Source organism: Ananas comosus, linkage group 6 (assembly GCF_001540865.1).
Source record: "Ananas comosus cultivar F153 linkage group 6, ASM154086v1, whole genome shotgun sequence".
Lineage (NCBI taxonomy): Eukaryota > Viridiplantae > Streptophyta > Magnoliopsida > Poales > Bromeliaceae > Ananas > Ananas comosus.
The window spans coordinates 12,915,015-13,021,286 of NC_033626.1; the positions used below are offsets into that span (position 1 = coordinate 12,915,015).

The following is a 106,272-nucleotide window of genomic DNA, read 5'->3' on the forward strand; positions in this document are numbered from 1 at the left end:
AATCCACCAACAGACTAGTAATACAGAATACTATGGAGGCTGAATTAGATTGCCTGATTACTACTTGCCTTGAAGCTCGAGTGGCTCAAAATTCTACTTGTCATGCAATCCGTTGACTTTTTTCTCTGCGGCGGCCGCATCCACGCTATTCTATTAGGGTCGATTCTCCGAAGTGCAACTTGGATTTTGTAAAAAGAAAATGGTAAATCTAAGCAAGTAGACAATATTAAATTGAGAAAAAAAGTCTGTTTATGGTTAACTTCTCATGATATTTTTCTTTAAGTTTTATCAATCTGATCAGATCTTGGCAAGATTGCTTGAAGAAAGGCCTGAATAGGACTTAAGGTCCTAGAGTCATCGAGGGGTGATGGATTGCCGTAAAAGGGCCTTCCTGAAGTGGGAACCGCAACTTTGTGATCAGGAGATCCCTTGAAGAAGGTTCCAAATTATAAAAACAAGCCTGCTTAGGTTGCCAAAGAGGTCAACTGGTCTCAGTTATAATAGAGGAGCTTTGAGCTGCCAAATCCATCCCTACTGGTGAGTAGCTGCTATGTGAGTGGTTGAGGCGGACTCGAGTAAGCTCTTAATGGATCCGAGGGATAATTTTCGCGAGACTGTGAAGCTCTAGCACACATACCTGGAGGAAAACCCACCTAATATAGAGTATCCGTATTGGCCGCGGCTCATGAGATGTGGGTTATCCATAGAAGCCTTATGAAAAATCAAGGTTACTGTGCACGCCATTAACGCACAACCTCGCGACGGAGAATTCTGTAACTATGTGTGTGATAGTTAAGTCAGGCAAAGAAACGTATTCAAGACCTGAGTTCACTCCGATTCCTTTCTGATGGGATGAGACTACTTTGCCAGCTAAGTGGAGGTTAAGTCTCTTAAAGACACCTCTGACCTATTACACTCCCTAGTATAGAACCCCGTCGGTCGAACAAAAATGTCGAGTGTTTCTGCCGTTAATTATGGTTTTGTTGTTTAATTTTTATTTTAGTCGTTTATCCTGAGTTTCATGCTTAATAAATAACTTTTGAATTTAATATGTGGGAGGCGAATATTAGTGTAAAGAAAAATTCCAAAGGTTAATAATTTTAAATTAAATATTAAAATAAATTATTTCAAATATTATATTATATTAACATGTTTAATTATATATAGAAGAAGTCAGAATGCCCGCATCAACTATATAAAGAGCATCTTGAAAATTTTTCCTTCGCGTCGCGAGGCGAGATAAGATTCGTCCGCCCCAGCAATACGATAATTCATACACTAATTATTTAAGACCTTAAAGTAAAGAATGCTACATAATGAAACGTTGTAGGAGCTCCAAAACGTATTATCCAAATATACTTTAAACACTTCAATAAATTTAATTAGTTAAATAATCTTAATCACCGAGAATCGTTCCATTAACGTAAGTTTTGGAACAAGGAATGATATGTTATAAAATCTACATGAAGTGTCATTAAGAGGTCTTAAACACTGCCACAAATTAGTGGACTAAAATAAGTTTCAAACACATCAGAAGGAATCGGAGTGAACCAGGTCTTGAACTACGTTTGCTTTGACGCTGATCTTCAGTCTATGCGACACACATGTAGACAGGAATACTATTTCTAGCAATCCATTTGTTATTTCTCTGCGCCAATTTTATGTGAGTGTTTTCGATGACCGTTAAAACGAGATGTTGTCTGCGAGATAGCACACGGAATCTCCGTCTATATACATTAGTTTCAAAGAGCCTCTAGTGGATAACCATACTCCCATAAAGCGCGGCCAACATAACGGATACTCTTAAATAAGGTGGTCTCCAGGGATTGGTGAGATGTTCGCAAAAAAATTATCGCCTGGAATCCATAAGAGCCTATACTACATCCTCACCACTCGACTCACAGATCACTACTCCCGACCCATAGGAGATTCGGAACGTGGTAGCTAAAGCCCTCTATATAGAACTCCGGTAGAGAGAAGGAGTTCCAGGGCTTCTTTGCCACCCTGATCACCTGTTTTTATCACAATACACCCTTTTCGTTGGGCCGTCAGATGTATTCTGCTCTCTATCACAAGAGATACGGCCTTGGCACGTTCCCGACTAAGGGACAGCGAGGAAGGAACCCTTTTACGCAAACGCTCTTAGCGCAGTGCGTCTTCTGCACACCGCTTCTCAGACCGATTGTCCAACTATTCGTTGTAACTTTTTCGTCAAAAGCAATCTGCAAGGAGCTATCTCTGCTAATCCAGAATCCTCTGAATATGACAGACTTAAAGAAAATTTTTATAGAATTAAGTCGAAATTACTTGGTAAAGAATTAATCGTTCCATATTAATTTATAATAATAAACTTAGATTTCACATATCAGATTTCGCTTCAGTAATTTGTTCAAAAATCTATCGATTACTATTAACTTACATATCATGTGATGCGAAAGAATTAGGGGAAAAAATAAACTAGGATGCACCATAAGCGAACTAGCCGTGCGTTATATCATATATATAAGGTACATGAATCTTCAACAAACACAGAGAAATTTCGACTCAATCGTCGATCACCTCATACGTGCGTTTAAGCTGGTCGAGGCGGTGGGTGGAAGCTGAGTCGAGGCGGAGGACAGGGACGAGACGAGAAGAGGTGAGCACCAGTAGGAGGAGGAGGGCGGCGCGATGAGTTGAGCGATTGCGCTGGCTCTTCCTGACGGCACTTCTGCGTGAGCGGAGCGTGGTCGTCGGAGAGCAGCCGCCGTCGGCCGTAGGTCGTTCTGTCGCCGCAGGGTGAGCGCGTCTTCGTACTTCCACTATGATGTTCCAACGCAGGAAGCAGAAGGGCACCCCCGACAGCATCGGCTTCTAGCGCTTCCCGCCCGCACCGGCCACCACCACAGCGTTCCCCGCAGGCGCGCCAGCCCGCCAGCGCCTGGCAGCGTCAAGCAGCACCACATGATCGCGCTCGCCCCGGCCACGTACGCCCACCACTCACCCCACTCCAGCGCCATTGCACCTCACCTCTCCACAACCTACAATGTCCAAACCCTAACCTCCCTCTCCACATCTCTTCTCTTTTTTCTTCTTTCTTAGGAAAGGGGAAAGGTGGAGACGAGGAGAGAAGGCTTGATTAATAATATCGAGTGTGGCACGGTCGTGGGGTGTGGATGGCGGCATGCGTATAGTCGGGCCTTCGATGACTCGCAAACGGTACGTATTGAACGAAATACGATCCGTACGTACGTTGTTTACTATGGCGGCATCAGATCCTACCGTCGCGGGTGTCCGCGGACGTTGTGAGTAACCAATAATTCCGGAGATCGTCCCGGGAAAAAAAGGGTGAATCCCGAACCCCCCCCTTAAACGGGCAGTAATAATTCGTTGCGTTGGTCTTTATCTTTCGTCAGAAGATAGAACTGCGATCTGTGTTTCGTACTTAGGGGATGTGCTTATTCGGACGAATTTTTAGGGTTAAAGGGCCCACAGGCAAATGCTATATTTCTTACTCTTATTCAATTAAAAATTAAATACTATCTCTTATTTTTTATATCTATTACTTTCGACCATTTTGTAGCAACTGGACGCATTAAAAAGCCCATAAGTTTGTTGATGGCCATTACCGATGCCATAAGTCATCTAATTCTGTTGGCGGCACGCTCCGACCCCCGATTATTCCGGTCTCGACTGGGCCTTGGCGAGCTACTAACTTGCTTGAAAATCTCTCCTTATGCTACCTTCACTCGCAGAAAGATTCAAAATAAGTTTTTTAAAAAACAAAACGAAAATCATCGACACAGGAAACGATGGAAACATTGCTTTATTCATCTATTTTTCCACACGATTCTCCGAACACTCGCGTATCATCATCACCAGACTACAATACACCTGTCGATAGAAACTTTATTATTCCACTCTCCTCCACACATATATATATTATCTTATACGTATAATTTCATAGGTGACATTTTTGCCCCGTAGTTCAGAGCTTGCATCGAAATGGGGATCGCGCGGGGCCTTGGCTGGCGGGATGGCTCCTTGGGATGACAATCCGTGAGAGCCGTGTCGACGCTCTCCGCTTGAGTCTCGGCCTTCGCGTGTCGGGAGCGCGGCGAGCCTCCCTACTGTCGAAACTCCCTTCCTGCCGTCTCCGCATTCGTGTCCACTCCGACCTCTCGGCGCCTCCTCCTTCCACGCCGCCGACGACCAGAACCCTCGCACTCTGATGCTGAGTACGTTTCCTCCTCTAAACTGGCACCTTTATTATATCATCACACTCCCCAAACCCTAGCGTCCCGTCCAAGAACCATATTAAATCGCGTAGGGAAAGAGAGAAGAGTAAGGTGGTGAGAGATGGTAGAGTAGAGTAGAAGTAGCACGAGAGTACCTGGACGTTTGATTTTGAGGATGTGGGAGCGAAAAGGGTCTCGATCCAAGGCCATTGAGCCGTGGCGGAGATTGCCGCGCCATTCGCAAACGAGGACCGGGGCCTCAATAAGGCGCTCGAGACAGGCGAGCCGACGAAGACGTCCGCACCATCGGCCGATTCGAAGCCCTCGTCGAGGTAATGCGATGAAGAGGTTGAAAGACAACTTGTATTGAAACTTGGATTAATAAACGTGCAAATATAATAAGACTTTATGTACGAAGGTAGAATAGAACGAAATGAGGAATTCTGGAGAGATGAATCGTAAAGAAGAAGAAGCTTCTGAAGGAAAATAAATTCCCATACACTTTTCGCCCTTATGGCCCATGGAAAATAATTTTGGGCCCCAAGATAATTTAACAGTAAATGTGTCTAGGCCGCGGTGGAAAGAAATATTGGCGCCTCTAAAGCCCAAGTTTCTGACCTGGGCCAACTTTTTCTACGCCCAATCATTTTCCTTAGGAGCCGTGGGCTTTTGTAAAGCTGGACGTCTACAATACGATGATTAAGTGGCATGAACCTTTCAAGATTAGGTTTACTTAGTATTGGACGATTTTTAGTGTCAAAATTTAAATATTGTAAACTTTCTCATGTAGAATAATCAATAGAACTCTTTCGACGCATGTTGATTCCAGACTTTATTGATGTGTATTATTGTTTTTGTGTGTGTGTGTGTGTTGTATGTTGTGTGTGGATCAGCAGTGTAAGTCCTTTACAACCCTATCAAACTGGTCCCTCTGTTTGGACTTAGATCTTCTATAAATAACCTATTTTGAATATATCAATAAATAAATAATTAATAAATATGAAATTGTGATAAGAATTATATAGAGTTAGGCTTTATGATGCACCAAACTCGACAATAAGCGAACGAGATCTTTCTTAATCAACATTATTCGAACTAGCTGATAATACAAATTTTTTCTCAAACATAATATTAAAAAGTGTTAATCGATTATAACTTCATGATTGGAGTGTTGTCTTTTATGACAGCACAACTATATTTAGCGTGGGCCAGCTACATAGTAATATAAAAATCTATTTGAGGTGGCGATACAATTTTATTGCACTTCGGCCACACTAAACACTATACCATTAGTCATAAAATATCAATAGAGAGTGACTGTACCCATTAGATCGTGATGTGATTAATCCAGTGTGTGTTTCCTCAACCAAAACTAGCGAGTATAATCTCAGCCATTCTAATTATCAACGCCAGAAGGCTCTTAAGTCGCAGTAGGTTTGAGCCTATTGATCAGCAATATTAGATGCTCCATGGACCGCATGTCTCCCTTTGGACCGTATAATAGTGCAATTAAAAATTGATCCTTTGTATCACGTAGGCATTAGAATATGTCCTAACAGTATCAACCAGTTGTCAATCAACTCAAGAATTTGATGTGCGTGCCACTTGCAGTTTAGCTGATTCAAAATTTCAAGAATAACTGAGATATTCATATGACTAAGAAAAAATAAAACAATTACAGAGAAATGATAGAAATATATCGCGTAATAATGAATCAAATACATTGTTTTAGATGATAACATCTTCCCGAATAGGAGCCAAGCAATTCTCTTTTACACATCACTGATTAAGCGACTGTTGATTTTATTATACTGATTTATGTTACCTGGGCTTCATTCGACGATCCGATCACCAATTTGACCATGAGGTGAGGATGTAGAATTTTTTCTTCTAGCTTATTAATCACTTTGATAATTTAGTAGAGATCCTAGAGAGAGAGAGAGACTAGAAAGAGTACGAATTTAGGCCATTAACTAAGACGAGTTGCAAATTAATAATTATTATTCTTTGAATAGAGTCCCCACCAGCGCATCATTCATCTAGCAAAAGCAAATGTAGCCTTTTTTGGTTCACTTTATTAACGCCATTTTGCTCATCTTTCGCATGTCTGTAGGAGTGATTAACCCTTGAGTCCCACTTAATATTATCAGCACAATAGCGTGGCCATATATGCTAAAATTTAAACTTGCTTCTAAACTAGTGCACAGCTCGATAAATATATATTGCATATATCGCCTTGTAGTCCTCTGAATTGGGTCCCGATATAATAAGACCCATATTCATCATGAATTAATCAAGGTTGTTCTTTTTCTTTTCAAAAGAATGTTTTACTTAGTCATTCAATATGATATTTCAGTCGCGCTCTAACACTAATAACATATTAAGTGCTAGTTACTTATTATTAGAATACCTGAATCTCTTATCTTTTAAATCATATATTTTTTCCTATTCCGATATTAGATTTATTCTACTGGCGTCCGTTACACCAAAATTACTCTTAATTATTTTGACTTGTTTTAATGATCTAAAAGTCCTAAGGTGCATCGATCACTTTCAGGCGTGCTTCAAATAAAGTACCGAGATGTATTGTTAAAAATACCTCCAAATTGTGCAACACATTTAAGTGAATGCGATTTACTGTAGGCTTATTTTCTAAATCTAATTATTTAATTGGTAACGATATCTGTATTATGCTTCTTGCACAAGCAATTAAGAGATTTGCCTTTTAAGAAAATTAACAGTTAATTGTTGTTATTCATGCAATCCAGTGTGTACAGTATATCTAACGCAGCTGCACCTGGTGACCACACACAAACAGAGACTGAGTGCTAACCCATTGGATACGCTCTCTCCACTAATTCACAAGCGAGTGCCTATGTCCTCTTGTCCGACTACAATGTTAATTGAATGATATCAAAACTTTGAATAATTGCTCTGTGCTATAACGCCAAATCTGAAGCTTAGCGAATGTCACTTATTCTCTATACGAAATTCACCCTGTAAAACTAAAACCCACCTTACAATAACTACTTTGCCAAACATGAGTCAGCAGTCAATTCCAAAGTAACAAAGCCTCCTACCTTTCATTAACCTAATTGCTGCCTCTACCACAAGATGACGCGATTCACCAATTAGAGACATCCAAGCATGCTGAATCATGGGCACAAGATTACAATATAACCCTAGCAGACTATTTGGGGAAGAGCATGTGATTATGGAACATTAACAATCTAAACTTGATATAGAACATAAATATATCCAAACTCTTAATTGAATTCTACTCTTAACGAGCCATCCTTCTCTCACTTATATCCATTTTGGGCCAGACTTCCCCATCCACTTATTTCCATTGAAAACATGTCCCCTCATCATGTCTTTTTTAGTTCCCATCCACACTTCCAAAAGGAACCCCTCTTCCCTCGCTCTTTAAATGCAAAATAATTTATAAGACCTCACAAAAAAAAAAGATAAAGCATAAGAAAGTAAAGAGAAAAGGTGAGATGGCGCAAAAGTTTCATCAATTAAAGCTACCCGGCCGACATCTCCACAGGAACAAATTAGAGATCACTGCATGTTTGCGCAATATCGTTATTGACCTGCAATTTGAGGCAGAAAACAAAAAAACAAAAAGAAAAAAAAAGAAGAATATAATATCAATAACGGTGTCGATAGTATATAAATAGAAGTTTAAATCAATGATCGAAATATAAATATTTTACCTTTTAATTGCTAGTATAGTTAGTAGAAATTATATAATCAAAAATATCGAAGAATTTTTTTTGACAAAAAAATGAATAAAGTGGGCAAATGGAAACTCACCATCTTCGCAGAACTCGTCTGATAAGGAGAGGAAGACGAATTATCAGGGCGACTGCAGCCAGAGGCCCAATAATAATTGAATGTTTCCCAGCTCATCTACTAAAATAAAATAAAAATTAAATTTAAAAAAATTATAATTTATTTATACTATGAGTAAAATATAATAAATTTTTTTATAATAAGTTGAAGCTTGTAATTAAGAATGCATGGTTCGTGTTATAATTAAATTCGTGACAACGTCACCCCAAAAATGTATAACAAAAGTATCTCCACAAATCATTAGTTAATTTATATAAAAGAAAAAAATTTGCACAACAATAGTGAATATACCGATCATCACTTGTAAACATGGTGGAGTAACAAATCAAGGTCGCATCCATTTCTAATCCTGTACAAAGAACCAAAGTTGATCAATTGAATCAACCTCCCAGCGTTACGTTACAAGTATGCCAAAAATTAAAACAAAAAAATGCAAATAAAACATTCCATCAAAAGGTAAACTTTTTACTGAATTTCTTTTGCTTATTTTTTTTATTTATTTCTTTCTTTCTTTATTTCCCCCCTCCCTTTGCAGTAAGCAAACTGTTTCCCAGCACTAAGCTTAATTCCTTTAGACAAAGGGTTTGGTCATGTAATTAGCTAGAATAAGTGGTTTGGGATATTCATATTCTAGAAAAATAAAGCAAAAGTTGTCCAATGGCAATGGTGCATGGCACAATCTCCTGTTGCCCAGGCAAACTACGCCGTAATACCTCCGTTGAAATCCAAAATATTGATGGCACAGCTTGTCCTTATTAGAGCATTTAACTTATCTTCATTCTTAATTCATATATATAATATAATTATATATATATCATAAGAGAGGAGACAGAGAGAGAGAGAGAGAGAGAGAGAGTAAGTTACAAGTTTTAGCCAACCATTAATTAATTTTTACGGAGCCTATGTATATGGTAGTTTTGATTTGTAACCTCACGAGTAACAAATGTTGAGCTATTGAGAATTTAATGGAATTTAAGGTGATTAACTGTGGTTATTGCAATCACATAACTACTACTACTACTACTACGTACGTTTTTGCAAGTTTCATGGTGGAAAGAACGTAGCTGCGTTAATTATATGCGCTGGTTATTTAACTAATTGAACATCTACCTTACCTTAAGTTGAAATATTTCCCTTCACTCCCTCTCTACTGTAGTTATTTTGCATGAGAAGGACGCTTAATTATATTAAAACAGTACTTGAGTTTTTGGTCGTTCATACTCATATTTATAGGTTCATAATTAAGTTATATAAATTTTTTTTGTTCATTAAATAACATAACTTCTAAGCCTCCTTGTACCGTTCTACTATAATGTTTCGTAGAATTCTATTAAAGCTGAATATTAACTGATACAGAGCAAATAAGCAAGAACTAGTTGAGCTATTGGTGGTTGTCAAATAAATTGTAAGAGGTAATAACGCGTGCATTAGATTTAAGTAAAAGAATTTATTTACGACTTACGCAAAATAAAACCTCAATAAATATATTGCACGGACTAGTTGTATATTGTAGCTGCGCAACAGAAAAAATACAAATAGTATATTTACACTTATTAGACAAGCCAATTCATTTTAACACTGCTTCAAGCCAAACAATGAAAAAGCAGTTTATCATCTACACGTTTATGTTCATAAAAATAACTACTTAATTCCACACCATAAGGCTAGCTCATCACCTCCTAATTCATATTATTAACTAATGCTTAAATTTGTAAATAATAATTACACCGTACGTATATCACGATTCATATAATTTATCAGCGAATGATTATATCCAAAATTAACGAGCTATATATAGGAAGCCGCGGCGAGCAGAAGAAGTCCGCTTACCGGATCTTCGTGCGCCGGCGAGTACACGGTGGCCGCCGTTGGAACCAGAACCTGAGCGTAAGCACTTGCCGAGGTAGCGTCCTCCCCGGCGTTGGCGCCGTCGCACGCAGCTCCTTGAGCTGCGTCACAGCGCGCGACGCAGTCGGTGCACTGCTTCCGGCCGATATTCGCCGACGCAAACTGCGACATGGCCTGCCGTAGCCGGCGCCGCCCGACTCTGTATCCGCCAGGCGCCGCCCGCGGTGACGACGCCCCGAAGGGAGCGTCGCGCATGCCGAGAAGTCCGGCGGAGTTGGCAGGGGGCGAGGGGGCGCCCGCACTTCTTGTAGAGGAGGAGGTGTCTGCCGGCCGTATTAGGAGTCGTTGCCGTAGCGGAGGAAGCAGGCGCGCGGGACTGACGGCGGCGCGGCGGCGGCGGAGGGGCAGAGGGTGGAAGCTCGAGAGCGGAGCGGACGCAGGCGGCGCAGACGGCCGGGGAGGTCGGCGCGGCACTGGGAGGACGCCGGCCGCGCCCGAGGTCCAGTTCGCGTAAGGGCCCGAAGCCGCCGTCGTTGGCCAGGTCGTCAGCACGGAGTCCGCGCGTAGCGTGGCCGTCCGCCGGCACGTACATGCGGCTGCGACAAGCCGGCGTAGAACGAACGCCGTGTAGTCTCCGCCCCCGACGCCGACGAATGATACAGACATGAAAAGAGAAGGAGGATAGAGGAACACGGAGAAGTTTTTGCATGGTTAATTATATTATATGTTGTGTTAATTTGGAAGTCGTGTGTATGCAGGGGTACGTACGGTAAGTATGTGTTTGAGAGTTTTTGAGGCGGAAGGAGAAAGAGAGGTGTGTGTGGAGGAGGGGCCTCGTTATTATATAAAAAATCTTGAGACTAAATTAAAACTCCCTGTTGTTTATACAGAATATTACTTCTCTTTATTTGACTAATAAAGGATGATGATCAAAGGAAAGGAAGAGGAGCGTGCCAGCAAATTTCTCTGGGCACCTGTTCTTTGATGAATTCATACCGCGCCGGCCTATTATTCACTATTTCATAACTGCATTAAAAATGCACAGAACCTACCTAAATTGTAGACCATTGTTGTTGACAATCTAATTTTCTATATTGATTTATATTAGTCAACGATATTTTGACTTCAAAATTCGACGGTACTTATTTATATTTACAGATTTAGTCAGTATATTTTATATATATTAAAATAATATCGACTTAAATTTTAAAATTAAAATATATTAATATATTCAAATCAAATAAATTAAGAGAGTAAATAGTAATCAAAATTTCTGCAAGTTTAAGGTTATCCCAAATCAATACATGTTCGTCTTTATCTAAACCTTTATGTTTCAGCTCTCAACATCAAATTTTTTTCATCAACCTCCTGTGTCCCATCTCATTATTCAAATCTCAACTTAATTCTCGATTTTAAATAAAGATAAAATAAGATAAGTTACTTCATAGAGGAGTATGAAATTAAAATTATAATGAAGAAACTAATATATAGAAATGCCAGATTACTATCGAAAATGCGATGCAACAGGAAATATTTTATAATATATAATATGAAAAAAAATTATTTAAGGAGTAGTTGGAGCTAGGTGAAATTAAAGAGGCACCTCACTGTGATTGCCTCACGATGGCCATAAAGGAAAATACACTATGATTTAGTCAAGGGTTTGTTAGTATTAATTTGGAGCTTCTATTTTATTATTATTGAGCACTGGGGCAACTAATAATTGATGTAGAGCAAAAATCGACTTTTTTTAAAAACAACGCTTCTAATAGTTTGAAATTTGTGACAATAATCCTCTCACAATTTTTATTTTGAAAAACTAACCCTCCCTTTCGCCACGTCGTGCACGTACAATTTCTTATTAAAAGGCCGGTGAATCGTTCACACGCTTTTCCCATTTCTTTTAAAGGCGGTAATCGTTGCAACCGGGCTTTCTTCTTATTTTCTTGTTAAAGACAGTGAAATCATTCACCGCCTTTCACTTATTTATCCATAATATAATCCCAACGAACCACATAAACAATCTAACAAATCATATATAACTTTAACAACCTTAAATTCTAATAATTTATCCGATATAATTTCATATAATCTTAACACCATGAAAATCAATATCTATTCCATACAATCCTAATCAAATAAAAATTCTAATTGGATCCACCATATATCTAACAACCTCCCTTTTTTCTATTTCCTATATAATTCACGCACAATTTTTTAATGAATGCGGTGACGAATTTACCGCCTTTAAAAGAATATAGGCGAAAGCGGTGACGATTCACCGTTTTTAAAGAGAAATGGATAAAAACGGGAAATATCACCGCCTTTAAAAGAATGGGTGAAAACGGCGAAACGATTCACGCGTCTTTGTAAGGAAAACCCTGACGTGGCACCCACGTGGGTCGAAAGGAGGTTATGCTTACAAATAAAATTTTTAACAGCTCACCTTTAGGGCAATGTTTAATTGTTTTGTAGGTCATTTTATAAAAAGCCCCCAAAAATCATGCCCTCTCAGTTGAGCCTACTGCTTAGCCCGTTAGGCGAGAAGCAAAAGTTTGAGACAGCTGCTATTGTAAGGACGGCTAAAATGAGCAAAAAAAAAAAAAAACAAAAAAACAAAAAAAAAAAACACGTAAAAAATTTATCTAAGATCAATTTCAAAATAACTATTTGATTTTTAAAATTTTTAATTTTACTGTCTGAGTATTTTGACCTAAAATTTAAATTAATTATTTGTTTTAATAAATTTGTAGTTGTAAAAGCGGTATGAAATATACTAATTAGACTTATAAAAATAACTAATATATTCAAAATTTGAAGTTAAAATATTATTGACAGATCCAAATCAAATAAATTAAAAGAATGAATAGCCATATCAAAATTTTAAAATATTAGATCGCCAATTCAAAATAATTTTCAGTTCAACGAAGTTAAATATATTTTTACTAAAAATTTATTATAGTCAAAGATAAAATTAAAAAACTAATGCCCATATCTCATAAGATTTTAGTACCAAAATGCATCCAAAAGTATCTGAAACTGCAACGCAAAGCAGATCTAAAATTTGAGCCATTTATTAGGCAACATAGTATTCGCTTGTCGTAGGACTGAATAAAAGATACCGCGGCAAGAAAACATGCGTATTTATTAACAACCCACGAAAAATTGTACACAGTTAAATATGAAGTTACCAATTGACTTTTTACACCAAGATTGTCGCGGTACAACAAAAATTTTAATGCGGGACAACTGGATGGCCTTTTTTTTTTTAACAAATTTTTATTTAAGAATTTCTCGATCCTCACTATAATTTTGATATAAAGAGATAATTTTGATATAAAGAGATTAATTTAACGTTTCATTCCAAAAAAAAAAAAAGTTGAAAGATATTAAAATAAGAAAAGATTTCTTATTTATAGGCCTAAATCTTAATATAATAATAACAAAATTTTCATAAGAAAAGAAATTGATTAAAAGATATTACTAATCTAATGAATATTAGGTTTTTAGAGGCGGAGGTCTCCGTGGAGGGCGCTGGTGATCTCCTCGGTGGTGCGACCCGAGGGACGGAGCAGGAGGTTAGGTTTTTAGAGGTTCTGAAACCGAATTCGGGTCCGGATCGGATCGCATATCAGAATTGCCTACAGAGTGGAGAGTCTAATGCTACTAAAGACATTCATTTGGGTTCAGAACTCGAATTTAGTTTGCAAAAATAAGCAAGAGATGGAAAAGCAGCATAAATCAGCAAAGATTGAAGCCATAGCCCTATCCCGATGAGCAGAAAAAGACGAATCCAAAGAAAGCGTGGAGGCGGAATCTAACTTAGTTCCTACAATAATCAAAGTCCCAAGAGCTTGTTAATGATTAGGAGTACCACACTGGAGAATAGATTGTTGTAAGAGAACGGCGTACTCAAATATATAGAAGAGAGATCAATGCAAAATTGAATCCCGAGCAGGTGTAGAATAATAAATGCAAGTAATATGATGCTCTAATTAGCAAAGATTCAACCTCAGAAAGGGCATAAGAAAAACAAAAGAAAAAAATATATATATCAGTTGTCTGAACGAGGAAGCTTCGTAGTACATACCAATCTGCTTAATTCATTGAAGCTTCTTTGTCTGCAGCATCAAAGAAAGGGAGTTGCCATGGCTTTCGCTGAATAGGATTAAAAAGTAAACAATTCGTTCAATATGATGCCACTTTTTGCAGCTCCCATTACTAGAGCTGCTCCACTGCAGAAGAACTAAAAGAAGGGCCTAATTATGAAGGAAGAAACTGCTTCCTTAGCCCTCACGGGAAAGAAATAAAAGAGCCAAAAATTAAGATTGTACCTCTTCAAGCTTAAACTTTTATAAGCCCAAACCCAAACCAATATAAAGCAACCTCTCCTCAATGTTACCATATATTAGGATTTGTTCGAAACCAAATATAACTTGTTATTCAAGAATCATTATCCAAACTGATACAAACTGGTCACCGTGGAAAGCTCAAACAAACTAAACCCAATCAAGAAGCTCCTGGTTTTTGTAGAGCTGACGAATAAACCAACATTGTCAGTTTTGGTACTACACAACTAGGAACTCACAGAACAAGGCAACTGACTTAACTGGACCTCAAAAATATTGTAAAGTCATTACTGTAATAAAAGAATAATACCATGAATAGCAAATGTATATCAATGTAGAAAAGAAAAAAAAAATTCAAAGAAAAACCTTATGAAGTAGCAGGCACAGGACATGAATACTGACTTAAGACACAACGAACGTCTCTAATAAGCGATATCCACAGAGGATATACAATTCAACATATCTGAGTACAAGCATGTCATAACAGCAACTTGAACAAGTCTACAATAAAATAAAATAAAATAAAACAAAACAACAACACAACGCACAAGATATCAAGTTAAGATTGATTTTATCAGATTTTAACAAAATGCTGAAATTATTCCAGCTGCAGCTAAAAATTTCCTTGTGAGTATGAAACTGTCATGATACCAAATCTGAAAACATTATATGGGCAACAAAAAGGCTGATAGCAGTCGTTAGACACCAAAAATAGTGTATCGGAAACAGTGTCTTCGCAACTGAGATGTAATATGAATGCAAATATGCCCAAAAGTTAAATACTGGAAAATATGCTCTTAGGATTACCACACTAAGATCCAGCCTAACACAACCAACCCAGTTCAGGAGCTCTCTCCAGCATTTTTGGTGATCACTCCAATACTCAGCAGCTTTAGTTGCAAGTAAAGGTTCAAACATACAGTGAAACACGAATAAAATATAAACCAAGAAAACTCAATTTATCAGATAATGATGCTTCTGCTCACAAAGCCAAGATTTAAATCCGAAGCCTTCTAAACTAGATTACGCAGCAATCTTCAGTACGAATCAGAAAAGTAACCTCTTAAATTCGTTCAGCAATGAAATACCAAACTATTGAAGATGCATCAGCACAAAATCCCGAATCAAATTCACTGTTCAAAATCGATAGCATGATAGGAATAGGAGTCTTAACCTAAAAATACGAATCACATACCAAATTACGGGCTCTTCCACAGTATGATCTAAGATCAAACACCCTAACCAGATCTCCGATTCACTTTATGCAAATTAAGAATCCGTACACACAACAACCAAAAAGGAGAAGATATCCAAAAAAACTAAAGGGGATAGAAACCAGAACCTAGATCGAGATCGGATCCGAGACCGCGGAGCTCTTAAATCGCACGAGATCGGAGGCCGATCATGCGCTCACTCCTGGCGCTTGAGCTTCTCCAGGCGCTGGTTGAGCTGGTCGATGCGGACGACGAGGGAGGTGACGGAGAAGAGGAGCCAGTAGAGGACTAGCGCGGCGGCGATGAGGAGGGCGTTGCGCTGGCTCTTCATGATGGACTTTTGGTGGCGGAGGTGCTCGGAGGGGGTGCACGCGTGCTCCTGGTCGCACGTGGGGCGCGTCTCGTACTTCCAATAGATGTCCATGAGGAGGAAGAGGCAAAAGGGCACCACCGCGAGGAGCGGCTTCAGGGCGCTGCGCACCGCCGCGACGAGCCCCCGCCGCAGCGCGTCGAGCCCCGGGAGCGTCAGCAGCACCAGCATGATCGCCTCCGCCCCCGCCACGTACCCCACCACCACCCACTCCAGCGCCATTGCACCTCAACCTCTCCACCAAACCCTACCAAATGTCCAAACCCTAACTCTCCCTCTCCCTCTCCTTCTCTTTTTTCTTCTTCTTAGGAAGGGGAAGGTGGAGGACGAGGAGGAGAAGGGCTTTGATTAATTAATATCGAGTGTGGGAGGGTCGGTGGGGGTGTGGATGGGCGGCATGCGTTAGTTCGGGGCCTTTCGATGCGTCGCACGTGGTACGTATCTGAATCGAAATCGATCCGTACGTACGTTGTTTACTATGCGGGGCATCAGATCTACCGTCGCGGTGTCCGCGGACGGTTGTGAGGTAACCATAATTCGGAGTCGTCCCGGAGTACCCGACCTTAATAAGGGCAGAATAATTCGTTTGCGTTGGTCCTTTACTTCGTCAGCAAGAATAGAATGCGTCTGTGTTCGTAATCTTAGGGGATGTGGCTTTATTAGGCGGAATTTTTAGGGGTTTTAAGGGCCCACAGGCAAATGTATATTTCTTACTCTTATTTCAATTAAAAATTAAATACTATTTCTTATTTTTATTCTATTACTTTCGACATTTTGTACAACTGGACCATTAAAAGCCCATAGTTTGTTGAGGCCATGTACGAATGCATAGTCATCTAATTTGTGGCCAGGCACGGCCCACCCCCGAATTCCGGTCTCGACTGGGCCTTGCGGCCTACTAACTGCTTGAAATCTCTCCTATCTACTTCACTCGCAGAAAGATTCAAATAAGTTTTTTTAAAAAAAAACAAAACAAAATCATCGGACAAAGGAAGACGATGGGAAACATTGCTTTATTCATCATTTTTCCACACGATCTCCGAACACTCCGTATCATCATCACAGACACATCAACACCTTCGATCGAACTTTATTTTCCACTCTCTACACACATATATATATATCTTATTACTATAATTTCATAGGTGGATTTTGCCCCGTAGACTCAGAGCTTGCTCGAAATGGGGATCGCGCGGGGCTTGGGCTTGGCGGGGATGGGCTCCTTGGGGATGACAATGGTGAGGACGCCGTTGTCGACGCTCGCCTTGATGTTCTCGGCCTTCGCGTTGTCGGGGAGCGCGATCTCCCTCGCGAACTCCCCCTTCCCCCGCCCCGCCGCCGACGACGACGAACCCTCGCCTCTGATGCTGAGTACGTTCCCTTCCTCTAACTGCACCTTTATATCATCCCTCCCAAACCCTAGGTCCCGTCCCAAACCATATTAAGATCGCGTAGAGGAAAGAGAGAGAGGAGGTGGGGGGAGTAGAGTAGAGTAGAGTAGAGTAGAGTAGAGTACCTGGGACGTTGATTTTGAGGATGTGGGACGAAGGGGTCTCGATCCAATCCATGGCGCCCGCGGCGGAGGATCCGCGCCATTCGCCGAGGACCGAGGGGCTCCAGAAGAGGCGCCGGAAGGGCGAGCCGAAGAAGACGTCCGCCATGGCCGATTCGAAGCTCGTCGAGGATGCGATGAGAGGTTGAAGACGACTTGAGAAATTGGATTAATAAACGTATGAATATAACTAAGGATTTATGTACGAAGTAGATAGAACGAGATGAGGATTCTGGAGAGTATGGGAATGTAGAGGACAGAAGAAGCTTCTTGAAGGAAAATGAAATTCCCCATACACTTTTCGGCCTTTATCCCATGGAAAATATTTTGGGCCCAGATAATTATACAGTAATGTGTCTAGGCCCGGTTGGAAAGAAATATTGGGCCTAATAAAGCCCAAGTTTTGACCTGGGCCAACTTTTTCTTTCGGCCCATCATTTTCTTAGGAGCCGTGGGCTTTTGTAGAAGTGGACGTCTACAAACGGATGATTAGTGCATGAGACCTTTCAGATTAGGTTATTAGGTATTGTAGAGATTTTAGTGTCAAAATTTAAATATTGTAAACTTTTTCTCAATGTGATGAACAATAGATATTCGACCATGTTGATTTCCAGACTTATTGATTTTGTTATTAGTGTTTTTGTGTGTGTGTGTGTGTGTATGTGTGTGTGGATCAGAGTGTAGTCCTTTACAAACCTATCAAACTGGTCCTCTGTTTGGACTTAGATCTTCTATAAATAACCTATTTTGATATTCAAAAATAAATATTTAATAATATGAAATTGTGGTATAAGGAATATAAGATTAGGCTTATGAGGCACCAAACTCGACAATAGAGAGAGTCTTCTTTATCACATTTATTCCACGTGATAATACAAATTTTTTCCAAATATTATTTCAAAGTGTTAATTACCATTATACTTCTGATTGGAGTGTTAGTCTTTTTAGACAGCACAATATATTTTACGTGGTGCAGCTACCATAGTAATATAAAAATTATTTGGAGGCGATAAATTTTATTGACTTGGCCACACTAACACTATACCATTAGTCATAATATCAATAGAGAGTACTGTACCCATTAGATCGTGATGTGAGTTAATCCAGTGTGTGTTTCTCACCAAACTACGAGTAGTAAGCATCACCATCTATTATCAGCCAGAAGCTTCTAAGTGCAGTGGTTGAGCCTTTGACCATATTGAGCTCTCATGGACCCATGTTCTCTCCTTTGGACTCGTATATAGGCATTAAAATTTCTCCTTTGTACACGTAGGCATTAAATTTCCAACAGTATCAGACCAGTTGTCAATCAACTCTAGGAATTGATGTGCGTGCCATTGCAGGTTTAGCTGGTTCAAATTCAAGAATAACTGAGATTATTATATGACTAAAAAAAATAAAAGCAATTAAGAAGATTATAGAAATTACGGAATAATGAATTCAATACATTGTAGATGATCATCTTCCCGAATAGGAGCCACAATTCTCTTTACACTCACTGATAGCGACTGATGGATTATTATATGATTTTTGTTTGGGCTTCATTGGAGATCGATCACCATGAGCCATGAGGCAGGATGTGAATTTTTCTCTAGCTAATTAATCACTTGATTAATTTGTAGAGATCTAGAGAGAGAGAGAGAGCTAGAAAGAGTACGAACCACGGGCATTAACTAAAGGAGCGAGTGCAATTAATAATGTTTTATTTCTTTCTGAAGGAGACAGTCCCCACAGCGATCATTCATCTAGCAAAAGCAATGGTAGCTTTTGGTTCACTTTATTAAGCCTTTTGCTCTTCTTTGCATGCTGTAGAGTTGATTAGCCCACTTGAGTCCCACTTAATATTCAGACAATGCTGCTATATATGCTAAAATTAAACTTGCTTCTACTAGTGCACAGCTGATAAAGTATATGTGCATATTCGCTTTAGTCCTCTTTGGAATTGGGTCCCATATATATAGACCCATATCATCAATGAATTAATCAATGTTGCTTTTCTTTTCAAAAGATGTATTATTAGTCATTCAATATGATGATCCAGTCCTCTAACACTAATAACATATTTAAGTCTAGTTATTATTATTAGAATACCTGATCTCTTATATTTTTAATCATATATTTTTTTCCATTCGATATGAGATTATTCTACTGGGGTGTCACAAATTAATCCTAATTATTTTGATTGTTTTAATAGATCTAGAAAGGTACTAAGGTGATCGATCACTTCGGTCGTGACTTCAAATCAAGTACCGAATTAAAATACGCTCCAAATTGTAACACATTAAGGAATCGATTTATGAGCTTTATTTTTTCTAATCTAATAATTAATTGTAGTATGTGTAAGCTTTTGCACAAGCAAAAGGAGATTTGCCTTTAGAAAATTAACTTTGTTTGTTTATCATGCATGCTAGTTGATAAAGCAGCTGCACCTGGTGGACCACCACAAACAGAGACTTGAGTGCTACACAATGGTACTCTCTCTCACTATTTAAAAGCAGTTGCAATTGTCCTCTTGTCCGATAAATTTAGTTGATGATCAAAACTTTTGAATAATTGAGTTGGTTAAGAAACTGGAGCTAGCTGATCATTTTCTCCATAGAAATTCACTTAAACAAACATATAAATTTTTCCAACATGTACATGAATCCAAGTCACCTACCTTTTAACTTAATTGTGGCCTCTCACAAGAGACCACCCAAAGAGACAAGAGCATCATGGGCACAAGATATATAACCCCTAGAGGCTAGAAGAGCTGTGATTATGGACATGAACAATTAATTGAAAGGAACAAAATTATCCAACTTAATTAATTATACAGAATCTTCTCTTTACTTCCATTTTGGCAACTTCCCCACTCCACTTTATTTCCATTGAAACATGTCCCCCTCATCCATGTCTTTTTAGTTCCCCTCCACACTTCCAAAAGGAACCCCCTCTTCCCCTCCTCTTTAAGCAAAATAATTTATAAAGACCTCACAAAAAAAAAAAAGATAAAGATAAAGAGAAGTAAAGAGAAAAAGGTGAGATGGGGCAAAGTTTCATCAAATTAAAGCTATCTCCACTGACTCTCACAGGAACAAATGTAGAGATCATGCATGTTGCCAATTGTTATTTACCTGCAATTTGAGGGGCAGAAACAAAAAAAAAGAAGAATATATATCAATAAGGTGTCGATATATATAAATAGAGTTTTAAATCAATGATCAAATTATAAATATTTTTACTTTTAATTGCTAGTATAGTTAGTAGAAATTATATTAATCAAAAAAGTTATGAAGAATTTTTTTTGAAAAAAAATGAATAAAAGTGCAAATGGAACTCACCATTTCCAGCTCGTCTGATGAAGGAGAGGAAGACGATTATCAGGGCGACTGCAGCCATGAGCCCAATAATAATTGCTAGTGTTTTCCCAGCTTCATCTACTAAAATAAAATAAAATAAATTTAAAAAAATTATAATTTGATTATAAATGAGTAAAATATATAAATTTTTTTTATATAAGTTGAAGCTTGTAATTAAGAATGCATGGTGCGTGTTATAATTAATTCGTGACAAAGTCACCCCAAAAAGTGTATACAAAAGTATCTCCACAAAGTCATTAGTTAATTTTATATAAAAGAAAAAAATTTGCACAACAATAGTGAATATACCGGATCATCACTTTAACATGTGGAGTAAGCAAATCAGGTCCATCCATTTCTAATCCCGTGTACAAGAACCAAAAGTTGGGATCAATTGAATCAACCTCCCAGCGTACGTACAAGGTATGCCAAAAAATAAAACAAAATAATCAAATAAACATTCATCAAAAGGTAAACTTTTACTGAATTTCTTTTGCTTATTTATTTATTTATTTCTTTCTTTCTTTCTTTCCCCTCCCTTTGCAGTAAGCAATTGTTGCCCACCACCTAAGGCTTATCCCTTTTAGACAAAGGGGTTTGGTCCCATGTACATTAGCTTAGAATAAGTGGTTTGGGATATTCATATTCTAGAAATAAAGAAAAAGTTGCCCAATGGCAATGGTGCATGGCACAACTGCTTGTTGCCCAGCAAACTACGCCGTATATTCGTTTGAATCAAATATTGATGGCACAGCTTGTCCTTATTAGAGCATTTAATTATCTTTCATCTTAATTCATATATATAATATAATATATATATATATAGAGAGAGAGAGAGAGAGAGAGAGAGAGAGAGAGTAAGTTTAAAGAGTTTTAAGCCAACCATTAATTAATTTTTACGGAGCTATGTAGTATGGTTAGTTTTGATTTGTACCTCACGAGTACAAATGTTGGAGCTATTGAGAATTTAATGGAATTAGGTGGATTAACTGTGGGTTATTGCATCACATAACTACTACTACTACTACTACGTACGTTTTTCAGTTTCATGGGTGGAAGAAGTAGCTTGCGTTATTAATGCTGGTTATTTAACTAATTGACACTACCTTACCAAGTGAAATATTTCACTTCACTCCCTCTCTTTTACTGTAGTTATTTTGCATGAGAGGAGCTTAATTATTTACAGTACTTGAGTTTTGGTGTTCCATACCTCATATTTATAGGTTCATAATTAAAGTTAGTATAATTTTTTTTCATTAAAAAAATAACTTTTTAAGCCTCCTTGTAAGTTCTATATATGTTCGTAGAATTCTATTTAGAAGCTGAATATTAATCTGATATCAGAGCAAATAAGCAAGAACTAGTTGAGCTATTGGTGGTTGCAAATTAAATTGGTAAGAGGTAAATAACGCGTGATTAGATTTAAGTAAAAGAATTTATTTACGACTTACCAAAATAAAAACCATCAATAAATATTGCACGGACTAGTTAGTAATTGTAGCACGGCACAAAAAATACAAATATGTATATATTACACTTATTAGGACAAGCCAATTAATTTTAACACTGCTTTCCAAACCAAACAATGAAAACAGTTATCTATCTACACGTTATGTTCATAGAAAATTACTACTTAATTCCACACCATAAGCTAGCTCATCACCTCCTTAATTATATTATTAACTAATCCTTAATTTGTTAAATAATATTTACGTACGTATATCACGATTCATATTATATTATCACGATGATTATATCCAAATTAACGAAGCATATATATAGGAGCCCGGCGAGCAGAAGAATCCGCTTACCGTGATCTTCGTGCGCCGGCGAGTACACGGTGCCGCCGTTGGACCAGAACCTGGCGTAGCACTTGCCGAGGTACGCCTCCCCGGCGTTGGCGCCGTCGCACCAGCTCTTGAGCTGCGTCACGGCGGCGGCGACGCAGTCGGTGCACTGCTTCGGGCCGATATCGCCGACGCACTGCGACATGGCCTGCACGTAGCCGGCGCCGCCGACTCTGTATCCGCCAGGCGCCGCCGCGGTGACGAGCGCCCCGAGGGAGGCGTCGCGCATGCCGAGGAAGTCGGCGGAGTTGGCAGGGGGCGCGGGGGCGCCGCACTTCTTGTAGAGGAGGGAGGTGTCCTGCCGGCCGAGGAAGGAGTCGTTGCCGTAGCGGAGGAAGCAGGCGCGGAGCTGGACGGCGGCGGCGGCGGCGGAGGGGCAGAGGGTGGAGAGCTCGGAGAGGGCGGAGCGGACGCAGGCGGCGCAGACGGCCAGGGGGAGGTCGGCGCGGCACTGGAGGACGCCGGACACGGCGCCCGAGGTCGAGTTCGCGTAGGGCCCGAAGGCCGCCGCGTTGGCCAGGGTCGTCAGCACGGAGTCCGCGCTGTAGGCGTAGGCCGTGTCCGCCGCGTACTGCGGCTGCGAGCACCCGGCGTAGACGAACGCCGTGTAGTCGTCGCCCGCCGACGCCGACGGAATGATCAAGAATGAAAAGAGAAGGAGGGATAGGAGGAACACGGAGAGTTTTGCCATGGTTAATTATATTATATGTTTGTGTGTTAATTTGGAGCGTGTGTATGCAGGGGTACGTACGTAGTATTGTGTTTGAGAGTTTTTGAGGCGGAGGAGAAAGAGAGTGTGTGTGTGGAGGGAGGGGCCTCGTTATTTATAAAAGAACTCTTGAGACTAATTAAACTCTCTGTTTGTTTATACAGAATATTACTTTCTCTTTGATTTCCTAATAAAGGATTGATGATCAAAGGAAAGGAAGAGGAGCGTGCCGAGAAATTTTTCTCTGCACCTGGTTCTTTGATGAATTCATACACCGGCCGGCTATTATTCATCCTATTTCATATACTGATAAAAATGCACAGAACCTACCTAAATGGTAGACCATTGTTGTTTGACAATCTAATTTTTTAATTTATTTGATTTATATTAGTCAACGATATTTTTGACTTCAAAATTCGACGGTCTTATTTATATTTACAGATTTAGTCAGTATATTTTATATATATTAAAATAAGTTATCGACTTAAATTTTAAAATTAAAATATTATTAATTTATTCAAATCAAATAAATTAAGAGAGTAAATAGTAAATCAAAATTTTGCAAGTTTAGGTATATTCCAAATCAATACTGTTAGTCTTTATCTACTTTATGTTCAGTCCAATCATTCATCAACTCTGTGTCCCATCTCATGTATTCAATCTTAACTTTAATTCTCGATTTAAATAAAGAAAATAAGATAAGTTATTCAATAGAGGGAGTATGAAATATAAAATTAAATGAAGAACTAATATATAGATAATGCACAGATATACGTATCGATGCGATGCAACAGGAAATATTTTATATTATATATATGAAAAAAATTATTTAAGGAGTAGTTTGGAGCTAGGTGAAATTAAAGAGGGCACCTTCACTGTGATTCACTGATGGTGCCAATTAAAGGAAAATGACACTAGTGATTTAGTCAAAGGAGTTTGTTAGTAGTAACTTTGGAGCCTTCTATTTTATTATTATTGAGCACTGGGCAACTAATAATTGAGTAGAGCAAAAATCGGACTTTTTTATAAAACAACCTTCTAAAGTTTTGAAATTTGTGAAATAATCCTCTCAAAATTTTATTTGAAAAACTAACCCTCCTTTCGCCACGTCGGTGCCACGTCACAATTTCTTTTAAAGGCGGTGAATCGTTCACCGCTTTCTCCCATTTCTTTTAAAGGCGGTGAATCGTTCACCGCTTTCTTCTATTTCTTTTAAAGACAGTGAATCATTCACCGCCTTTCACTTATTTATCCCATATATAATCCCAACAACCACATAAAAATTCTAACAAATCATATATAATCTTAACAACCTTTAAATTCTAATAATTTATCCATATAATTTCATATAATCTTAACAGCCTGAAAATCCTAATAATCTATCCATACAATCCTAATCAAATAAAAATTCTAATGATCCACATATAATCCTAACAACCTCACTTTTTTCTATTTCCTATATAATTCACGCACAATTTTAATGAATGCGGTGAACGATTTACCGCCTTTAAAAGAAATAGGAGAAAGCGGTGAACGATTCACCGTTTTTAAAAGAAATGGATAAAAACGGGAAATGATTCACCGCCTTTAAAAGAAATGGGTGAAAACGGCGAACGATTCACCGTCTTTGTAAGGAAACCCTGACGTGGCACCCACGTGGCGAAAGGAGGGTTAGTTTTACAAATAAAATTTTTACAGGCTCACTTTGCCAATTTTAATTTTTTGGAGGGTCATTTTATAAAAAAGCCCCCAAAAATCAATCCTCTCAGTTGCCTACTGCTTAGGCCGTTAGGCGAGAAGCAAAAGTTTGAGGACTGCTGCTATTGTAGGACGCTAAAATGAGCTTCTTAGATCTCTGCCCTAAAAATAAGAAAAATCTAATTTCAAATTTTTCGCTTTTTATATATCTCAAAATTATTGGAGACATATTAGTCAAAGTCTATTCTCAATTAGTGAGGAACTCAAAAGTAAAAGATCAAGCAAATCCAAAGTTGCCAGATAGTCCCACACAACAAGTGTTAAATATAAAAATATTTAAACACCGTTCTCTAACAGCTTAAGCTTTTAGAGTACAACGGTTGTTTCACATAGTATCAGAGCAGGAGGTCCTGAGTTCGAGTCACGCCAGGCTCCTATTTAATTCAAGCCCACATTATGGGCCGATTAAAAAGTCTCGAGCCCAGACGTGAGGGGGAGTGTTAAATATAAAAATATTTAAACACCGTTCTCTAACAGCTTAAGCTTTTAGAGTACAATAGAGTACAACGGTTGTTTCACAACAAGATCCACTCACAGCAAGAACCTTCACAAAATCTGTTTAGTTGTGGCAGAGAATGGTACTAAAGCTGTTTGCTGTTTTCTGAAGGAACAGATTTCAGAAACGAAAAGCTGAAAACATGTGAGGAGAAGAAAGCTTACAAGATAAGCAAAGAGGAGGATGCCACAGGAACAAAGCCGAACAGAGGAGGAAGTTACAAATTAGGACCACATTTCAACTTAACAACTAACATACAACTATATAAGTGTATCGACGATTTGATAACAAACTGCTGGTTTCTGATTTCTGTTTGGTAGTCATTACTTGCGTAGTTTAAAAAATATTTAATTTCAAAACTTTTGTTTTGCGCAGCACAAACACACGAGTGTAATGTGCACTAACAAATATTCCCTTCTCTTTAAGCATCTACCATTCACATATATGCATGATACAACCCATGTAGAAGAAGCAAAGATAAGAATCTTGTTGCAACAAAAGCTGATGAAGAAAAATGCCGCTTGTTGGGAGTGAAATATGAAAGAAAATTGAGAAAGGAAGCAGAGAAACAAAGCATCCAAGCAAAAAATATATATAAACTTAAGTTGCGGACTTATAATTACTCCTCCAGACCAAGACATTTTTCATTTGCTAAACTAGTCTACTCTCTCACTTTTGTTTTCACACGACGCGATCAATGACTCGACTATATTAGAAACCCTCGAGAGAACATGAGGAAGTTGTTCTCTTCTGTAGTAAATGATAAACATCCCTAACATATAGGATGCTGGGACCTAATTGAAGTATTGTTTTATAGCCTCAGTAGAATAGGAAAATGCATGCACACATGCATATGCTATTAGCATCATCTTCAGCAATCTCCTGATTATCCTCCTCTCCATGTCCTTTCTATTCACTATAAGGCGAGACAAGAAGAAGAAAAGAAAGTTAACCTCATCTGTCCCTATTGTAGTAATGGCAATTTGTCTTTCTTCTATTAACTATATATGTAGTCTCTCCCATATCTGCAAACTACGGAAGACCCACACCTTACTGTCATATGCCTGGCAGAAAAGTTCTTCTTATGCATGGAGTTTAGGTATAACATCTAAGCCTTGGACACAAGCAAGAAAAGACAATGCTGAAGCATAGCCAGAAAATGGGTACAAAATTACCAGAAATAGTTAGAATGGAAAAAAAGGATAGTTTCTTTTAGATTTTAGGGCCTATCGGGATGTTAGAAGAAGTTATCCAACGATAATTCATGCACTATAACGACTTTCTTATAAGATTGCAACATAAGAATTTGCTTTTACTCTGTAGTCATGACAGTTGTGACTTCTTAGGACAACAACACATTCCACCTGCAAAACGATATATCTTATTATGAGAAAATGACTTAAAAAAGCACTAATCATACTCCTCAACTACCAATTAGGCAATTAATTGCTGGTCAAAATAGGCCCTTCACAAGCTAAACTTTTATAAATATTTGTCCTATTTTTCACTTTTTTTCTTTCAGTGGCACTGAAATTTGTGGCCAACACAAACTTCTGAAGATGGGCATATATATAGGCTTGATGCCTTGATGATTACATTAGCAAGGGCCATGTGGCCTTCTCTAGACCACAACAAAATATGAGGGTGCTCCTTAATCTACAAATAAGCACAAGTTCTCCATGGCAAGATAACTCCAAGTTGATCTTGCTAAAGAGTAAGCCATGACTGGATGGTTCTTCAAGGGAACCCTCTTCTTCTACATATTAGTTAAAATCTGAAAAATTAAAGCATGCTTAAAATTAATAATGTTGAACAAGCACTAAAGGACACCGCTGGCAATCTTGTGCAATTTGATAGACAATGCTGGACGACTCGAATGCCGTCCATCATCAAGAAGCAACAAAAGCTTGACATGCCAAAAAATATAGTAAAGCCAATAATCGATATAGGAGCGCATTGTGACCCTACGTAAAATTTCAAATTTCAACAAATCAGCAATTTAATACTTGATCTCATTAATTACCAGTACGAGCAGCCGCAGTGCATCTCAAACAATCTAACAATCACTATACTTTCATTGCTTATTTTCAAATTTAGAAAGGTAATTTACAAGCAGTATGAGGAGTAAAAAAATATATATACATGCATACTACATAAACCTCACATATTATAAGTTTGCTTTTATGAACACTGTATGCAAGCTATCTCACGGTTGTACTCACTTATGGTTTCTTTTTAGAGGACGCTCTCTCCTGCTCCATTTTCACAAATAAGCCTCCATCATACACAGCTCTTATGGTCTCCTTCTGAAGGAGCCCATCTTTATCCTTGCAGAGAAGGTACAGGATCTTCCACTCTGTCCACGCAGCAACCCTGCGACGAACATGAAAACCGGAGACAAAATGATGAATATTAATTTTTGTGGACTTTTTCAAGTATTGATTTTTTTATGTTAGATGCAGAATTATATAGATATATATACCATCCACCGTAGTCTCTAGGAATTCGGTTCCCTTTAAGCATCTCATTCAGTTCTTTGGATGTTAAGGCATTCGGATTGGTGTGCGCATGCTTCTTAAAGATCTCATCGAACTTTTCAGGAACAAACCTATAGATACATAAATCATATTATTCTGAAAATGCTGAGCAAGAAAAACAATACTAGTAGATGAAGCAGGGATGATTTGTGTTAAAGCATGATGCTCGGAAGTTTCTACGGTTGCGGGAAATTGTACCTTCCCTCGGCATCGTAGACGCCTGAATCACTCCCGTGTTTGCCTTTCTGAATGTTCTTTACGTAGATAGGAAGGAGGGGTGATGGACATGTCCCCTGCAATTTTTTTCTAGCTACTTAGGAAACTCACTTGTTGAAATGCGCGTCAATCTAACGATAATACTAGAGTGGAGATTGTATCTGAACATTAAGAATAAAGTTTGAGGCGCTGGAGTGACAAATAGAGAATTTTCCTTTCGCGCAGAATAAAAACTATGCTTGCATAACTTCTGTACCACTTCAATATGTTGGGTTGCATTTAGTTTGCTCGTGTTCGACATCGACAACAATCTAAGAAAATTTAAGGTCTCGTTGGAAATGTTTCAGCATCTGAGACCTGATTTCTATTAATGAACCTGATGGGACCAATTGGTCGAGTCGGGTTTGGATGGTTTGGCTTGATCTCGACGCAAGTTGCGCCCCTGATTCATGCACGCATAGTATCAAAAATTTCACTATCAGAGAGCCCTTTTCCTTAATTTTATTTAGGAAAATGCTTTTTGTACGTTCAAAAAGGGACGTAGATTTTACACCCCAATCTAGAATTGATGAAAATCTAAATAATTATTAGTATATTTAATAAAAAGTTGATGTGACAAGTAAAGTATTAACGGTCTTGAAATAGAGTGGGTATCACACTTGCACCATATCATCAATAACAAACTAATTATATCTCTCATTTTAATAAAAAAGTACAACAAAAAATATTTTTGTATTAACTACGATGGGGTAGGTGAACCCAAAGGAGACAATTTCATTGATTGAGAACGTTACCTCAGTAATATAATTGCTGCATTTTAGATTTTTTAAAAGCATATATCCTAATTTAGAGTGTATTGATAGTATTGCTTTTTTTCTTTCATTCATATTTTCACAAATGCCCTCCAGACCTGCTTAAAAAAATATTTTATTTATTTGTATAAATAATAACACATTTTGTACATGTAATGTGGTGTCATCAACCAACGTACGTCACCCATTTGGTTCAGTCACGTACGAAGGCGACGGCCACTCCATATTTCCAAAAATCACAGCACTTAATCATACTCATCTGAGCGAAAAATAAAGCAAAAAAAAGGAATTGGGAAAGAGGAAGAGGAGAGTACGAGGCGAGTTTTGGGGCCGAGAAAGCCATTGATTAGCAGCGCGCTTGCGGAGGAGAGAGCTACGCCGCACCCAATCGCACGGAACCCTAAATCAATTAATTATTGCCATATAGATATGTATATATATATATATACCGAATTAAATAAGAATTAATGAATTGATTATAATAATATGATTAAAAAAAACAGGGGAGAGAACCTTGGTAGGTTTCCCAGGGATAGACGAGCCCATCCTTGTTCCTGTCGAAAAAGGCCACGTGCTTTTGGAGCGGAGTCATCTCCCCCTCAGATCCTAGTATTATAGTATTAGAATATAAATAAACGCGTATGATCGATCCATTTGTTCATGGAAAATTGATAAGAGAGAGGGAGAGAGAGAGGAAACATGCATACCAACATCAGAAGAGGAGGACGCCATGTATGTACAAGAGAGAGAGAGAGAGAGAGAGAGAGAGAGAGAGAGAGAGAGCAGAGAAGGGAGGGGGGGGAAATGGCGAGACAGGTAAGAGAGAGAGAGGAGAGGAGAGAGGGGGGAAATGGGAGAGAGAGAGGAGAGAGGGAAAGGCAGAGAGAGAGAGGTGGAGAGGGAGAGAAGAGATGGGATGCGAGTGGGTATGCTTTGCTTTTATTTGCTTCAAGTGAGAGAGATGCTCGTGTTGTGCGTATCGCATTTGCTTTTCCTTTGCTTGATCGAATGGGGCCTAATGTGTTTCACCCACCGATGCGACACGTGAAGTTTTTTTTTTTTTTTTTTTTTTTAATGAGAGAGATTTAGATAGTCGTTTTATTTATTCTTTAAAAATAATTTTAATTGAAAATGTAAATAAATTAGTATTTAACTTAAGAACACAGAAACAATTATCAAACCCTTCGTCACTTGCATCGAAAATTATCGGGGGCAGGTGAAATTATTTTCTACCGAAAATATTTATGGTCGTCGTTTAAATTCATACTGAATGAGGTGGTTAACGAGCTATTTAAAAAAATATATATAATTTTTTCTTTTTTTATTGTAAATAGTGTAAAAACTAATTATAAAAGAGTAAAAATAAAAATATATATTACTGTAATTTTTTATTTTTTATATACTATTATAAAAATTTTAGTAAACTTAAATAAAAAAGTGATAATAGTTATACTTACAAAACTATTAATTTGCTAATGAAAAATTAAAACAACGATGTAAATAAATTTATAAGTTGAAATAAACTAAAAATTCTTTCTAATCTAAAAATTACTCATAGCAGAAAGATAGGTTATTAAAAAACATAGATTTCTTTCAATTCTGTAAGCAAGAATGCTTGTATATATTTCTCAAAAAAAAAAAAAAAGAAGAAGAAGAAGAATGCTTGTATATCTGCACATTAAAAATTAAAAATCTGAGTTAACTTACATCCCCGTCATCAACGCTGAGTCATTATGCATACAGAAACGTGCTTGCGCCAAAATAATAAGTCATAAGAAGTACAAGCCAAGTTCCATCAATTCTATCTGTAAAAATATCTATATCTATATATGCACATTAAAAATAAAGTTCATTACCATCACCAATGAATCATTGTGTGTGGAATACCATACATACTTAATCGCAGGCAATGCGTTCCCGCACGGAACAGTGCTTTTTTGCATGTACTTTTTGGTCTTTAGATTAATTTTTTTTGATCATTTCTAATATTTAGATTAATACAATTATTCTGTGAAGATCACTTAATTTTAAAAATACTGCTCAATCCTAAGGGAGATTTCAATTAAATTAACCGTATAATTTTTAATCCAATAGTCAAAAAATTAAAAATATCAAATTCTCTATACTTTCGATATACATATGTATATATGCATACATACAAGACGTTTAGCCTGACGTATGGGCCCCTACTAATGTAGGTCCCACGTCACTTACGGTTGTGGCATGTAATTTTATATAGAATTAATTTTATATGGGTTTCTATAAATATAATGACTGCCAAATATATTTCTACAAAGTTCAACTTTTATATCTTGTTTCTTTAAAAGTTCTGATATTTTCAAATTTGTTTTTCTGATTTGTTACTGTTAGAAAACTGTTAGAGAATAGTTTATTTTTTTAATTTTGCCATCATAAATATATTTTTCTAAAAATCTTAACAATATAATATAAGAAAGATAAAAGCGTCAAAAATTAACTAGAATTAAGTATTAACTTATAGTTAACTAAATTTTTCTAACGGATTCTAACAAGAGTAATATATTTGAAAAATATCAAAACTTTTATAGAAATAATATATAAAAATTAAATTTTATAAAAATATATTTGTCATTAATTATATTTGTAAGAATCACTGTAAAATTAATCTTTTTGTATATGTATATATAAAGCCATTAATGCACCGAGAAGGCTTGCACACTAACGATTCTGGCAACGTTTGAGTGGAAGCGAGAACATCTCGGCCGCAACGCGGGAGGTGCTTTTTGTTTTTGGTTTGCTTACGTGGCATTAATTTTAATTGACTAATTCGATTTTGATGCCACGTGTTGCTGCTTAAGATTATCTGATGTTTAGGTCGTAATTGCTAATTAAAAAGATGTGGTGGGTTCTAAATGACGCATTATTAAAACACCATCGTCCAGAAGATTCTCTCCATAATTATTGTAGTGTCGGAGACGTAATAATCAATTGTTTTTTAGCTGATACACTGACCAAATTTTCTTAATTAACAAGCTAAAGAATTGAAATAAAATTGTATTATTAGTGCGACATGCACAGTTTGTTATCACTTGAAAATATCTTTGGAAGTACAGGATGACATACACAGTATGCTATTAAAAGCACAGTAACCCTTATACTCATAAGTTCCTAACCATTCGTGGATAGTTAGGATGAAAGAAAGAAGAAAAATTGATTGAGATATTCAAAGAGAAGAAAAATTGAGAAATTTGATTTCGCTTCAATTTCTCTTCTCTATCTCATCATAACCATCCATCAAAATTAATGAATAATTAGAAACTTAGAAACATAAGGACTATTGTGCTTTGATGTTACATTTGAATTTATATTTTAAAAATTTAAATTTAAAATAATATATTTTGAAATATGATAAAGAGAAGTAATTATTTCGGATCCTGGTTTTGGATTCGGTTTCGAATTTTGAAATTTTTGTTGGATTCGAGTTTGGATATGAATTTTTAAAATCCGTCAGATTCATATTCAATTTTCAGATTTGATAATCCCCCCTCCCCCTTTTTTCTTTTGGATCAGCCATTCATATCTCTATAACTTAAAATGATCAACCAATCACTAATTTGCTGTCTAACTGTTTGCCAAATGAAGCACCCAAAATATCTCTACGCAGATTTTTTTTTTTTGAGAAAAAAAAAATACTATCCACTTCGTTTATTTTTTAAAAATAAACTTAATTAGAAATGTGAAACAATTAGATCAAAGTTCGAACTTGGAAACATCGAACTAAGACTATTCGACAACCACAAAATGACTGACACTCCCATATTGGTCGATGGATATTATTTGTTGATCATAACATGAAAACAAATGAGGTTCCACATTTTGGAATTAATGGAAACACTACTATGAAATTGAATTCTAGGATTATACTGTCGCATAAGACTATTTATTCGTTAGGTGGCAAAAGAACAAAAGATCAATAACCATCAAGACTAGCGACACGAAAAAGATCACAGAAAGCAAAAGTTTGCTTCTACGAAATTGACCTGCCGGCCGTAATAACGTGGGTGCTTTTCACTTTAGAGTGAAGATGCATTCCGATTGTCATCTCAAATGTTTTGTGTTCACATAAGAAATTCGTACTTTTAAGATCCATAAAATAAATGCTTGTAAACTTTTTAGCTCAAGTGATTGATAGACAGACAGATGCAAAAATCTGTAACAAAGGTAGACAATTCACAAAAAAGCTTTAACAAAGGTAGTGCTTGGTTCTCAGAAAAACGTGAAAAATATTGGTCAAACATATTTTTTCCTTAGTTTTTGTCCTTCCAAAATAACAAATTACAACATAAAAACACTACTTTTTAAGTTTGAAAAAAAAAATTTATTTCAAAATTTTTTTTCTATGAACCAAACAGACAGAAAATACTTTTTTCCGCTGGTAAACTATTCTTTCTGGAAACCAAACACTTTCTTTAAGTATTTAGACTGATGCAATAATTTGAATTAGGAGTTCAACAAAAATTTACATCTCCCGCTAAGCAGTAACAACATTTGCAATTTTATTAGATGAAAGTTTTTTTTCTATCAATTAATTTGAGAAATCATCACTGAATGCTATAAGGATCTTAATTTAATTGATGAAGATAATCAAAACATAAAAAATAAAATCTGGGGGGTCTTAATTAACAGGGTAAACCTCAAATACCATTCCTATTGTTTCTCATTTTAGTATTCTATGGTTTAAATTGTATTAAGTTGGTGTTATATGGTTTCATTTTTATCTTTTCGTCAGTTTTTTTATTAATATTTCGTTAAATTATATACAAAAAAACTTAAGATGTCCTACCTAGGTTTATCGAATATTCACTTTAATACCTTTTAGTTTTAAATTTGTCACTGATTTAACGAAAAAAATTAGTGAAATTGATAATAAAAAGATAAAAATGAAACCACATGGCATTAAATTGATATACTTTAAATCACAGAATACTAAAGTGAGAAAGTGTGAAACACAAGGGTGGTATTTGAAGTTTTTCCTAATTAATAATAAGAAAAATAATAGAAGGGTCTAATTTCAAAAGTCTTTAAGAGCTTTGGGTTTATTGGGCCGGACCAAGAAACGAAACCGACCTTAAATACGTTTGGACTAGGATTACAGGGTTTGGCCCAGTCACCCGGTTTGTTTGGACCCGGCCCATTTTAAGCTCGTCTTCTGTATGCGACTGTTGTCCTTCGTCTCCATTTCACTCTCCACCTTGGAGCGATCAAGAAGAGCCCTTGGCCTCTGGGAGAAAGGGGCGACGAGGAAAGGGTTCTCTTCGAGCTCGTTCATGGCGGAATTAGGGTTTCCTCTGTGATCCCGCCGTGAATTAGGGTTTCCTCTGTGATCCCGCCGTCCGCCTTCTCGTCTTCATACCGAAGGTACGATCGGGGCGAAAACCTCTTGCTCCTTTTTGATTCGTGTCGCGGGACGGCCATGTCGGTTAGGGTTTCGTTCGCCTGCAATCGGAATCCGTCACCTTTACCTCTTTGATCGAATCGGAAGGCGCTCATCCTGCTCTGAGGTGGTTGACGATGCCATTTCATAATTTTGTATTTGTGTTTTTTTTTTTTGGTTGCGGCTAGTTGTGGTCGAATTGTAGAATTTCTTGTGTGATGGTGAACATTGATGCTGTATATGATGTTGCCTCTGAGGTTCGGAATCGACACGTTGGGTGCTACAAGAAATCCCTCATATTCTGATAACAAGAGCAGCTAATTCTTTCGTTTTGTTATATTTTTGTTTGCGTGCATTTCTTAGGCGTTCTTCTTGGTTGGTCGGGACATTTTAAATGCATTCTTTTCCTATATCAGTATATCTCTTTCAGATGTAGAAAAAAAGAGTGCATTTAGATATGGGAGGAAAAAAGAAGTTTCTATGGGCGCGTTTGGATTGTGTTATATAAGAAGTTTCTGTTGACATAGTTGATGGTCGTTTTCGCAGTTACCGTGCATGAAAAGAAGTTAATGTTTCCTCGATGGATTTGTTAGTTTTCACGCGAAACTTGTTTCGTTCTACATCGAACTGCCAAAAGCCACTCCCTGTCTGTTGCATGTTGTTTGTTCCTCGGATATCCCCCAATGTTAAAAGGAGAAAATTATGAGAGATCAGCGTGTTTATATGGTTCTGAATTTTTGGAACTGGGGAAATGAACATTTGTGATGATTGCTTTCTAATACAACAAGAACGTAAAGATCCGTGCTTCTTCCATTAACATCTTTGCACCGTGACATCCATGTTTAACACTAACACCTGCTATCGGCAAATTCCGTCCTAACTATCCGCAAAATCCATATTTACAATTCACTCGGAAATGTATACGTGTATACATATGTACACGTGTAAGCATGTGCTATGTCATAATTATATGTGTATGCGTGTACAAATTATAAGCTTCTAACTTATATTCTTATGCATGTATGAAGTTGAGTTCTACCAAGAATGTGGATACATATTTTTTTTCTCTCGACGAACTTGCTTAATTCTTCAGTAACTTCAGATTATTATGGCCGTATGTGTAACTTAGTCTTTATTACTTCTCTGTTTATGACAGTTTTGCTCATGAGATGGCTTCGCCTCAGCATGTGGAAATGGAAGCTGCCAAACTTCTGCATAAACTTATTCAAGAATCAAAGGATGAGCCTGTTAAATTAGCAACAAAGCTTTATGTGGTATACAGGCTTCCTATTTTGTAGCCAAAGCCTAATTACTGAGTTCAAATCTTAAGGTTTTGTATTTCCATCTTTTCTCCTCAGATTTGTCAGCATATGAAACTAAGTGGAAAGGAGCAATCACTGCCATATCAAGTTATATCTAGGTAAAGCTTGCTTAATTTCGTTTACAACTTGACTTCATTTCTTTCTCAATATTCGGATGTGTTAATTTTTGTTGATAAACTGAAATGGAAAGTTTGAAATTCACCAAATTTTGTCAGATATCTAGGTCGTTCCATGATTATTTTTATTTGTCTGTAATTGTCAAATTAAATAAATAGGTCCCAGTAGTTTTGTTTAGTTGTTGAATTTGAGATGCTACTGGGTTCAATTTGTGTCCAGCCTGAGTTTAATTGGGTCAGATTTGTTTAGACTTTTTTGGTCATTGGATTCTTATTTGGGAGGTATTTACTTTTGCTGTTTCCTTATCTTTTTTTGCGATAGAATTAAATTCCTGAAAATAAGATCTCCTAAGATGATTACAAGTGGGAACAAAAGTCTATTAATGGCGCCTAAGTCTTCATTGTATCAAGGGTTATTGATGAATTTGATAGTTGATTATTAGGGTTTAATCTTTTCCTTTTGGATCTTGGTTCTTGGTTCAGCAACCCTACCCCTGTACCTTCTCTTTTTCTTCATTTCTTTCCTACTTTTCTCACTCTGCTTCATACTGTTTGCCGTCGCCGGTATATTATCTCCTGTGGCCTGGCCAGCTGGTCCACCTTAAGCTACCACCTGGTCAAAACTGAAACTGCCAAACCAGCTTTTGTTGCTAATTGATGCCATCTGTCTTATGGTCAAAGACTTTTGCCAACACCTGGCTGCTACTGCAGCTCTGATTTCATCAATGTTTATGGCGTTATGCAACTAGGTGTCTCCTTTGGAGCGCTAGGACTCCATCAGTAATCCAGCGGAGCGAGGTCCCCCCCACCCCCAACTTTCCCCTCCCTCTATTAGCGATGACTAGCACATTATGAAAACCCTCGAATTGGAAACTTACCTATTGTTGATGCTAACTGGAAGGCTCATATGCGGATGATAGCTGGTAGTGTTGATATTATTCTTTTGATATAATGCGTCCTATGCTCCTTCATGTAAACTACTTTCGTAATTTGATTCTTTGAACATTAATTCTTTGATAACATACACCATCTACCGGTTATAGTGTATTGTCCTAAAGAGATTTATCTTACATAATGATTTGCAGCTTGTATTACCACAAATAGGGAATTTTTCTTTTTGCTGATGGCATGTTATGGTCATCACTATCTTCTTCTTCTTTCTCTCTTTCTCTCTCGCTTTCTTTCTTTCTTTCTTTCTTCCTTTATTTTCTTTTCTTTTAAATGTTTCCTTTGGAAAATACTAGTTAAAGTTCATCATCAACCATTTGGATAGGACCTCTGTTAGTTAATTCGCGAATTTTTGAAAAAACGTATTAAACTCCCGTTCCCGTATTTCTTCCAAAAATTCGGAAAAAAAAGCATATTTTCGTCAAAAATAATTATTCGCGAATTATTCACGATTCTCGAATAATTCACCCAAAAAAACGACGGGGGCGGTCGTGCTCGCGGTCGCGGACTGGCGTCGTCGCCGCTCTGGTCGCCGAACTCCTCCGCCGCCCTGGCAGGCGACGACGCGTCTCGTCGCCGAACTCCTCCGCCGCCCTGTCTCGTCGCCGAACTCCTCCGCCGCCCTGTCTCGTCGCCGAACTCCTCCGCCGCCCTGTCTCGTTGCCGAACTCCTCCGCCGCCCTGGCCGGTGCCGGGAGCAAGAGCGTCGCCCGAGGGCGTCGGATCCGCTCAGCGACCCCAAGTGAACAGCAGCAAAAATCGCGGCATTGCTGGGAGGGGATGGGGTTAGATCGTGGAAGTGGTCCACGAGACCACTTCGGCCTCGTGGACCACANTTGCATATTTGGTTAGCGCCAAAAAACAAAAAAAAAAAAAAAAAAAAATCCTGTTCAGCTTGCCCAAAATAGAAAAAGAAAAAAAAATCATTTCATGAACGTTCGCCCCCCTCCCAAAAAAAAAGATATCATTTTATTTATAAATATTTATATATTTATTATGTATAGTATTTTATTTTTTTATTTGCTTATTATTATGTAATATTTTATTTATAAGTTTATAATATAGTTTGTTATTATTTCTAAATATATAACTCTTATATATTATTAATTTTGTAGTTCTTATCATTTTAAATATTTTTAATCTATATATAATATTTATGCTAATAGTATATATCGTATTATAATTATTATATATTTATTTTAATAGCCGAATTTTTGATTCCGAATTTTTAATTGGTGAACGTATTATATCCGTATAAATCACGTATCCGAATAATTATTGAATCCGTTTTTTAGCCGTATTTTTCAACGAATTTAAAAATTAAAAGACGAATTTTATCCGAATTATACCCGTATCGAATTTTTGCCGAATCCGAATTAACTATGGATAGGACATGGTACATTCTTCATGGTTTTAATTCCATAGCTATTTTGAACTGAGGAAAAAATTTTCTGTCAGGGCGATGGAAACAGTTGTGAATCAGCATGGACTTGACCTTGATGCGCTGAGGTCATCTCGTTTACCATTAGCCAGTGGACCCCAGGCGGAGGACCCTGGGAGTGTTAGATCGAAGGACAAAGAGATAGTTGACAATCAGCCACCTATAGCTGGAAGTGATGCAGCTCCGAATATTATGGCAACTCGTGCATGGCAAGTTGGGCCAGGTAAGGAACTATAGAAAGGCAATCATGCTGGTTTTTTTGCCACACTGTGCTTTGTTAATACATTGTTTTGCAGTTCCGGGTATGACTAGTGTGGGTAGGCCGCCACTCGGACCAAGTAGGATGGATGGTGGGGGTGCTGATGTTCACCAAGGATCTATTTCACAAAGAAGCAGCAAATCATCCGAGCTTGAGAGCCCAGTTAGTGTGCCGATGGATGATAATAGATCTGCTAATTCTCAGGATAGGCATGATTCTGCAAAATCTGATGACCCAACAAATAAGAAGAAGACCAGTACTAAGAGAAAAAGAGCAGACTCAAAAGCAGCAGCTGATGTGAAACCGGATACTGTTCCCACAGGGCATAATTTGAGGAAGGGGAAGCAGGTGATTAAAGGGGGTACTCCAGGTCATGAACAACCAAATCCTGTGCAAAGCACACCATCATTAGAAAAACTGCCATCATTATCTAGTGGTGCTGGATCATTGTTTAGAGCCCAACAAGAAGGTGCGATGACCTTTGTTGAGAGGAATACCGATAGAATTAAACCTACGAATCAATTCTCTGTTAATCCAGGTCCAAAGCTGTTTGAAGAAGGAGAGGTTTCTTCTGGTAATAACACTTTTGAATTGCAGAAAGGCAGCCTATCATCTAGACCCGCCGCTTATGGTTCTACTTATTTCTGGAACCAGAATAGACCAACTCAATCTTTACAGAATCCTCAAGGTTTTAATCCAAGTCTTATGAAGCCTTCTCCTGGAGTTAATATTGAAGGTACCGGTGAAAAAGCCATACTTTATTCAGTTTGATCACTAAGTGCCAATTATCATGCTTATGTTGCAGGTAAAGTAAATGTCGTAACTTCTGGTGCTTTCAACTCTTTTGCCTTTGCAAAGATGGGTTTTCCCTACTCGCCGCATCATATGAGTTCTTCATTTGAGAGCCATGGGTCACAAAACCAGTTGCCTAGAAATTTGGACTCTTCGTCTGCTTCGCAGTTGTCAGAGAAGGGCAAGGATGTACTTGCTGTTAATAGTAGCATCGAGCTTTCTTCTGCTGCTAAAGCTGTCGTGGAGTCTGACATAAGGAAGTCAGGAACACCAAGGTTCTCAGATAGCAATTTGGAAGGCAAGGTTGGTTCATCATCCAATGCGGCAGAAACTGTTGCTTATTTTAATGCTGGATTAGATCTGATAGAATGGAGATGCACATTACATGCTGTAGCAAAATTATGTTATTTTACCAATTCTTATGTTTGTTGTCATCCATTATCTAATTGCAAATGGTGAAGTTTAACTACTTATTTCATCCTTAGGTAGAAGGCCTCATCATGAACCCACATGACATAAGAAACCCACTTGATTCTTAGGTTGAAGAGCTCCAAAATCCATGGTATTTTGGTTTCTGAAAATGTAAATACTCCATTTCATAATTGACGTCGTACAGTATGCATATTTAATTGAGATGTCCTAACATCAAGTTTGTGAAGGAAATATCAGAGGGTATTTGACTTCCAAAGTATACTATCTTTCCTTTCTTCATACAACTTGTATCTTCCTTATGAATTCTATTTTTCCTGTTAGCATCTAGACTTTTTGTTTCCTGAATTATTAAAGCACAAAGTTCTTCTTGCACTTGTTAATTTCCTTTTGTCTGACATGCTCAATTTTATATCTTTGGTAGATCTGTATCCTTTCTTCCTGTACTATTCATGTTAAATTACATTTGTTGCTCAACTTCCGCAAATTTATGTATTTCTCTTTGTCTAACAATCAAGAGAATCTTACAGGGAAGTGGAATTCAAGAAAGACAGAGCAAGACCAAAGTTCCAATAAAAGCTGACACAGCTTTAGAACAAGCTAAATTTGCTGATCAGCTACAGAATGACGTTGGAACAGGTCTTATGCCTCAGTTGTCCACTTCTTCCAATATGCCATTCAAGGAACAGCAATTGAAACAGCTCAGAGCTCAGTGCCTTGTGTTTCTTGCATTCAGGTATGCTAATATATCATATGTTTAAAATTATTTTTTGGATTCACATGCTCCACACAGGTTTGCCTAACAGTTGCTTTATTAAATTTCCCTTTTATATGCAGAAACAACTTGATGCCTAGGAAGCTGCATCTGGAAATTGCACTTGGTGAAAGCTATCCTAGAGAAGGTACCGCAATAAATGATTGTCTTTGTTGTATTGCCCATATCCTCTTATGAACTTGCTTAAACTTATGGTAAATTGGAAATGCAGAACGAGGTCAAAAAGGTTACAGTGAGAGTAGAGGGACAGACACTTCTGCAATGGAGCCTGGTAATAGTCATGTCTCAAGAATTCCCTCTTCGTCTACTGGAAGTATAGCAGAGACCGATTCCTCATCGAAGGACACAGAAAATACGAGGAAAAAGAGTAAAAAATGCCCAAATTTGGACAATTCAATGATGGGAGAAGAAAATAAGGAAACAATAGCGGTCAAACAAAAGGGTTTTCCTCAGATGGGGACTCAGGAAACTGCAGAATCGGCTGCATTGCCAGTTACCTCACAGTATTTCAACAGTCAGTTAGATGTTGCCAGGGATTGCGATGGAAAATTTAATCAGCAAACTACTAGGGCAAACCAAGGCACATCTGTTGTGGGTGTCAAAGCACAGCCCCCAAAGCCAGAGTGGACACCTGTGCTAAAAGCCGTTACTCATGATGATTCTAGTCAATCATTTGCAAGCTCACTGCTCCACCGCGGAACTTATTGTAATCAGACTCACCTTAGTGGTAAGAGTTCAATGAACTTTCATACTCACAAATTTCCATTATTGGAGTCTAACACTCTGCAGATGTTAACAAATGAAGGTGTAAATTTGAGTCACAATGTGAATGCCTCAAAGGATGATAACAAATTTGTTACTCATGTTGGTCCAACGGAGAAGTTGTCTGCAGCTTCAAACTCAATGATCTCTAATAATCAAGCTGATGTTTATGTTCGAAAATATGGTTTGAATGAAGTGAGAGATTCTGTTATGAATATGCAGTATAATTCAGATGCCTTCAGGACTCTGTCTGCTAATGATATTGTAGGGCACGGTGATGTAGATCAGGATGACGGCTATGTATCAGCATCTGATGATATTCCTACATCCCCTCCAAAGTACACCACATGCGAGAAGTGGATTAGGGATCATGAGAAAAGAAAACTTGTTGAAGAACAAAAATGGGTGTCAAAGCAGAGGAAGGCGGAGCTAAGAATTGCAGCACGCTTTGAGAAGTTAAAGGTGTGCATCTGCTTATCAAGATCTTTCTTTCTGCATTCTTCAGTGATTTAATTCAATTTTTAAGACTATTATTATATTAAAATGTTTTACTTATGTAATGCGAGCATCAAAAGAATGCGAGCATCAAAAGAACTGCTTATATAGAGAGTACACCATATTAGAAACTAGGAACTCCACAAATATGAAGTTTGTGTATTGAATGTTGTTAGTGGAATCATCAATTACTTGAGCACAATCACTGCCTTCTTTTGGTGCACAAAGCTTATCTAGTGTGCGCTTCTACTAATCTATTCGTCTTCATCAGGAGAATGTGAGCTCATCAGAAGATATTTCTGCGAAAACCAAAAGTGTCATTGAATTGAAAAAACTTCAACTTCTACAACTCCAACGGCGTTTGCGTAGGTATGTGAAGGCTACTTTGCAGATATTTAAATTAAACTTTGCTATCAATATTGAGTTAAAGCTGTTTTGTTCCCCTTTAAAATGTTTTTACAATCCTGACATCTTCTCCATTTCTTACTTTTGTTGATCAGTGAATTTCTAAATGACTTTTTCAAACCTATCACGCCTGAGATAGACCGCATTAAATCAAGTAAGAAACATAGACATGGAAGGCGAGTGAAGCAAATTGAGAAAGTTGAACAGAAAATGAAGGAAGAGAGGCAGAAGAGAATTCGTGAAAGGCAGAAGGAGTTCTTTGGTGAAGTAGAAACTCACCGGTATCTACCATTATGTTTTTCACATTTATGCTTGTTTATTTTACTAATTTTCAGTTGATGAAGTTCTGTTAATATCAACTGGTATTAAATATCAAGTGCTTAATTTTTTTCAAACCTCAGTTTGTCATCGTATTACTGAAAGAATATCTTGTGCATGTAGAGAGAAATTGGAGGACTGCTTCAAGGTTAAGAAGGAGCGCTGGAAGGGTTTTAATAGATACGTGAAGGAGTTCCACAAAAGAAAGGAGCGGATACATCGTGAGAAGATAGACAGGATCCAGCGTGAGAAGATTAATCTGCTGAAGAATAATGATGTTGAAGGATATCTTAGGATGGTTCAGGTTATTGTTTAATTTTTCTTTTCATTTCTACTTATTTTGCTGCATTTTGTTACTGTTATGACTTTGTTTATCAAGTTACTTGTTCCCATATAGGATGCAAAATCAGATCGTGTTAAACAACTTCTTAAAGAGACCGAGAAGTATCTTCAGAAATTGGGGTCTAAATTACGGGACGCTAAGACCATGGCAAGGCGGTTTGAGATGGATATGGATGAGAGCCGCATGGCTAATTTTGTCGAGAAGAATGAGGTCACCAATGACAATGAAGATGAAAGCGACCAGGCTCAGGTATATTTTGGAAGCTTATTTTAAAGATTCATCTTTGTCCATTTGACTCCTTTTTCTTTTTGTTCTGCAGCATTATTTAGAAAGCAATGAAAAGTATTACCAACTGGCTCACAGGTATATTTTACATCCCTGTTGAAATTGGGTTGTGAAGACACTTCTCTCGTGGCAAAGCTATGTCCACCTTTGCCTTTGTAACCAAATTGTGTTTTCTTATGTTCTGTAGTGTAAAAGAGGTCATAAACGATCAGCCAAGTTATCTCAAAGGTGGAAAATTGCGGGAGTGAGTACTTAAATCTTATTTTCGCTTTATACTTCTGTCACTTCTAGATGCACTTCATGACCCTTTTCTCCCACTTATTTTGTATTTGAGTTTTTGGTTAACCCTTATTGCTCAAATTTTATAATCAGATGGTTTTGCCCTTGCTTATAGGTACCAGATGAATGGATTGCGTTGGCTTGTTTCATTGTATAATAACCACTTGAATGGAATTCTTGCGGATGAAATGGGTCTTGGGAAAACTGTGCAAGTATGATTGAATGAAATAAAATTTCTTCTTCATGGCATGCAGTTTATAACTTTATATGTTTTTTATTGGTGTCTTGAGTTGGCAAGAAGATCCTTACATTTCTTTTACTTGACAGGTTATTTCTTTAATATGCTATCTTATGGAAGCGAAAAATGATAGGGGACCATTTCTGGTGGTTGTACCATCTTCTGTTCTTTCTGGATGGGCATCGGAACTCAGCTTCTGGGCACCTGATATAAATAAAATTGCTTATGCTGGCCCTCCAGAAGAAAGACGCAGGCTATTCAAGTAGTAGCACATAATTGAACACTTCCTTTTGGGTCAGCTTAAAAAGGGCCATGTGTTGTAGCGCATTTTCGCAAAAGTGCGCTGTGGTTTTGTTTTTAGCACTTAAATGCCCTGAGCTTGCTATTCTAGTTTTCCATAAGGACCTGCCCTCGAGTTCCATTAAGGGTTCGTTTAGGCTGGAGGTGCTGTCCGCCCGATTCTCTACTCAAGGAAGCTCCACTTTGGAGCTTCATGAAAAACGTGGAATTGTGCGGTTGCGTGTAGAACCGCACGTGCAACTGCACATCCCAAACAGGCTTCTGCAGTTGCGTGCTGTAAAAACTGCCAACCTGGCGGCCAAACACCTACTAAATTTGAGTTTGTATCGCGTTTTGATCTAACACCAACTAGTTTGGATTGTGTTCTTAACGGATTTTGATCTAAACTCTATTTAGAACTTGGGTTCAGGGTATTGAGTCACATTCAGATGAAAACCTGACCCAAATGCCATCAAAACCCAATCCAAACTCAAATAACACTGAACTAATAGAAAGAGGTCCTTCCTTTGAAAATGCGCTATACTACAGGGCCTTCTTTTGAAGTTTACCCTTTTTTTATATTATTTTTTATTAAGTGTTGATCTTTTTTTTTTTATTCTACACAGAGAGATGATTATTCATCAGAAATTCAATGTTCTTCTTACGACATACGAATACCTGATGAACAAACATGATAGACCAAAGCTAAGTAAAATTCACTGGCACTATATAATAATTGATGAAGGTCACCGGATAAAGAATGCATCCTGTAAGCTCAATGCAGATTTGAAACATTATCGTAGTTTCCACCGTTTGCTGCTCACTGGAACACCTTTACAGGTTTGTGAAGTTCCGACTTTGCTACTAGATTTCATAATAATCACTTTATGTTCTTCTTCTTCAAATACTTTAAATGGCTCATCTAGTTTAGATGTCTTAGCTATGTAGCAATCAATTAAATCTTTATATAGATATGTTATATTTTCATCACTGGATATATGTGTTTGTTGGTCCTCAGATTTTGTTTTCATTTATTTTTCTAAACATATACATCCTGATTCAATCTTTCTTCTTTGTAGAACAATCTTGAGGAGCTGTGGGCACTTCTTAACTTCTTGTTACCTGATATCTTTAACTCATCAGAGGACTTCTCTCAATGGTTTAACAAACCATTTCAGAGTGGTGGAGATAATTCACCTGATGAAGCAAGTCTTTTGCTCTGTACTTACAAATTATTGCAGTCTTTACACGATAACAGCATTAAATATTGTTAACCTTGTTCTTGCTTGTTTCTATAGGGTTTACTTTCTGAAGAGGAAAATCTGTTGATCATAAACCGTCTCCACCAAGTTCTTCGGCCATTCGTACTTCGAAGGCTTAAACACAAGGTGTGAGATTGTCTTATGTACATTGACATCTTAATCTTATCTTTGCTGTTGACATTCGTTTTGCTAATGCTTGACGATGCTACATTGTGCATTAATAATTTACCATGTTATTCTAGTACTTTTTTAAAAATATTCATCTTTTTTGGTGTATATATTGCAGTCTTTTTAGAAAATGCTCTAATGGCATGTAATATCTCATTTTCTAGTATCTCACTGCATTTGATTTCATGTATCTATCAAATGTTCTATGTGCAGGAGCTTTATGTTGTTGAGATAATGTCCTAGCAGTTAGATCTGAGCAAATGTGGCTCGACCTGCTAGACCTGGCCCATCAGGCCTGGTTTTTTGCAGGTTGGATCAGGCCCAGCGCCGTGAACCAGGCTGGGGTTGTGTTTTATGTTTCTTTAGTTGACCTGGCATTGCTCAAGGTTTTCTCACTCGGAACTGCTCAACAGGCCCGGCCTGATCATTTTGTCTGGCTTGGCCTTAAATAGCTATAGAATTTAGGGCTCAAATGGGGCAGATCGGCCCCTCCCCCTCCTCTCCTCGCGTGATGGGGTGAAATATATGTTCCATAACCTGCCCCGCCTGAAAATCTGCCTCCTGCCGGCCCCCTAAATCTACCCTGCCAACCAATTTTTGTATTCTAATTTAAAATAATATAATTAAACTTTTTATTAGTTTAATTAAATAAAAATTGTGAAATAATGAAAGTGTCATAAAAACAATTGTTTCTTAAATCACATTTATTTTAGAAAGAACTAACATTTAAAACTCAAATAATATTCTTTTAAAAGAATAAAAGTTGTCTTACAATTTAAATATTTATTCGGGTGGATTCCAGGTGGGGCTTGGTTGGGAGGATTCAGGGTGGGGCTTTTTGGAAAGATCATTGCTTACTTTAGGTTGATCTCAAGAGTTAGTGTGCAAAAGAATTTGCGAGTGACTATCATATGGCACTTCTTTATAGCCCCTTGTATAGTGAATGATTTGATGCTAAATTGTTAATTGCTACTATGAGAACTTTAGCAGCTAGGGCAGATCTTTTTTTTTTTTTGAATGTTCTATGATGTTTGGGAGCTTGATTCCTCCAAAAAGTAGTCCATAATATTTTCACTGTACATCTTTCTACGTGCATACAGAAAATGATTGTACATAGAAATCTAGAATACTCTAATGAGCGTTAGTTGCGACAGGTTGGTAATTGAAATAGAAAGTCTTTTCTCAGTTATTGGTGAAAAGTACACATGTTTTATCAATTTTCAAGTTTCCTCTATTCTTTGTTAGCTAAATATTATTTAAATTGAAGGTTTGTTTTTCCCTTCATGTTCTTATGCCTCATATATCCTTCTCTTTGTGAGTTGGACATTGGCACTGGTCAGAGCACGGCTCCTGTTAATGCTTGTGCAATACGATGCAACCGTGCTTGAGAAGATTTGTGTATTGTGCTTAGAGAAGAATCCATTCTATAAAATTTACTATTAAGACAAGGACACTTTGCAAAGATCCTAGCTTGCTTGATTTACATGTCTATGCTGTAAGTGTTCTGTTTTGACATTTCAATATTTTCTGCACTAGTTGTTTGTTAATCTCATATTAACCACAAATGCACCCAAGTCTTCTGCTATAATTCTTGGTTGATCCTCTTTTATTATTTTAGGTTGAGAATGAACTGCCTGAGAAAATTGAAAGACTTGTAAGATGCGAGGCATCTGCATATCAGAAACTTCTTATGAAAAGGGTGGAAGAAAATCTTGGTTCAATTGGAAATACGAAGGTACTCTCTTTGTTTCTTCTATTATCTGTCTTCTTTCCTGTTTTACTATATTAAACATTCTTTACGTCATCACTCTATGGTAAAAGTAGTTTTTATTCTATTTTTTTTTTAATAGGTTCGTTCAGTACACAACACTGTGATGGAATTGCGCAATATATGCAACCACCCATACCTCAGCCAACTAAACGCTGAAGAGGCATATTCATTTGCTTTAAATCCTGCTGAATTTGCATTTTGTTTACCTATTTGCATGTTAATCACAAATTCATTGTGGGTGCCTTGCGCAGATTGATGTTTTATTACCAAGACATTATTTGCCGCCTTTAGTGAGGCTCTGTGGGAAGCTGGAAATGTTGGACAGGTTACTACCGAAGCTCAAGGCGACTGATCACCGGGTATAGTTCACTTTCTATACCTCTTTGAATCTCATTCTGATAAGCAAGCAGAGGTTATATTTTGGACAGATTACTACCGAATTTGTCATTCTATTTGGTGGATGAAATTTATTACTTATTTGACTAAACTTTGCTAGTGATTTTATACGCCTGTTGCCCTTCTGGCTGCTGATTAGGATGATTTGAAGCTCTGATATGGTAAAATATCAACAATGCAGATTCTACTGTTCTCTACAATGACGAGATTGCTTGATGTAATGGAGGAGTATCTAACCTGGAAGCAGTATAAGTACCTTCGATTAGATGGGCATACTTCTGGACTAGAAAGAGGAGCTCTTATTGAGGAATTCAATCGTCCTGGTTCTCAAGCTTTCATCTTTCTGCTAAGGTTCTTTTATTTTAAATTTTTGATGTGTTTTATTAGTACTGCTTTTTGCTGAACAAGGGAATAATGCCTAGAAGATAATTGATACTTATTTGCTTCTTATTGGCTGCTACTCTATATTTTCGTCTTTAAACTGCTCTTGTAGTTTTTTTATGGTTGTTCAGTAGAGAGCATTAGTTTCGCAGACAAGAACTGTTGAATAAGCAGTTAATTTTTTTTACACGTTTTTCTTGTAGCATTCGAGCTGGAGGTGTTGGAGTCAATCTTCAAGCAGCTGATACTGTAATCATATTTGATACTGATTGGAATCCTCAGGCAATATCAAAATTTAAACTTCCTCCTAAATATGTATTCATTTCTTTTTTTTTTCTTTGTCATTTGATGATGTTTTCTTTTCGCTTGATGGTCCTTCAGGTTGATCTGCAAGCACAGGCAAGGGCCCACAGGCTTGGTCAGAAGAAGGATGTCCTTGTTTTACGGTTAGAAACAGTAAGTGTGGTTCAATCTCCATTAGAGCTTCTTAAAAGTCTTTTACACTATATTAGTTGTGGAAGCCATGGATTGCTCTGATGATCGATCCAGGCATAGTTATGTTCTGTAGGCGGGAGAAATTAAGAAATCTTGCACTGATCTTTGAGAAATTTAGTAATGCTTGTACAATTTAGTTCTCTTAAATGACTTATAAATTGAAAGAGTTTTGAGCTGAACATGTTTTTGGCTGTTGAGTTATAATTAAATGAAGTTTACCAATGACTCAAATGTACCCAGGATGGTAAAATTTTGCCTGACACAGGCAGCGAATTGAGCATACTCAAATTATTTAAAGTAATTAATTTTACATATTATATTGAAGTAAATGATGCGAATTTGAACATATTCAATAAATTTCATACTAAGTAGAAGAAAAAGCAGCAGTAAACAAGAAGTCTACGAACACTCCTAGGAAAAGAATCAGCATAAAGATCAGCGGGGGGTAAAATGGAAGATTGGTTTGGTTTGTGGGCGAACATCAATTCAAGATTTTAACGTTTTTCAGCCTAAGTTCTGGTCCATCTCTTTAGGACTTGATCCTTGTCGCGATTTTGGAATTGTCGCTGTGTAGTAATGCAGTGATTTTATCCAATTTAAAATTTTGTAGTCCTTACAATTTCTTTGTGTTTGCTGCTGAAAGGTCTGTACTGTAGAAGAGCAAGTTAGAGCTGCAGCTGAACACAAATTGGGTGTTGCTAATCAGAGCATCACTGCAGGTTTTTTTGACAACAATACAAGGTACTCTCTTTATCTTATTTCTGTTGATAATATAGTCTTATCTTCTTCGCTCTCTTGATCTTATTTCCGTTGATAATAGTCTTATCTTCTTCACACCATAGTTAGTTAATTCGGATTCGGCAAAAATTCGGAATGGGTATAATACAGATAAAATCCGCATCCTAATTTTAAAATTCGTTGAAAAATACGGCTAAAAAACGGATCCGTCAATTATTCGGATACGTGATTTATACATATATTATACATTCACCAATTAAAAATTCGGGATAAAAAAATTCGGCTAATAATTCGAGGCAGGGGCTAGGGCAAAAGATTTGAGGCGAAGGTTTTTTTTTTTTTCTTATTTGAGGCGAAGGTTTTTTTTGGGGGGGGGGTCCCTGGGAGTCTCGGTCGGTCCATCCCAGAGAGATAGGAGAGATGGCGAGTGTTTTTTTTTTCTTTTCCCAAGCGTGCTTATTTATTTCGAGCACGCGTGCGTGCCGCGTGCGCGCGGTGCGCGACAGTGCGAGAAGCCCCATTTTTTCCCCCGAATAATTCGGGAATCGCGAATAATAGCTTCAATCTCAAAAAAATGCGAATTAGTTCGAATTGAAAAAAAATATGTATTCGGACCGTTTTATTCGGTTTTCAAAAATTCGCGAATAATTCGCGAATTAACTAACTGAGCTTCACACTGAGCCAGGTAGCTTGTTCCTTACTCTTTTTGTATGTGATTTTATTATTTTATTATTACTTCAGTGCGGAAGATCGTCGAGAATATCTTGAGTCTCTTCTGAGGGAGTGTAAGAAAGAAGAAGCTGCTTCTGTCTTAGACGACGATGCTCTTAATGATCTCCTGGCCCGTAGGTAAGCTTTCTTAGACATGATTATTTTTCCAGACTTCTTACTTCTGTACTGAAATGTTGGGCATTAATTTTCCTTGTCTGTGAACTTCCTGTACTATGTTGCCTTGCTTGCAGCGAATCTGAGATTGACATCTTTGAATCTATTGATAAGCAAAGGCGAGAAGATGAAATGGTATGTTATTCCCATTTCCATGTCTGCTTGTGCATATTTAGGCCTCTTTTGGTTACACTTGCATTTCCTTTTTTTCCTTTTATCTTTTAAACTCTAATTTTATGTGATTGTATGCGCCAGCGAATTGCAGGTTGGCTCTATACATATATTTTGGTGACAAAAACAATAATTGAGTAGTTTTCTTTTTCCCCTCAATGCTGTCTTTTTAAGAAATACAAGTTTGCCAGCTGACCAATAATAAGAAGAATAGACAAAGTCCATCTGCCTGCATACTCAAGCACATGGGATTTGAGTATAAAACCAAGGATTTAAGTGCCCATCGGCACGGGTCGTATCTACCGTGCCGTATCGCGCTAGCAAGATATCGGTATAATATAACCCTCATGCCGATGGCACAGCTCAAAACTCTTTATTTGCTAGCAAGATATCGGTATAATATACCCCTCGTGCCGATGGCACAGCTCAAAACTCTTTATTCTTTAAATTAGTAAGTAATTTTCTCAATAAAATTCAAAATATTTGATAAAAACACATAATAAACAGCTGGAGTATTTTGTTGTTAAAGAAAATAAATAGTTCATGCCATTATGTGTCGGCACAGTCGTATTTTTTGTGACCGGCATGCATCGGCATGGTCCGACACGCACTGTTCGGCCGGTCCGGCACGCACTGTGCCGTACTATGTCAGCAAGTTTCTGGTATGACCCCGTGCCACGACACTTAAATTCTCGTATAAAACATTGAAAAATAAAAAATATAATGGTAGCCAAAGAGGTCTTACTTTCCCTTTTTCTCATGTTGTATTTTAAAATACTTGAGTGGTGTATTTCTCATATTATCCTGCTATCAAAATCCCCCCCTAATTGATATGTCAAATATCTTCAGGCACTGTGGCAAAAGTTGGTCCAGGGAAGTTGTACTGATGGATCGGCGCCCCTCTCGATGCCTTCTCGTCTTGTGACGGAGGAGGATTTGAAACCATTTTACAAGGCTATGAAGATTCATGAAGTACCAAACACCAATGCCAATGCCAATGTCAATTCCAACACCAGTGTTAAGAGGAAAGGGGAAAACCTTGGGGGACTTGACACGCAGCAGTACGGGAGGGGTAAACGTGCTCGTGAGGTTAGTTCACCACATTTGGCATCACTTTAAAACGTATGTATATGTCATGTTTTACCAATATGTGCTGTACTTTCTTCCATAGGTCCGCTCTTATGAGGACCAATGGACAGAAGAAGAATTCGAAAAGCTTTGTCAGGCCGACTCCCCTGAATCTCCCCCCCGAAATGCTGAAGTACCAAAGGATGTATCTACAACAAAGGATCAAGGTGGATCTAAAATGAGTAATCCAGAGCTGATCTCACCACCACTTAAAGATCAAACGGCTATTTCCAAAGAGCTTACAGATCAAGCGGCTATTTCCAAAGAGCTTAAAGATCAAGTGGCTATTTCCAAAGAGCTTAAAGATCAAGCGGCTATTTCCAAAGAGCCTTTGCCAGTTCAGAAGGAGACCCCTCCAGTAAAACGGGGAAGGGGTCGGCCCAAGAGGACAGTTACAAATGTCCCACCACCACCTCCAGCTGCTGCTCCTGTCAGCAAGCAGGAAATGGGACCACAAAGTGATAACCCTTCTGTTTCCTCAACTGTTTCTCCTGCAAAAAATAGCACTAATGTAATTGAAGTCAGTGGAAGAGTACAAGGTGAGTTGGTTGCTGAGCCTACTGCTTTTGCTCCATTACCAGTCTCTACCACACCAGTTCAAGCTAAAGGGAGAAATGCTCAAACAGGAGAGAAACCTCGAGGGCGAGGCAGAAAACCAAAGTCTATGACAGCAGCTGCTATTTCTCAGGTAACTATGGTGCCTGTAGCTACAGTTGGTGCTGAACCTGCGTCTAATAGATCCACTATTGGAGCTCCTACTATACCTTTGGTTGACCCGGTTTCAGGACTACAGAAAGTGGATGTTGTCCCTGTTAAGGCATGTAGTTCATCACCAGAGAAACTTAAGAGCATCTTACCTGCTTCAGACATAAGAAATGTTGGAAGTGGTGTTCCAGCTCGTGGGTTGACAGAGGCATCCGTTGGGACCAAATTAGCACCAAGTGCCGAACCTGTGTACATTTTGCATCCAAAGATGCATGATGCTGCAACAGTTGGGTCGCTTCAAACTGTTCCTGGGCAGGTACTTCTGCCACTTATGCCTGCTATACCTGTCTTTGCACAAGACTCGAAAGGGAAAAAAGCTCATTACACAGGAACAGTAGATAAGCCATTGGAGAAACATATTGATGTTTCTAGTCGCAGCACCAAGAAAACCACCAGTGCTATCAACACTAAAACAAGTATGAAGCATGAATCAACTGAAAAGCTACTTGAAAACACTGATCATCAAAGCGCTGAGTCTAGTGAGAAGCAGGAATCAGCAGGGAAAGGAGATGGTATTGATACCAGAAGTACCCAGAAATTGCCAACAACTACCTATTTCCAATCCTGCGGGATAAAGCCAGATGATGCTTCCCTTCAAAGCGCACCAGTGTCAGTACCTATTTATGATGCCTCGACGGCTGCCTCTTTGAATATTGTTAGTGCTGACAAAGCCACTTTTTCTGCAACAGAGACCCCAAAAGCTATAGAAGCCAAAGAATCTGTAAAAAACCATGAAAATGTTGGTCATGAGAAAGCAGCTGACGTACAACCTGGGATCGAGACGCTTGGAATACCAACAACTTCTGCTTCACTGGGTCAAATGAGCTCGGTGGTACCTGTAGAAGTCAAAGTAGGACCTCAAAGCAAACCACCTGTTACAAGGAGGAAGGGAGCTGCTCGTGAACCAAGAAACAGAAGCACTTCTGCCACGGCTGCTTGTGAACGTCGTGCTCGACTTGCTGTATTGAAGCAATCAGAAGAGTCGAAGAAAGTTGACAGCACAGGTAAAACTGCAGAACCAATCACCGTGATAGAGAGACACGTTGGCGAAACAACCAAAGCAGAGTCTGTTCCAACTGCAGTGATTTGTAGACCTGAAGAGAGAGATTCTGTACCACCTGGTGTTCCGCAAACTATTACTCTTCACGAGACACAAGTTGAGGAAGTTGCTTTATCGTCTGCCCAGGTGGTTGAGCATGTAGTTGGTGAATTTCAATCTTCTGCAGTGACTGAAGTTAACGTGAACACTCCAGCATGTGTTTTGAAAGATGCAGCAGTTTGTAATGATGCAGTGAAAGGTGAAGAGGACGCTGCAATGGTGGTTCAAACAGAATGCGGAAATAGCACGGCTTTTGAAATGAAAGATGCATCTTCTGTTGGTATCGCTGAAGATGAAGTAAATGTTGATCAATCTCTTCTGGTGATTAATGGAGAAAAAGGAGTTGAATCTAATTCAACTGCAGCTTTTGAAGTGAAAGATGCCCTGCCTTCTGGTGCAATTGAGGATACAGTGAAAGGTGAAGAGCACTCTTCAATTGTGGTTCAAACAGAATGTGGAGACAGCATGGCCTGTAAAATGAAAGATGCACCATCTTCTGTTGATAGTGTTGAAGATGAAGTAAATGTTGATCAATCTTCTGTGGTGAGCAATGCAGAAAAAGGAGTTGCATCAAGTTCAACTGCAGCTTTTGAGATTAAAGACGCCCCATCTTCTGTTGGTGTTGTTGAAGCTGAAGTAAAGGATAATCAATCTCTTACAATGACTGATATTGAAAAAGGAAACAAATTATCAACTGAATTTGGAAATAGCATGGCTCTTGGAATGAACTATGCATCATCTTCTATTGCTATGGTTGAAGATGAAGTAAAGGAAGGTCAATCTCTTGTGGTGACTGAAACAAAAAAAGGAAATGAATCTACTTCAACTGGCCTTATGCCAGTGACCATTTCTGTGGTTGCCACCACAGACAAGATTAACCAGGATGAGTCAACAATGTCAGACAAGCCAATCACCGGTGATCTAGTGGATAGTATGATAGAAATAGTTGTCAAAAATTCTGAAGAAACGTCGACTACATTAGTATGCGAAACTTATACTGATAAGGAAGTTGCAGTGCATAATAACCCCAAAGTGTACCCTAAGGATATTAGTGATTCAGCTCGTGATTCGTCCCTTTGTAATGAGGCTTTTGATATGGGGACATCTGATCCATCAAACAGGCTGCCTAGCAGCAGCAAAGATGCAGATGAAGCTTGTGAAGCTTCGATCGCTGTTAATGCTGAAGATCTTGCCTCTAGAGATGATGCTTTAAATAGAGAGATCACTGTTCAGATGGACATGGATTATGCAGGTGAGAATGGCAATGACACTGACATAACTTCAAGTAAAAGACAACCTCCTTGTGATGTTAGTACGGAAAGTGCAGGAGATGGCGTCGGAAACAAAGGAACTGCCTCCGATGCGCTTGCTGTTGAGAAGATCAATGGTGGTAAAGAACCTTCCAATGGTTCCTCGGAGGTGCCAAGTGGTACCCAGTTGGGTGACGACACAAAGGCCTCCTGTGATGCACTCGTTCTTCAAAAGATCGATGGGAAAGCAGAACCTTCCAGCGGTACCTTGGAGATGCCAAGTGAAAATACTATCCAGTTGGGTGACAGCACTGAGGCCTCCTCTGGTGCGCTTGTTCTTCAGAAGATCGATGGTGGAGCGGAACCTTCCAGTGGTACCGCAGACATGCTAATTGAAAATACTGCCCAGTTGGGTGACAACACAGGGGTTTCCAATGCACTTGTTCTTCAAAAGATCGACGGTGGAGCAGAACCTTCCAGTTGTGGTACCTCGGAGGTGCCAAGTAGTACCCTGTTAAGTGACAACACAGAGGCCCCCTCCGACACTCTTGTTCTTCAGAAGACCGACAGTGGAGTGGAACCTTCCTGTGGTACCTTGGAGATGCTGAGTGAAAATACTACCCAGTTGGGTGACAACAGAGAGGCCTCCGATGCACCTGTTCTTCAGAAGATCGACAGTGTTGCTGAACCTTTCAGTGGTACTTTGGAGGTGCCAGGGGACACCACCACCCAGTTGGGTGGCAATACAGAGGGGTCTGGAACTAGTAAGAGCTCTGATAAAGGAAGAATGGAAGGGCCCAGTGTAGACTCCGCTTTGGTTGGTGCTGAAGTAGTAACGCAATCAGAGGGTGACAGTGCTCTGCCATAGTTCTGTCTCGAAAAGAAGCTGAAGGAGATCCGTGTGTAAAGAAAAAAAAAAGAAAGAAGGAACTGTAATTTTTTTGAACAAAATATGTTGTATGTGGAAGATAAATAGGAAGGCGTTTTATGTACTATTGTTGTCAGATTTTCAGTTAACATAATCCGTGCTGCTTACTGCATTTTAATTTTAATTAACATAATAATAACAGCCAAAACAGTAGCATAGTAGGAAAGTGATCAGTTTTAAGTTTCTTCCCATCTCGCAGTGCATGCATGTCATGTACAGTTAAAGATGAGAGAATGGCATGTCTCTGTTACATTTGTGCATGTTAGCATGTTGAAACTGAGTTATCTTGTATATCGTTATTTATCTGCTGTATTGAAATTTTAATTCGTTTGGAATTGAACTGGCTAATCTGTTGGAACTGATTGAATTGCTCGCATGTCCGCTTTTTTTGTATTTTTGACTTTGCGAGAAAAGATAGCTGAATTGGGTTACTTTCTTGCTTTTTAATGAAATTTTTTCTGTTTTATTTGTTGTGGGCGGTTCCTTTCTTTTTTTTTTTTATTTTTTTTTATTCCTTTGAGCGTCTCTCCCGCTATTTCGAAACACTAGCCACTTTTGGGAGAATTTTCTTTCACCAGGTCAAGACCTTCTAAAAGACTTCACAAAAAATTCAAGTAACCTGCTCCACTGCTAATAGTAGGGAACAAAGATTCTAAACACACTTTGCATGCAGGAAGAAAAAGAGAAGAACAAATTCTGTAGCTTATTGAAACAATTGCAACAAAACTAACGCTTGACGATAAGAGCAGATAAGGTAACAACAGTTGCTTTTCCGTTAATGAATTTCAAGGGAATCACCTTGTGTCTTACACATCGATATAAAGAGGAAAAACACAAAAAGAAACAAAAAAAGCTGCTTTCCCTAATTCAGAGCTTTTACTCATGAATTCACTGAAAGATAACTCAAAAGATGCCTGAAAAGCTAAGAGTATTTCCGGAGGAGCCGTGGTTATGCCTAAAGCTTTCTCCAAAGTAACCTGATGAGCATTGAAATCTGCTTTCCAATTTCTAAAAATTGTGGTGAGAACTAACTACGTTGCGTCGATCCTTCATATCACCCTGCTCTTCTATCATCCAAACATGCTGGCACCTTGAGGCGCGCAACCAAACTGTCCAGCGCTTCTATCATCCAAACATGCTGGCACCCTGCTCTTGCTTCTGCCGCCGTCACCTGTTTCACCGAGGATTAAAAGAAAGTCAGTTGTGGGCTCTTTCATTTCGCGAGGAACGAATGAATTTGATAAAGCGACATCGTAGATTCTACTCACCCATCTCCGTTTCCTCGCATGCATCTCGGGCCATTGACCGAGTTCCTCGGTAACGTTCAAAGGGAACATCATTCCCTCGTAGGTTAGACCGCATCTTCTACTCGTATAATTCCAATTGCCTAGCTTACTCTGTGCCACGACACAGCAATCCTTTATCAGAAGCGCGCCCTTTAACGAAAAGGAAATATATGCATGTTTCAATGTGAACACGAAACTCACCTCGACGTGTCCTTGTACACCGGCCTCCTCCAACGCCTCTCGACAAACTGCCTCATGTATACTCTCATCACTTTCCCAACCCCCCTGTTGACAATACAGAACCAGATCAGAATACAGCAGAGAAACAAATTCAAGGCCCAGAGGGCAAAAATTGAATCTTTTTGATGAGGAATTAAAGAATTTATCTAGCCCGATGCCTTTTAAAAATCTCTAAAATTTCATGGCATCGTATTGTTTCTGTTTCCTATTAACCATCAAAATTCGTTTCCCTAATATGGAGAATTGAAAATATTCACCTTTGGGAACATCATTCCATGCCCCTTTTGTGAGCTGATCACAAGGACCTCTACCGCTTGATCGATGGGCTTGTCGCATTGAAATTTAAATTTGTAAGGGATGCACCTGTAAAAGAAGAAGAGGGAAACATTAATCTCAGCAAATAGCGCGAAACCATTTATTCTGCTAACCCACAAAATTAATGAACAATGAAAAACCACAAGAAGAATCTAGGGCAAACTCGAGAACATTCCAATACCAAATTTCTCCCAAATCTACAGAAAAATTCCATCTTTTTGGTAAAAATAACATCTTTGAACAAGTTTCTCCCACAAATCACATTAAATTACCCCATGGCAAACAAAAAACCCCCTCCCCCCAATTTAAAAAAAAAAAAATCGAAGGAAAAAAGAAACTGGGCGAAATGGGAACGCACCCAACAACGACGCGGCCCCCGGTGCTCGTATACCGCTGCAACCCTCTTCCCTGACGAGCTACAAGGCAAGCCATTCTCTCTTTCTCTCTCTTCCTTCTCTTCTCTCTCTTCCTCTCCTTCGTTCTCCTCTACCCTCCTCAACCTCGCAACAACAATTTCTCTATATATAAAGGCGCCTCCTTTAGCTTCCAAAACCGTCGGATAAGGCCAAAAGACGTGAACCCAGAAGAGGGCGAGGAGAAGAGAACGGGTTTCTTGTTCCTATCAATGGGAGCTCCAAATATGGAAACGAAAGCGTGGGAACAACGAGGACGGCCCCCCCCTCTATTAATAGAACAAGGAAACGGGCATATAATATGTGCTCTACTGGGGAGGGAGCGCTCGAAGAGGACGAAGAGCCCGAGGAGCAACGCTTGTTGGTATTGTTGTTGTTGTTGTTGTTGTTGTTGTTCTCGTTGTCGTCGTTGTTGTTGCTGTGATCGTCGTCCCCGTTTACGTTAAAAAATATATATAGATTCGGGGGGGGGGGTGAAGGGGTGGGATCGAAGCGCGTGTAGAGCGAGCCTCTCTGTTTCGGCGTGCTTTCGATGATAAGCGGAAACGCTTGTGTGGGGCCGCGTCGTGACGCGACCGCTCCCGCGTTGCTCGTCGCGTTGGGAAAACCAAATAAAATAAAAATAAAAAAATCCAAGTGGATTTCTTTAAAATTTTTTTTAAAAAAATATTTGTCCTTTTCGAAGTTAATATTTTACTAAATTAGAAGAAAAATATAAATAGTTTTCTTTCCGACCATCATTGGTAATTAAATCTATATAATAGTTTTTTAATTTTGATTCAAAAGCTTCCAACTATATGCGCCTGCATGTTAAGAATATTTACGGACAATATTATAATTGAGACAATGCATTTTTAAATTTTTTAAAAATGTTCTATAATGAATTTGAAGTTATAAGCAAGCCTCAATTGCACAAAAAAAGGTTTACACTTTTGATCTTTTATTAATACTCCAATATATTAGCGGGCAGTTAGGCATTTGTATATTTAACATAAATGTTTTTTTTCTCTTTTTTTTTTGTAAATATGCTTCATAAAAGTTTTCAAGAGTAATTCTAAATTTGCGTTCATATATTTCACTCTAAAATTATTATTCTAATGCTTTATTCTGGGAAAAAGGTGGGGGAGGATAACCTAATCCGGTTGGTGGTTCCCAGTCTCAGTGTGCAAAAAGTTGTGGTTGTGGTATGCACAAGCCTACAAAAAAAAGTTGGCCGGATTAGAAAACTACCAATGTGTATGCATCCAAAACGGCTTAAAAATGTTTATGTATCTTCTGTTTCGTGAATCTCATGCTAACATGTCTAGAAGCTGCTTTATCTTACCCAACTAGTGAAATACCCGCGCGATACTGCGGATATAAAAATATTTTTATAATAAAATTTATTTTTTTTAATATTTTTATATAATTTTATAAATCTAATTATTAATTAAATAAAAGTTATATAAAAATAATTTAATAGTTAAAATTTATATGAAAAAGATTTGAGATAAACCTATCAAAATAATTTTTAAAAATTAATAAATAGAAGAAAAATAAAATTGTAGAAGATATTGTTTAATAAAACTAATTATATATACACACATACACTATATTTCTAAAATTTTACTCTTGAAACTTAAATTCCGTATTTTTTTTATACAATAAAATTTTACGTGATTTAAATTTTATTACATGATTTATTAAGTGTATTATTAATAAAATTAATTAATTATATTATATATAACTAATTATTAATAAATTTAATTAATTAATTAATTTCATAGAGTTTAGAGTTTTAAAATTTTAAACTTTGAAGCTTCAAATTTAGAAATAAATATTATAAGTTAAAATTGATATTGAAAATTTAAATATAAAATATAAAATTTGAAATTTAAAACTTTAAAATTTGTAAATATCAAAATTTTAAATTTTGATATCAAAATTTAAAACTATATATATATAGAGAGAGAGAGAGAGAGAGAGAAAGGGAGAGAGAAGGGGAGTTTGGGGAGACACTGTCACCCTGTGGTCCCCCCCAAACCCTCCTTTAATGTATTTAGAAGATTAGATAGATAGAAGATAGATATCTAACAAAACACCAGCCTAACAATAATTAATACATTGCCCATTGGACCATCCTGCCTCATCTACTTAAATGTACATGCAAGAATTTAAGTGCCGTTGTATGAGACCGTGCCGAAAATTTGCCGGTACGATACGGCACGGTGCGTGCCGAGTCGTGTCGAGTTGTGCGGGTCAAAAATATTCTTGTGTGCCGACACATAATAGCTTAAAATATTTATTATTTTTAGCAACAAAATATTCTAACTATTTATTATATTTTTTTATTATATTTTTTAAATNTCGAAGCGCGTGTAGAGCGAGCCTCTCTGTTTCGGCGTGCTTTCGATGATAAGCGGAAACGCTTGTGTGGGGCCGCGTCGTGACGCGACCGCTCCCGCGTTGCTCGTCGCGTTGGGAAAACCAAATAAAAAAAAAAAAAATCCAAGTGGATTTCTTTAAAAAAAATTTTAAAAAAATATTTGTCCTTTTCGAAGTTAATATTTTACTAAATTAGAAGAAAAATATAAATAGTTTTCTTTCCGACCATCATTGGTAAATCTATATAATAGTTTTTTAACTTGATTCAAAAGTTTCCAACTATATGCGCCTGCATGTTAAGAATATTTACGGACAATATTATAATTGAGACAATGCATTTTTAAATTTTTTAAAAAATTTTCTATAATGAATTTGAAGTTATAAGCAAGCTTCAATTGCACAAAAAAAGTTTTAAACTTTTGATCTTTTATTAATACTCCAATATATTAGCGGGCAGTTAGGCATTTGTATATTTAATATAAATGTTTTTTTTCTCTTTTTTTTTGTAAATATGCTTCATAATAGTTCAAGAGTAATTCTAAATTTGCGTTCATATATTTCACACTAAAATTATTATTCTAACGCTTTATTCTGGGAAAAAGGTGGGGGAGGGTAACCTAATACGGTTGGTGGTTCCCAGTCTCAGTGTGCAAAAAGTTGTGGTTGTGGGTGCACAAGCCTACAAAAAAAAGTTGGCCGGATTAGAAAACTACCAATGTGTATGCATCCAAAACGGCTTAAAAATGTATATGTATCTTCTGTTTCGTGAATCTCATGCTAACATGTCTAGAAGCTGCTTTATCTTACCCAACTAGTGAAATACCCGCGCAATACTGCAGATATAAAAATATTTTTATAATAAAATTTAGTTTTTTTAATATTTTTATATAGTTTTATAAATCTAATTATTAATTAAATAAAAGTTATATAAAAATAATTTAATAGTTAAAATTTATATGAAAAAGATTTGAGATAAACCTATCAAAATAAATTTTAAAAATTAATAAATAGAAGAAAAATAAAATTGTAGAAGATATTGTTTAATAAAATTAATTATATATACACACATACACTATATTTCTAAAATTTTACTCTTGAAACTTAAATTCCGTATTTTTTTTATACAATGAAATTTTACGTGATTTAAATTTCATCTATCAAATTAGATTTTATTACGTGATTTATTATGTGTATTATTAATAAAATTAATTAATTATATTATATATAACTAATTATTAATAAATTTAATTAATTAATTAATTTCATAGAGTTTAGAGTTTTAAAATTTTAAACTTTGAAGCTTCAAATTTAGAAATAAATATTATAAGTTAAAATTGATATTGAAAATTTAAATATAAAATATAAAATTTGAAATTTAAAACTTTAAACTTTGTAAGTATCAAAATTTTAAATTTTGATATCAAAAATTTAAAACTATATATATATATATATAGAGAGAGAGAGAGAGGGAGAGAGAAGGGGAGTTTGGGGAGACACGTGTCACCCTGTGGTCCCCCCAAACCCTCCTTTAATGTATTTAGAAGATTAGATAGATAGAAGATAGATATCTAACAAAACACCAGCCTAACAATAATTAATACATTGCCCATTAGACCATCCTGCCTCATCTACTTAAATGTACATGCAAGAATTTAAGTGCCGTGGTATGGGGCCGTGCCGAAAATTTGCCGGTACGGTACGGCACGGTGCGTGCCGAGTCGTGCCGAGTCGTGCCGGTCAAAAATATTCTTGTGTGCCGACACATAATAGCTTAAAATATTTATTATTTTTAGCAACAAAATATTCTAACTATTTATTATATTTTTTTATTATATTTTTTAAACTTTATTGAAAAAATTACTTACTAATTTAAAAAATAGAGGGTTTTGACCTGTGCCGTCGGCACGGGATCTGTATCGTGTCGATATTTTATTGGCATGATACGGTAAGGCAGATACGATCCGTGTCGACGGGCACTTAAAATCTTGTGTACATGTAATAATTTCAAAACTAATTTGATCTAATATTGTGGACCTGATAAACCAAACGCAGCCAAACAAGCCGAACTCAACCTTTAAATTGATATTTTTTGTGTGTGTGTGTGTGTGTGTGTGTGTGTGTGTGTGTGGTCATCCCTTCCATAGATCAAACCAAATGTTCGATCAGAATGCTGTGTCTCAAAATAGAATTAAAATATATATAGAGAGAGAGTTCGGTTACTATATTATTAATCGCATCAAGTGTCGGATGCTATCAAATTTTTCGTCGTTATATATATTTCTTTGACCATTTCTATCTGTTAGATTATACGGTTCAATCAACCACCTACTCAATCTGAGAGAACTGCTATCATCTTAACCACTCGTCCTTCTCTCTCTCTCTCTCTCTCTCTCTCTCTCTCTCTCTCTCTCTCTCTCTATATATATATATATATATATATATAAAGATATATATGAGTCTAGCTACTATACTATTATAAGTATAGATTTTTTTATATTCATCAGTTTTCAGCTGTTAGATCTATCACTTTGACCATTTTCATTCGATAGATCAAGATTATACTATTCAATCAATCACCAACTCCACTCTAGGAGATTATTATCATCTTAATCGCATATCTCTTCATTCAACGGCTGAAAACTTCGGAAACAAAAGAATCTATATTCATAAGAGTATAGTAGCCCTACTGCCCTAACCATGTATTTAGAGTCCGGCTAATATATTCTTATAAGTATAAATTTTTTTACACTCATAAATTTTCGCCCGTTATTTTTTTTTTTTCTGAGTTTATTAAAGATAACTAAGTGTTACATCATTGCTTCCCACATGGTGATCATGGCAAATTACTAAACAGCAAATTTTCTCTTTATTTATTGTTAGGTAAGGAGGTGGTACTACGGCCGAAATTTTGTAAGACTAGTACAATTTATATAAAACTTTTCTGCATGATTTCATATAAAACTAGAAGAAAAACTGAAATAATTAATGTAGTTGTTTTGCAACATCATTTGTGTGCTTATCTTTGAATTTTGAATGATTCTGTTCACAGTTGCGTCTAATTAATTAATTTGTTACTGTATCCTGCAGGTTTCTTTGTTGCATACTAAATTAGGTGAGATGCATTTATATACTGTGGTTATAACTTCATATCCCATCTTTTTATTTTGTGAAGGATTAGATAGAAAAGAAGAGGAAAGGTTTCAGAGCTAAATTATTAATTTAACCACGTTTATGTACACGGACAACTGTGATGGATCGAGATATTTGAAACATGTGATATTCAACACTCAATGCTTACAGGGAACACGGTTATCTTTACAAAACCAGTGTAAGTGGGGATGTATTTGACTACGCTGAAACCACGCCTTTTAAGCAAGTCCTTTTCTCGACGTGACATTGATTTAACAGTAAATACAATATCTCTAAGGTCGTAATCACTATTTAAAACTACTTTAATTTATATTCAAATTATGCGGTGAAGCTTAGATTGAGGAAATAAGATCTTTACAAAATATTTTTTACTACACAAGATCTCTTTTGCCCGTCTTCTAATCATTAGCATTCTTCGAGAATTTACCTATTAGTTTGACAAAATGAGTTGATTAAAACAGAAACTTAAAGTTTTTTTTTTCAAGAAAAAGATAGGATAATCCGCTTGATTTATTAGGCAAAAATGAACTTAGCTACAACCTACAAGTGCCTCAATCAAAAAACAAAATTAAGGTAAGTAGAAAGGAAAAAGAAAAGAGAGAAAAGAGAAACTGAAAGTTAATGATAAATTATATCAAATTAAAATTTGATGACCCACGTAAAATTTTTTTCGTAAATTCAGCCCATCCTTTTAGCTTTTTCTTCATAAATTTTTGGTATGTATCGACAAAATATGCATGCATGCCCTCTCAAAGCGACAAAGTATCTTGCGTTACAATAATCTTACAACAAATTTTTTTTTCACCGAATTAAATTCCAGAGATTCTACAAACCGTTAATAAAATTATTATTTTACTTGTGATCCCATTTCCCATCCTCCTATTTGCACAGGCAAATCAACCCTACTCAATTTCAGCTGAAAGGAAAGCAAAGTCAACCAAAAAAACATGAAGTAGTAAAAGTGAAATGAAATTATAAGATCACAGCTATATACTAACTCTCACGCGTGGTGGGTTTTTTTTTCCTTTCCTCTGCGCACGAGTTCGAAAAGTCAACATATAGATGTAAATTCAAAAGGCCAATAACAATAAACCTGGAGAGCATAAAATAACTAAAAAAAAAAAAATTATCAAACACGTGATAATAGAAATTGCGTTCTCTTGAAATTGAGTGGAATCGAGAGAACTTCTAGAAAGTTCTAAAACTATATAGATTTGGACTTTTCTACACGTACGCAGTAGTTTTTGGATAAAGTCAAATATAGATTTTGCATTTAACGGACTCTCCCATCCGACGGTGGATGTGCGCCCGTGGATTAAGTGGGGCGGAATTCGACGGCCGGTATCAACCGCGTACCCACAGTTTTCATTGTGGTGGGGAAACGTTTAAGCCCACTCCGTGAAATTGTTGTTGAATCTCCCGCTGGATTCTGCGGCCATCTAGATGCATGGAAGGGAAACGGAAAGAAATATAAAAATAAAGAAAAGAGAGAGATTTATGTTGAGTATAAAAAGATTAAAATATTATTCAATAACGACTTAAAGTCGTTAGGATAATCGGTTGTTTTATATAGTCTCACAGTTTCATATGGTATAAAAAGCTTTTATTGAGACGACGTATGTTTTGAGCTACCATAGACATGATATATTCGCGAAGAAAAAAAGGAATTGATGTAGTTTAACATGTAACTATGAACTAACCAATTTCACTCTACAAGTAACACCACAAAGAATTAGAACATCAAAGCTCTATTCGATGAGAGGTCACCAGTTTTCAATATATAGCATTAGGCTCCTGTACTATATATCTATGGTACCGGAGCTTTGGTACTATAGTTTTATTTTTAATTTTAGAATGTTCAAACCAATAATCTACACGGTTAAAATTGATCTAAGATATTTGAAGTTTTTAAAAATAAAATGTTATATTTTTTTCGACATAGTTTACTTTATGATCAAATCGTTTCAAAATTATCAAATTTTAATGGCTACTATTGCGAGTTTGTAGTTTATTGGTATAGGAAAATTTAGATTTATTTATATTTTGATAGAAAATATTTTAAACTATCTATATCAAGGTCAGCATCCTTAATGTTAAATTCTAAAATCCTATGCTCAAATTTTAAAAATTGTTCAATTTTCGTCGTTTATTTTGACATAATTTACTTACTAAGTAAACGATATCGAAAAATACTAAAATTTTATTTCTAAGATCTTCATATACCCTAGATAATATTTAACGGTATGGATCGTTAATTTGAACACCATAAGATTGAAAACAAGACTATAGTATTGGAGCTCCGGTACTATAGATAGTATAGCAGCCTAATTCTATATATATATATATATATATATATAAAGATATATATGAGTCTAGCTACTATACTATTATAAGTATAGATTTTTTTATATTCATCAGTTTTCAGCTGTTAGATCTATCACTTTGACCATTTTCATTCGATAGATCAAGATTATACTATTCAATCAATCACCAACTCCACTCTAGGAGATTATTATCATCTTAATCGCATATCTCTTCATTCAACGGCTGAAAACTTCGGAAACAAAAGAATCTATATTCATAAGAGTATAGTAGCCCTACTGCCCTAACCATGTATTTAGAGTCCGGCTAATATATTCTTATAAGTATAAATTTTTTTACACTCATAAATTTTCGCCCGTTATTTTTTTTTTTTCTGAGTTTATTAAAGATAACTAAGTGTTACATCATTGCTTCCCACATGGTGATCATGGCAAATTACTAAACAGCAAATTTTCTCTTTATTTATTGTTAGGTAAGGAGGTGGTACTACGGCCGAAATTTTGTAAGACTAGTACAATTTATATAAAACTTTTCTGCATGATTTCATATAAAACTAGAAGAAAAACTGAAATAATTAATGTAGTTGTTTTGCAACATCATTTGTGTGCTTATCTTTGAATTTTGAATGATTCTGTTCACAGTTGCGTCTAATTAATTAATTTGTTACTGTATCCTGCAGGTTTCTTTGTTGCATACTAAATTAGGTGAGATGCATTNTTATATATATATATATATATATATATATATATATATATATATATATAGTAAATCCAGCTACTATTCTTTTAGTAGGACGGTGGTCTTCGTCCTCCTAAGCCATTTTAGATGATAGAAATTTCGAATCGATGATCGAAATTGTTAAAGTTGATCTATAGAGTATTTATAATGTCTAGAAACTAAATTTTAAAATTTGTTGTCAAATTTATTGAAGAGTTAAAAAATGAGTGGTAAAAAATGAATAATTTTGTGAAAATAACTGTTAGACTTTTTCAATTCATGATCAGAATTATCATACGTTATCTAAATAGTATAAAAATTTTCTATCAAAAATTCAAGCTGCTTGGATTGTTCTTCACGGTTAAACAAGCAAACGACTCATATAGGCGGTCAAAAACTATCGATTTTGAAATCATTTGATCACTATGTAAATAATTCTAAATCAACTTTAACAATTCCGATAATCAATTTGAAATCTCTATCATCTGAAATGATTTAGAAGGATGAAGATCTCCATCCTTCTAAAAGGATAGTAAATGGATTCTATATATAGTTGCCTAAGATCAACAACCAGAACCAAATGAAATTTAGAAATTTCATATTGGAGCTGCTGCTTCTCTTCTCAAAATTTCACTTTAACTGCTGAGAAATGACCATGTTAGACTATCTTTTCCTGCTACTGTATGTTCCGTTTTCATTAATTCAAATAAAATTTTAGATCAAATATTTAATACACTGAGGAAAAAACAAACTTTAAATTAGATTCAAAGTATTAAGCCGAGAGGCTAGAAATTACCAAATCAATCAGCTTATTAAAGAATAAGACAGTATCCTCATGGACGGACGAAGGTAATTGCACATTAAGCAGCGCGACAAATTTTTTTTTTTTTTTTTGAGAGATAGTAGCATGCTATCCGTTTCGTTTATTTTAAGATAACAAATAAGAATAGTAGAGGCGCAAAGAGTTGGGCTGGCCCATTGGCCTAACATGTGGGCTATAATCTGGGCCAAAACCAAAAAGGCCCAATTCCTTGTCCAGTTGCGTAAACTTGGTTCACCACGTCAGCTACAAATGTCCAGGAAATCCACCACCAATCCATTTTCTCGATTGAATCTTCACCGTCCAGATGAGTCCAGTAATGACGTGGTGCAGCTGGTCCAGGCAATAATTTCGTCGCCTAGATCACCGGTTCCTGCGGACGGTTTATTAGTAACCTTCGGTCATTTGGTTTTTTTTAAAAAATTAATTTTAATTATAAAAAGTTGTACTTAGCCGACGATTCAATGTTGCTCCACGTGGCTCACATTTCGCTTACGTGGTGTGAACGCTCATCTCCAAGTGCTTGGTCAGATCCGTGCGTATAACCTTTTTTTTTTAATTAATTAGAGTTAGAATTAGCGAGTGTTAAACGTGTTGACCGGAAAAATTACTTGCACCGACAACTCCTCCCACTGAGCCAAGCGTCTACGTTCCCTCGTCCGTGTTAGTTTAGAATACAAAATAATAATAATAATAATAATAATAATGTAATAATTAACAAGAACTAAAAGGGTTTATGTAATCGTACACTAGGCCATAAAATATTACCATACTTATCTGATGCTGCGCACACTTCGATTTCATCCATTATTCATGATCCCATACTCATCCATTGTAACTTTTTTCCAATTTAAAAACTTGAAGGTGATGCACATGCCTTGCATGAAACAATTTCTCTTTGCGAATAAAATATTAAAACAATTCTTCCGCAGAACCTTTCCAAGCTAGATTTGGCTATTCTCCACATGCAAGTATACTTGTGAGAAACTTGAGGCTTCTGTCATGTTTCTAGGAGGTATTTTGACTTGCTAAAAGCAACGGTTCACCCTTTAGAACAGGGCGTAACGATATTAAATTAAATATTCTTGATAAATTGGGATTTACTGTTTCTTTCTCCTCAACGGTTCACTGCGGAAACACTTTACTTCTCTCTCTCTCTTTGCCTCCCTATATATTCCTCACATAAGAGGTGATCAAGGCCAAAAGATTATATATTTGGTAGCTCTTGGTTACCATACATAGAAATGGAGAACATGGAGGAAAATACTGGGGGAGGTGAAGAGGAGGTTAGAAAGGGCGGCTGCGCGCCGGTTCACAGCCAAGTGAAGAAGATCAAGCAAGAGGATGAGAAGATCAAGAGCCAAACCCAGCAGCCTCAGGTGTTCGAGGCGAGGCCCGTCTTTCGGGAGCTCACCCGGCAGCTCTCGCGGTCGCCGCTGGGGCGGGTCGGCCGAGCAATATCCGTGACGGATTGAGTAGAAGTAGATCAGTGGAGAAACATAGGAGAATTTCTTTTCTCTCTTCCTTTTAGGGTCCTATCTTTCTCTTGTAAAGATGTAGGTTGTTTTGTTAGTCCTTTTCTGATTTGGTCCAAGAAAAGAAGGCAAAGGGCAGATTCGAGTCTTTAGCTAGTTTGATTTGAAACTGAAAAATTTTCAGACACTTGTATTGAGCAAAAACTGGCAATGAACATCGAGCACGCTGCATCCCTTCATCAATTTTTTTAAATTTTTTTCTTCTGAATGATTCTCTACTTCATCAAAAGCGCAACCATTGCAAGGTTTACTTAACAGTTCATTATCAGAATTCTGCCACACTCTAGGAAATTCATAAGATTGTTCTGCGAATTAGTTTTTTGACAGATATTTGAGATGATGAGAGTTCCTAGTCCATGGCTGCTCCAGTTTCAATATTCTGTTCTGATTTACCAAAGTGTGTTTAAAACCTAACATGCTAAGCAGAACTCCTCGCACAATAGAGATATTTCAACCATAAATACTAAAGCAATGTTATAGAAAAGGAATAGTTTTGGCCTAAGAAGAAACATGATAGTATATCTCATCCCTGTAACTGCCAATGTGACTGCTCCTATCAAATTACCAAGTTTACAAAAGACCTCGAGCACATAGGACTACTAACCATTCAAAAATCAAATAACATTACAAGAAAAATAGCAATAGGAGCAGCACCAGAAGCAAAGGAATCTTAAATATTGGTTAACATACAACAAGAAACTGAGAATGGAATGTCATATTAACAGAGAGGTCAAAAGAGGAGAACGAATCAAATTTTTCCCTTTCATTGTAGCATGTAGTCAATACAATAAGATCAACTGCTAAAAAATTAAAGACCAGCCAAAAATTCATCAAATAAACCTCATTAACAAACAACCAATTTAGGCGGCAGATTTTTCCTTTGATAGCATTTTAACCCTCTGAGTGAGCTTCCGCATCACATCTATGATCATCAGTTTCTTCTGCATTCTGAATTGGACGGCCAACTCAGTTGAGTAAGATGCACCGACTTTTAATACGGACTCATCCTCCATTATCTTTGTGGAGAAGTGTTCAAGAGCAATGACACAAAGTGCAATAATAGTTCGGAGAGCTGCAGCTTCAACTGACGAACCCAGAGGGGCTTCCCCTCCTAGTGACTTTAGGGCGCTTAGATCGAGAATCTTTACTTTTTCAGATTCAGTTGTAAGAAGCGCACGCAAAGCAGCTAGCAAGCGGCCATCCACCAATTCAGGACCTCCTAAGGTGACCTGAAAAGTAACAAAAATAAATGAGCTTAGTATGTGAAATGCACTGAAAATTAAATAGTATTATCAAACCCAATGTTCAGGCAAGATACCACGTAACACATATGCGGTAGGCGGGTGCATGCATATACAGGCATGGATGCAAAGTGCATGCACCTTTTTTAGAACAGAGTAGTTAGACATGTGTGCTTTCGCATCTCTCATCGACCAAAATTATAAGCAGTAAACATTTAGTAAAGAACCTTGGGAAGAGCTCCATCTCCCTGTAGATTTAGCTGCGAAAGGATCTCTTGCTGCCACTTAGCTGGAGATGAAAAGCTGGGAGAAGAAACTCCAGCTGCTGTACTAGCAGCATCAAGGAGAGTTTCATCATACTTCAGTTCAACTTGATCATATGGGTTCGACGGAATAACAAACCCATAATCAAGAAGGAACAAGTCATTGCTTAAACAACCATAGTTTAGTGTCACCGGGGTGTCTCCGTTGATATGTGTCTCTGCCACAACCTGCAGATATCACAAAGCAGCAAGAACTGTTATATATGAAACTTAGCAAGCGATGAATCACATTATTTATTGCATGAAAACTTCATGAGATTAAATTTGAAGACATTGATGAGAGAGAAAAAGAGAGAAAAAGAAACTTCAAGGGTTGAGAATGTGGAACGAGCATGCCTTGACTGACATATTCCGGCTGCTTGTATCTTGCTGTTGAACAATTCGAGCATTTGGGTTAAAGGAATGATTACACATATCTATTAGCGGAAGCAACATAGGGACCTCAGAGTGCTTTCCATCAGAAAGGATTTCACCATGCAAACGGAACGCTCGCGAGGAAACTGCCGACATGGCCCAGCCGAGAGAAGAAGCATTGACATCTTGACCTCCAAAAGGATGATCCTTGGAGGCCACATCGTCGAGTATATTCTTGACTTCCTTCTCAAACTCAAGAAGAAAGCGGCATCTTTTGTTTACCTGCAAAAGTGTCGAAAACGACCTTACCTTACTGTGAAAATTTTAGTTGCGTATGGCAAATCTGAAAGAACCACGAAAGAAGATTCTGTGACCTGGTGAAGAAGGGGAGCGTACTGCAAACTTTTTACGTCGCCTCCCGGAAAGAAAATCGGCACGGTGAAAGCTTCTGGTAAGTTGCTGATATAAGGCCACCAGAGGGACCCGACTGTCGCCCTCTCTTGAAGAAGCCGCAAGCCCAATCTCATAGCCCAGAGTTCCTCTGCCACATGCTCCCCACATGGTCTATTTTACTCCTTACGAAAAACTCACTATAGCCTAATTGGTAAAATAGGAAGTTACGGCAATAGACTAAGCCTGGAAAGCTGAGAACATACAAGGCCCAGCATGCAGCAAAAGAGCAGGGATACACTATTCTTGGAATTAAGCAACATTAAAGATGGATCATTTTAAGTAAAAATGTCTGACTTATTAGCCATTCAGAAGCAAGCCCCCAAAACTTAAATTTGGATTTGAATCATGCAGGAGGAAAAGGAGAATGATTTCTATGAACTAAACAGTAGTATGATGAGTTTGGGGGCGGTTCAATGACTATTAATCAAAGAACAAGTGAAACCGTACACTAAGAAGAAATTGAGATTAGAGTGAAAAAAACCTAGAAGGGGAACTCATTACCGGGGACTTTGGAAGCCAAGTGAGCGAGAAGGGAATGGGCTCCGTCGCGGCGGGGATCGGGGGGGCGGTGGAACTGGAGCGGGAGGTGGGTGGGGAGGACGATGAGGTCGGAGCCGGGGGGGATATCGTCGGCGGAGACGACGCCGAGGCCGTAGGACGAGTCGGCGATCCGGAGCTTGGGGTGGACGAACCCGCCCTCCGTCCGGACCCACCGCGCGAGGTCGGGCGGGCGCGGCACGAGCCGCGACGCCGAGCAGGCGAGAGCGCGGCGGTGGGTGAGGGACGACGCCGATGAGGCCACCATGTCGAGGACGGTGCCGGAGAGGAGCGTCTTTGGGGCTACTGCGGACGCCGCCATTTTTTTTTTTCTTTTTTTTGTGGGTGGAAGCGGAGGACAACTCTCAGACGAGGATTGAAAGTGTCGAGTAGGGGTGAAAGTGGTTAGCATAACACCAGATTTACTATGACGCGATTCTTATGCATGTTGATCACAAAAGCACTAACATGCTGTTACACTATATTAAAAATATATTTATTTTTTTTAATACCGATATATTCCGATTGTTAACTATATTATTTAGATAACTATTTGCTAGTTTAAAAAGAGAGAGAGAGAGAGAGAGAGAGAATGCCAAACCATGTTATTAGCAAAGAAATCTTAACGTGTCGATGTATAGTCACGACGCATACTAGTGAGCATTTAAAACCTTACTATGAGATGGTGTTGGCTGGGTGCTTAAAGAGTGGATCCAAAACGCAATCTGGTTTGGGCCGGCAATGTCTTCGGCCCAATCCGTGAGGATCCGGTCCGCGTTGAAGGCCCGTATAATTATCTCAAAAATTCTTTTTCCCGCCTATTTAACTCAGAAATGTCGGGGGAAGAGTGACAGAGAACACCGCATCTACAATGGCGGAGGTCGAGAGGGAGGGAACTCGCCTCGCCCGCGACATCGCGCGGATCCTCGACGAGTGCCGCGTCTCGCACGCCGTCCACGCCCGTAAGCTCAAGGAGCTCTGCGCCCTCCGCTCCTCCTCCTCCTCGTCCTCCTCCTCCACAACCCTCCGCTTCTTCCCCTCATTCGCCAAAACCCTAACCCCTCTCTTCGACTCCCCCCGCCGCATCCTCTCCTCCGAGCGCGTCGTCCGCTTCGTCTCCGCCTTTGCCTCCCACCGCGACGGGAGCGACGTCGCCACCTCCGACGCCTTCTTGGAGGAGTTCCTCAGGTTCCTCATCGCCGCCGCCGCTGCCGCACACCGGCCTGCTAGGTTTCGCTCATGCCAGATGATTTCTGAGGTAAATTAGGGCTTAACGAATTTCCTGGACCTGCGGACTAGGGTTTCTCTTTTTTCGCTTTCGGCAAATTGGATCTAGGTTGTCTTTTGGATGCCTAATTCTTGTCTACTAGATTCTCTGGAGATGCATAGTAGGCTTCCTCTTCTGCAAAATATGAAATGGAACCGATTAGTTTATTCATCTTCAATAATTAGAGGAATTTCATTTTAATTCTGGTTGTGAAATTTTGTTTTATTGAAATTTACTAGCTATGATGTGATTTCCTTACGGCATAAAATGATATCTCCATCTTTCCATATTTCCTCATGATCACTTTTGTTCCTCTTATGATATTTGAAGTGATATAGGTAAGTAATTATACTTTGTGTCTACTATTTCTTCCTATATTTTCATTCTTTGTTGAATGCTATAGGTTAAAGCATTGACCGCAAGACCCCTTCCCTTGCGCAGATTATAATGCACTTGCCGGACGATGCAGAGGTCAGCGACGAGGTGTGGGATGAAGTGATCGACAGCATGAAAGTGCGAGTCCAGGACAAAATCCCCGCCATTCGTGCTTTTGCAATCCGTGCTCTCTCACGATTTGCAATTGAAGGGGATGATGCTCATGTCCTTGATCTCTTTCTCCAGACCTTGGCTCAAGAACAGAACGCCGTAAGTTCTCTTAAGAGTTGTTTGCTATTATTCCCACTTTATGTGATTTCTTCTTATTTGTACGTGATCTGAGACATGAAGGAGGTGCGGAAAACAATAGTTCTATCTCTGCCCCCTTCAAATGTTACATTGGAGGCAATTGTTGGGTCCACACTCGACGTGAGCGAATCAGTCCGTAAAGCAGCTTATTGCGTCCTGGCGACTAAATTCCCACTTCAAAGTCTCAGGTAACTAGATGTTATCGGCAGCAAAATTTGTTAAGAAAATGTAATGCAACTGTTGTAACAGTGATGTGTTGCAAATTCATTTCAGCATCAAGCATAGGACTACTCTCCTTCAGAGAGGGCTTTCCGACAGATCCTCTATTGTTATCAAAGAATGCTTGAAGATGCTGAAGGATGAGTGGCTTTCCAAGTGCTGCGAGCGAGATCCTGTTGCTCTTCTCAGATTTCTAGATGTAGAGACTTACGAGTCAGTTGGAGAAGCTGTAATGGAAGCCCTTTTGAAAGAAGGGTTGATCAGAGTGCAAGAAGGTCAGAGTTTGAGGCAGTACTCGACATCACACGCGGAAACTGAGGGTCAGTTGAATATATCTACATGGTAGAAAAAAGATTGAACACATGTACTTAAAGAAAACCACGTCATCTTTTCATTGTATATTGCATAAAATGGTTATACCCTTATGTTAAACTACCATGTCCTTTGTGGAAATTATTTTCTTCTTCATGATCAAGTATCTGCTTACATCTCCAAGCATGGATGTAGATCTACACATACCTATCCTTTCGTACATGCTTATACCTTTAAAAGGGGGAAAAATCAACTTTAGTGTTCCTTGTTAATGCATCAGGAGAACACAGCCCCAGTATTCAGCTAATGGATGCCGAGGTTGCTCTTTATTGGAAAACACTGTGCAAACATTTGCAAGCTGAAGCTCAAGTAAGGAGTACACTTATTTTACTTTCAAATGCAGCATTTTCGTGATGCTTTTTAACTCGCTGTCTTTTAACTTAATGTCAGCATCATTATTCACTATTCTGTCACTATCCTGTCAACTTGTCATCCCCTGTTCGACAGAAATAGGATAAAGTAAATCATGATAGATAGACTGTTAGCTAGTAGATTTTTTAGCGCTTAATACTTAATTTGCCTTCTTTGCCTCCTTTTCCAGAGTTGAATCATTTCTGCTGCAAATGTCACTGGTAGTTGTTATTGAGTTGAGCTGAGAATGGCACTTGTTATATTAGAATTGATTCATATACTGTTCAGTTTAATTACAATAATTACTGTATATCTGCTTAGTTCTACATTTGGAAGCAAAAAGAATGGCCACATTTGCAAGCAAGAAAATGCCCTCGCCTGAACCTGTTCAACAGGCAAATTACATCTAATGATCCTCTTCCAAACCATTATCCAGGCCAAAGGCTCTGAGGCAGCAGCTACTACTGGTACTGAAGCAGCAGTATATGCTTCAGAAGCTTCAGACAACAATGATCTTTTGGAGCGAATCCTTCCAGGGACTGTTTATGAGTATGTTGCTCTGGTAAAAGCACACCTTTCTGCAGGTAAAACTATATAGCGTACATTATCTTGGTTCTTAGATGATCCATTCTGATATGATATAATATATTTCTCTCTTTTAGGACCAAACTACCGCTTCATATCCCGACAGCTTCTACTTCTTGGTGCAATGCTTGATTTTTCAGATGCAACAAACAGGAAGGCTGCTAGTGGTTTTTTGCATGAACTTTTCCTCAGGCCTCTCGAACATGAAGTTGACGACCATGGGAATGAGATCGCCACAGGAGATGGAGTCAGTCTTGGTGGAGATAAGGACTGGGCAAGAGCAGTATCAGAGTTGGCTCAAAAGGTTCATGCTTCTTCTGGTGAATTTGAAGCAGTTGTTACCAGTGTGATTGAGGAGCTTGCTCGCCCATGTAGGGAGAGAACTGCCAACTCTATGCAGTGGATGCATTGCCTTGCAGTGACTAGCCTTCTTCTGGAGAACATTGATTCCTTAAAGAGATTGCAAGGCAAAGCTATTGAGCCTTATGAGTTGCTTCACTCTTTGTTGCTCCCAGCAGTAAGTGGTATTCTTCTGATTTCTCACAGATATCATAATTCTTACTGGGGCTTTTACATATATATTAATAACTTATATTTACATTTATACTCCTAAGAACCTGAAATTGTATGTATACCCTGTGAAAATGTTGTTTCATAAAAAGTATTTATATTGCTAGTTTAGGAGTTATTCAAATTCCGGATTTTGGGCAGAGGATGGTTTCTTATTAAAAGAAATTCTTTTTGTAAGTACATAGTTATGATGGTAAGGTTAAGGTGTCTACAGAAATTTAGACTTTAGGAGGGCATATATGTACATTGAAAATCTCATAGGTATATAAGTAATAATCTTCTTGTGTTAGTTTGATGCTTGCAATATTTGTTTTCCACCATTCTGTGTGACTTGCGATTGTCCACCCTGTGTTAAACTTTAAAGTGCTCTTTATTGCATAAATATGCAGGCAAAACATATTCATGTTGATGTACAGAGGGCTGCCATTAGATGTCTTTGTCTCTTTGGCCTGTTAGACTTGAGGCCAAGCCCAGACCTAGTAACACAGTTGCGCCTATCCTTCATTAATGGCCCTGGTCCTGTTAGTGCTATGGCCTGTAAGGCATTGATCGATCTTGCCACATGGCATGGCCCTCATGAAGCTGACAAATTGATTGGACTCGATTTGCCACAAGCTGATGATGGCAAAACTCATTTCACTTCAGTTAATATATCAGAAATAAAGGAAGATGATTTAAGCATAGGAGTACTTGATCTCCTATTTTCTGGATTCAGAAAATATGATTGGGAAGCAAGCACCGAACATGATGATTATGATAACATTCAAGCTATTCTCGGAGAAGGTTTTGCAAAGATTCTTCTCATGAGCAAGAACTACCCTAGCATACCTTCTCATTTACATCCTTTGATCCTATCCAAGCTCATCAACCTGTTTTTCTGTGATGAGACCAAAGAATTACAAAGGTTATCCCGCAATCAATGATTCTATATGTTGTTCAAATATAATATTGCCACAGTATTCTTCTTACTGTTTTATATTAATACAGGTTGAAGCAATGTCTGTCCGTCTTTTTTGACCATTATCCAGCCCTCTCGCATAGTCACAAGGCAAGCCAATCTTGTTAAAAGAGCATATTGAATTCTTTAGTTTACAGGATATTTGAGTGTAATGATTTGACCTCTGTAATGATTTGACCTCTATTTTATACAGAGTTGCATCTCCAGAGGATTCATACCAGTCATGCGAGGTATGTGGCCTGGTATATGCGGCAATTCTGCAGGCTCGACCACTGCAGTGTCTCGAATGAGAAAACGTGCAGTCCAAGTGTCACGGTTCATGCTGCAAATGATACAATGTCCTTTATTTTCAAAAGAGAGCGAAGAACAACATTCTACGAAGAGCTCTGATAGCCTCTTGACTTCAGTGCAGTCATTAGACAACTTTGACAGTGGAGAAGAAGGGCTTGCCATTCGCATTGCTGTGGAGGTGCTTTCTTTTATCCTGCTGGATTTAAATTCTGTCTTATTTCCTACGGAGTGTTTTATATTCCCTTGGCTCAGTATGAAAAATGGGGCCTATTTTGGATGCATGAACTCTTGTTCAGCATATCTTTTTTATTTACTTATTGGGCTTGTGGTAATAAATTAATGAGAAGAAAAAATGTCTATTGTTGCATGCTAAATTATTTTTCTCATAATATCTTGAATCACCTTGTCAGTGACTTGCAATCCTGAAAAGTCTTGTCACTGCAATCCTGAAAAGTCTTGATTATGAGGATCGTGATCTTGTGAGGGAACTAAAGTCAAACTTCTAGGTTGTGGCAGTAATCAATGATCAATATTGCCGACAGTAATATGATATTGTGGAGAGTTAGATGTTCTTGTATAAAACTGAATCCAAAATTTGTGGCAGTAGCTGATATCTAATGCTATTCATCTGCCAGGTAGCAAGCTTTCCTGAGAAGAAGACATCTGCTGGAAAAGCATATATATTGGCACTGTGCAAAACAGCCTTATTATTGCAATTTCACCGATCAGAGCAAAGGGCTATTAAGTGCATGAGAGGATTGTTGAGTGTCATGATTACATCAGCATCAGCCGACAAGGAAGTAGTCAAAGAACTTTCACGAATGGCAGCACGATTAAGATCTCTTGATGAAAATCCAAACGAGGAGCTATCACAAGAACAAGTTGATGCTTTATTTGGTACGGCATTATCTCATATAAGTACATAGATATATTCATACCATACATATTGTCCTACCAAATCATCTACTTATGTACCGCTTTAAAATCTGAATTTCCAATTTGGAACTCAGTTACATTGATCAATTTGGAACTGAAAGCGCTTTTTTGAATAATCTTAGGAAAGCTTGGATTGGAAGGGAGCATTAAACTGGATATCAACTCAGTGCTGCCGCCAACACCAGCACCACAATCAGCCAGAGCTACTGCTGCTAGGAGAAGAGTAAGGCGTGAACCTTCCTCTTCCGAAGAAGAAGATGATGAAGAAGATGATGGTGATAATAATGAGGCATCGGTTCGTCAAGTTATAGCGACTCCAACCTTGACAGCCATGCGTTCTCAGAGAGCAAGCAAGACGGCTGCGATGAGCAAGATAGCTGCCAAAACTGCCACTGTTTTTCCGGGTGGTAAGATGGAAGACGATCAGTCTGATGTGACATCGGACGAATCTTCAGATGAATCTGGCGATGATCTTGATGTGTGAATCATTACAAGGCTGTGTGCCATTGGGATGAAAGGCTATGAATCTATGTGCTAGGGATGACATAAAAGGAAGCCCCATCCATAGTTTGAGATTATACTTGCTCACATGAGTCGACTATTTAAAGTTTCAATGTGTATCCCTTTAGTGTTATCCGAATCTTAGGAGACATTTGTTTATGAGGTGCAAGTATTTGTTGTATGTTGTATGCTGTTGTTTTGCTCATGATGGAATGAGCTATATGATGATATTGTTGTGTTTATAATTTGTAGCAGCAACTTTCAGTGCCTAGTGCCTGATACCTAGAGTATTATGATGATAAAATTCGGATGAAAACTGTATTGTTGAACAGCTTAAATTTGTGCATCTAAGTTCTGTTGATTGGACAGATTGTGATCATCTTAAATCGTAATTATCTTTCGTATGTCCACAACCAAGTCCTTCTGGGACATAATTTCGATCTCTTGTAGGCGGTTGATATATTGATAAAGTTATGTAGTATTCTATATTATGTGGATAAATTAATCAAAATTCTCTGTTTCATATTCACCGACACATTAATAACCAAAAAGGGTCCAAATATTAGCCCCACGCGTGAACGAAAATTACTTTACGAGAAATATAATACGAGCCCCGGACGCGAACATGATGATTTTTTTTGCTCAATTTTATAATCAGGGATAAGATGGAAATTAAACGTAGATAAACGGCTCAGATTTATTGGTATTCTAGTCGAACTTCTTTTACGCGAGCTTAGACAAAATCCAAACTGATAACAGGATCTCGAGTATTAATATAAACGAACTTGAGATAAAGTGATTGAGACTAGATTTAAGATAATGCTAAGTATAATTACATACTTCTCGTTTAAGGATATTGTGACGATAAAACTAGAGAGTCTTGATATCCGATATTCGTTTTTCATTAAGAATCCTGATTCAACGCAATTATTTCTTACTTCATATCATTTATTTAAACATTTAAACCTACTCCTAATGCGAATAGGAAAAACATTTAAACCTACTCCTAATGCGAATAGAAAAAATAGGCTATTTAAGCACGTCGTAGTCCATCCACATTGCTTCTTTCTCGTGTGATTCACGATACCGTCGATCTCAATGGGCAACTCTTCGTCCTCCATCTCCAGCGCCGAACGCAAGCCCTCGCCGCCCCGCGCTCGATCTCCTCCGCCACCATCGGCGGCGGAGGCCGCCCCCCGCCCGCCGGAGATCGATCTCAAGCGGATCTTCAACAAGTTCGACGCGGACGGCGACGGGCGCATCCGCGAGGCGGAGGTCGCGGCGATGCTGACGAGGCTCGGCTGCGACGACGACGCGGCGTCGATGGTCGCGGCTGCGGACGCGGACGGGGACGGCTACATCGACATGGGGGAGTTCGCGGCGATCTTCGGCGGGAGCCTGGAGGAGGCGCGGGAGGTGGAGGCGGAGCTGAGGGCGGCGTTCGCGGTGTTCGACGAGGACGGAGACGGGGGGATCACGGCGGAGGAGCTGTTTAGGGTTTTGGAGAAGCTCGGGGAGGGGGAGACGATGGACAGGTGTCGGGAGATGGTGAGGGGGGTGGATCGGAACGGCGATGGAGTGGTGAGCTTCGAGGAGTTTAGGCTTATGATGACGCAGGAGTTCTTCGCCTCGTCCCCTCGCAGCACGTAGCGCCGCGCACAACGTCCACCAGTATATATACATACACTGATACACAAACGCACACGCACAGATATATTATTATATTATATAGTACTCTCTTTTTTGCTTATTTTTTCTTGCATTTTCTACAGGACACTAGCCTCCTTGGGATTTGGGATCTGAGCCCGTTATCCACGGATTATGGAGATTTTGTTTTTAGGGTGGGCAAAGAAATTTTTTTTTTCACCTCTGATTCTTTATGTTGCTGTTTGCTTTTCAATAATATATATATAATCTAATTTTCGTTCTCATTGAGCTTTTTGTAGCATCAATTCACCCTCTTTTTTTTCTTTTTTTTTTCCTTTTGTTGAGAATCGCTCCTCGGCGTTATAACTCAAATCCCACCTAAACAAACTATAACTGGAACAGGAGAAGGCCTAAGACGAAGTTCTTTGCTTAACCTGAAAAGCAGTAATTGTGAAAGCTGTGCATTTCTTAATACTTTAATTGGCTTGCGTAGTTTTAAGTTCAAAGAAACACAGAACAAAAAGGCCAGGAACAATCAAATTTAATGATGGGGCAAACCAGATTCTAAAAACTACAAAAAATTGTCCTGCAAACTCATAAAAGGCTAGAAACTTAAGCACTGTTTTAAATACCCAGAGATAATAGAAGACACTGCACCAAAGAATTATGCTTCACTCCCAACAAGCAATTAAAGTAAGAAAATGCTTATTTAAACATAACAACATCTCAAACAGACCATATGCAACTGCGCTAATAAGAATTATCATGTTTCACCTCAGCTTCAAGACCCCAATGCTCAATGCAGTACCAAACACTCATACATCCTTTTTTTTTGAACCTACGACTAGATGGCTGGTCATGAAACGCAAACTTTTATCGTTACAATTTAATTCCAGCAAGCAAAGAAGCAAACAGTTTTCTCATAGGCCACTAGTTAAGAACTATTAGCTTAACGACCAGAAAATATATCTAACCAAGAGGGGATATATAGAAGCAGCAAACACTCTGCAAACCCTTGTCTGGGAGAACCAGTAAACAGAAAAAAAAAAGACCCCAACCATTCGCATTTAAGAAGTATTCATTGCATCAGCATGATAGTTGTCCAACTCCTTGTCCAGCTGTTCTGCAGACTTCTCGACAGCTTGCTTCCTTCCACGGCCACGGCCGCGACCACGGCCTCGTTGAAAGCCACTGCCACGCGCACGGCCACGGCCTCGTTGAAATCCACCACGGTTCCACCTGCTTTTGCAGACCCCAAAAAAAAAATCATCAAGGTGGCTGGTCAACTTGAGATAACTGACGAAGATGGTCCAAGAGAAGTCAACACTATCACATAGTCGCAAAACACTAGGACAAAAACAATCAATGCAGTGGAAAGCATATATTCCTGCGCACTTACTGCCACTGATTCCCCTTGACAAAACTATATTATAGATATAACAATAGAGACAAGGAATGAAAATTCTAGTGTTGAATTTATCTTATTTTGCAAAGATATAAATATCGTTTTTTTATGATCTTACCCTGAAGAGCGATTAGATGAACTGCCACCACCGCGACCAAATTCTGGCCTGAAACACCATTTTCTTATTGTTAACGAACAATATAAGAAACTTTTAAAAGCCAGAAAAAAGGATATTAGCACCGGCTCAAAATATTACATTTGTATCGCATAGTTAGCAAATCAGACATTTCATCTGGCATCTATCACGATGCAAATCATCATACAAGGTAATAGTGTGGGTTATATGCAACTGAAAATATAAAAGAGTCACAGAAGATTTGCAAAATTTTCATAAACCAGATGCAGTATCAACCCTCAAGATGATGGGGCCTAAGTTCTAACAGGCTACATCAGGAAAGGGAAGTCCACGAAATCTGAAATTTTAGTTGGCAAATAGAGTACTATCTTCGTGGTTCAGTCAACCATCCAAAGATCTGCCAGGCACGGAAGGTGTCTGAACCATGAAAGATAAGCCATATATAAGTAAGCTACCAGGCCAAATTTTACAAAGCCCTAACGAAGGGCAGAGCAATGTTATTTGCCTTGTGATGCATTTTCAACAAGTATTTAAAGCAAAGCACATAGGATAAAAAATCTTGCATCAAAATAGGGAGTATTCTAATTGAATTACGAAGAGTTTATGAATTACGAAGAGTTTACGACTGCTGCTGATAAGCAACAAAATAGAACAAACAAAGATATATCATAGAAGAGAACAATGAATATGATAGGCAAAGCCAACACAGCAAAACAAAAAAAAAAAATTTATGAGAGAGAGCCACGTACGTCATAACAACTGTTCTTTTTCCTCTTCCATTTGTGCCCCCAACAACGTTTACCCGAGGGGTAACAGGTAAACCTAAATTCATTCCAATCACTTCTATCTTCATAGTTTTTCCATCAAGTTGAACATTATTATATCGTTTTAAGGCAGCAATGGCATCGCTCCTCCTAGTAAATACCACCTCGGCTGAACCCTGCCAGCAAAAATCATGGACACTTTCTAAGGAGCATGTTTTAATTAATTAAAATAATAATCAAAAGCCAAAAGTTAAGGCCTTATTTAGTAATGCTTAGATTTCTTTGGTTTTTAGATTTCTATATGCAATTGAATTGAATGTGCGAGCAGACATTCTTCCGTTCTATTATACTCGGTTAGTTCCAAACTCATATTTATTTTTCTAAAGAAATTAAAGGAATAAAAATGTGACAGCTATTTTTGCCTTTTATTGCCCAACAAACCCCATTGATTAGGTTGTTGACAGTCCACTGAGAGCAAGCAAATCCAATTGCATAAAATTTCAGTTTAAAAAGATTAGAAAGAAAAAAAAAAATTAAAAAAAATGTAAGAGGTACCAAACAAGGTCCAAATTGAGTAGAAAAACGTACACTACATGAGAAAGAATTCTGCGAAGATCAAACTGCCATCAAAAAAGAAAAAGGGAAAAGTCTGTATATTCACAGTACAATAAAACTAATACTTCTCAGCCAAAAGAATGCATTGAAACAAAATCAACTGCATTTTCATTTTTGAGTGTCTGGCAATTGCAGGGAAAGAATAGTGCTCTATTATAACAATAAGCATGAGATGACAAGAAATAAGAAAGCACGCACGCTAGGGCGACCATTTCTGTCATAATGAACAGCCCAACGTTTCAGCTCACCAACCTCCGAAAACAGCTCCTATACCAGAGTGAAACAAATTCTGAGCAGATAGATTAGAAGAAAACTAACTGTGGATTCTAAACTGCAACAATATCTAAACTTACCTTTATATCTTCATTGGATACCCCATAATCCAAGTTTGAAATGTACAGTTTCGTACCCGTTTCTACTCCAGACAGTCCTGCGGCTACCATGCTATCATTGAACAGATCGTGTCTCCATATCATGTCCTTAGCCCTGCTAAATGACTGAAGAAATGCAACAGAATTTCCAGAATGTGAAAAGAATGAGCTAGGGTAAAATCAGTGCATGATCAATTGCCATCCTTGATGAGGCAATCCCTACCACGAAAATTTGATAGAACTTACAAAAATTTTGACTCAAAGTTGCACCATTTTTTTATAGTTTTCTCCGATTTAGTGGCTAAATTTAACAAAATAGCATGTAAAGCGTACAGATAATACATGGAAGCAGAGAACGACCCATTTCACAAATGCTGATGACAGGTTAATAGTGAGAGCTCCAGTTCCGAAGTATGACCCAGAAGCGCCAGCAAAAAGGTCCCCAGAACTAGCATGTGAAAGGAGGGCGAAAGTAGAATTCCACAATTGGCAAGAGGATATCTCGAAACCCCCCCCCTTAAATCCATTTCTACATTATATGCACCACATTGCAAGACGTCCCGCATAGGGTGCTTGAGCCTCTCCGTAAATGGAAATCACAGAAATCCTCTCTTCCTTACTCAGTTTTATTCTGTAATACAGATTCTTGATATTATGGAAAAAAGCAGCGATAGTTTGGGCTTGCCTTAGCAATAGCAAATGAAGAAGGCCGATTATTAACCCCAAGAGGCCCGCGAGGAGGCATCCCCACTCCTCTTCCACGGAAGGTGCCGCCACCACCACCACGTCCACGGCCCATACCACGGCCCATACCACGGCCTCTAAATCTTCCTCCTATGCTTCGGTTCTTACTTAGATCATCCAATGACATATTGAAAGATGTAGCAATTCAACAAAATATTTGACGGAATGGGAAGAGGAATAACAATAAGCTGCAGTTCAATAAAAAAAAAAAAAGAGGAAAAAAACAGTTAATCAATGGTTCAATCATTATATTATGAAAGGGCAATTCGTAAATCAGGAAAAATAATCACAATCACTATTGCATGCTGAATGCAGATAAAAGGTAAGGTAGCATTTAGAGTTGCTTTTGTCTTTCGCATTTTTTCTTCGAGCTCATCGTGATTAGAAGCACCGAAGCATCAGATTTTTGTTATCGTTTTCAGATATATCTTGAAACAGCAGTATGCGACGCATTAAAAATAGCGTACAGAACACATATATAACATGATAACATGTATTTTACTGCCGCATGTCATGAATTTAACCACTCATCCAACAGATCTATGTCGAAACTACCATATCCTATGCAAAACAGTCGAAATTAAACAAATCTGAGAATGAAATATGCATGCAGTTAATGAAAAAAAGGAAAAGAAATAATAAAATAGCTGGTAATGAGGATAAAAAACAAAAGCCGAGCTTACCTTCCTTGTCCAAAGAAGGATCAAATAAGCTTGTTTTTGCTGAAAAAATCAGGAGAGGCTGATGGTAACGTCAAAGGAAGAGCTCTCAGAGAGAGGAATCAGAAGCTACAAGCGAAGTGAGGTTATCGATGCGGGAGAGGGTGATGAGATTTCTAGGGTTCGAATGCGGGGGGCGAGATTCGGGGATACAGGGGGATTTTTAGGGTTTGAAGCGGGCGAGGGGGGCGGAGCGCTTCGCTCCTTTGCGACGCGAATGATCGATCGATCGATCGATCGGGGACTGAGGGGGTGGGAAGAGGTCGAGCGTGTTTGGTTTTGGTGCGGAGGTTACGAGCTTAAATTCAACCGGAATCGGATCAGATGGTGCGGAAAATTAGGTTTGGATTGAGCCGGACGCGGCTCGGGGAGCGAATCCGACTGGTCGGGTCGGGTCCGGTCGGTTCCGGTTTGGCTCAGCTCTCAGGAAAAATTCAATTGGTAAAAACGCAAAAATGAATGGATCGCACTGTACTATCCCCATATGACAATTTTTACGTCAAAAAAAAAAAAACAAAAAACAAAAAGCGATGCTAAAATGGATATGTCTTATACACCCTTCTTTCAAGTGTTATTTTTTTAACCCCAATGTTCGATATTAATTTAATTGAATCACTTATTAAACTCTATTTTGATCTCAGTTAGGAATGATAGTTGACTTAACTATAACCTCATTTGTTTTTCAAGATAGCTTGACTACTAGTTCAATTATGTCATCATTTTATTTTATATAATAATACGTTATTCGAATTCGATAATTATGGTCGAAAAAAGTCTTATTTGCAACAAATATATAGAGATTGTAATAGTTAGGCTATCATTGCCATGCTATATAAACGTACTAGAAGTAAATTTTTTTTTCTTTAATACCATTTCAACTCAATCTTGTTTTACTGCTCTTCATATAATGTTCGCCATCTGTCATAATAACATAATAAAATTGGTTGGATATAATAAATCCTATATAAAATGCCAAATATAGAAAAGAAGCATAGAAAAATCATCATTTATTTATATAATAATGCGATGGCTTAGTAAACTATCATCTAAGGTGGGATTAGTTACGGCATCACTTCTCTATCAAAAAAAAATAATAATAATTTGATAAAGTAATTTAATTGAAGTACAAGCTAGAATTCAACAACCTTTGACAACAAATCACAGCAAAATCTTTACTCTGACGAAAATCAGATAAATCACTAGTTGTCACGAGTACAAACTATAGCTCAAAACATTCTCAAGCAAAGTCTAAGGTGGTGCGTGTGTATATACATATATATGGTTTGAATTATTTATTTTTACAAGTACAGATATTTTCATGTTATCAAGCGGTTTTCAATATGGAGATTTTTGAATCAATAATCGATTTGTTAGATTTAATTTGAAGTATATAAAATGCATAAAAAATAAAATTTATAATTTTTTGATATTATTTATCTAGTTATCAAAAAAGTTCAAAATCAATATTTGAAGATAAAAATATCATAAAGTGATGATATAATATTAAAATTTTAAATCAAAAATATTAATCGTGTTTTATATAGTATAAAAAATTTTGTATTGAAATTTTATGTATTTGAATATTTTTACATCGTTAAACTCCAAACAACTTACCACAACAATTAAATTTATTGATTTTGAGCCCATCGATCATTAGATAATGATATAAAGAAATTGCAAAATTTATTTTCTAGTTATTTTAAATATTTTAGATTAAATTTAATGGAGTTGATCGTCAATTTAAAAATTTCAACAATAATTTGATAGTGCAAAATTTACTGTGTTTATAAAAGCACACAAGCCTAACGCGGCTCTCTCTCTCTCTCTCAATATATATATATATATATTATATATATATATAGAGCTCTCTCTCTATATATATACATAGAACTAGGCTGGAATATTGTTAATAACATTAAGTTATTGGTGCTATTAGTTTTTTAGTCTTTGAATTGAGAAATGTACGATTAGAATGATGTGGGTCTCTTAGGGTTGAGTGAGTGGTTGGTTGAATAGTATAATTTAACGGGTAAAAATAATCAAGGGGTTAAATCTAACGATGAAAAACTTGATAGGACCAAGCCCTTGGTGCTATCGATAGTATCCTAACCGGACTCCATATATATATAATTAAGTGAACAATAAGTAGCAAGACCGACCGTCCCTAGAGTAAGTGACAAAGGGTTTGGTGATTGATACCCAAGGTTCTAAGTTTAAATGCTAGTTGATTTACATTTCGAAATAAATTTATTTCTAAATAAAATAAACTAAATGGATAGCGTGCTACCTATCTTTTTTTTAAAAAAAAAACAATAAACAGCAAGATACAAGACCGACCGTCCCTAACGCAAGTGGCAAAAGGCTTGGTGGTTGGTATCCGAAGTCTAAAGTTTGAACTCTAGTTAATTCCTATTTTTAACTAAATTTAATTTTTTAAAAAATAAACAAAACGTACAACATATTACCTTTCTCTCCAAAATAAATAAATAAATTAATTAATAAGAAGCATGTATGGACTGCAGTGCCCAGATCCTCACCCTTTGCACGCCAGCAAACCCCAGCAAGACATCCACCTGCAAGGCTGGAAACTTCCATCCTACTTTTGCCTGGCTGCTGAGTTCCTTCCCCCTTCCATAAGCAAGCAATGTAAGAAAGCGCAGCAAAAACCAAAATAAACTCCTACCCCCTCTTTCCTCCTCCTCCGCCTCCTCCTCCCACCACCGGCGCTTTTTTCAAAAGAAAAAGAAAAGGAACGGAAAAAATGTCGGTGTCGTGCGGGCTGGAGTGCGTGGTGTGCTTCGGGTGCACGCGGTGGGCGTGGAAGCGGCTGACTTACATCGGCGCCTACGACAGCGAGACGTGGCCGGCGGCGACCCCGGAGGAGTTCGAGCCGATCCCCCGCATCTGCCGCGTGATCCTCGCCGTCTACGAGGACGACCTCTCCCGCCCCCGCTTCCCGCCCCCCGGCGGCTACCGCATGGACCCCACCTGCGTCGTCAAGCGCGCCACCTACGACGACACCGGCCCCAACTGCCCCCCCTACCTGCTCTACCTCGACCGCCCCCACCGCCAGCTCATCCTCGCCATCCGCGGCCTCAACCTCGCCCGCGNTATATATAGAGCTCTCTCTCTCTATATACATATATAGAACTAGGCTGGAATATTGTTAATAACACTAAGTTATTGGTGCTATTAGTTTTTTAGCCTTTGAATTGAGAAATGTACGGTTATGATGATATGGGTCTCTTAGGGTTGAGTGAGTGGTTGGTTGAATAGTATAATCTAACGGGTAAAAATAATCAAGGGGTTAAATCTAACGATAAAAAACTTGATAGGACCAAGCCCTTGGTGCTATCGATAGTATCCTAACCGGACTTCATATATATATAATTAAGTGAACAATAAGTAGCAAGACCGACCGTCCCTAGAGTAAGTGACAAAGGGTTTGGTGATTGGTACCCAAGGTCCTAAGTTTGAATGCTAGTTGATTTACATTTCGAGATAAATTTATTTCTAAATAAAATAAACTAAACTAAACGGGTAGCGAGCTACCTATCTTTCTAAAAAAAAAATAATAATAAACAGCAAGACACAAGACCGACCGTCCCTAACGCAAGTGGTAAAAAGCTTGGTGGTTGGTATCCGAAGTCTAAAATTTGAACTCTAGTTAATTCCTATTTTTAATTCCTATTTTTAACTAAATTTAATTTATTAAAAAATAAACAAAACGTACAACATATTACCTTTCTCTCAAAAATAAATAAATTAATTAATTAATAAGAAGCATGTATGGACTGCAGTGCCCAGATCCTCACCCTTTGCACGCCAGCAAACCCCAGCAAGACATCCACCTGCAAGGCTGGAAACTTCCATCCTACTTTTGCCTGGCTGCTGAGTTCCTTCCCCCTTCCATAAGCAAGCGATGTAAGAAAGCGCAGCAAAAACCAAAATAAACTCCTACCCCCTCTTTCCTCCTCTTCCTCCTCCTCCCACTACCGGCGCTTTTTTCAAAAGAAAAAGAAAAGGAAAAGGAAAGGAAAAAATGTCGGTGTCGTGCGGGCTGGAGTGCGTGGTGTGCTTCGGGCGGCTACCGCATGGACCCCACCTGCGTCGTCAAGCGGGCCACCTACGACGACACCGGCCCCAACTGCCCCCCCTACCTCCTCTACCTCGACCGCCCCCACCGCCAGCTCATCCTCGCCATCCGCGGCCTCAACCTCGCCCGCGAGAGCGACTACAAGGTCCTGCTCGACAACCGCCTCGAGCTCCTCGACGGCGGCTACGTCCACCGCGGCCTGCTCAAGGCCGCCGTCTGGATCCTCGACCGCGAGTCCGACGCCCTGCGCCGGCAGCTGCACGACCTCGGCCCCGACCACACCCTCGTCTTCGCCGGCCACTCGCTCGGCTCCGGGATCGCCGCGCTCATGGCCCTCCTCGTCGTCGCCAACCCCGCCCAGTTCGGGGGGATTCCCAGGAGCAGGGTGCGCTGCTACGCCATCGCCCCCGCCCGCTGCATGTCGCTGAACCTCGCCGTCAAGTACGCCGACGTCGTCAATTCCGTCGTTCTGCAGGCGAGTAAGCAAAATTCGTTTGATTCTCAACTCCAAATGTACGATCGATCTACAGTTATTGCTGGCACCGCTACTTACTTACTACTCTACTCGTGCGGCAACATTAATTCCGATTCGTATCTCTTTCATTTCTGTTCTAGGTTAGCTGTTTCATTAATTGCAAGCTAAAATGATTCTCTTCCTGTCTAGGGCTTTAATGTCCCTTTCATTTTTTAAAATTTCCCCCTACCGTATTTTGATTCAGACAACAAAGAATCACTCTCTGCCTGGTTTGCGTGGGCGGGACTAACTGGCTTCTCAGCTTTGTGTAATCTCGATCTTTCATTTTCAAATTATTTGATCTCATGATCCTCTAGCAGTTGCTTCCTTTAAGAAGAGCTTCAGGAAATGACTTACTCAGCATAAACACAGTAGATTTATGTATTACTACTATTAGGCTCTTCCCAGGTCCATCTACTGAGAATTAATGGTAATCACGCATCGCTAGCGAAGCCGCTGTGAATATGTGAAATTGACGGGTTAGATAAACATTTGAAGGGTTGCAACCCTGTACCGCATTCGACCAGTATTTCATTCAATCTTCACCGTTTTCGTAAAATACACACAGTTATAAGAATTAGAGAGCATTTCTCTTTATTATATTATTTTTCATATTGTTTAATATGAGATTTACTCAGATGTTGACTCATTGTTTGTCTAGGATGACTTTTTGCCGAGAACGCCAACGCCTCTGGAACATATTTTTGGGTCTATCTTCTGGTGCGTTATTATTCGGTTCTCATAATTTCTGCTACTTTTCTGGCCATATGTTTTCAGATCAACAACTGCATATTACATTTAATTTTACACCAGGTCTTTGTACTTTGGACAGCTTGCCCTGCCTACTGTTCTTTGTTTGCATGAGAGATACGTTTATTCCAGAGAAGAAAAAGCTTAGTGATCCAAAAAGACTCTATGCTCCCGGTCGAATGTATCATATTGTTGAGAGAAAATTTTGCAGGTAATCCAATCGCCTTTATTATTCTGATGACAAAAAAAAAGGGATAAAATTTCTTGCTTCTTGCTATTTGCTGATCGTATTGAAAAGCTGTTTTTCTTGGATCAATAAAAATACATGACGAGCTGTTATTAAAGAACTAATGTTTTACAAGAAATAGATCGAAATTATCGGGAAGCACTGGAATTTTGGAACAATGACATAATCCGTGATTTGAATGTGCAGATGCGGAAGGTATCCTCCTGAGGTTAGGACAGCCATTCCGGTAGAAGGAAGATTTGAGCATATTGTGTTATCGTGCAATGCTACATCTGATCATGGAATTGTTTGGATTGAACGAGAAGCAGAAAAGGCTTTAGAGGTAAGCGAAGCACACTGGTTTTGTTATTTGTCATGAAATGTTCTCTATCATTATATCTTCAATAAAATTGAACTTATCGTATGAACTGCTGCATCATATCCCATTGATTCTTTTCGGTCAGAAAAGTTGCATTGCATAAGCTGTCTATCAATAGGAATATCCTAACCATATCCAGGCTAGAAATAGAAACTACTATTACTATTTGTTCTGATGGGACTAGCAAACCCATTTCATCCGAATGCGAATTAATTTATCGAGTTTGGCTTTGTAAAATTCTTCTGCAAACACGATCACCAAAGAGAAAGTTTGTAATGATACTGCAGCAAATGCATCAGCTTGCGACTTTTGCAGTAGATAAATGGACAAAAAGGAGTGAACAGTTAGCTTCTTTTTTTTCTTCTTTTTTTTTTTTTAAAGAAAAAGTTATCCATGCTATTCCCCATTGTCTTATGTCGTAAAACAAGGCCTGAAAAAATAGGCAATATTGCTTTCGTTGTCGAGTATTGGCTTGCATGGCTGGAAGAATTGAAAATAGTTATTCCATCTACACTATTATTATTATTGTTATTGTTTTTCCCTATTCCAAAATGTTACGGTATTGTATTTCTTCAAATGGACACCTTTTTAATTATGGAGGTGGCTGAATTTTTATTTTTTAATTTTTTTTTCCTCCAGCTAATGAAAGAAATTGCTAAGGCGACAACACCCCCACCATATCAAAAGATGGAGAGGAAAGAGAGTCTTGAACAAGAGCACAGAAGTGCGCTGGAACGTGCCGACACTTTGAACATACCACATGTCGTGCCACCATCACAAGAATCCCTTGACGCTGCGGGCACCAGCTCGGGAACAGCAGCTGCTGAGAGCCAAACCGAGACGACCCCGACTTCGAAATCGAGCGGGAGGACTAATTGGGACGAGTTGGTGGAGAAGCTCTTCATCAGAAGCGATTCTGGGAGGAGTCTGGTGCTGAAGAGAGATATCATTATCGAGTGACGAGCTGCAGAGGAATTCTCCTCCGGGAAAGGTTTCTTTTGAGCCTGCTATTGTATGTCTTTTTTCCGTGTATCATCATAGTCAATTTTATCATTCTTTTTCTTAACCTGGGAAGATATCCATGCCTGATGGGTCCATTGTTTGATATTTTCTGAGATGGTATCATTTATATGATGCAATCGGCAATCGAGTTGCTTTTCTTTGACAAGATTTTAGAGGCTTCTCTGAAATGCCTAACAACAATAGAGCCTGCAGTGAATGGGCCTATGACAAGGATGGGCTCCCTATTTCCCGCGGCCGTAGTGAATGCAGCTTTGAGCTCTTTTTGTTTGTGATAAATGGATGAGGCCTAGAAAAACAGCAAAAGAATCACAAAAATAATATTATTGTTTATTGATATTACATGTGATTATATTATGTGCGCTATAATTCGTATTGTATGTGATTAAATTCACACCCTTTCTCTGTTAGAAGAATTTAAATTCAACACCCCCTTCTGTTATTTCCCTACGAAGAAGACAAAACATCCCCGCACCTGTCATTAGCGCTGCGCCACTTCAACGGTTCAACCCCTGTGCTCCCGAGAAATCGTTCCCATCCCTCCTTCTTCTTCTTCTTCTTCGCTCTCTCTCTCTTGCATTCGAGATGGATCAGTACTTTGCGGAGCTCCTACCTTCGTCCCCGACGAACTCTTCGGTCTCTTCCTCGGATCTCGACACTGAGGTACGAACCCTCCAATTCCTGCCCCATTTGTTACTACATAATTACAAATTTAACACCCCCCAACTCGCTCTCTCTTCGATATATTCCTCAGTCGACCGGGTCCTTCTTCCCCGACCGGAGCACGACCCTCGGAACCCTAATGGGCGTCTCCTTCCCGGACCTCCGCGCCCGCGCGGCGAGGGCCCAGCCGTGCTCGGATCTCGCACGCGGCGGAGCGAGGAGGGCCAAGCAGTGGCGGCGCCGCCTCAGGTGCCGGAGGTGGTGGTGGCGCTGTTGCCGGGCCGACGCGCAGTGCCCCACCTCGCTCGGGGAGTTCCTCCGAGTGGAGCGCACGCTCAGCGGCGGCGGAGGCGGCGGCGCACCGCTCTTCCAGAGCGAGCGGATCCTCCCGCCGCGGCGAAGGCGGCGGAGGGCCGCGGTGTCGCTCTCGGGGATATGCTGTGGACTCCGGGGGTAGAGTTTGCAATTAAATGGTTGTTTAAGGGGTAGATGTGTAATTTAACAACGTGTATTTTTTTTTCTTTTCTTTTTCCTTGTAGTTTGAGAACTGGATACTGTTGTTTGGGTTATATTATACATGAATGCAATTGCCTCTGTACAATACAAAAATCAAAGATCGGCCGTTGGATTTTGGTCGTAATATCGTCACCTTATAAATTTGTGGGGACAAAAATTGTATAGGCATTATCCTCAAATTAACAGTAGTTTGGAGAAGATGCTGATGGGCACTGTGTGGCCAGCGCACACTCATCGCAGGGACGGAAATAAAAAAAAAAAAAAAAATTGTGCACGCTTATCAAACTATGTCCATCCCCATCATCTTTAAACGAGTAGTTTGAGGAAGATGCCAATTTATGAGATGTGACTACTTTCTATTACAACACAGTTTTAAAATTAGATGGAAAAAAAAAAAACAGAAACAAATATGTGATTTTAGTTTTGCACATGCATTCTTTCGATTCTATTTGTAAAAATTTAATTTTGTTAAATAGCTTTGGCGCTGAGAAACGTAATGACACGGTCGGAGATATTTCCAGTATATACATAGCAGGTTTAATTGATCTAGTTGTATTTTTTATTATCCCTATGAATGATTTTCCTTTCTGTGAATATGTGTTACTTTTTTCCCTTCATCACGACTGTATATTAAAATCACGATTGTATTAAATATCTTCTAACACCCAGTTGGTTCGGAGTTAAAGACGGGCGATAAGGGGGTTATCCCCCTCCAAACCTCCCCCCTTAACCCCAATAAGAATTTGAGGTAACCCACCCCACCCATAATAGGGGTGGAATTAAATTAATCCATCCGATTTATATTTTTGAAATATATATATAATATATATATATATAATATATATTATATAGTAGTATATAAATATATATATATATTTAAAATTTTAAATTTTAAAATTTATAATTTTTAAATTATATTTATTCTTTTAAATTTAAAATATTTAAAATTTATAATTTAAATTATTATTTTTAATTATTTAAATTTTATATTTGATATTCTATATTGTAACTTTAAGTTTTTAAATTTGAGATTTAAGAATATTTATTTTAATTTTGAATTTTGAATTTTAAATTTTAAATTATTATTTTTAATTATTTAAATTTTAAATTTAAATTCAAATATAATAATTGAAGTAATATTATTATTTTTTATTTATAACTACCCACTATCCTTCTTATTCCTACATTTCGCCCCCTTATAAAATAAAAAATATTCATTTCGCCCCCTGCCGTTAGTAATCCGTTAGGGTTCCGTTTATAAAATATTATTATATATTTTGTTATGCTAAAAATATTCTGTCTTCTCACCTGTGAACATGATGAGAGGCAAAATAGTAAGAAGCAAAATGTTAATTTTATCGTCACAGTTTACACTGTACCCTCTTGTGAATATTTTTTATTTTATAAGGGAACAGTGTAGATTTTTAAATGATAGAGAAAAAAAATAAAAAATTAAATTTTGACGGAAAGATCTTCTATAATTTAGCCAAAAAAAAATAACTAATTTATATCCGAGGTTTAGAAATGTTCTTTTATTCATTTGCCTGTCATGTGAAGTCAATATTCTCTACACTTTTCCTCTTCATTATTGAATGAATGGGTAGGTAATGATTTGGTTCCTAGACCGGGGGCTCTTTAATCAGGACCTTGTTGAGAATGAGGGGGAGAGATGCAGATATTCTGCAACTGCAGAAGCGCAATTGATGGCTGCGAGATAGGAGAAATTATTGCCTACGGAAGAAACATCTCATCTTATTTTTCTTATTTAATTATAAAATTATTATTTAATAGGCAAGAGATGCGTTGCTGCGTGGTGCGCATAAGTGAGGAGAGCTGGAAAATTTTTAGAATTCAACATTTATATTACTGGTGTGTGTCTCTAATCAATCAAATTTTTTTTTTTAAATTTATCCATCCAATTATAGTTTTTAAAACAATATATTTGTTATACTGTTCTCTCTCTCAAAAGAAGAGATATAATTGATTGAAAATAAATAATATGATGTAAGTGTTACCTAGTAAACTTCTACGCAAAGCAGAGCACCGTGTCATTGAAGCTAATCTTTCACTAATATAGAGTATAACCTCGTTACATTTCCCCCTCCCATCTAATTAATGCTCACCATCAATTCCCTCAAACTCATTCAGGAAACAAATTAGAAACAGTACACGTAAACCATTCCCTCCACCTTTCAAAGGAATGGAAAAATCATCATCAGACAACTAATTACTAATTACCACACACTCTACTCTCTTAATTACACTACACAGTACACCCTTCCCCTTGCCCTTTCTCTCTTTGTACGGATTAAATCTCAACCGTCGGACCAATCGGACGGGTTCGGGTGGGTCGAAAAGTAGGCCAGTAGGCCGAGGAGCGGCGCGTTGATGTAGGTGGTGGGCTCCGATTGCTGGAAAACGGGCCGGGAGTCCGGGAATGCGTCGGTAATATTAGTGGGCCCGCCGACTACCGCCCCAACTAATAAGTTTGGATTGGGCTGCGGGCTCAAATAGTAGGCCGTCCCGGCCTTGCACCCGATTCGGGCCGGGTGGGCCCGGATCGACGGGAGCGAGCTCCCGCGGTGGTGGATCCGCCGCGGATAGCGCGACCCATACCCGACCATATAAGACATTTCTAGAGGATTATCCCCTAATATATAATCCACCTGTAGATAGGATAGGATTTGAGGTATACGGGTTAGTCAGAGGAAAAGAAAAGGCCATTGATTTTAAACCAAATCCACAAAACAATAAACAACAACAGAATTAAATTAACTCGCTCGGCAGAGACCGATCGGCATACCCTTTTTAGTAACTATACGATATATATATATATATATACATGTATATAGAAGATATCGAGGTAATATTAAATTATAAACCTGGCGAATACTGAATCTGAGGGTGACTGGATATCCCCGGAAGAAGGGTGCAGATGAAGTTCTCCGCGTTCGCTCTAAAAAATTGGAAATAATCGTCCTTCCCCATTAAAACCTCCTGTTGGAGAGAAATATATATATATATACAAGTCATTAAACTAGGGCATTTTCCGTACTCAGCCGTACAGTGTCGGCGCGAAAGACGAGAAAGAGGGCAAATTTATTTCAATTACGAGCTTACCTATAATATGAAGCTTGCAGATTGACTTTTTAGCAACATATGACATATATAGTTGGTCCACATATGTATGAGACATGGAATATCATCATGAATATAATATAAATAATATGATGAGAACATGGAATATATTAGTGGGGAATGTCGCGCGTGTGTGGTAGATATATATACATGTATACATATATATAAAAATATATACCTTGGAGATGAGGACGTTAATACCGGCGTGCTTGTTGTCCCAGCCGAACTCATTAATGCACTCGCTCGCCCCCAACACGACCTCGTTCCGCTTGATGTACTCTCGGTATTCCCGCTTCCTCGACGCCTTGTGTAGCCACGCCGCGCCCCACAGCAGCTCGTCCTGAGCATCACACGCAACCCGTCCATCAGAGAGATCCAACGGTCCACATTGATCTCACAGGGATTTTTCTTTACCCCCCACCCCCAAAGGAGAAAAAAAGCGAAAAAAAAGCAGAGCAAAACACTGGACCTGATATCCGGAGAAATCGCAGTAGAACGGGCACACCGCGTCGTGCAAGCTCGAGCTGTACGCGCCCCGGTGCGTATCCGCGAACTCGAAGACCTAAGAAACGAACCACAAAAAATGGACGAGGGTTCAGATCGACGGTAAGGGGGATCGATTAGGGGCGGCGAGGGTTAGGGTTTTGATCCGTACGGCGACGGCGCGGTCGAGGAGGCGCTGGGAGTAGGGGGGTCGGAGGAGCGGAAGACGATGGAGGCGGCGGCGAGGGCGGCGGCGGTCTCTGCGGCGACGTCGGAGCCGGGGTGGGCGTGGTCGACCTTGTAGACGGTGCGGGGGGTGTCCATGTCCTCGGGGCGCTCCCAGCACGCGTGGTCGCGGGACGCGTCCCCGACCTGGACGTAGACCACGCCGGGCACCGCCGTCGCCTTGAGGAGGTAGTCCGTGGCCCACCGCACCGCGCGCGTCGCCTCCGCCAGGTGGGGCCCCATGCTCCGCCCGAAGTCGATGATGCCCCACGCCATCAGCGTCGTCGTGAACGCCATCGGGAACCCGAACTTCACGTTGTCCCCCGCGTCGTAGTACCCTCCCGTTAGATCCACCTGCGGCGACCACAACCCCGGGAAACGTCGATCGGAAGAACGAGAGAAGGAAACAGGATCAGGAGCTAGCGCCGTCCGATCTAGGGATCGGAAGGAGGGGAATGGCGGGAGGGAGCTGAGCTTACCCCGTCGGCGGCGCCGTCGCGGAGGGCGGAGTCGCGGCGCCAGGAGATGCGCTGGTCGGCGGGGAGCTTGCCGGAGCGCTGGCCCTCGAAGAAGAGGATGCTCTTGTGGAGGGCGTCGGCGTAATCGTGCGCGGCTGCGGAGAGGCGGAGCGCCGCCGCTCCGACGGCGAGGAGGAGGAGCAGCAGCAGTAGCACTGGACGAGGCCGCGGCGGCGACGCCATTGTTGACCCAACGAAGCTTCCAGAGAAAGCGTATGAGAGAGAGAGAGAGAGAATGGTGGAGGAGGCGATGCAATGGCGCGAATGTTTAGTTTAGACTTTAGAGCGAGGTAACTCTCTCTCTCTCTCTCTCTCTCTCTTCCCCCTTCTTTCTCTATCTTTATTACTGTCTCGCTCTACACCGCTTTCTTTGTGCAAATAAATAAAGGGGAGAGAGAGAGTGAGTGAGGGTGCGGCAGTAACGGCATGGAGTGTGAAGGCGGAAAACGGTCGCTGGTGCGGGTAGAGAGTGGAGGGGCATAGCCGCATAGGATTCCATGTGAGGATGGCTAGTAGGGAGAGGACACGTGGCAGTAATTGCTGGGCAAACGTTGCGCGCGGGTAACGAGGAGTTGGATCGGGTGTATTGACCGCTGAGCGGACTGGTCCGACCCGATGTGACATGTCGAGACCAGAGAAAAGGGCAGGGGAGCATGGAAGGGGAAGTTATTTTCTGCACCCGGTGTACAAACTATGTTTTCCTACAACGCACCGTAAAATATATTGAAATTAAAAATCTAGACCACGGAATGTATTCTAAAGTTATTTTGAAGACCTGCAGGGTGCAGGCTGCAGGCTGCATATGAAAATTCTAAATTTTCAAAATTAGCTTTTACAACATGTACTGAGAGACCGGGTGCAGGAAACATTCGGGCAGGTGGGGGCCATTCATGTGGGAAGAATCAGGCGGAGTCACGTGATCGCTCTTAAAGACGGCCTCCTTATGGATGGATGGATGGATGAGATCATGGATGGATTGATGGATGGGGATCATGATGCCCATGGCCATAGGCCATGGGCCATGTGACCAAGGGGTAGAGTTGGAAACTAATGCGACCGTTGGGGTATGGGTGAGAGAGGAGAGGCAAGAGCCGTTAGTTATTTTGTAAGGGAGCAAGAGCAGCGTACGGCGAGAGCCGTGAGGACCATCGAGGGTTAAAAGCGCGACTTTTGTCGCACAACGTCCTCGACGACCCCCGGATTTTGGCAGGTAATTATGAAGATTTTCAGCAATCTTTTCTGCTGGATTTTCAAAAGCAGGAATAGCAATTACATTCTGGACAAAATTTACTTCCTAAAACTTACCTGCACGTCAGAATGAGTAAGTCGTAAGCCGTTCCATAATAATTTATTTTGTATAAATTTTTTCATATAATTAAAAAGTAAGAATTTAGTTTTTTTTTTTTTTTACTTTTTAAGATGCTTTGGTGTATATATAACTTGATTGAAGACTATAATTTGTCTATGAAAATATCTTTATATTATTCCAAAATACGATTTGAAGCTCAAACATGCGATTACATTTTTAGATAACTTTTAATCACAGTAAAAAATCTTCAATCAAATTGAATATTGATGGGTAATTTATTCCGGAAGCCAAACATGGCTTCAGAACTTTTAGGTCACATTACCAGTGGCAGCACGGGCCATGTTTTGGAATAGATTGAATCTATGACTAAGCCATTTAGGTCATTTATGTATAAATAAGTTTTTTATTTTCTGAAGCAAGAGACCCCAATGGGCTTTCCAATTTCGGTTAGTCGTATGATTGGAAGGGAGCCCACAGTGCGACTTCGATGAGTCCGTTGATTTTGGGTGCATTGTGTAGGCCTCCCTCCAATGAAAGGACTCTCCGACTTCAGATATCCGGCCCTCCGATTTCAGAGAGAGCAGCAATGTAATGTGGGATGAAGTAATTCAGTTATACCTTTTGCCGCATGAGGATTATTTTTGGCAATTGTGATTCGGTGGTCTAACTTTAACATATATATCATAATGCTTAAACAGTTATTAACATTTTCTCTCATCCCACTTGTTACATGATTACCATATTTCAAGACAAAATATATAAATTGTTGTAGGCTTTTTTTTTCAAACTCTTATTAACCAAATAATATACAGTATTTGAGACTAAATAAGAAAAAAATGCCAAACAACAAATGCAACCGAACAAAATATAAAAGATTTTCCTATGGGTGCTCTGCAAAAAGAAATTCCACACTTAGTTACCACTCCTATTCTCTCTACAACTAATGCATTTCGATCCAATGCTCTCCGTCCTAAACTTGTGATTTGCATCTACCCCAGGAAGATGAAACCGCATAAACTATAGGCATCAGAGATACTAAAGACCTAGAAAATAAACCTGATTTACCAGCTGCGCCATCCCCACTGGAATAGTTAATCTATAACTTAATAAGACAATCAAAAGGTTCACATGCAAGAATAAAGCCATCTCATCTTGTAGAAAATAAATGCTCAGAAACTTACGATCCATGGACATGTCAGATCCCTCTGAACATCTGAACCCGTGAATCAAAATTGATAAACGACATAATGCAGAACTTAATGTGCTAAGTTTGGTAATGAATTACGATTAGACCATAAAAGACAACTGCTAACAACAAAGAACAGCAAATTATTTGTTCAGATGCTAAGGCTTAGTACAAACTAGGAAGAGCATTTAAAAAAAAAAAAAAGGAACAGCGTTACCAGTGATATCACAGTAGTGACTCAGGGTATAACAATATGAGAATCACTTGAAAATTAAACAATCAACAGTTTTAGCAGAACAAAAAGGCAATTGTGGTACGCTGATTTCCAGCTCTCCTCAGTAATTCCACAGTATGAACTGTGGAGACATTTAAAAATCACGGGCAACACTCATTGCACTATCACTTCTTGTTTGCAAATTTGGACATTATGCTATTCATCGGACAAAATGGGGTAGGCCCAAACTATAGAGCATAGTGTCAATCTGTTCAATAAGCATTAAAACTATTTTGACGGACACTGCGTGATAGGAGTACAACCTCAACTTCTGATATTGATTGCACATTTTTCGGTTCAAGTCCAAAAATTGCAAAAATTGCATTAACAGCAATTACACCTCTCAGTTCTCAACTATGAAATTTCATAATCACATTTCACTGATGCAATAAAGTCACACTAAAACACCAACAGTGTACCTGTTTTCCCGTTCATTCGTGAAAGGAAGATAGCAACAACCAGCTACTACTGCCTTCTTCCCCGACTTTTTTTGGATTGCTGCTGCTCTACCTGTTCCTTGCCTGAAACTTCGGAAATGTCAGCTGCAAAAGAGAGATGCAAATTAGCGAATACTTTGGTGAAGGCAACACATAATATCAAGATTTTTTTTTTTTTTTTGAGAGATATAATATCAAGAATTTTAGTCTTAAAAATATATATATATAATTGGTTGTTTTGAATGCTAGCAAGGGCAAAGATACCGTCAGGGCCACGAGCCATCAGAGTAAAGAAGATATTGTTCAACTTTTCCATCTTCTTTGCATCCTGAGCTTGGTCTGTTTTAAACTTAAGACACTGCAATTTTTATCTCTTGCATCAGTAAAGCGTAAGTACACAGAGAATCATTTAGAAAATGAAAATTAAGCTATAAAATAACTAACCCGAGACAAGCTACTTAGTAAAGTTAACACCCAAATACAAAATGAGAACTGCACATCAGCATTAAGTGAATGAATAAATTCAACACTGAATAATCATAACTTCACATAGATTCTACTTCATAGAACCAACTCCTTTACTTCCAAGTTGTTCTAAGTTGCCACGATAAGCAGCTCCATAAAAGGTGGTTAACTGCGTCAATGACATTACATGCTGGAGTGGTGATAAACTATTCACTTATTCACTCGTTGTTCTTATGTGGCCTCTGGTATTTCCCACTTTTCAAAGATGATGATACATTCACCATTAACTATAAACAGAAAGCTTACAGAATGAATGATAAGGCAAAGGCAATGAAAATGGGTACCATAACAACTAGATCAAAACAATCTGCATTACCACCTAACATATTTTCTGTAAAATCCTATAATATCCTATTCGTCTTCTAAAAGCATATATAGAAAACTGACCTAGGAATGCAACACATAACAACTGTGAGAGTCATTGCTTATGCACAAGATTAAATCGCAAAGGCAATAACCTAAGGAATTTTCTAAAACAAATTATTCATTAAAGTGTCAAAAAATCAGAATAAAGCGATTCCGCTTCATGAAGCTAACAAGACACTAACAAAATAAAAAATAAAAAATAAAAAATCCTTCTTCTTCACCTATTCCTTTGCTCAACAACTAAACTCAGCATGCATGTGGAGAAACCCTAAATAGAATAGAACAGAGACTAATTAAGATGGAAAATTAGGGCAAACCTCGCGATTATCCGTGACTTTGAGCACCAGCTTCCCATCGCAATGCCGATACTTCATCACATACCGCGCCTATCCCCAAAATTGAGATCATAAACGCAACAAATTATCCAACCTCAGATCGCTCAACAACTTCGATTAAGAACACCAACAACTAGGACAATAAAAGGATCAAAGCGATCAAGGGGATCGGAGTAAGAGTAGGGATTACACATACCGAATGGGGATCCGCGCGGAATAGTTGCACGGATCGCTCTACGAACTCGTCCCAAGAGGCGATGTAAACCATTGAAGCGCAAATCGAAGCGGCGAAGGTCGGAGACGACGACGACGACGACGACGACGAAACAAAAAGCGCGAGTAGGGTTTCGACTTTCGAGCACCACCGGGGACTCTCAATAGGGCTGGTTTGATTTTCCCGATCTGTTTTTCCCTTGTGGGCTTGGTTGCTAAATGGGCTGGGTCGGGCTGATCCAAACAATTGGGCTCATTATTTGACATGTCGGTACAGTGTAATGCTTTGGGTTTGGGCCTGATTGGTGGGCTGGAATTAGAGCCCATTGCACTCGGCGAGTTCAGCGACCGCGACATCAGCTAACTGTGGAGCAAAGTCAGACATTTGCTAGCGGTAGAGGGCGAAGTTCGATCTTCGAGCAACCTCTACAAATGCTCGCTCTCTGGAGTTTCATGCACTCGCCACTCCGCGGAGCGAGTTCGTCTTTACCAAACACGCCCCCTTATTGCGTACTATTTGCGCCCAGCCAATAATTTGTAGGCTAGTGATAGTATATGTAATTGAGCTGATCCACTGACCAATCAGCGCTCGCCGCCTCGATCTAAAAAATGTCTAATTGACCGAATGTGTCCAAAAACGTGGGCCGTCCCTTTCTCGCAACACGGTGGCGGGTCCGTCTCGGATTGCGTTCCGCAACAGGCCTTCGGAAAAGGGCCACAGCGGGCCAGATGCTTGTGGGCCCCACCGGGAAACCCGCCCCCCCTGTTCTTCCCTGCTGGTCTTTTTCCAGGAATGCCCCCGGGGTTTCGGCGAAATCACCGCCACGGATGCCGGTTTCAGAGAGAGAACACCCAGTGTATTATATTTACACCACGTCATTAGTAATAAATCAATTATATCTTTTTTTTAAATAAAAGTGCAGTTAAAATATTTTTCTATTAATTAATCATGATGGAACGTGTGAATTCAAATGGGACAACTTTATTAATTAGAGATGCCACGTCAGTAATATAACCGGTGGATTCTAAATTTTTTCTTTCAAAAGCGGCAGATAGGGCAATTGGCTTTGCGTGTCACCAAAGAGAGTGGGCCGGCATTTTCCGCCGTTTGATGCGGGTGACACTCTCGTCCATCTCGTACGCCACACTTCTAAAATATTGCATGCTCCCAATTAAAAATTAACTCGTTAAATATGCTTTATAATAATAAAAAAAATTGCATACCAAAATTATAATTTTTTTACTCCAATTTTTGTTGTAATTTTAATAATAACGTTTTATTTAAAGTTGAAAATATATATGATTAATTTTAAAACATTAGTCCTCAATTATTCGATGTGATGCCATGGGTGCAGGAAATATGATTAGTTTTAAACTTTTCAAATAATACGCTTTCCTCGCAGGTGATAGCAGAGGAATCCGAGGACCGAGACCTGAAAAGATGTGGTGGACTCTGGTTACCATTGGTTTACTCAACATTTTGCTTCGCCACACAGTTAAGTGCTTAATCATAATATTTACAAATTAATTAACACAACTACAACAAAACCACTAAGTTGATGGGTTAGATAGGGATTTATTTTTTATACGGAACGTAGTTAGTAATTAATACTATAAATGATACTTAATTGTAGGATGTTTGCAACGTGAATAAATTTAAAAATACACATACTCTACCATTCTAAGATATTCCAATAGATTTGATATTTCCATTCAAATTAGAAAATATTATAGTACTATCTATTATCTGGAACTAGGCTGGAATACTATTAATAGCACCAAACTATTGGTGTTATTAGTTTTTTAACCCTTGGATCGAGAAATGTGTGGTTAGGATGATGTGGGCCCCCTAGGGTTGAGTGGTTGGTTGGTTGAATAGTATAATTTAACGGATAAAAATAATTAAGGATTAAATCTAATGGTAGAAAACACAATAGCACCAAACTCTTGGTATTATTGATAGTATCCCAGTCGGACTCCTGTTATCTATTATATATTACTATATTACTATATCTTTACTATATACTAAAGTCCGTGAAGTGAGGTTTGCTTTGCTGCCATGTGTCATTGGGTTCTTTTTGGTGCACCTGGGCACCATAGATCGTTGACTGTGGACATCTGTATGGCCCATGAGAGGGGTCTTGATTGTATGTGTTCTGTGTATTTTTTTCTACTTTAAAAGAAGGTTTGGGAAACGTGTCCCGTGGCTGCTTTCAGTGCTCCTGGTGCACCATAGATTGTTAATTGTCGACATAAGTATGGTCCATTGGGAGTATCTTGGGGACATCTCTTCTATATATATTTTTTTGACAATAAAGAAGGGTTTGGGAGTTCAAAGTGACACGTCTTTCAAAACTCTATGCTTCTCTCTCTTCCTATTTATATATAGAGAGTTTTAAAATTGTATACGATTCTAAATTTGAAATTTTACAATTGTAAAATGTATAATATTTATTCTCAAATTTTCAACTTTAAAATTTTAAATTTTAAATTCCTAAACTATCTAAAATTAATTAATTATTGTTATTAATAATTAATTATGCATATAATATAATTAATTTATTTTATTAATAATACACATAATAAATCGAAATTATAGGATTTGAATTATTTTTCTAAATTGCTTTGATTCATTATCTATCAACTATTAAACCAATTAGAGTACTACTTTTTTGTCATTTAACTATTGTAAGTCCAAATTGTAGAATAAATTATATCTAATTTCTTCACGTTGGTGCTTAATTGTACTAAATTTAAAAATTTCTTACAAAGTTAAATATATGTTCATAAATTAAAAAAAATTATAAAGTCAGTCAATTAAAAACCTACAAATCAAATAACTACTCTTTATTTTATCATAATATTTTCAATTCTCGATATTGCTTGCATGGATCAACAAAAATAATCTGGATAAAATTAGAAGAATAAGAATTAAAAAAGAAACACAACAAGAGAATATGTATTTTTTTGGACAAACTGGTGTAAAAATAAGCATATTACAAACTTTTTTTTTGCTTCATAAAATTTTGAAAGTTTACGAAACCTCAAGAATATAAATAAAAACTATCAAATATTTAGAGACAAAATCTGTAACTAAATTTTATATTTTGAAATCAAGTATTGATACAAATATGTATTTAATATGTATATTTAATAAAAATATATATTATATTTTATAAATGTAATTAAGAACATACTATTGTACCCATAGTAAAGTGCGGATACATCACTAGTATAAAGTGTAAACTAAACCTCATATAGTTGGCTATAATTTGTGATTCATGTGATTTAGCTTATATACTCGGAAAGAAGTAAAAGTATTTAAAAATATGTTTGATTTTGTTCTACATAATAAGTTGTATGCTATATCTCAATCCATTTTGAATCCCTAGCAGGTATCGATGAAACAGTTCTGAACGCAATAAAGACTTGTTACCTATTTGCATTGGAATAATTCAAACGTAATGACAACTAGGAATATTAGAATGTTCCTAAAATGATTTGTTCAGTGATTAATTTGATTAACTCGGGCTACATAGAACTAGTACATTCTTATTTCAATCGTTTGCAAGGTGACTGTCTGTTCCTAGAGCAAGTGACAAAGGATTTGATGGTTAGTACCTGAGACTCAAGTTCGAATCCTACTTGATTCACATTTTAAAAATCGTTTGCAAGGTGCATATACTCATGTAACACTTAGTTAGATCACACATCATTATCAAAGAGAAAGAATGTAACACTTAATTAGATCACACATCATTATCAAAGAAAAAGAAAACAAAATTCAAAATAGCAATTATTCTCCTTCGCTTGAGAGATCAGCAGAGATGGACCGCAGTCCATATGGTCCAAAACTCAGATCCGACATCTGGAAAATTTAAATTACATCAGTAAATATAATTTATATCTTTTAAATAATTAAAATATTATTTTTTATAAATGAAAAGTTAGTATTTATAAGTTTTTTTGAGAGAAATATATGTAGGTAATATTTATTAAGCTTGATATAAAAATACAGTTAGGTGATACCAAATGGTTATGAACTAGAAGAACTAAAAAAACTACATAGATATTACGTACAATTAAATAGTCTTAAAAGACAACAACAATAAAAAAAAAAACAATCAAATACGTGAGAAAAGAATTATTAAAATTAATTTTAATATTTGAATCTTTTTTAATTTTATAAATATAGGATTTAAGAATTTATATTAAAATTTTAAACTCCCGGTCAAATGGAGTGAGATCCATGCAAAATAGTTTCTCCGTTTTGGTTGCCTTATGCGACCAAAACTGCGTCGCAATTATTGCACGGAAATCACAATCAAATGTTACGGGTTGTAATTAAAGCTGTACCGAACAATTTAGATCGGGCCCTAATATGATTGCAATTGGAATTTTTTAAGTTTAGATCGGGGGATTATCCATCTAATA

General features: G+C 38.2%; 14 protein-coding genes across 26 annotated transcripts; 5 read left to right on the forward strand and 9 right to left on the reverse strand.

The window, feature by feature from the left end:
* On the reverse strand, positions 13,866–16,093 carry LOC109712049. The gene is made up of 2 exons (XM_020235477.1): positions 15,615–16,093; positions 13,866–14,081 (listed from the first exon to the last, which is right to left on the reverse strand). Exon 1 carries the CDS (start codon positions 16,076–16,078, stop codon positions 15,683–15,685), a length of 396 nt encoding a protein of 131 aa, XP_020091066.1. The 5' UTR covers positions 16,079–16,093; the 3' UTR covers positions 13,866–14,081; positions 15,615–15,682.
* LOC109712048 (16.0 kDa heat shock protein, peroxisomal) lies at positions 16,838–17,690 on the reverse strand. Its single transcript, XM_020235475.1, has 2 exons — positions 17,373–17,690; positions 16,838–17,275 (listed from the first exon to the last, which is right to left on the reverse strand). The coding sequence occupies exons 1-2, from the start codon at positions 17,515–17,517 to the stop codon at positions 17,022–17,024; spliced, it is 399 nt and encodes a 132-aa protein (XP_020091064.1). The 5' UTR covers positions 17,518–17,690; the 3' UTR covers positions 16,838–17,021.
* LOC109711361 (cysteine-rich repeat secretory protein 60) lies at positions 20,167–23,471 on the reverse strand. 2 transcript variants are annotated; one of them, XM_020234361.1, is made up of 3 exons: positions 22,561–23,471; positions 20,732–20,827; positions 20,167–20,524 (listed from the first exon to the last, which is right to left on the reverse strand). In XM_020234361.1, exons 1-3 carry the CDS (start codon positions 23,285–23,287, stop codon positions 20,517–20,519), a joined length of 831 nt encoding a protein of 276 aa, XP_020089950.1. In that variant the 5' UTR covers positions 23,288–23,471; the 3' UTR covers positions 20,167–20,516. The 2 variants fall into 2 exon arrangements, with proteins under 2 accessions (XP_020089950.1, XP_020089949.1); XM_020234360.1 differs by having other exon boundaries at positions 20,732–20,830.
* Positions 26,195–29,910, reverse strand: LOC109711325 (probable peroxygenase 4). 4 transcript variants are annotated; one of them, XM_020234319.1, is made up of 7 exons: positions 29,832–29,910; positions 29,638–29,730; positions 29,439–29,524; positions 28,295–28,389; positions 28,042–28,167; positions 27,782–27,932; positions 26,195–26,475 (listed from the first exon to the last, which is right to left on the reverse strand). In XM_020234319.1, the coding sequence occupies exons 1-6, from the start codon at positions 29,854–29,856 to the stop codon at positions 27,782–27,784; spliced, it is 576 nt and encodes a 191-aa protein (XP_020089908.1). In that variant the 5' UTR covers positions 29,857–29,910; the 3' UTR covers positions 26,195–26,475. The 4 variants fall into 4 exon arrangements, with proteins under 4 accessions (XP_020089908.1, XP_020089907.1, XP_020089906.1 ...); XM_020234318.1 differs by lacking the exon at positions 26,195–26,475 and adding an exon at positions 27,027–27,333; XM_020234317.1 differs by lacking the exon at positions 26,195–26,475 and adding an exon at positions 27,368–27,523.
* On the forward strand, positions 34,343–55,795 carry LOC109711424 (chromatin structure-remodeling complex protein SYD). 4 transcript variants are annotated; one of them, XM_020234442.1, is made up of 32 exons: positions 34,343–34,664; positions 35,694–35,811; positions 35,896–35,957; positions 38,382–38,587; positions 38,661–39,359; positions 39,429–39,718; positions 40,375–40,580; positions 40,682–40,746; positions 40,831–41,346; positions 41,425–41,843; positions 42,148–42,245; positions 42,377–42,562; positions 42,723–42,903; positions 42,997–43,191; positions 43,262–43,305; positions 43,415–43,471; positions 43,622–43,718; positions 43,834–44,006; positions 44,650–44,863; positions 45,103–45,228; positions 45,322–45,411; positions 47,072–47,188; positions 47,304–47,384; positions 47,476–47,583; positions 47,802–47,971; positions 48,205–48,283; positions 48,383–48,457; positions 49,140–49,237; positions 49,976–50,083; positions 50,197–50,254; positions 51,140–51,379; positions 51,462–55,795. In XM_020234442.1, exons 2-32 carry the CDS (start codon positions 35,707–35,709, stop codon positions 55,398–55,400), a joined length of 9,102 nt encoding a protein of 3,033 aa, XP_020090031.1. In that variant the 5' UTR covers positions 34,343–34,664; positions 35,694–35,706; the 3' UTR covers positions 55,401–55,795. The 4 variants fall into 4 exon arrangements, with proteins under 4 accessions (XP_020090031.1, XP_020090034.1, XP_020090033.1 ...); XM_020234445.1 differs by having other exon boundaries at positions 41,650–41,843; XM_020234444.1 differs by having other exon boundaries at positions 38,661–39,311.
* Positions 56,211–58,152, reverse strand: LOC109711425 (nudix hydrolase 17, mitochondrial-like). Of its 4 annotated transcripts, XM_020234449.1 has the most exons (5): positions 57,660–58,150; positions 57,244–57,349; positions 56,948–57,031; positions 56,729–56,857; positions 56,211–56,631 (listed from the first exon to the last, which is right to left on the reverse strand). In XM_020234449.1, exons 1-5 carry the CDS (start codon positions 57,731–57,733, stop codon positions 56,515–56,517), a joined length of 510 nt encoding a protein of 169 aa, XP_020090038.1. In that variant the 5' UTR covers positions 57,734–58,150; the 3' UTR covers positions 56,211–56,514. The 4 variants fall into 4 exon arrangements, with proteins under 4 accessions (XP_020090038.1, XP_020090037.1, XP_020090036.1 ...); XM_020234448.1 differs by having other exon boundaries at positions 56,211–56,857; positions 57,660–58,151; XM_020234447.1 differs by having other exon boundaries at positions 56,729–57,031; positions 57,660–58,151.
* On the reverse strand, positions 69,356–71,907 carry LOC109711635 (histone-lysine N-methyltransferase setd3). Its single transcript, XM_020234777.1, has 5 exons — positions 71,495–71,907; positions 70,915–71,081; positions 70,523–70,822; positions 70,091–70,354; positions 69,356–69,851 (listed from the first exon to the last, which is right to left on the reverse strand). The coding sequence occupies exons 1-5, from the start codon at positions 71,850–71,852 to the stop codon at positions 69,483–69,485; spliced, it is 1,458 nt and encodes a 485-aa protein (XP_020090366.1). The 5' UTR covers positions 71,853–71,907; the 3' UTR covers positions 69,356–69,482.
* LOC109711634 (condensin complex subunit 3) lies at positions 71,932–78,597 on the forward strand. Its single transcript, XM_020234776.1, has 12 exons — positions 71,932–72,788; positions 73,239–73,442; positions 73,524–73,669; positions 73,755–74,020; positions 74,293–74,381; positions 74,860–75,007; positions 75,086–75,525; positions 75,968–76,482; positions 76,566–76,626; positions 76,730–77,005; positions 77,463–77,724; positions 77,886–78,597. The coding sequence occupies exons 1-12, from the start codon at positions 72,402–72,404 to the stop codon at positions 78,245–78,247; spliced, it is 3,156 nt and encodes a 1,051-aa protein (XP_020090365.1). The 5' UTR covers positions 71,932–72,401; the 3' UTR covers positions 78,248–78,597.
* LOC109711636 (probable calcium-binding protein CML15) lies at positions 72,787–80,004 on the forward strand. Its single transcript, XM_020234778.1, has 2 exons — positions 72,787–72,934; positions 79,303–80,004. The coding sequence occupies exon 2, from the start codon at positions 79,363–79,365 to the stop codon at positions 79,912–79,914; it is 552 nt and encodes a 183-aa protein (XP_020090367.1). The 5' UTR covers positions 72,787–72,934; positions 79,303–79,362; the 3' UTR covers positions 79,915–80,004.
* On the reverse strand, positions 80,595–84,928 carry LOC109711249 (THO complex subunit 4D). 2 transcript variants are annotated; one of them, XM_020234197.1, is made up of 7 exons: positions 84,630–84,928; positions 83,888–84,134; positions 83,185–83,328; positions 83,030–83,098; positions 82,202–82,392; positions 81,435–81,482; positions 80,595–81,153 (listed from the first exon to the last, which is right to left on the reverse strand). In XM_020234197.1, exons 2-7 carry the CDS (start codon positions 84,071–84,073, stop codon positions 80,979–80,981), a joined length of 813 nt encoding a protein of 270 aa, XP_020089786.1. In that variant the 5' UTR covers positions 84,074–84,134; positions 84,630–84,928; the 3' UTR covers positions 80,595–80,978. The 2 variants fall into 2 exon arrangements, with proteins under 2 accessions (XP_020089786.1, XP_020089787.1); XM_020234198.1 differs by having other exon boundaries at positions 80,595–81,150; positions 84,630–84,927.
* Positions 87,192–92,191, forward strand: LOC109711247. 2 transcript variants are annotated; one of them, XM_020234196.1, is made up of 6 exons: positions 87,192–87,642; positions 88,757–89,236; positions 89,937–89,995; positions 90,108–90,236; positions 90,459–90,594; positions 91,270–91,795. In XM_020234196.1, the coding sequence occupies exons 1-6, from the start codon at positions 87,427–87,429 to the stop codon at positions 91,588–91,590; spliced, it is 1,341 nt and encodes a 446-aa protein (XP_020089785.1). In that variant the 5' UTR covers positions 87,192–87,426; the 3' UTR covers positions 91,591–91,795. The 2 variants fall into 2 exon arrangements, 1 of the variants encoding a protein (XP_020089785.1); XR_002216548.1 differs by lacking the exon at positions 87,192–87,642 and adding an exon at positions 92,062–92,191 and having other exon boundaries at positions 88,754–89,236; positions 91,270–91,642.
* On the forward strand, positions 92,197–92,961 carry LOC109711250 (uncharacterized protein At3g17950-like). Its single transcript, XM_020234199.1, has 2 exons — positions 92,197–92,313; positions 92,405–92,961. Exons 1-2 carry the CDS (start codon positions 92,236–92,238, stop codon positions 92,768–92,770), a joined length of 444 nt encoding a protein of 147 aa, XP_020089788.1. The 5' UTR covers positions 92,197–92,235; the 3' UTR covers positions 92,771–92,961.
* LOC109711823 (endoglucanase 6-like) lies at positions 95,704–97,873 on the reverse strand. The gene is given in 6 exon segments (XM_020235088.1): positions 95,704–95,826; positions 96,146–96,307; positions 96,437–96,529; positions 96,623–96,657; positions 96,660–97,029; positions 97,155–97,873. Coding segments are annotated over 6 exon segments (1,005 nt in total). The 5' UTR covers positions 97,377–97,873.
* LOC109711825 (signal recognition particle 9 kDa protein) lies at positions 100,092–101,967 on the reverse strand. Its single transcript, XM_020235091.1, has 4 exons — positions 101,822–101,967; positions 101,608–101,676; positions 100,664–100,757; positions 100,092–100,504 (listed from the first exon to the last, which is right to left on the reverse strand). The coding sequence occupies exons 1-4, from the start codon at positions 101,891–101,893 to the stop codon at positions 100,428–100,430; spliced, it is 312 nt and encodes a 103-aa protein (XP_020090680.1). The 5' UTR covers positions 101,894–101,967; the 3' UTR covers positions 100,092–100,427.

What these genes read in the sequence shown, in the direction of transcription:
- LOC109712049 (XM_020235477.1), bottom strand. Translation starts at nt 16,078, where the DNA reads ATGGCGCTGGAGTGGGTGGTGGTGGGGTACGTGGCGGGGGCGGAGGCG.
- LOC109712048 (XM_020235475.1), bottom strand. Translation starts at nt 17,517, where the DNA reads ATGGCGGACGTCTTCTTCGGCTCGCCCTTCCGGCGCCTCTTCTGGAGC. An exon ending in CCTCAAAATCAACGTCCCAG is followed by an intron (nt 17,276 to 17,372) that starts GTACTCTACTCT and finishes GACGGGACCTAG; the next exon opens with GGTTTGGGAGGGATGATATA.
- LOC109711361 (XM_020234360.1), bottom strand. Translation starts at nt 23,287, where the DNA reads ATGGCAAAACTCTCCGTGTTCCTCCTATCCCTCCTTCTCTTTTCATTC. An exon ending in GCCGGCGCACGAAGATCACG is followed by an intron (nt 20,831 to 22,560) that starts GTAAGCGGATTC and finishes ATTTTATTTTAG; the next exon opens with TAGATGAAGCTGGGAAAACA.
- LOC109711325 (XM_020234319.1), bottom strand. Translation starts at nt 29,856, where the DNA reads ATGGCGTCCTCCTCTTCTGATGTTG. An exon ending in GTCCTCCTCTTCTGATGTTG is followed by an intron (nt 29,731 to 29,831) that starts GTATGCATGTTT and finishes CTATAATACTAG; the next exon opens with GATCTGAGGGGGAGATGACT. An exon ending in TCGGCCCCAAAACTCGCCTC is followed by an intron (nt 28,390 to 29,438) that starts GTACTCTCCTCT and finishes AAAAAATTGCAG; the next exon opens with GGGACATGTCCATCACCCCT.
- LOC109711424 (XM_020234442.1), top strand. Translation starts at nt 35,707, where the DNA reads ATGGCTTCGCCTCAGCATGTGGAAATGGAAGCTGCCAAACTTCTGCAT. An exon ending in TGCATGGCAAGTTGGGCCAG is followed by an intron (nt 38,588 to 38,660) that starts GTAAGGAACTAT and finishes ATTGTTTTGCAG; the next exon opens with TTCCGGGTATGACTAGTGTG. An exon ending in TTTTTTGACAACAATACAAG is followed by an intron (nt 49,238 to 49,975) that starts GTACTCTCTTTA and finishes TTATTACTTCAG; the next exon opens with TGCGGAAGATCGTCGAGAAT.
- LOC109711425 (XM_020234446.1), bottom strand. Translation starts at nt 57,733, where the DNA reads ATGGCTTGCCTTGTAGCTCGTCAGGGAAGAGGGTTGCAGCGGTATACG. An exon ending in GGGGGCCGCGTCGTTGTTGG is followed by an intron (nt 57,350 to 57,659) that starts GTGCGTTCCCAT and finishes CTTCTTTTACAG; the next exon opens with GTGCATCCCTTACAAATTTA. An exon ending in ATGGAATGATGTTCCCAAAG is followed by an intron (nt 57,032 to 57,243) that starts GTGAATATTTTC and finishes TATTGTCAACAG; the next exon opens with GGGGGTTGGGAAAGTGATGA.
- LOC109711635 (XM_020234777.1), bottom strand. Translation starts at nt 71,852, where the DNA reads ATGGCGGCGTCCGCAGTAGCCCCAAAGACGCTCCTCTCCGGCACCGTC. An exon ending in CTTGGCTTCCAAAGTCCCCG is followed by an intron (nt 71,082 to 71,494) that starts GTAATGAGTTCC and finishes AGCATGTGGCAG; the next exon opens with AGGAACTCTGGGCTATGAGA. An exon ending in GAGATGGAGCTCTTCCCAAG is followed by an intron (nt 69,852 to 70,090) that starts GTTCTTTACTAA and finishes GTTACTTTTCAG; the next exon opens with GTCACCTTAGGAGGTCCTGA.
- LOC109711634 (XM_020234776.1), top strand. Translation starts at nt 72,402, where the DNA reads ATGGCGGAGGTCGAGAGGGAGGGAACTCGCCTCGCCCGCGACATCGCG. An exon ending in ATTTGCAAGCTGAAGCTCAA is followed by an intron (nt 74,382 to 74,859) that starts GTAAGGAGTACA and finishes ACCATTATCCAG; the next exon opens with GCCAAAGGCTCTGAGGCAGC. An exon ending in CCCTCTCGCATAGTCACAAG is followed by an intron (nt 76,627 to 76,729) that starts GCAAGCCAATCT and finishes TATTTTATACAG; the next exon opens with AGTTGCATCTCCAGAGGATT.
- LOC109711636 (XM_020234778.1), top strand. Translation starts at nt 79,363, where the DNA reads ATGGGCAACTCTTCGTCCTCCATCTCCAGCGCCGAACGCAAGCCCTCG.
- LOC109711249 (XM_020234197.1), bottom strand. Translation starts at nt 84,073, where the DNA reads ATGTCATTGGATGATCTAAGTAAGAACCGAAGCATAGGAGGAAGATTT. An exon ending in CTTCATTTGCTATTGCTAAG is followed by an intron (nt 83,329 to 83,887) that starts GCAAGCCCAAAC and finishes GCATTTCTTCAG; the next exon opens with TCATTTAGCAGGGCTAAGGA. An exon ending in TCATCTAATCGCTCTTCAGG is followed by an intron (nt 81,154 to 81,434) that starts GTAAGATCATAA and finishes GGTCTGCAAAAG; the next exon opens with CAGGTGGAACCGTGGTGGAT.
- LOC109711247 (XM_020234196.1), top strand. Translation starts at nt 87,427, where the DNA reads ATGTCGGTGTCGTGCGGGCTGGAGTGCGTGGTGTGCTTCGGGTGCACG. An exon ending in GTTGAGAGAAAATTTTGCAG is followed by an intron (nt 90,237 to 90,458) that starts GTAATCCAATCG and finishes TTGAATGTGCAG; the next exon opens with ATGCGGAAGGTATCCTCCTG. An exon ending in AAGCAGAAAAGGCTTTAGAG is followed by an intron (nt 90,595 to 91,269) that starts GTAAGCGAAGCA and finishes TTTTTCCTCCAG; the next exon opens with CTAATGAAAGAAATTGCTAA.
- LOC109711250 (XM_020234199.1), top strand. Translation starts at nt 92,236, where the DNA reads ATGGATCAGTACTTTGCGGAGCTCCTACCTTCGTCCCCGACGAACTCT. An exon ending in CCTCGGATCTCGACACTGAG is followed by an intron (nt 92,314 to 92,404) that starts GTACGAACCCTC and finishes TATATTCCTCAG; the next exon opens with TCGACCGGGTCCTTCTTCCC.
- LOC109711825 (XM_020235091.1), bottom strand. Translation starts at nt 101,893, where the DNA reads ATGGTTTACATCGCCTCTTGGGACGAGTTCGTAGAGCGATCCGTGCAA. An exon ending in TCCGCGCGGATCCCCATTCG is followed by an intron (nt 101,677 to 101,821) that starts GTATGTGTAATC and finishes TTTTGGGGATAG; the next exon opens with GCGCGGTATGTGATGAAGTA. An exon ending in GATGGCTCGTGGCCCTGACG is followed by an intron (nt 100,505 to 100,663) that starts GTATCTTTGCCC and finishes TCTCTTTTGCAG; the next exon opens with CTGACATTTCCGAAGTTTCA.